The 144,179-nt window shown below is 34.5% G+C and overlaps 3 protein-coding genes, 1 long non-coding RNA gene and 1 pseudogene across 5 annotated transcripts; 3 read left to right on the plus strand and 2 right to left on the minus strand.

Moving 5' to 3' along the window:
• Positions 1–4,894: 4,894 nt before the first annotated feature.
• Positions 4,895–9,924, plus strand: LOC120114274 (potassium transporter 11-like). 2 transcript variants are annotated; one of them, XM_039135240.1, is made up of 9 exons: positions 4,895–4,964; positions 5,447–5,757; positions 6,055–6,280; positions 6,537–6,782; positions 7,599–7,649; positions 7,754–8,014; positions 8,113–8,280; positions 8,363–8,617; positions 8,880–9,924. In XM_039135240.1, exons 2-9 carry the CDS (start codon positions 5,626–5,628, stop codon positions 9,920–9,922), a joined length of 2,382 nt encoding a protein of 793 aa, XP_038991171.1. In that variant the 5' UTR covers positions 4,895–4,964; positions 5,447–5,625; the 3' UTR covers positions 9,923–9,924. The 2 variants fall into 2 exon arrangements, with proteins under 2 accessions (XP_038991171.1, XP_038991170.1); XM_039135239.1 differs by lacking the exon at positions 4,895–4,964 and adding an exon at positions 5,108–5,173.
• Positions 9,925–16,160: 6,236 nt separating this feature from the next.
• On the plus strand, positions 16,161–36,169 carry LOC120114204 (ubiquitin domain-containing protein DSK2b-like). Its single transcript, XM_039135182.1, has 4 exons — positions 16,161–16,351; positions 32,310–32,401; positions 35,408–35,552; positions 35,595–36,169. Exons 1-4 carry the CDS (start codon positions 16,161–16,163, stop codon positions 36,100–36,102), a joined length of 936 nt encoding a protein of 311 aa, XP_038991113.1. The 3' UTR covers positions 36,103–36,169.
• Positions 36,170–61,819: 25,650 nt separating this feature from the next.
• Positions 61,820–63,682, minus strand: LOC120114312. Its single transcript, XR_005515380.1, has 3 exons — positions 63,215–63,682; positions 62,509–63,038; positions 61,820–62,323 (listed from the first exon to the last, which is right to left on the minus strand). It is a non-coding gene; the product is annotated as an uncharacterized LOC120114312 (long non-coding RNA).
• A 6,395-nt stretch (positions 63,683–70,077) lies between these two features.
• Positions 70,078–70,620, plus strand: LOC120114206 (uncharacterized mitochondrial protein AtMg00860-like). The gene has a single exon (XM_039135183.1). It carries the CDS (start codon positions 70,078–70,080, stop codon positions 70,618–70,620), a length of 543 nt encoding a protein of 180 aa, XP_038991114.1.
• Positions 70,621–72,964: 2,344 nt separating this feature from the next.
• Positions 72,965–117,664, minus strand: LOC120114207 (annotated as a pseudogene).
• Between the last annotated feature and the right edge of the window lie 26,515 nt (positions 117,665–144,179).

Below are 144,179 nucleotides of genomic sequence, written 5' to 3' on the forward strand. Positions count from 1 at the left end.
TGTGCGCTATACAATTTTACTGTCACTAAATAAATTGCACTTTTAGTGCCAGACAAATGTATAGGTATTGTAGAACACAACATCACTATACCAGTAATCAAGAATACCACAATGTCAAACATTATGAACTCCATATTGCACGTATAGTGCCAGTAGAATATGCATGTATGTACCAATACAGAATTCCGTAATTACTCTACCTCAAGGCATGCCAATTATACCAATGACTCTCAATGCAAATACAATGGGCTTAATATCAAAATCACATAGCATTCATTTGTCAGAAATATCCAATATACATATATGTCAAAATATCATATAATAGTGTATTGGGCAATTTATACCCGAAATCATTCAAATATCATTTAGCAGAACATTATGAAAATATATCATAATATGATTTAAATCTTTTTCATTTCCAAAGCATTCGAAGTTGACTCATTGCAAGTCTTACTCATATCATACATATAATACTATAAGTATAGTAATGCACTCACTTGATATACTTAGCTTGCAAACCTTTCTTAGCAATTCAAATTTCACTTTTGAACTTTTTCCTTAGCTATAAGCTTGCTTTGATTTCGATTTTGATCACGATCTATACGAACACCATTTACAAATTATATACATTTCAAAGTACATGTTAGTATCTTATTAACATAGGCGTACATTGGCATAAAATGATTTAAAATTTCTTTCAATACTTATTCGATACTAATTTCATTTCATTTTGTCAATACCAATCTTAACACTTCAAAATACAACTTCAGTATTTAATTCAATGAATACTTCACATAACATTCCAATTTCGCAATTTTATCATCAAAATGAATTCTTTTAGAATTCATCCTAATATTTCCAAAATATGCAAAATGGTCCCTTACCATTTAACTTCAAGTTCAATCTTCTAACAACACATTGAAGCATTCCAACATTTCAGTTAAACATTACACATCAATTTCTATTTCAATCCCATATTTTCTACACTTTGCTATTTGGTCCCTTAACCTTTACAAACTTTCAAATTAGTCCAAACAACATTTTAAAACTTGTAGAACCATTCATTCATGATGTCTAACCATAAAATATTTCACAAAAATTTCGCTATTTATTTCCCTTAGGTCGAATAACAAGATTCACTTTAGACATGATTTTCAACTTGATTCAAGCATTAATTCAACTTCCAAAATCATTTCCAAGCAATTACAATTTATCACATATCAAATTCAATTAAAATTTCCATAAAAAAAACCCAATAGTCGAATTTATGTATATACCATTTCTAATGGTTTTTCATCACTTTCAAGCATTGAAATGATTCAACAACATCAACTAGATCATAATCTAACCTTAGAACATCAAATGATACCAAATGATAGAGAAATTCATGTAAAACAATTTTGTATTTCATACTTTCATCCAAATTCCTAATAAATTAGCTTGAAAATTGAAAACAAAACACTTCCTTATCTTAAGGGGAGTTCATGGCATGGACAGAAAAAGAATGAGAAAGTCTTGAATTTTTTTAAACAAAATATCTAAGCCGTTTGTCCCTTTAATAACTAAAATAGATTAAAAATTCATTTTAATGTCAAATGACATTTTGTCCTTATAATCTCATGTCCCATAACTAGCCACATGATAATTTTGTTCATCCAAAGGTCAAAGATGAACCAAAAAATTAATAACTTCCAACTTTGCCCTTATACTTTTCCAAAACTACAATCTTGTCATTTTTCATCCAATGGTCCATATTAAACCCTTCCATTTTAAGGGTTGGAAATGAAATTATTAACCTTGTTTTATCATCTATCTAAATATCTCAATTATTCGATTCGGTTAAACTGTACACGTTTTTCTCAAACTTTAACGATTTATAGCTTTTAATACAAACTCCGTACGAAAAATCCGAGTGATATGAAAATGATATTCTTGGGGCTAAACTATTCATTTACGGGATAAAATTGGAAAATTACATTTTGGTCCCTAAACTTTTTTTCTAAGTTTTACACCTTGACTACTAGGCTTTTAATTTATTCATTTTGGTCCCTAGCCAAAATTTTGGGTGTTACAATATTCATAAAGCGAGAGATAATAACAACATAAACAAACTGAAAATAATATATTCTTAGATTTTATAATAGTAAATAGTAATCATATTAATATAATTTAGATTAAATCGACTCATTTAAATAATAATTAATATAATCATAATAATAATTTTATCTTATTGTAATTTATAAAATTTTGAATGAATTATTTAAAATTATTTATCAAAGAATTAAAACAATATTTTATAAAATTTCATTATTTTAATTGTAATTATTATTTAATGAATTTTATAGAAAATTTCCGAAAATAAGTGACAATCAAATATTACATGAAAGAAACAAAAACCATTGCCACGTGGGGGAGTTGTCTGTTTATGATAACAGCAGTTTTGGAAAAGAAAATTGGGGAAGCATATTCGATGAAAAGATAATTACTAATTCTCAATCAAGTCCTATGATAATTAATGGCATAATGACTCAATGCCCCTCAATGTTTGCATAAATGATCACTTTACCCTTATTCTTTTGTTTCGATCATTTTACCTCCCGATGTTTCATTTTTTTTTGTCAAAACATACCTTGTTGGATGAAAACCATAGTTAATTAACGATCAACATATGTAATTGACATGAAATTTTTACATGTAATCAATTGATGTCGTGGCATATGCAATGTCACCCAAAATGATGATGTAACATGTGCCATGTCACCCAAAATAATGATGTAACATGTGCCATGTCATGAAAGTAATAGCATGGCTAGTTGGACACGTCACCTAAAATGATGATATGATAAATGTCATGTCAACAATTGATCATATGTGAAAATTTCACGTCAACAACATGTGTTAAAAGTTAGTCAATCAACGGTTTTCATCCAATATGATATGTTTTGAGAAAAAATGAAACGTTAGGGTAAAATGATAAAAAAAACAGAGGCAAAATGAATATTTATGCAAACATTCGGGAGTAACTGTGTCATTATGCCATAATTAATTAATTAAAATTAATTAGTAGCAGCCTGTATTAACTTTCCACATATTAAAGTGGGATACTATGCTTATCAATAATTAATCACAAACAATTCAATTTCGGTTTAGTCATTGAGTATTTGAGTTGACTGTTGACATTTTATAGTTTTTTTATATTCTCCAGTTTCTTTTAGTGTACACTGCAAAAAAAGAGGCCATAGCGGAAAAAAAGATTTAAGGTTGTATTTTACAATTTTATGGAAAAAGAATTAAGTCTTTAAATTATTTTATTTGTAATTTACCTTTTAAATAAAAAAATTAAATCAGATTAAAATTTTAAATTAATTAAGTTTTTTTTATTAATTTTAATGGTTAAATTTTAATAAATTGTTTATACATTGTTCGACATGACACGTTATACGTGAAATTTATAATTTTTTAAAAATATATAAATTATAAAATAAAATCTTATAATTTATATATTAAAAAATTAATAAACTTTTTAAAGTATCATTAGAGAATAATATGATATGATGTATATCGATTCAAAAAATATTAAATTTAAAAATTAATACTGACGAAAGAGGTAAATTGATTAAATTTTAAAATATATAAATTTAATTAAATAAAAAAATAATTTCATGTAATATTTAAAAAGTCCTTAATTCAAATAGTTATATAAACAGTTTTCTTTTTTCTACTTAATTTGTCACCACATTAATTTCGCATCAGTGTGCTTATCAATTAATAAATGTTAAAGGAGGATATTATTAATGTTATTTTAATTAAAGAGTAAATAAATGTGGGTTACGCTACCTCTCCCCCAATCATGAGAAAACAAATACGTAATCATCGTCACGTAAAATATTATAATAATAATAATTTTAGAAAATTGTAATTAAACCTAACAAACGTGTTCATCAGAATAGTATTGAAGAAAGAGACAAATAGAACAGAAACCAAACCCAACTAGAATACTGCTTACTACTTTCACCGCAGTATTCTCTCAATCTCAAAAAAGGCTGTTATTGTTGGCTGCACTGAAGTTCGTAATAAAGGTTGGGTAAATTACTCTGTTGCTCTCTTCTTTTTTCTTATTTATATTCTAACCACTCGATTTTAATTTATTATATGTTGACCGCTTATATTATCGACTAACTATAAATTGGCCATCGAGATGTTAGTTCATTATATCGATGATATGATATATTAACATAGTTTCCAATTTAATCTCGAACTTTAGATAAAATATTATTTTAATAATTTTAAATAATATTTTAACTATAATCATGTAAAAGCCCTCACTATCTTCCTTGGTTTCATTGTTCCGGTAACCATATCTTTTTCAGGATACATTTGTTTGTTTCTACTCTTCCAAGTAAGAAATTAAATAGCAATTGAATTGTGAAATAGCGGTTAGTATATAACGATAGTGGCATCGTTCGAAATTACTATTATTGAAAATAGTGGTGTGAAAAAAATCACACCAACGGTGTAAATTCTCATAATCCTCAACAGGAACTTAAGCATAATCGACAATATAATCAACAAATGCTTCAACTTTAAAAGTAGTAAATGCTACTACTTATCGAAGTAATCGATCGACAAAATGTAATGCAAATTCTTATTCTGATCACCTTGCTTCACCATCATCATCTTCTATCATTTAAGTTAATTCTTAAAGGATTAATTTATAATTATTTGATAATATAAGTGACGAAAACACAATAATTGAAAGTTTAGTTCTTGAATTCAAAAATAGTTAAAATCAATACCACCAATGTAATTTATTCAAAAAAAAATTGTTAACCTTCAAATGGGAAAAAACCACGACAGAATCTCGTGCGTATCTATGTTAGAAGTTAGGTTCAGGGTAAAAGCCACTTTGGGTTCTTGTTTTGTTTCTCTCAGACTCGGTTTTGCTTTGGTTCTGTTCGAAGGGGGTACGTATGTTAAAGATTTTCACTTTGGGTTTGTTTTGTTCTTGGTGATAGCAGATCCTGTGGTCGATATTTGGGTTGACCCCACCTTTGGGTCTCTTCTTCTCGCAGTTATGAATGATAAGAAAAAGAAAAATCTGTCTGTCCTTTGAATCATTCATTTATGTTTCTTTTATTTCTTTTTTTCCCTATGTGATCCATACCTGGTGCCGGTTTGTTCTTTCATTTTTTATTGCTGAATTTCACTTTTACCATTTGTTTCTTCATTTTTGGTTTCTATGGCAAGTTGGCATCAAATTCATGTTTCAAAGATTTCATTTTTGGTCCTTTTTCAGCTTGAAAGTTCAACCACTTTACTGAGATTTCACGTTATAATTTTTTTGTTTTGAGATCCGATTTAAAATTTTGTTTAGATATTGAATTTTGGGTTTGTCTCCTCCGTTTTAATATCATGGTTAATGCTTCTGGGTTCAATTCATTTGCAGGTTTTGCAGGCGGCTTCTACTTCTTCTCAGTCAAGTTTTGTATGAATTTCAAGTGAAGAGATCATTTCCTGCAAAATAGAACCTTGTACAGTTTGGGAATTTGAAATCGAGTTTTGTGAAATAGGGAGCAAGTGTTGAGTACTTAGTGATAGCTTGATTATAAATAATATCGAATCGGTATGGAAATGGCTTCAAGAGTTGAGATTGATGAAGATAATGACAACAAGGGTAGCATGTGGGATTTGGATCAGAAGCTTGATCAGCCAATGGATGAAGAAGCTGGGAGGCTTAGAAACATGTACAAGGAGAAGGTATGTTTCAACTTATTTCGGATTTCTCGGTACAAGGCTTCGTTTGCTGTTATTTGAAATAAAGTAGATCTTGGCTCATGTTAATCTACCTTATTCGGGGAACTGATTTAAAGCCTTTCCTTTACATGAAATTGGAATTTACTTTAGTCTTTTATGCATTTTAACTGATTGTCTGAGATGAGATAAATGCAAGATAGTGTGTATAAAACTAGATTTGTTTTCAGTTTCGATGATATTGTCGTTCTTTTGTTATTTGGATCGGTTGTAGTTTCTGATATGGTTTTCAATTCCCTATAGAAATCCTCTGCATTATTGCTTCTGCGGCTTGCATTCCAAAGTCTTGGAGTGGTTTATGGTGACTTGGGCACTTCTCCCCTCTATGTTTTCTACAATACATTTCCTGATAAAATTGAAGATCCGGAGGATGTTGTTGGAGCTCTTTCATTGATTATATATTCCCTTACTCTTATACCGCTCCTCAAGTATGTGTTTGTTGTGTGTAAAGCAAATGACAATGGTCAAGGTGAGCTGATATCAGTGAATGAGGATATGCATGTTATAATTTAATCTGAGACGTGATTTTGACAAATGAAATGCGTCTTAATGCATCATAGCATGCGGAACCATAGGCTTGAACAGTTAGTTCTTTCATTATCCTAGTCCACTTCATTAATACTAACACTAATTTCACCTACTTATATTTGAATTATAACAAATCCTTCTCTTTCCGATGCTCATGAGATACACCGTTAAAATCAAACGTCTTTTTTTCCATGCAGGTGGAACATTTGCTCTATATTCATTGCTCTGCAGACATGCAAACATTAAAACAATTCCTAACCAACACAGAACTGATGAGGAGCTAACAACTTATAGTCGTTCTACATTTCATGAACGATCATTTGCTGCGAAAACAAAGAGATGGCTAGAGAGACACGTGTCCAGGAAGAATGCGCTTCTTATTCTTGTCCTGGTTGGTACATGTATGGTCATTGGTGATGGAATACTCACTCCGGCAATATCAGGTATTTTGCTTATACTTTGCCATCCGTGAACTCCGGTGACTGGATAAAAGGATTAAGATACCTTACCATTCTTGTTCGCTTCTTTCTGTTTGTTTTATGCTTTTAAAACAAATAAATGAAAAATATATTTACATTCATTGACCCTTATTTTATGAGAAAGTCGATGGAATTTTAGTCCCTGTATCTGTTTTTTACTTGTCAAATTGTTCTTAATTGGTAGCATGGAAATCTTATTATAACTCTGAAACCTAAGTTATGCTTTTCCGATCATACTCATCAGTGGAAAATTTTCTTTATCCACTTGATTTTCTACTTATTTAGTGGAATCACTTGGAGAATAGATGGAAGAAATATATTTCGAAATTTCAGTCTGTCGAAGTCTCCCTTATGCTTTATATTAAAAAAATTGATGCATGAGATAGGTGTGCCTTTTGGGATTATACATATGACCATCTGGTTGAGTGAAAGTGACATGGATTATGTGATCCAGAAAAAGAAAAGAAAAGAAAATGACATGGATTGTCTTGCCTTCTATTCTCATTGAACAGTGTTTATCTAAATCCAAGGTAACTCGTATTCTAATAAAGTCTTTTTCCTAAATGGTAATAAGTATTTGAATATTATATACATTTGACATGAGTAAGTTGTTCATAAAGAAACTTGAAATTTGACAGACATTTGCTTCCATACTTAACGCGAAATGCTAATATATTACGATTGTTTCCATCAGTATAATATCTTAACCAATTTACTCCTTGGAAATTCTGTATGATATATTGTCGATATGCTAATGTCAGCGCCTGCTACATTTGGCAGTTCTTTCAGCTGCAGGGGGCATCAAAGTAAACCGTCCACACATGGGCAATGGTATCTCTTTCTCTTCTTTCTTTTCATCCTTTGTTTGAACTCATTTGAAAATATTTAGCCACCTTTCTATGAGGCCGGTACTTATTTTCTTTACCGTTTTGCAGGTGTTGTTGTGATTGTGGCCGTTGTAATATTAGTAGGTTTATTTAGCATGCAACACTATGGTACAGATAAAGTTAGCTGGCTCTTTGCCCCAATTGTTCTTATTTGGTTTCTTGTAATCGGAGGCATCGGCATATATAATATTTGGAAGTACGACAGCAGTGTTTTGAAAGCATTTTCGCCTATATACATCTACCGGTATTTTAAGAGAGGAGGGAAAGACGGATGGACCTCTCTTGGGGGTATTATGCTTAGTATCACGGGTAAACTTACTATCATATATATGTTTATATCCCAAATATTTTCTTTACGGGTACGGAAACTGGTGAAATTATTTTGATGACTGAATGATCCATTACAGGTACGGAGGCACTTTTTGCAGATCTATCGCATTTTCCAGTTTCGGCTGTGCAACTCGCTTTTACTGCAGTTGTATTTCCTTGCCTTCTCCTAGCATATTCTGGACAAGCTGCCTACCTTATCAGTAACAGAGACCATGTCGTTGATGCATTTTATCGCTCTATCCCAGGTTTGTTCTAATATCTATTTTATGTCATTATAATCTTGTGTTTTATCTATTTGTTGATTGTAATTACTTGTTTATAATGCAGATAGCATATATTGGCCTGTTTTTGTCATTGCTACTGCTGCTGCTATAGTTGCAAGTCAAGCTACAATAACGGCGACCTTTTCAATTATCAAACAAGCCCTTGCACTTGGTTGTTTTCCACGAGTGAAGGTTGTACATACGTCGAAGAATTTCCTTGGTCAGATATATGTTCCGGATATTAATTGGATCCTTATGATTCTTTGCATTGCCGTTACGGCTGGATTCAAAAACCAAAGTCAAATTGGAAATGCTTATGGTAAGTTATCATCCCTTCCTACTTTTATCGAAGTTTTTTAATGCATCTTCCGTTCTGTTGGAAATTCGTCTGGCTGGAAAACACACATCTCGAAATGTCAAAATTTATATGAGATTTAGTGTAGAAAATTTTAATCTGCTTGCTGAGAGGCCAAGTGTTCACCATCATCAGGAGGATTCTGTTGTGAACTCATGGTATCATTTCGATCGATACATGTACCTAATAATTACACTTAATTGTATCGTAATCTATGTGAATGCAGGGACGGCTGTGGTGATCGTCATGTTGGTAACGACGTTGCTTATGACTTTAATCATGCTTTTGGTTTGGCGATGTCATTGGATTCTTGTCCTCCTCTTCACCGGCTTGTCCTTGGTTGTGGAGTGCACATACTTTTCTGCTGTACTCTTCAAGATAGATCAAGGTGGGTGGGTTCCTCTTGTTATTGCAGCAGCCTTTTTGCTCATCATGTATGTTTGGCATTATGGTACGCTGAAGCGATACGAGTTTGAGATGCACAGTAAGGTTTCGATGGCATGGATTCTGGGGCTTGGTCCTAGTTTAGGCTTAGTTCAAGTTCCCGGAATTGGGTTAGTCTACACCGAGTTAGCAAGTGGTGTTCCTCACATATTTTCCCACTTCATCACTAACCTACCTGCCATCCATTCGGTGGTTGTTTTTGTCTGTGTGAAATACCTTCCCGTCTACACCGTTCCGGAAGAAGAAAGGTTCCTTGTGAAACGCATTGGGCCGAAGAATTTCCACATGTTTCGTTGCGTTGCTAGGTATGGCTACAAAGACCTTCATAAGAAAGATGATGATTTCGAGAGAAAGCTATTCGATAGCCTCTTCTTATTCGTGCGGCTCGAGTCAATGATGGAAGGGTGTTCAGATTCGGACGAATATAGCTTGTATGGCCAGCAAACCGAGCCGTCCAGGGACGGTCTGTTGAACAACAATGGCCACACAACTTGCTCGTTTGTCGATACCACAGTTTCATCAGTGGATTCAATTGTGCAGGTGAGATCTCCGATGCATGCAGGTGTGACGGTAAGATCGTCGGGGCAAGTAAGCAGCCAGACGGAGATGGATGAGTTAGAATTTTTGAATAGCTGTAGGGATGCCGGGGTGGTACACATCATGGGGAACACTGTGGTGAGGGCAAGAAGAGATTCAAGATTTTACAAGAAAATAGCAATCGACTATATTTATGCATTTCTTAGGAAGATATGTAGGGAACACAGTGTGATTTTTAATGTTCCTCATGAGAGTCTGTTGAACGTAGGACAGGTTTTTTATGTGTAAAATGCAAGGGATTTTTGCTAATTTCATCAATAAAAAACCAGTAAATTACATTTTAATTTCCAAGTAGATTCCATTACTTGTCAACTTCGGAAAAGAAACTCGAACTCGGCTCGGCTCAGCTCTCAAGCAAGTTTTGAGCATTTTAATGGCAACTTGAGTTGCAGCAACGTGATTCTAATCGTGATAAATGTGAGAATTATAGTTGCAAATGTTACATGTTTTTAAAAAAGATTTTCATGTAACATATTTGTTTGTGCACAAGTAGACAATTTCACGAAAATTTATTTATATTTTAGTTCAATATGACATCAATACCTCTAATCAATATTCTCATTGAAAATAGAGAAATCAATAGCGGTTATAAAGACTGAAAAAGATACTTGCATATTGTTTTAAGTTGTGAGAAAACAAGTTTGTGCTAGGTGAACCTTGTCCAAGTGAAAGGGATGTTCAATCCAATAATTGATAGAAATAAGGGTGATTATCCGGCGAGTTTGGTGTGCTCGTTAAAAAATTTGTTGCTCGACTCGAATCAACTCGTTGCTCGTTAGGCTCGTTAAAATTTTGCTCTACTCGTGCTAATTAAGAAAACTCGTTACTCGACTCGTTGCTCGTTAAGCTCATTGCTCATTAAGTTCATTATTCGTTAAGCTCGATGCTCATTGCTCGCCTCCTTATTTGTTAAGATCATTGAAATTTTTACCTTATTTTCTTAACTATAGTAAAATCTATCAATACTATATAGAGCTTAATATAAACATAAATTAATAAATTTAACTAAAAAGTTATCAAAATAGTGTATGAAGTAATTTTAAAGTATAAACTGCAAAGTAACAATCATCAAATATATTAAAATAATAAATTAAGTTTGTTTTTTTAGTGTATGAAATAATTTTTTAAGATAAATACTAAAAGTATATATAAAAAAATTTAACGAGCTGCTCGCAAACTTATTGAGTCGAGTTTGATTTTGCTCGACTCAACTCGTTAAGGTCTCAAGATGAGGTCGAGTTCAAATCGAGTCAATCCAAGTCGAGATTTTATCGAGTTTCGACCGAGTCGAGTTTTTACCGAATTTCGACCAAATCGAGTTCTAACTGCTCGCGAACTATTCAACTCATTAAGCACCCTTAGACAGAACGAGACCAATAAGATAGCTCGTTGGTCGTCATTATGTTATGACAAGTATAAATAGTAGTACTACTAGAGTAGATTGAGGGGTAGATGAAGTCATTCGCTTCCTAAAATATTAAAATTATCATACATTTTAGATTTTTTTTTTGTGTATTTTGTTTGAAAATCTCTTTTCCTCTCTCTAAAATTCTATAAATTCATTCATTTCTAAAATTTTAAAAATTTGTCCTAATATAAATTTATACATCTATCCATGTACGAGAGGTATTACAAAGTTTACGAGATCATAAAAAATCTAAAAGAGCCGTTTGAGGTCAGATTACCTAGACTCAACAATACATGATTTATAGTCTAATGAATTGTAAACAAAAACTTTAGATTCTCTGAATCTATCAATGATTCAGTAGTAAAAGAAATATTGTCCTATAAAATATTAAAAATATTATAATTAAGAAAACCTTATTTTTTTAAAAAATATAAAAAAAACTTAAATCCCTAAAAAAATTAAAATCATCCCTAAATTTCATAACCCTACCTTACCATCTCTTTTCTCTGCTACGATCACTGATGTCTTCGTTGAACTTGTCATCTCCTTTGTCGATTATCGGCTCCCTTGTCGTCGTGTTTTCCGTCAAGTCGCATGAATGTCGCGATTTGAAGTTTTGTTTGTAGGGTTCATCAGGCCTTGTCGTCAGGAGGAGGTTTGATCAAAGATACTGACAATCGGCGTGAGTACAAGGATTGTAATTAGGGTTTTTTAAAGTTTTTAATTTGTTAAGATTTGAGAAAATTTTGGATTTTAAAATATAATTTTAAATTTTTATTTTAAATAATTTTTTAAAATTATATAAGTATGACATGTGTTACTTAATAGACTTTTTTAACCATCGGCGTGAGTATAGGGATCATAATTAGATACTTGAGTTGATAAAAGCAATTAAACACCTAAATAATAAAAAATATAATTTAAACTTTTTTTATTAAGCCTGTAAAAAGTATTAAGACAATAAAACCAACACATTTAAGAGAATAAGATGAGGTATGGAATGTAATAAAAAAATGACTCATTTTGCATGAACTAAGTGGTTAAAGAAATCGTTGTTGTTTCTAGAAGCTATCGGTGATCAAGCGTTCATTGTAAAATAGTTGAGAGTATATAAAACATATAATACTTTGAAATTATCTTAACTTAATAAAAAAACGACTCATTTTAACATTTTTTAAGACATAAACAGATCCCATATAGTGATAGATGTATTAAGGGCCGAGGGTAGGCACGTGCCCAGCCTGAAATTTAAATTTTCTTCGATTAGTTACTTATTTTACTAATGGTGCCTACTATGAAAATTTATTGTGCCTACCTCGAAATGTGAATTTTCTTCGATTATGACATATTTCATTAATGATGTCTATCCTAAAATTTTATTTATACCTACCTTGTTAAAGAAAAATTATATTGTTAGAATATATGTTTACGCTTAAAAATATTTCTTGATCCGCCATTGATATTGTATCTTGTACATTTACTGCCCCATTAGCTTAGCTACCAAAATAAACATCTGGACTAAAGTACTCTCTTAAAAAGAATACAAATTAAAATAATTATTTAATTAAATATTATTAACAAATATTTTATCGTAACATTATTGACCGATGACATAATTAATCCATTAAAAAGAGAGCCGACCTGAGCTTAGATTGACAATAAATATTAAATAATACGGCTGGGAAACTAAGGAGGACCGAAGACAAAGCCCTACCATTTTGTGGGTACGTGGCAGAACACTATTGATTTTACGACAATTTCTTTTGGTTTCAAAAAAAAATTACATGGTTGATAATTTTTATTTATATTTTATATACCTTTCATCAATGATTTTAAAAAATATAATATATGTTTACTTTTGTTTTTATTTAATTAAGATATAATAATTTTCGTTAACTTTTGTTGGATTTTAACATATTATTAACATGACATAGTGGATATATTAAATTAAAAAGGGTAATTTACATAAATAGTCATTAATATTTGAATAAATTTTATTTTTCTATTGAAGTTTTTAAAATAACAAATTGATCAAAACCATTTTGTGATATACGTCTCTCTAAGAGGTTTCTTCATCTCCTTACTCCACATCGCCCATTAAGAGTAGAAAAACACCCAGAAAAATAAAAGCCATTAAAAAGAGAGAAAGAAAATTCACCTTTGGATTGAAAATTTCCCATACTTTCTCACCCTTAAATTCTCGTCTTCATCTGTATGAAATACTTCATTAAATTTCTGTAGCCCACTCTTCTGGGTTAATATATGACAGAGAGAGATAATAGAAGAATCATAAGGAACTATTTGATGAATTAGTGACTAATTTGTTAATTTTGAAATTTTAGTGGAAACTCAAAAATTTACTCAAATATTAGTAACCATTTCTGTAGTTTACACTTTTTAATTTTATATATTCATTATGACACATCATTAATCCGTTAAAAATCTAACGACAGTTAACCTTCAATGACTACATCTTAATTAAATGAAAACGAAAGTAACCAATTTTTTTATAATTTAATTAAAAAGGTGGACAAACATTGAACGAATGTAATCAATCACGTAGTTGAAAAAGGGTAAATTACATGTTTACTCACTAAACTTTACTCTCTTATTTTACATATTGTACTTTTAATTTTTTTAATTTAATTACTTTTATTTTTTTAAATTTAATCACTAAACTTTATACATTGAATTTTTTAATCACTTAACCGTTAAATTTTTAATGTGATTATGATGTGGCTCAGTTAAAATAATTTTTAATTTAATACAATGTTTTTGGGCGAAAATTTTAGAATAATCCATTTGGATTTTTTATTTCGTAAAATAATGTAGTTTGCAGTTTATTTCTTTTGAACGGGGAGAATAGTATAGTACATTAGAGAGTTGCACGGTGATCTATTATGCGACCAAGGAGAAGCACCATGCGTACAATATGTTTCCCACCGCGTTTTAACATTTTTCTTGTTTGGCTCTGCTCCCCTGCACCTAGATTGTCGACTGAAGCTTCACGTGAATTGATGCATGCATGGCAGCAATAACTCATTCAATTAGCAACAATAAATGGCAGCAAAAATTAGGAACGATCCTTAAACTTTTAAGCATCACGTAAAGGCCATTTTTAAAGTTGCATGGTAGCAATAAATTCTAAAAAAAATGGTACACTATTATTGTATCAATAATGGCAACAATTATTATGTATAGCGATGGTGTGTGTGTATATATATATTAAATGATACCCCGGGTGAAATGGAGCAATCAGTGAAAAGAAGAAAGAAAGGAAGGAAGAAGGAAAGGTAATTTTTTATTTATTTGTTTTGGTTGATTATTTTATTCATACATTAGTATAAATGATTTTTTGTTATTTTTATTTAAATTAATTTGTTAGTTTAGATTATTTTTAGATTAAATTATTTTTGTTTAAATCAATGTTTAGATTAATTTATTATTTTTAAAAAGGTATTTTTTTCTTACAGATTCTTTCAATGGCATAACGAAATCAACTACTTTATCTTGACAATTAACATATTTCTAGCAATTTGAGAGCGATGATGTTATTATTTTTTAATAATATATTATATTTTATTTTTGAGAACGAATTACTATTATTAAATGGTCGAAGTTTATTTTATGATTAATTAATTAATTTCATTAATGAATTAATTGTAGGAGGACGAGCAGTGAGTCCTTCGTCTTCGGGTCAATATTCTCAAGAAGCCACACTGTTTGATTGAAAAAAAATTACAACAGGCTGGATTTTATTAGGTAACATTTGTTCGAGAATACAAATTGGTCTCGGGTTTGATCAGCGCGCTGATTGAACGGTGGAGACCAGAAACACATATATTTCATTTAGCGTACGGAGAATGCACGATAACTCTATAGGATGTGGCCATGCAACTCTGGGTCCCAACAAACGGGATGCCAGTGGTGCTGAAATTTTTTTACGAAAATGTGGAAGTTCTTTGCAATGGTAAGCCCAAATTAAAAAGGGCGACGTTTGAGGCTATCGTGGTTGAAGAATCAATTTAAGCTCGAACGAAATAGTACCAAACATGAAAATTTATATGCAACTCGAGCATATATATTACAGTTGATTGGGGAAGTTTTGATGCCGAATAAATCTAGTAATCTGGTTCACACACAATATCTCCCGTTTTTGAGTAATTTTTAGAATACTCGTCAATACAGTTGGGGATCAGTGATATTGGTGTTCTTGTACTGTGAGATATGCAAGGCATCATTAACCGTAAATGATTCTAATACAACAAAAATCGATGAATGTTTGATGTTGCTACAATTATGGGCTTTTCATAGACTTCCATTTATAACACCGATTAGTCGAACCGCTATTGACTTTCCTCTTGCCTGGAGATAATATTTTTATATTTTAATTTTTAATTTTAATTAGAATTTATATATTGTGATTAAAAATAATTAATGAATAATTTTTTATTTTTATATTCAAATGAAGGCATAAGATAAAAAGAACATGGTTGGTGCATAATAATAGTAAAGAGTTTAGGTTTAAGATCGACAATTATAGCAAAAAAGAGGTATAATAATATTAATATAATAATATATTTTTATAATTATTTTATTTATGTTTATTTTTTTAAATTTTTTATTTATAATTTTATAATGCATAATTAATTTTTATAAATTTTAATTGTATTGTTTAATTGGAGGTCGTACGTAGAGGAAGAAATTATTGTGTGTGTGTCACAAGACGTTTGGGATGGTTGTGAATATTGGTGTATTGTTACATCATTGATTCATTTTACTTTTGTTAAGATCTAGTTTTCTGATAGAGTGATGAGGTAGTTCGGCTTCCACCAGCCTATTCTGCAGATTCTACGTGATCATTACCACCTTCACATTTTAGATGGACGAGGTAAAAACAAAGTGGATTGGGTTGCAAAGCATGCAAAATACATTAATAATTGGAACAACAGAGCTTCACACTTGCCAACTCTTTATCCCATTCAAGATGATGACTTTGATTTTAAAACTTTGGCTTACCTTCATTATTATTGGGATAATAGAAAGTCATACATAACAATGTTGGGACAAAGGCGACAATTTACCAAATTTAAGAAAACATTTGGTAAAGACAAAAAATTTATTCCGAGTGGAAGTGGGAGTTCATCTCAACAACATGAAGCGAAAACAACACCTGATAATAGCTCAACACCACAGTTTGCTGATTCTGCTGTTCCAGCATACATACATGGGTTTGGAAATCCTCAGCTGTATGAGTTTATGAATCCTCATACGCTTATATACTTTTCCATGTTTGAATCAACGCATGATTTTGAGAAATGACATTTATGATGTCAAATACGATTATTTTTCAATCTACGTTACTAGTAGAGATGGGAGAGAAGAGTGGTGGGATGGGATATCATAGTGGTGGGCATATATTTTCAGGGAATGATGAGGATGACTACTACACTCCTGAGTAAGCGCAACGACCACAATGCACTTAACGTCTGCCTATACATTATTATTCCATAGTATCTAGGCATGGACAAGAATTATAAACTCCATTTTTTTATTTTTTCTACTTGTATAAAAGTTAATAATAAATAAAATGTGAAAATTCATCACACTGACTCAAAAATAAATAGGAAAAACTAAATGTTCATCCATTCAAATAAAATATGGAAATCCATCACACTCGTTCAAATTGAACTAAAAGAAATTCAAATATTCATTCCAATACAAATACATATATGATTACTAATGAGGCATTTATCCTTGTAGATTTGGAATTTTTTTCGAATGACCATTACCCATAAATAATTCGTATCTCATTGGTTAAACTTTCTCTCAACTATGAAAATCCATATTGGTATGAATACGAGTGGACTCAGGTCAACTCTTTGGACCTCTACGAAGCATTGGTTTTTGCATCCATTCGTCATGATCATTTTTCGGCCAATATGATTCATTTGGAATTGAAGCGAACTCATAGCTATAGACATTTAATATCCTTTGTAGGTGAAAACACTCATCAACATAATTGTACAGGCTTACACCAACATGCATACATGCAGCGACTACATGAGCACATGTATATCTCTATGCCTGAAAGCGTCCACAACCACACCATCTGTGTCGCAAATCAACTCTAAATATTTGAGCTTCTCCTTCTTCGTTGCATCGTATAAATAACTTTTGAACTATATTATAATATAACAATTAAGAAAAAATGTTTTTGGACTTGAATTGAATTTATTCAAAGTTTTCAAAAATAATTCAAAGTCCATTTAACTAGGAATTGGGAACAAAATGTTTTTCTGGACAAAAAGTATTGATAATGTTCTTACAGTATTGATACATCACGAACATTATCGATACTGTTCATATGGTACTGATACCAAATGTAAGGGAAGTATCGATACTCACTAGGTAGTATCGATACTACCTGTAATGCTAAAATTCCAGAATGCAAAAATGGTACTGATACCCAAAGGGGTACCAATACTACTTTACATAGTAGTATCGATACCATAGGCTTAGTATCAATACCGTCAGGCCCAAGGACTACTAACAGCTAGTTTTATTTAAAATTAACAAAGGTAGTAACGATATTCCCTTTAGGAGTACCGATACCCTCTGTATTGGGCAATTTTATTTTGCAGAGAAAACATCCCCAAATCACTCCCAACAACTATAAATGACCACAACTTCATTCCAACATATAAATACAAGTTCAAGACACTTGAAGAAGGGTTAGAACAACTATTCAAGCAATCAAACACAAGAGAAGAACTTTTAACCCTTTATTCCAATTCTCTTATAAATATTTTGTTCTTGTGAGCTTTAATTCTTTGTAAACACCTACTTTAGAGAGGTTTTATTTGTTTACTTCTTTTTATACTTATATAAAGGGATTTGGTTCTAGTTTAGCCAAGTGAAAAACTAGGGAGTTATAAAGGTTACTCTTGATCATTGAAAGAGAAAAAACAAATTATTGAATTTGTTAGAAAATCCTTAGTGAGGAACTAAGGTAATGTTAGAGTATGCCCAAAGACCAATCATATGATGATTGTAATAATACTTTTATTTACCGATTTTATTGAATAAAGACATTGCCATTATTATTTTCAATTATATATATGTTTTAACATAAACTGGAAGATAATAAAGTCCATATAATGACATAATTGTTATTATTAAAAGATCCCTAGTCAAGTATTATTATGGGCATGGACAATAATAATACGCTTAAGACTAACATATTATTGATTGATGACAATGAGTTGTCATTGACTTATAAGTGTCAGAATTGATACATGATTATATCGTTAGAGAACAATGTATTGGATTGACCCACCATGAGCATGTGTCTTGGATTATTATGTGACAGTCATAACATTGCTCATGGTGATGACTATATGTATGATCCTCAGACTTGAGATCAATATTATCCCAACATATATTGTTATATATAAAGGACATAAGGATGTAATACATAAAAGAGTTAATCACCAAGATGACATGTCGAATCATATTTTCTTGTAACTTAGGTGACAATGATACATTGTTAAATGTCACTCATTGTATGTAATATTAGAATTGTTCTAATAATTACTACTAACGTTACAAGAACCTACAGGGTCACACCCTAGGATTGAAACGAGCAAAGATGTACAATTTGTTGTATGATACTAAAATATATCTAGAGTTAATTAAGTATATGTTTTAATAATCCTGAATATTTAATTTCAATTAATTAAATATAGATTTAATTAATTTGAAATAATAAAATCCCTAATATGATTAGAGTAACTTGGATATAAAAGGATTATTAAATTCTAATTAATTAAATATAGATTTAATTAATTTGAAATAATAAAAACCCTAATATAATTAGGGTAACTTGGCTATAAAAGGGTGTGTTAGGTCTTGCAGCCGTTTTAGAGAACACACACAAAAACCTTCAGCCATTTTTCTCTCAAAACGGTTTTGGGGAAAAACAAAATTGTTCTCAATCGGGTGAACTGAGTAGAGGCCGAGACGTGATTTCGTGGAGGCTTACGATTCGAACCGATATACACCACCAATATTCACTACTGTCCTTACTGTTTTTCAAGGAACCCGCTGTAACTATTTGCATCTCTTCCTCCTGATTTCGGTTTTTTGTACTTGGATCACTGGTGAGACCGTCGAGTTTTGTTTCCACTATACCATGGGGTGTGCCGACGGTCCCAACAGTGGCATCAGAGCCACTTGTACGATCTGAATTTGGGTTAAATTTTTGGTTGATGCGATATGTATGAGATGCATATTCTAGTTTTATCGATTTCGGTAAATATGTTAATATCATTGTTCGAATTGATAACCGCAACAATTAATATGTTAATCTGTTAATATGTTTTTCAATTAATTTGTTGCTGGATGATCTGTGGGAGTTCGATAACATATCGCGTTTGGAAGTGGAACAATGGTTGTTTTGATGCAGAAAACATTCGGGATTGAAAATCCCAAAAGCACGATTCTGTTGATAATTGTTATCAAATCATGAAGTTTTTCCATGGAAACATAAGTACAAATTGAAGGCCAGTATAATTTGTTTTAACAAAGTCGTAAGAACGTGTATATATATATGATATGTTTTTTTGCACGGTATTTGACATGCATGGTTTTAGCCCTTGTTCACTTTATAATGGTTTAATTTGAAATACGGTCTGCGAGCCGTGCCTTTCTATATCTCTTTTGTATTTCTCTTCTCATCTTACTCCCTCGTATGTAAAATGAGTTTCTTTTAAAATTGTAAACCTATGAATATTTACAAGGAGCAGAAGAATGGCCAGAAGATGCCTAGAGAGTAGTCTTAGGCTTTAGGGTTCTTAGTTCTCCCATTAACTTGGGATGGGCCACCTTAGTCATTGGTTTGGGCTATAACCATTGCATCTTATTTATTGTTATATTTGTTATATATGCAATACATCAAATGATAAAATAAGAATAAATATTGATGAGATCAATAAGGGCCTAATATTAAAACGAACAACGATGAGATAATTACGTAAATCCCTCTTTATAATCTAAGTTAACTTAACCGTCCAATATTTACCCTCGTTAAGGCTTTGATCGATATTGTGTGGGCTTTGCCAAAGCATTGGCATATAAATCTATCTTGGTTAAATGCGAAGAATAAGCAAGTGATATTCACCAGTTGAAATATTGGTAATAACTTAGCTAGGTTATTCTAATAGGATTAGAAACCTAGAGGTTAAATATTTGGATAAGTCATGATATGACTTGAACAAAAGTTGTTCACCAAAATGAGGAGTTACATGAGATGTAACTAGTCAAGTGTTACTTACCTAAATAATCACTATCCTAAAATAAAAGCCAAAGCTGATTTAGGAAATTGATGTATTACCCACTAGAAAAAATTTCGTTAATTTTTTCTGAAATTAAAACAAAGAGGGTTTTTAATTTTGAATAAAATAGTGGGAGTAATTTTTAAATAAAGTCCTATTTATAAATTTTAATTCAGTAAATTTACTTACTTTAATATTTCCATTATTCTAGATTTAATGGCAAACAACACTTTAATACTGCGATTACTCCTTGAGAAGGATAAACTTAATGGTATAAATTTCTTTGACTGGTTTCGTAATTTGAGAATTATTCTCAAACAGGAAAGAAAGAATATGTCATTGAGGAACCTGTTCCTGATGAACCGACAACTAATGCTTCAAAAGCTGACAAAGACAAATTCAAGAAACATATGGATGATATGTTAGATATTGGATGTCTAATGCTTGCCACCATGACTCCTGAGCTTCAGAAGCAACATGAGGACATGGTTGCAAATGAGATGATTCAAAATCTCAAAGAAATATATGAAGAGAAAGCACGTCAAGAGAGATATGAGACCTCTAAAACTCTATTTCAATGCAAAATAGCAGAGGGAACTCCTGTAGGAGCTCATGTCATCAAGATGATGGGCTACATCCAAACGTTGGAAAAGCTGAGATTTCCTCTCAAAGATGAATTGGCTACCGATGTTATCCTGCAATCGTTGCCAGATAACTTTAGCCAATTTGTCCTTAATTTCTACATGAATGAAATTAACAAGACTTTGCCACAGTTACTTGGCATGTTACGAACTGCTAAAAGTAACATGAAAAATGTTGGACCTAAGCCCATTCTGATGGTCCACAAGGACAAAGGAAATGGAAAGCAAAAGGTAGTGGCAAAGTCTAAGGGCAATGGTAAGACAAACAAAAATGGAAAAATGCATTGAAACCCAAAGAGGGAGTTAGCAAAGAAGGAAAATGTTTCAATTGTGATAAGACCAGACATTGAAAGAGAAACTACCCTGTTTACCTTGAAGAGGTCAAGAAGGCGAAAGCAAACAGAACGTTTGTTTCAGGTATTTATGTTATTGATGTTAATTTGCCAACATCTACTTCTTGGGTATTAGATACCGGTTGTGGTTCTCATATTTGTACTTATGTACAGGGACTACAAAAGAGAAGGAATTTGGCTAAAGGAGACATTGACCTACAAGTGGGAAATGGAGCAAGAGTTACTGCATTAGCTATAGGGACATATGTTTTATCTTTGCCTAGTGGACTTGATTTAAATTTAGAGGATTGTTATTATGTGCCTAGTTTGACTAAGAAAATTATTTCTATTTCTTGTTTGGACAAGATTGGTTTTGAGATTATTATTAAGAATAATTGTTGTTCTTTTTATCTCGATAGTGTTTTTTATGGTTCAACACAATTGGTTAATGGTCTCTATATTTTGGAACACCATTTATAATATAAATACTAAGAGATAAAAAAACAAATGAATCGAATCAAACTTATCATTGACATTGTAGTTTAGGCCATATAAGTGAGAAACGCATATCAAAACTCCATAAAGATGGATTCTTAGATTCATTTATTTTTGAACAATATGATGAATGCGAATCTTGCTTGTTGGGAAAATGACTAAAGCTCCTTTTAGTAGTAAAGGTAAGTGAGTAAGTGATTTATTGAGGTTAATACATAGTGATATATGTAGACCAATGAATACACAATCCAGAGGTGGATTCCGTTACTTCATTACTTTTATCGATGACTTTAGTCAGTATGGGTATATTTATCTTATGCGCCATAAATCTGAAGCCCTTGAAAAGTTTAAGGAATTTAAAAATGAAGTACAAAATCAACTAGGCAAGAGTATTAAGGCACTTCGATCAGATCGAGGTGGAGAATACTTAAGCATAGAGTTTGATGAACTCTTAAAAGAATGTGAGATTGTCTCATAGCTTACACCACCTGGTACACCACAGTGGAATGGAGTTTCTGAAAAAAGGAATCGAACACAGTTAGACATGGTTCGATTGATGATGAGTCATAGTGATCTTTCGACTTCTTTTTGGGGACATGCACTTGAAACAGACACTTTCACACTAAATCGTGTTCCATCTAAATCGGTTCAAAAGACACCATATGAGATATGGACTGGGAAACGTCCTAGTATGTCTTTTATGGAGATTTGGTGTTGTGAAGCTTATATAAAACATCAGATGTCTATAAAGCTCAAACTAAATCTCATAAGTGTATATTTGTTGGATATCCTAAAGAAACTAAGGGATACTATTTCTTTCACCCTAACGAGAACAAAGTGTTTTTTGCTCGAACATGAGTTTTTCTCGAAAGAGAATTTCTCTAAAAGAAAGGGAAGGGTAGAAATATTGAACTTGGAGAAGTTTAAGAGCAACAGATAAATGAACCTAAAGTTGAGCATGTTTAACAAGTTGTTGAGGAGCATTCAACATATTTAGAAACACAATCACTGCGTAGATCCACAAGAGAACATTGTGCACCTGAGAGATTTGGATTTCTCGTTACGACACATAGAGATGTTCTTCTTATGTATCAAGATGAGCCCAGGATTTATCAAGAGGCATTTTCTAGCCCAGACTCTAAGAAATAGCTTGAAGCCATGAGATCTGAGATGGATTCCATTTCAGTAAACCAAGTATGGACTTTGGATGAACCACCTGAAGGGGTCAAATCTATAGGGTGTAAATGGGTTTTCAAGAAGAAAATCGATATAGATGGTAATGTACAAACATACAAGGGGAGATTAGTCGCTAAAGGTTTTCAACAAGTTCATGGTGTAAACTATGACGAAACATTCTCCCCTGTAGCTATGTTTAAGTCCATCCGGATCCTGCTCGCAATAGCTGCATTCCATGATTATGAAATCTGGCAAATAGACGTCAAAACTACCTTCCTTAATGGAAAACTTGAAGAGGATGTGTATATGACACAACCAGAAGGTTTTATCTTTCCAGAAAATACTGGAAAGGTTTGTAAGCTACAGAGGTCTATTTATGGACAAAAACAAGCTTCTCAAAGCTGGAATCTTCATTTCAATGATGCAATCAAAGAGTTTGGTTTTATCATAAATGAAGATGAGCCTTGTGTTTATAAGAAGGCTAGTGGGATCATTGTTTCTTTCCTAATCTTGTATGTAGATGACATACTCATCATAGGAAATGATATACCTACTTTACAGTATGTTAAGACTTGGTTAAGTATTTGTTTTTCTACGAAAGATTTGGGTGAGGCAGCGTATATCTTAGGAGTTAAGATCTATAGAGATAGATCAAGACGACTTCTAGGTCTAAGTCAAAGTACATATATAGACAAAGTGCTGAAAAGGTTCAGTATGGAAGAATCCAAGAAAGGATTTTTGCCTGTGAGACATGGCATTTCTCTATCAAAGGAAATGTGTCCTTCAACTCCACAAGAAATAGAACAGATGAATAAGATTCCATATGCTTCGGCTATTGGTTCTATCATGCATGCCATGATATGTACTTGACCAGATGTATCATATGCTTTAAGCATGACGAGTCGGTATCAAGCGAACCTTGGTGAAAATCATTGGGTTGTGGTTAAAAATATCCTAAAGTACTTAAGAAGAACTAAGGATAAATTTATTGTCTATGTAGGGGATGAAGAGCTTTGTATAAAAGGTTATACTGATGCCAGGTTTCAAACTGACAAGGATGACTCACGATCGTAATCGGGTTGTGTTTTATCTTAATGGAGGAGCTGTGAGCTGGAAAAGTTTGAAGCAAGACATAGTAGCTGATTCTACAACAGAGGTTGAATACATTGTAGCAGTGAAGCAGCAAAAGAGGCTGTTTGGATCAAGAAGTTTATAATGGAATTAGGGATTGTTCTCAGCATATCAGATAATGTAGAACTCCGTTGTGACAATAATGGAGCCATTGCATAAGCAAAGGAACCCAGATCTCATCAACTATCCAAACATATTCTTAGGCTCTTTCATCTCATTCGAGAGATCATTGATCGAGGAGATGTGGAAATACGTAGAGTACATACGGATGACAACATTGCTGATCCCTTGACGAAGCCTCTTACACAGCAGAGGCATGATCGTCACACTGAGTCACTTGGTATTATATATGTGAGTGATTGGTCTTAGTGCTAGTGTGTGATTGTTAGAGTATGCCCAATGACCAATCATATGATGATTGTAATAATACTTTTATTTATCAATTTTATTGAATAAAGACATTGCCGTTATTATTTTCAGTTATATATATGTGTTTAACATAAACTGGAAGATAATAAAGTCCATATAATGACATAATTGTTATTATTAAAAGATCCCTAGTCAAGTATTATTATGGGCATGGACAATAATAATACGCTTAAGACTAACATGTTATTGATTGATGACAACGAGTTTTCATTGACATAGAGATGTCAGAAATGATACATGGTTATATTGTTATAGAACAATGTATTGGATTAACCCACCATGAGCATATGTCTTGGATTATTATGTGACAGTCATAACATTGCTCATGGTGATGACTATATGTATGATCCTCAGACTAGAGATCAATATTATCCCAACATATATTGTTGTATGTTTTGATGCAGCTAAACAAGCTCCGTAAATGGTTGCTCTATAAAGACTGTTATTGAATATATCTCAATATATGTAGTGGGTGTGTATGATTAAGATAGGATTTGTCCTTCATACATAATAGGAAATATATTACAGGCCACTTGATTGAATAAGACTAGAAACGCATGATCACGCTCGAATAAGTTGATATGAGATATCATAAACTATTTGTTCATTAAAGTCTACTCTAGATATCAAGAAACAATAGATGGGCTATACAAGTGTGACTATTTAAAGACTTGTGCCTATTCTAGATATAAAGGACATAAGGATGTAATACATAAAAGAGTTAATCACCAAGATGACATGTCGAATCATATTTTCTTATAACTTAGGTGACAATAATATATTGCTAGATGTCACAAGAACCTACAGGGTCACACCCTAGGATTGAAACGAGCAAAGATGTACAATTTATTATACAATACTAAAATATATCTAGAGTTAATTAAGTATATGTTTTAATAATCCTGAATATTTAATTTCAATTAATTAAATATAGATTTAATTAATTTGAAATAATAAAATTCCTAATATGATTAGGGTAACTTGGATATAAAAGGATTATTAAATTACAATTAATTAATTTGAAATAATAAAAACCCTAATATGATTAGGATAACTTGGCTATAAAAGGGAGTGTTAGGTCTAGCAGCCGTTTTAGAGAACACACACAAAAAACCTTCAACCATTTTTCTCTCAAAACAGTTTTGGGGGGGGAATTGCTCTCAATCGGGTGAACTGAGTAGTGGTCGAGACGTGATTTCGTGGAGGCTTACAATTCGAACCGATCTACACCACTAGTATTTACTATTGTCCTTGCTATTTTCAAGGAACTCGCTGTAAGTATTTGCATATCTTCATCCCAATTTCAGTTTTTCGTACTTGGATCGCTTGTGAGACCGTCGAGTTTTGTTTCCAATGCGCCATGGGGTGCACCGACGGTCCCAACATAGTGGAGGTAGACTTAGTTGAGAATTATATTTTTCTTTCTCCTTACTCCTTAAACCATTTTTTCCAATTCACTCCCTTGCAACCTTTTCGGTTGTTCAATTGAACTTTTTCGATCCTAACAATTGGTATCAGAGTTTGACTCGTTAGAAGGTTTCACATCTTTTAGATGATCCTCGAAGAAGCTCTACCAATTCCAGACGTAACCGACAAAGAGATGGTTTCAATCTCCGTGACTATTACATTGAAGATTCACAATCGGTCAACAAGCCACCCCACTTCAATGGAGCTAACTACGTCTATTGGAAGATTAAGATGTTTCTCTTCATTCAAGCAAATTATCTAGGAGCTTGGAACTTAATCATGAAGGGTTACTCCACTCCACCCAATGAGATAGATGCTTAGAGTGATAGAGAGAAAAAGAAGTTCCAACTCAATGCTAAGGCTATGCACATCCTCTTTTGTGCATTAGGCCCAGATGAATATGGAAGAGTCTCCTCTTGTTTCAATGCCAAGAAGATATGGGATAAGCTCCAAGTCACTCATGAAGGAACCGATAAAGTAAGTGAAGCCAAGATAAGCCTTCTTAACAATAGCTACGAGAATTTCAAGATAAAAACTGATGAAGACATCAAAACTATGATGGATATATTTTTCGTGATTGTAAACAGTCTCAAGGGATTTGGAGAAGTAATCCCTAATGAGAAGCTTATGAGAAAGATGATCTACTCTATTCCAAAGTCTTGGTAATTGAAAAAGACGTCAATCGTTGAGGCTAAGAATCTAAAATCTCTCACTCTCGATGAGCTGATTGGTTCTCTTCTCACTCATGAGTTGATGGTGAAGGATTAGGAAGACGAGGAATAGAAGCAAAATAAGAAGAAGAATGAGGTAATCATTTCCTTCAAATCCACCAATGAGAGTAATCATGATTCAAAAAAAGAGGTGAATGAAGACAATGATAAAGAAGAAGAGATGGCCAAGCTCTTCAAAAGGTTCAAAAGATTCATGACTTCCAAGGAAGTGAAACATGGATCGAGCAAGAAAAAGAGTCCCCTGGTGTGCTTCAGTAGTCAAAGAACGGGGCATTTCAAGTATGAATATCCCCTCCTAAAGAAGAAGAGATCAAGCAAGAAAAAGGCATTTGTGGTAGCTTGGAGTGATGAAAATGAATATAATGATAAAGATGAAGTAGCCAACCTATGCCTTATGGCCATCGAAGAAGATTCAATGGTAACTTCTAACTCAAATGAATTAGATTCCTATTCTTTTGATGAGTTACAAGTTGCTTCCAATGAGTTGTATTTGGAATTTGAGACCATGAATTCCAAATATAAAAAATTAATTTCAAAACTTAAAGTTGAAAATGATTTGGTTTTGAAAGAAAAAGTTGATTTTGAAAAACAAAATGATTTAGAGCTTTCAAAAGTCAAAATCAATGATTTAGAAAAAGAAAATTTTGATTTGAAAGTTAAGGCTGAAATCTTAGCAGAAGAAAAATAATTAATTTCTTAAAATAACTCATTATGTTTAAAAATGACAAAATGCTCACATTGTCATTTTAATGGTCATATGGAACATAATTGTCCTATAAAGAAAAGAAAATCTTTTAAAATTAGACAAGTATGTGTTCTTAAGGGAACAAGGGGCATTGAAACTAATGTTCAAGGATACAAAGCAATTTGGATACCAAAATCTACTTAATGTCTCTTGTAGGTGCGTGAGAGCAATGGTGATGAAAATAAAGATGTTCAAATGCTCTATCCACACTTGAAAAGGAACGGGTAACCTCTAAGCGTGAAAGCTTTTTGATTTTACATAATTGGTTGTTCATTTAGTTTTTTAGGCATGCATGAGTTTTGATCTTAAATGGTTATGTTTTGTTTTTTATCTCATGTATGTTGAAAAAGTTTTATTATGAACATTTTACAGTTTTAATGTTTTTCATAATTTTTAGTTCATTATAGTTAATTTTGGTCAAAATTGATTTTAAATGCAAATGATATCTCTTTAACAATTGATATCAATTTTTTCAAATGCTTTGATTTTGCAAATTTTAATTTTTGACCTAAATTTAAATGTTTATGCATGTGGTTAAAATGAAAATGATATCTCTCTAACAATTGATATAAACTTTTCAAATGCATAACATTTTTTGGAAACCTTTATGCACATGTACTTGATTTCAACAATTGGTATTGCATAAAGTATTTTAGACTTGGATATATTGAATTTCATGTGCTACTAACATGTTTGTTATTCTTTGCTGAAATTCAATTTTGTTTAAGTGTCAAGCTTTTAAAGTTAAATTTTTATTTGGAATGCACTTTTTAGGGGGTGCTTTGAGTTTTCAAATGTTTTAAATGTCATGTTTCAATTTCTTAATGAAAAAGGGGGAGCTGAACATTTTCATACTTTTTCCAAAAATTGATATCATTTTCATTAAATATTTTATTAAGGGGGAGTTTTGCCAAAAACAATTTTTCAAATGTTTTTTATATAAAAAATGGGGAGATTGTTGAACTATATTTTGATATAACAGTTAAGGCAAAATGATTTTGGACTTGAATTGAAATTATTCAAAGTTTTCAAAAATAATTCAAAGTCCATTTAACTTGAAATTGAGCACAAAAAGTTTTTCTAGACAAAAAGTACCGATATTGTTCTTACAGTATCGATATTGTTCATATGGTACCGATACCAAAGGTAAGGGAAGTATCGATACTCACCAAGTAGTATCGATACTACCAGTATTGCTCAAATTCTAGAATAAAAAAATGGTACTGATACCCAAAAGGGTACCGATACTACTTTACATAGTAGTATCGATATCATAGGCTTAGTATTGATGCCATCAGGCACTACAACTAGTTTTATTTAAAATTAAAAAAGGTAGTACCGATACTCCCTTTAGGAGTACCAATACCCTCTGTACTGAGCAATTTTATTTTACAGAGAAAACATCCCTAAACGGCTCCAAATCACTCCCAACGACTATAAACGGCCACAACTTCAAGACACTTAAAGAAGGGTTAGAACACCTATTCAAGCAATAAAACACAAGAGAAGAGCTTTCACTCTTTATTTAAATTCTCTTGTAAATATTTTTATTCTTGTGAGCTTTAATTCTTTGTAAACACCTACCTTAGAGAGGTTTTATTTGTTTACTTATTTTTATCATTTTATAAAGGGGTTTGGTTCTAGTTTAGCCAAGTGAAAAACTAGGGAGTTGTAAAGGTTACTCTTAATCCTTGAAAAAGAAAGAACAAATTAGTGAATTTATTAGAAAATCCTTAGTGGGGAGCTAAGGTAGTGGAGATAGACTTAGTTGAGAAGTCGAACCACTATAAATCGCTGTGAAAAAGTTTCTATATTTTCTTTCTCCTTACTCCCTAAACCATTTTTTTCAATTCACCCCTCTTGCCACCTTTTCGGTTGTTCATTTGAGCCTCTTCGATCCTAACAATGACACAAAAAAAGTATGACCAATTTGGTCAAAGTCATGAACTACCATTGAGGTTGTCAATCGTTTGTTTGCTTCCATTGCTTCCATCATTGTAGGAGCCCAAGTTTTACCTTTATTTATGAGAGCGCAATCTTTCTCCCTTTATCGGATCAAACCTTAACCAACCTAAAATACGTGTCTTTCACTACACTCGATATTGGGAGATAACATGTACCTTTAAGTACTGAATTAATGGCCTCAGCAAGGTTTGTTGTCATGTGTTAGTATCGTCGACCACCATCGAATTCTTGTAACCACTTTTCCCGTGATATTTTCGAAGCCCACTTTCAAACACGCTGATCATCATAAAACATCTTTAAATTCTCCAACCTCTTATCAAAATTTGATTGGCGTAGTTCGTATAATGTTTCATAATATATATATTGTTAAACATCAACTAAAAAACAAATAAATTGATACACACATGTTTAAAATAAAACTTACCCATGCTTACTATCTGACTACAAATGCAGACATTATGAAACTGATCGATATTATTCTTACCAATATGGAAGATACAGAATGTGGGATATGCATACGAAGGTATCCAATGACTTATTGGTTGTTCAATTGTTTCCAAAATACTCATTCCTCAATCGGATATCAAGCAAATTCCATATTCTTGAACGACGCATGAACGTAGATTGGTCAAAAGAAATACCAAGCCTTAGCTGTCTCTCATTCAAAAATGGCGAATGCAACTGGGAAGATATTTTGTTCACCATCTTATGTGACTGCTATCAATAATGCATGCTTATATTAACCATATAACCATGTATTATCTACTTGGACCATATGTTTGCAGAATGAAAATCCTTATATGCTCGACTTGAACAGCCAAAAGAGCCTACGAAATATTTTCTTCCCTGGAACAAGTTTACCTTCTTTGTAGTATGCAAGCATGGTTTGAGACTTCACTATAGTTTTCAGGATGAATCATTTCATTGCTTGTAACAAATCTGGTAGCTCATTGTATGATGCATCCAATCTTCAAACGTCAGCCTCGTTGCCTTCAACTTTGCATACCAAACCTTACAATATTTTACTTGGTATCCCAGTTGGCTTCGAATAGATGCAACTAATATTAAACAAGGGATTCTTGGATTTTTTAAACCAACACTTTCACATATTGACATATTACATCGGAGTCCAATAGTTGGTGGTCGTGTTCGATGGAGTTTTGCAAACATGTGTAAAGACCATTGTACCTTGTGATGACCCAAGCATCATGCCTACGAATTTTTTAGACTCTAATCTTCCACTTGAACTCTCGGCCATATTTAACACACTTTGTATATATGGTTTTCTGGTTGGATTCTACAATATGGAAATCAACATGGCATTTGATGGAATACTCTTTAATTGCCTACGTAGCTTCAGTTATCTCTAAATTGCATCATAACTAAAAATTAACTCAAATTTTCAAATGATTTAACCACATGGTATGGAGTTAAATGTGACATATCTGAGCATTCAGGTGCCCTCATCATATCATAATCTATCTCGTACATGTGAGGAATATGATAATATGATGTTGGAACTTCATCTCTGGACAAATCAGTACACCACCACCATAGAAATTGTCATTGTTGTCCAAAATGGGTCATCAGTTTCTTTATCTTCGCTGGAATCATTATATATTTCTCCCCATCAATTTTCAGAATCAACATCAACATTCAATTTCGAATGATGTATGCTTCTCGTCCCATACTTTGTTACCGTCGATGTCCTACCTACTTCATTTCCACTTTCCAATAGCTCCATAATATTGTTTATCAATCTGTATATTAAGTCCTCAAGCTCATTTCTAAAATCCATTTGAGATAAATTTCCAGTCATATTTCTTGATGACCTAGGAACATCATATTTGTTACGCACGTCAACAAATAACTCAATAACTGCAATATTTGTTTACTCATGTAATCTAATCATGGTTTCAATATCATTATCTTTTTCAACTGGTACTGCATCATATCTGACTGGATTATGACATACCATAAATCTACACCTCAAACCATCAACTGTAGCTTCAATTTTTCTTTCTATCCTATGTTTCATTTCTACAAATATGATGTCCCTTTTGAACATCATACTTATAGGTCTTTCAGATTGAAAAACAACTCTAACCTCATTTTCCATAATATGTCCATTATAATGGACAATCGTGAAAAAATTGTTGCTCGTGTTCGCTACAGATTAAAAAAAAATTAATTTAGAATAAAATATACAGGTACATATACTATGATAAAAATTATTAATCGTAAAATACTTCAAATAAAAATTCGTCAAACTTACTTGATCATTTCTTCTAATTACTTGATTTGGAAAAAATTCTTTCGATCACTCTTCCTCTATGAATTACTTCCTCTGCCAATTGCTTTCCTTTTCAAGCTCCTACGCTTTTTTCTATAACTTATTCCCAAACAATTGCTCCATTCATATAGATATATAGCTAAGAATTTTTTTTCTATGTTAAAGTTGTATTTTATCTAATCTACAAGAATAAAATCTTATCAAACCAACCCTAATCTTGTTTCCTTAGTCTACTCACATGCCCTGCTCATCTACTATGCTACCATGCCCTAGTCACACAGGAAAAAGCCTTTCTTTTTTTTACCCTTATATATATATATATAAATATACATATATAAGTTTTACCCTAATATATATATATATAAACTTGTTTTTATTATACTAAATTTTACCCTGATTGTTCCCAGTTTTTGCTTCTATTTATTGGTAAGGCCATGAATGAGTTGTAATGTATGCATTGGATGTAGCAATTCAAGTGAAGCTTCAGTCAAGCAGTCTAGGTTTAAGGGAGCACAGTCAAACTGGAAAAAAGATAAAGGAGGTGAGAGACGCATTGTAGGTATGACGTTTCACCTTGGTCGCATAGACCATCATACAACTTTTCAGTGTACCGTAACATTCACCCCATTCAAAGAAATAATCCGTAAACTGCATCATTTTAAGAAATAAAAATCCAAATGGATTATTATAAAAAATTCATCCTGTTTTCGTTTTGGAATACCATGTTGTATTTTATGCTCATCTGCTAGTTAATTTTACGACGCAACAACCTAATACAAGGCTAAGGAAGGGCGTGGCCTAAAATGTTATAAACAACATAACATTTTAGGTTCAGTTGAAAATATTATAAAAAATGTAATATTTTTAGTTGCAACCTAAAATGTTATGAAGAATGTTTGCTCCTGAAAAGAAAAGTAAGGAAAACATAGCGCAACTTAAAATGTTATGTTTGTTCATAACATTTTAGGTCGCGCCTTTCCTTAGCCTTATAGTAGGTTGATAACCTTGTGGTCGTGGGATTGAGTCCCACGGTGGGCAATTCATAATTCTGATTGCAAGAGGTCTTTTACGGAAGCTGCTCTCAACCTGGCGTTGGGGGCAGCTACTATCCTACTTCCCCCTCAACCCATTACATATGGGAATAGGGTCAGCTAATTTATAGTAGGTTGATGCACCATAGAACTCCACTCGTCTGCTTCAAATTTCACACCTACTCCTGATATCACATTCATATTTGCTCAATAAATCCCCCACCTATAGGGATATCATCTTCAAGATGGAAAACTACAACCTCAGACATAACGACATAATTGGAATCCTTCCTCGTTTTGAACTATTTCTTGAAAGCTTTATTGAACTTAGATTTTCTTACATCGGGTTTTTTCTTATGAAATTTCTTCAAGATCCCCCTATTTTCCTTCAAATAAAATAGGAGAATCTGAAAGAACGATCTTCGATTACGAGAAGAAAAAGTAAGGGATGGGCTTGAAAAGTTTGCACTTTGGGAACAAACCTAAAGCAAGGAGTAGACGAAGAGCTTGAGTAATGATTTAGGTGAGTAGATGCAAACATACATAGTGAGGTGGTTGAGGAGACAGTGAGATTGTGAAGAAAGGGGAGTTTTGTGGAACATTGATGTTGATAGATGCACCAACAATGTTGGTGGAGGTGAGAAAATGGGAATCAATGAGGATTGTTTCATGATTACAATTTTTTTGTTAGTTAGCTATATCCATGTATTTAGGGGGCATTTGGTTTGCGGAAAAGAACATTACCAAAGGGAATAATCTTTTTTGAAATTGCATTCCCACGTTTAGTTCACGAAAAAGATTATTACCAGGGAATAATCTTTTGCCAATGGTAGCATTTTTTTGTTAAAATGGTGGGAATTATGTCATTACCTCCAAAATCATAGATATTAGACAATTCCCGCCACTTTAAACAAGAATATCCCTAGACTAATGAATTCTTTTTATAATGATCCTTTTCAATTCTTATTTTTTGGGTACTTTACTCAACATTATAAATACAATAATAATATACAAAGAATTTAACTTAGTAAAATATTAATAAATTTGAGTATTTAAAATTATTTTATATTTTTAACATTTAATATATTAATTATTTATAATTTTATGAGGTAAAAACTAATATGATTGTAAAGATATAATTATTTAAAATAATCTCTAACTTTAAGTTATTGAAAAATAGATCTTATACATTAAAAAATAATATCTTTGTCCACCCGTGATCATAATATTATTTTTTCATATTATATTATATTTTATATAAAAAATATGATGTTTATGAAAATTATTTAAAAATATATGTTTAATACACTAATTATATATTAAATATATTTTTCTCAAAAGTTAGACAGTAGAAGGATTAAAAATATTTCTATAAAGTTTCATTAAAATATTTATAATTTAATATTAAACTTTAACTTTTTAAAAAAAAAACATGTATCACAAGGATAAATTGGTAAAATATACAGTCAAATAATCTTATATTCCTCAAACCAAACAGTGTAATAAAACATTCCTTCTAAACAAACCAAACAATATAATAAAACATTCCCATAATAATATTACATTCCAGTAACGTTATTCTCATCATAAGTAATCTTATGTTCGGTGAACCAAACACCCCTTAGAAGTAAGTAAAATGGGAAGCATCAGCATTGCCTCTAATTCTGGAGTCATGATGAACTGATGATGTAGTTTTATTTTTTTAATGAATTATGGAGAATTTACTTCCTTGCTGCTGTAGCTTGAAAAGCTATTAATAATTTGAGATGAGGATTTACTTTAATGGCCGATGAAGACTGTTCCTTGCTTGTGCCTGCTAAACCTTTGTTTTTTTAGCTAAGAATTTATCTCACATAGTCACATGTACTGAGTACTTACTTCCCAATTCTTTTTGTCTGTCCATCATTGTCTTAATGGTGGTTCAGTACAGACACTCGCATGTTTTCTTCTCTCTCTATATAGAATTTTTTTATGAGTGGCAATCTGAACTTTTAACAAGGTATCTGGTTGCTTTCATCGGTATAAAAACTTCTTTTGAAAACCTAAAGATATGATGTCATGTATTCAGTATCCCAGTACTCAATGTCATGATACCTTAGGACCTACCGTTATAGATGTTGTGTATGTAATATTTACTTTGTAGATAAATCCATTGCAGGGGAGGGTTAAAGTAACTGTCTAATATGTCCTTTTAAATTTATGCTCAAATACTTAATGATCACTTGGCCGTTTCACTTTCTTCATCCTTCTTGGAGGTTTGCAATCTGATCAAACTGTTCAAAACATATGTTTTGTGGTTTTGCTCCATCTTTAAACAATTTGGTTTGAAAAATTGATAATGTGATTTTTTCAGTAGCCTAGTAAACAATGTCATGATACCTTAAGACCTACAGTTATAAATGTTGCGTATGAAACGTTTACTGTTGAAGATAAATCCATGTCAGGGGAGGGATAAAGAAACTATCTAATATGCGCGTTAAAAACGAATACTTAATGATCACTTGACCATTTCACTTTCTTCACCCTTACTGAAGGTCTGCAAGCTGATCATACTGTTCATGTGGTTCGTGGTTTTGTCCCATCTTCATCAATACCTCCTCCTGCAGCTACCACAAATGTTGGACCTGCTAATACTACATCAGGGGTCACACGTGGTGTTGGTTCCAATGGGGGACCCTGGTTTGGGACCACCATTACTCCCTGGACTTAATCCGCTTGGTGTGGTAATGGAGGTAGTTTGGGTTTGTTTGGATCCGATCTTCCTGAATTTGAACAAGTGCAGGAACAACTAACTCAAAATCCTAATATGATGAGGGAAATAATGAATACACCCGCTATTCAAAGCTTGGTGAATAATCCAGAGTTAATGCGCACTTTGATTATGAACAATCCTCAAATGCTTGAGATTATTGACCGGAATCCAGAGCTTGGGCATATACTTAATGATTCTACCATTCTGCGGCAGACTTTGGAAACTGCTAGGAATCCTGAACTCATGTGTGAAATGATGCGAAACACTGACAGGGCTATGAGCAATACTGAATCCTCTCCTGAGGGATTTAACATGCTTAGGCGTATGTATGAAAATGTTCAAGAGCCATTTTTGAATGCCACAACCCTGGCTGGAAATACACCAGGTCCAAACCAATTTGCAGCTCTTTTCGGCAATCAAGGTGGTTCTCAAGCTAGGGACTCACTCACCTATCAACGCTTCTGTAAGTGGTTCTGAAAGCAGTCGGGGGAAAACCTCCCCTAACACAAATCCTCTTCCTAACCCTTGGAACAACACTGTTGTTGGTGGTATGTTTCAGCCTTCTGTAATTCATTAACGCATTTTTTTTCCTGTCTAGCTATTCCTTTTGGTAAAATGTTCATATACTTTAACACACGTGTATGCATATTAATTTTAAGGTAGGCTTGAATCCTGAACCTTCTGATTGATAAGAAAAGAACCTTTGCTTGCTGAAAAAATGCATGATGCTGAAAGATGATGGTCAAAGTAAATTTGTAATGTCTATTTGATCAATGGGCTATTAAAGCATTTACTAAGTTTAAATTGTTGTGGGATAACTGATTTGATTTAGATTAGTCTTAAGTATAGATTTTTGCCATGTTTAATCTTGCATGATTGATTACAAATTATATGATCTTTTCTTTTGAAATTTAGCAGCATGAACGAGGGATTCTTCCTTCAATAGAAAAAAAATGCACAGGAAGCTAAAAGCGATATGACCTAAACTAATGTACCATAGTTGCTCCATGGAACTAGTATCTACTTAACTAGAAAATCCTAAATGTTCAAAATGGGATGTTATACTAGGTTTGTTCACTTGTGGGATGAATGATTGTTTGAGACTTATCTAGTCACAACTTGTTGTCCAGGTTTACTGTTGTATGATTATGAATCTCTTTTATCCTATGTTATGGTGTTTTCCAGTATATGGGATTCCTTTATATTTAGGATAAGAAAAATAATGTTTTATCATACTACTGTTGTGAATGGTTTTAAATTATTGGCTTCCACCTTGTTGCAAACCATGTAATTCATTCGGTCATAGTGTTAAAGGTTGTAAGGCTAACCCTTTAACCTCTCACACTTCTACCCAAGTTTAGAGGAAAAAGGATCCCTTAGCTACTTCTTCTCATTTACAAAAAGCAGAAGACAATGAAGACATGGTGGCCTCAAAGTCAGCAGATTCTAACTGTTTAGTGGATATTAACTTTAAGGAATGTCAAGCAAGTGATCAACCAGTTTCTGTATTTCATTCCTCTGATAATTCCTCTGCTTCTCTAGATGTTCTCCATACCCTTGGAACTTCTTCTCCCTCCACTCCCTATCCAGAAGTTGATCTTGTCCTTCAAGCTGCTAATGATCCCATTATTCCAGCTCATCAAAGCCCTGCTGACATATTAAAAGCCTCTTCTTCTTCATCTACTAAAATAGGTAGAGGTAGGCCTCGAAAGAATAAACCCAACAAAGCTCTAGCAGGCTCTAGTAATAGGTTTGAGATTCTTAACTCGATTGAAGAGGCTCAACCTATTTCTGATTATCATGGTAAAAAACCAAGAGCAGCAGCCTCTGGTGTTGCAGTACTAATCAAAGAACGTAAAACAAAAAAGAAGTCCAATCTTGAAAAGTCTAAAAGTTTTATTGTTGGTAGTAAAGGAGGGGAACCAATTCCCTCATCCCAAGCTTAATGATTATATCCTTTTGGAATGTTAGAGGATTAAACAATCCTCTAAAACAAGGCAAGGTCCTTAGAAGGGCAGTCCTAAATAAAGTTGATATCCTTTGCTTGCTGGAAACCCGTGTAAAGTTAGGCAAAGTTGCTGACATATTAGCTTCTACCTTTGAGAATTGGAATATTTATTCCAATTATGACTTTGCAGTGAATGGCAGAATATGGTTATTGTGAAGGAAAGACTTAAACATTTCTTTATGTCATGTCTCAGATCAGAGTATCACTGTCAAAAGCCATTTCAAAAATATTCCCTTCTTAATTACTGCAATTTATGGTTGCAATGATGGAATTACAAGAAGGAATCTTTGGCAGGATCTCCGAAGTATTGAATCAAATTTTACTAATCTTCCTTGGGTCTTGGGAGGGGACTTTAATGTCATCCTTCATCCAAATGAAACTTCTGCTCGTGAGCAATTAAGAATGGTCACCTCTCCTGATATGATTGAATTCCAAGAAGTCACCTAGGACCTTCATCTCCAAGACCATCCAATTTTTGGTCCTACTTACTCTTGAAGTAACAAGCAAAATGATAATTATCTTGCTCGTAAATTTGATAGAGTTCTCATCAACCCTCTATGGTCCGAATCTTTTCTTCACTCCTTTGTGGAATTCCTGGCTCTTGGCCCCTCTGATCATTGTATGACTTTGGTGTCTCTTCACAAAGAGGTTCAAACAAATAGACCCAAGCCTTTTAAATTCTTTAATTGGACTCTTCATCAAAACTTCCTTAATATTTTTAGCCAATCTTGGTCTATGTCAATCCAAGGTAATCCTATGAAGAAACTTTTTCTCAAGCTTAAACGCCTTAAAGTTAGTCTCAAAAACCTCAACAATGACTACTATAGTGACATCTCAGCTCGGGTCAGACATAAGAGAGAAGAAATTGAGAAACAACAAATCCTTACCTTAAGAGGCATTGAGCCCATTGATAAGGAGCTGGAACTGCAAAGTGATCTCAACTTCTGAGAGAATGCCGAGGCAATGCTTCTAAAACAAAAAGCAATAATTCACTGGCTAAAAGAGGGAGACAAATGTACCAGATTTTTTTCACTCTGTCATTGCAAATAAGAGGAAGAAAGACACCATAAGAGTGATTGTTGATGACCAGGGAAGAAGGCTAGAGTCTTTTGATGATATGTCCTCAGAAGTTGTTAATTTCTTTAAAAAACTACTAGGCTCTTATGATCCTAATGTTAAAGAATGCTCCACCAGTCTTCTTAAAGACCCCTTGTTACTTATTCCCTCCCCTAAAGACTATGATGGCCTCACTAAGGAAGTTACTTCTGAAGAGATCAAGGAGGCAATTTTTAGTCAAGGAAACGATAAGGCTCTAGGCCCTTACGGTTTCACCTCTCTTTTCTTCAAAAAAGTTTGGCCTGTGGTAGGAAATGAAGTGATAGAAGAAATAAAAATTTTCTTCCAGGAGTCTTACATTTACCCAACATTTAATGCTACTACTATTTCCTTGGTTCCAAAGATTCTGAATCCCAACAAAGTTTCAGATTTTCGCCCTATTTCATGTTGCTCAGTAATCTATAAGGCCATCACAAAGGTCAATGTTAAAAGGATGACTCACCTGTTGCCAAGAATTATTTCCTCTAATCAATCTGATTTTGTCAAAGGAATGGGTATTATTGACAATACTCTTTTTGCCAAAGAAATTGTGAAAGGATATGGGAGGAAAACAATCTCACCTAAGTGTGCCCTGAAAATTGACCTTCAAAAACCTTTTGACTCAATTAACTGGGGCTTCATTTCATCCATTCTAAAGGCTCTTGAAATTCCAAATATTTTTATATAGTGGATTGTGGCTTGTTACTCTGCTGTAAATTACTCTGCTGCAAATTACTCTATAGCCTTTAATGGAAGCTTGATTGGGTATTTTAAGGGTGCTAAGGGTCTTAGACAAGGGGACCCCCTTTCTCCAATCTTGTTTGTTATGGTGATGAATATCTTATCCAAATTACTCAATAATGCTGCTGCAAAAGGGATCTTCAGCTTCCATTCTAAATGCAAGAAAATATGTCTTACTCATTTAACTTTTTCTAATGATTTACTAATTTTCTGCAAAGGCAATCTGGATTCTGTCATGGGAGTCACCATTGTTCTTGATTACTTCTATGAAATTTCTGGTCTCAAAATTAATGTTGCTAAATGTGAGATCTTTACTGCTGGTATTTCTGTTCAATCTCTTGATAATATTATTAATTATAATGGTTTTAAGCATGGAACATTACATGTTAGATACTTGGGGATACCTCTGGTCACAAGGAAACTTACTGTTAAAGATTGTCAGCCTCTCATTGACAAGGTCAAGATCAGACTTCACTAATGGTACAAGATAAAGCTGAGTTATACTGGCATATTAGAGCTGATTAAAACAGTCCTTTTTAGTGTTGCCAACTACTGGTGTAGGTAACTTATCTTGCCTCAATCCATTATCAACAAGATTGAACAAATTTGTTCGAGATACTTCTGGAAAGGTTCTGAAATTCCAGCTGTGGGAGCAAGAGTAAGCTAGGACAAAATTTGCAATCCAAAGTCTGAAGGCCAAGTCTTGGAACAAAGCATGCATGCTACTCCTCATTAGGAGATTACTTGCAGGGGAGGGTTCACTATGGGTTGTTTGGATTCACAGCTATTTAATCAAGGATCATGATTTCTGGCTCATGGAAGAACCTCTGAATTCTAGCTGGCTCCTACGAAAATCATGAAACTTCGAATAATTGCTCGACCTCTTCTTGCTTCTGGAGCAACGACAACCAAGCAAGTTTGGGAAGAGGTTCGAAAAAAAAATAGTAAAGTCCCCTGGCAGAATCTGATTTGGTATTCATTTCACATTCCCAAGCACAATTTGATTTCTTGGATGGTAATCTTGGATCGTCTTCCTACCAAGGATAGGCTGCAACGATTTGGCATTGAAACTAATGATCAGTTCATTCTCTGTTCTAAAGCATGAGAATCCAGAGATCACCTTTTTGCTGAATGTAAGACAATTGCTTCAATCTGGAACTCAATTCTTCAGCTCATAGGTATACACAAACCTCCTTTCACTTGGACTAATTTGCTAGTTTGGGCAAACAACACATGAAAAGGAAAATCTCTTCTTACTAGTATCCTGAAGCTTTCTTGGTGCACTCTCAACTATACCATATGGAAAGAAAGGAACCGAAGGCTTTTTAGAGGAACCTATAGATCCGAGGACGAGATTCTGGACTCAATCAAGCAGATTGTAGGAAAGTAATAGGAATGTTAATAGATTAGATAATACTAACCTATCTCTTTGTAATCACTAGGGTATAGTATGATTTTTGTTGTATTTGGTTCCCGTTCTTTTGTTCTTTTGATTGTATTGGTTTTGTAGCAGTTTTCTGCTATTTTTGGGTAATAAAAATCTTAATTATCCAAAAAAAAAATAGGATTTGTCTCGTTCATCTGGTAAACTCATTGAACATATCACAACAAGTGAATTCCATTTCCTAAGGAAATATGGTCCACATCTTCCTAGAAAAAGAGAAATAATAATATATAGAACTCAGTTCGATATAAGATAAAAGTCATTCATTTACTTATAAGGAACAAGAACAACACAACGCACAGATAAAAGTTCTGCAAGGTTCCACTTCCTGTACAATCACGAAAATGAAACCTTAAAATGAAATTGAATCATCACACCCATAGTCTTAAGTTTCAATATATCAATCAAATTTTAAAAGTAAATTAGAATTATTTATTTAGTAATGTCGTAACCGGTTTTTGTTTGGGAACAAAATTTTATTTGGCGGGAAAAATGATGTTACTAAATTGTTTTTTAAAATGTTTTGGGAGTCGTCATCGACCTTTTGGGTCAGGTAGGTCGAATACCTAAAAATCATCTTTTAAAAGAGTTTTTAAGAAAACATCAATTAAAAGATAAACTGATCTGCGTCTTAACCAAAAATTCGTTCTTTTTAATAATAAAGAGGGATTCATGGTCAATTACGTTTGGGAAAGATTAGCACCCCACAACGCCCAAAATTGGTACTCATTAATTATATATTGTCTCTATTATTGGAAATTTAAAAATTCAAAAATATATTTAATTCATAATCCTGTTATTTCAAATTTATTAATATAATTTTAATAAAATATATTAATATATACATTTTTTATTTTTATAAATAAGATATTTATTTACTTAGAAATATCAGAAAAGGACTTCCAGGTGCTTTAAGACAGCCCATTTCTTAATATTAAAAAATAAATAAATATTAATAAAATATTTTTATAAAAATAATTAAAATAAATTAGTATATATAATTTATAAAAATAAGATATTTATTTATTTAAAAATATCAGAAAATAACTTCTAGGTGCTTTAAGACAGCCTTTTCTTAATATTAAAAAATAAATAAATATTAAAATATGATTTATTTTAAAAATAATTTAAATTTATAAATAGGATTTTTATAAAAAAATATATATATATTATTTATTATATATATTTATATGACTACGTAATAAAAATAAAATAAAAATAATAATTAAATATATAAACATAAAAAATTAAACTATAAATAAGCAATGATTAAAATAAATAAAATTAAAACTATAGTATTGAAATATAAAAAGTAATAAAATTTATGAAATAAATGAAAATATTTAAAATTAGTGACTAAAATATAACGTATGAAAATTAAATACCCTAATTCATAATTTTCTATTTAAAATTTCAGTGGCTAAACATGTTATTTTAACTAATATATATGTAATTATGTAAAGGACTAAATTATAATAAATTAAGATTCGAATACCAAATTATAATAAATAAAAACTGCTTAAATGATCAAATTGCCAGTTTTTAAAATTACAGTGGCTGCGAGAAAAATTAAACATTCACGAAATTACATAGGGGTCTCTCACCAAAACTACATCATTTTTGTGAGGATATTTATACCCCTCTAAACCTGCCTTAAGGCCAAAATCTCCATTTTTTTCTCTTCTCAATATCTCTCTAAAACGAGAGAAACAATTCTCTGTCGCTCTCTCTAGGTTCCTCCAACCGGAGGGAAACCGCCCACCGTTGGCTACCTTGTTCTGGCGCCGATCGCCAGCCACCGTCTATGGTGGCCGAAATTCATGAAAATATCCCCGAATCACCCTTTTCTTATCCTAAGGTCGAATATGACCTCTATTTCCCCTAAAAATCCCTCGATAACTCTAGATCTATAATAAACCGAGAGTTTTACCTTCAGTTTCCTACGGTTTTCGTCATCATTTGAGATCTCCGATGGTAAGCTCCTCTTCTTTTCTCTTTTATTTGCGACTGTGGGTTGTTGTTGGTCTATTGTTGCCCGTATCTCTTCTCTTTATTCTCGGGTTCTTGGTTGCTGTCCTCCTTTTCCGTTCTTTGCAAGTTCAGTTTTATAAGCCTCGATGAGGCTCTCGTCGGACCAATTATACGAGTGAAGTTAGGTGAGTCACCGAATTATATGGTGACTCACCCCATAGTTGTGACGTGGGGGCAGCTGGCAGTTCTATAGGTTTCTTCGAGGCGACGTTGGAGTTTCGGCAACGGCTGGAGGTGGCATCTGGTAGAGGCGCCGCGTGGTCCCTAGGGTTATGATACCTTAGGGTTTCAAGCTGGAAGCATCTGGGCCGTTAGATCAAGATTAGATCTAACGTCAGTAGAAATGGCGGCTGCGATATGAGGGAAACCCTAATTTGATTTTAGGGTTTGGCTGGGCTGGTTCTAGTTGGGCCTGGCAGGGTTGGGTCGGGTCTGTGTTGTAAACGGGCTCTGATTTTGGGCCTGTAATATGTAATAATAATATTTATTAATAGTAATAATAAAAATATAATGATTAAAATAATTATAATAATTATAATAATTATAATAATTATAATAATTATAAAAACAAAACGAGCAAAAAATTTAGTGTCTACAGCTGCCCCTCTTTTTACATTCTTGTGTTAACAAGAATATGGCAAAGACGAAAAGACAATAAATTTTTGTTCAGTTAACTTCTCTTGATTAAGATGGAAATGTTGAACAAGTTCTTCTTTTGGGATTAGTTCTTCTCATTATGAACTTTTCCACTAGGGATGACAATTTATCTCTTTTTGTGATGTAATCTAGCAAAAAGTTGAACAAATTCTTCTCATTATGGATTTCTTCTCCTTCTTCAGATGAGTTCTTCACATTATGAACTACTTCTGGAAATGATGATCTTCAAAAGAGGGGTTGTTGATTCAGCTTCATATGTGATGAATTAAGGCAAGGTTGAACAAGTTCTTCTCATTATGAACTTCTTCTTCCTATTCAGACGAGTTCTTCTTATTATGAACTTCCTCTGAAAATGTTGATCATCAAGAGATAATCTACTTTCATTCAACTCCATAGGTGATGAATCAAGCTAAGATCGAACAAGTTCTTCTCATTATGAACTTCTTCTTCCTTTTCAGATAAGTTCTTCTCATTATGAACTTTTTCTGGAAATGTTAGTGCTAATCTATTTCCTTCTGTGATAGAGTCAAGCAAAAGGTTGAACAAGTTCTTCTCATTATGAACTTCTTCTTCTTCTTCAGATAAGTTCTTCTCATTATGAAATTTCTCTGGAAATATTGATGCTGATCTATCTCCTTCTGTGATAGAGTCATGCAAAGGTTGAACAAGTTCTTCTCATTATGAACTTCTTCTTCCTCTTCAGATAGTTCTTCTCATTATGAACTTTCTTTGGAAAAGTTGATGCACCGAGTGATGAATTAGAGCAAAAGGTTGAACAAGTTCTTCTCATTATGAACTTCTTCTTCCTTCTTCAGATGAGTTCTTCTCATTATGAACTTTACCTGGAAATGTTGATCCATTGAGTGATGGATTCAAATCTTTGCTAAAATCTTTGAAATTCCTGTTAAATATTCAACATGGATAAAATGAATGAAAATGCCCCTATTTCGCAAATGTCTAAATATGATGCATGAATGTTAAGTTCATCTTTATTTGATTTCAAAGTGGTGAACTCAGTCTTCCTTCACTTGGTCAAAATGTTATTTCAAGCTGTCATTTCTGATTTGGAAGAGCAATCTTTGTGTCTTCTTTGCTTCATTTGCATTAAAGTTGCAGAAGAAATGTTTCATCTGTAGAACTCTTGTTGTAATCATAATTATGACCTTGATGCCCTATTTTGCCTTGGATAAAACCAACTTTCTTTGCTTGAACTTATGTAGAAATCCAATAAAGATTTCATCTTTGAAAAGAGAATATATCATCTTTGGAAAGAGAATCTATCATTTTTGAAGAGAGAATCTATCATCTTTGAGGAATGTAGATGTAGATATGCTAAACTCAGCAGAGATTAATTAGGAGATCAGCGTCGGTTCTGATTTGACTCTTGAAACACATCACAAGGAATATTTATCCTGATTCCTTTTATGTCTCCACATATAATCAAATATCGAACAAGGCAACTGGAACCATATCCTGTCAAGATGCTTAACAACAACCTGTCGTTCAACATTAGTCAGCTCCACTAGTTTCTTGTTATTAAAATTTATGCTTCCCTTCTGTAGAAAGAAATCTTCATCATATCTCACTTCAAAGCTTGGTGTTGAAGACATACTTCATCTTGGATCTATAAATAGAAATGCCATATGATTGTAACATTGGTTCAGTACCATAATTACTGGTTCGTAAAACACTTGACAACACATTCATCATTTCCTGTGGCTTCTGCTCAGATGCTCGTAAAACATTTGACAACACATTCATCCAGCTGTGACTTCTGCACAGATTTCTGGTCAGGAAGCTCTTTCATAGTATTCGAAACTTTTGTATGATGTCATAAGACCGTTTGAGAACAAAACTCTATGGGAATATAAGTAAAATGTTGGTGTGTTTCATGACCAAAAAGTTGGTCAAATTCATAAAATAAGCTAGTGCTTAATTGAATAAGAGACACTAATTGATCTTGATATCATCTCGGGCAAGGCAAGTGTGATACCGATCACATTTTCTTCCGTAATGAGCATTGTAGGAAATAGAAATACATCAGCTATAGGATCCATGTACTGAAAGAGGTTCATGGAATTATTGTTGTTGTAGATGAAACGCACATGATAAACTAAATAGATGAAAACTCAGTTCACCCTGTCTGGCAATGATAACCTAATAACAACGGGAAAGGGTAATATACGTAAGTTGAGCCTCTTTATTCAATGTCATCAAGTAAACAAAAACTGATGTGAAAAATAGCTTCGTAACCTCAACAATATGGTTAAAACTAACTGCCAGGAATCTAAAAGAAATATTTCCAATCATCATCGACACACAAAATACCAAGCTCGAAGCCGAGATCTTGAGAGACTGAACCCTGGATCGAATGGTCTGTATGGGGACAATTTTTTCCATGCAACCGTGATGTAGCTTACCAAAGAACACATTGTAATGTGACATATGTTAAGAAGATTGAGTATTTGAAACCATTCTTGCTGAGTAGATATTTGTTCAACAACATGATCCCAATGTAACTGCCTGATGAACGAAGCAATTATGTATAGTCAGCTCTACTGTTACTGCTTCATCATTTTCATTCTTCATACCTTTCTGTCTCATTAGAAATTTTTTCTCAAAGCAATGATCTTTAGCACATAATGATGTGGGCCTTTAGCATGCCCCAACATTTACTAATATGAACATTCAAAATGTTATTCTAATTTCTGATTGAAATGGGCTTTCAGCATACCCCAACATTTGCTAATACAGACGTTAAAAATGCGCCAATATTCCAATTTCTGATTGAAATGGGCTTTCAGCATGCCCAAGCATTTGTTGACGTGAACATTCAAAATGCGTCAATATTCCTGATTATGATTGAAATGGGTTTTCAGCATACCCTAGTATTTGCTTCTTGTTGATGTGAGCTTTCAAAATGCCCAAATATTCATACTGGCGTGGGCCCTCAGAATGCCCCACATGAATCATTTATGTCTGAAATGGGCTTTCAAGATGTATCGCATGGATCTGGAGGGATCTAGTCGGACATAGTGGTATAAATCGCTTGGTAATTCATTCCAAGCTGACATAGTGAACCTTGTTTTCAGTGAAGGCTATTTCTGTAATATACTTTTCTGTGGGAGAGAAACCAATTTATGTGAACATTAATCTGATGCAATAGCAAGACTACATATATAGTGGTACATGCTATTGAAAAATCTACACCCATGCAACATGTTGATTATGATAACTACTCATCTGATTAAGAAGCAATCTTTCAGGATGATTTCACAGATATTGATAGTTTTTCTGGTACCGAGAAATTCCTGAATTCTGATTCTGATGAGGAGAATAAACTGTTATACTTGACAAAAATGGGGTACTCAGAAGCTGATGCTTCAATAGCCATGGAGAGATGTGGTCCGGATTCATCAATTGCAGAGTTGACAGATTTTATATGTGCTGCTCAAATGACTAAGGCTGCTGACGCACTTCTTCCGGTAGAAGATAGGAAGCCATTATGCAATGACCCCAATTACAAGAAAAGGCAAAAATTAGGCCATGATTTTTGGAAAAGGAAGAAGTAGAGAAAGCTTGAAAAGAAGCTTCTTAATGAAGACAATCATGTAGTTCATTTACCAAATCTAATGATTGGTTTTGGGGTTTCTACCGAACCAGATCAGATAACTCAAAGAACACTTCCAGAAGATGCTATTGGGCATCCTTATTTCTGTTACACGAATGTGGCACTTGTTCCAATTGGTGTTTGGACCGAAATATCACAGTACTTATACGATGTAAATCCAGAATTTATAGATTCGAAGTATTTTTATGTTGTTGTACGAAAAAGGGGCTACATTCATAATCTACCAATTGAGAATGGATTTCTCTTATTTCGCTTCCTCATGCACCATACCTGATGCTTTTCCATTGACAACAAAATGGTGGCCTTCTTGGGATCCAAAACCAAAGTTGAATTGTTTATAAACATGTACAGTAAGTGTCATATTGACAGAAAAGATCCGTAAGGATCTTGAAGCTTATGACGATGAGCCACCTTCGAGTGTCCAGAAGTATGTTCTTGATGAGTGCCGAAAATGGAATCTGCTAAGGGTTGGAAGGAATAAAGTTATTCCACTTGAACCTGATGAGGTGGAAATACTTCTAGGTTTCCCTAAAAACCATACACGAGGATGAGGATCTGCTAGAGACATGTTCCCTGGTGGTATCAATGTCCTGTCTCTTTTTCTGGGATCAGTGATGCAGAGGTTGCCTTTTACTGTCTTGGCATACCTTTGAAAGTAAATGTGCAAGAACTGAATGATGATCAGTTGGAGCAATTAATGAGTAGATTTGGTGAATTCAACCTTGTTGTCGGTAGCATCCTGTGTAACAACCTTACCGGAAGAAATAAACCTCATCGGGATGAACTAGAAGATTTTTGTTGGTGCATTTTCTTGCAATGACTGCTACAACGACTATCTCTTATGTTGTTCTAAGATATATCACACTCTCTTCCCGAACCATGGAAAGGTTTAATTGATGGTAAAATTGGTTGTCTTTACTTTTGGAATCCTGTAACCAATGTTACCCAATATGAAAGGCATACAAGTTTAGAATCTGTTCCGATGTCAAATTTAAGTTCAGCAATCTTATGAAGGACATAATGGATATAATCCTGACAAGGAAAATGATCATCATGGAAAAGGCATCAATGGTGTATCAAGACTTGAGCCAGCATCATGATATAACCAAAATGCAAGTAGTGGACTTGTTCATTCCCATAATACACCTTAATGGGACTTATAGCTCTGTGATGTAATCTTCTAGAGAACATGGATTGATGGCTGGGGAAAATGATTTGTATGGTGATGCTTATCACCCTCAGCATGAGATAAATGATAATTTTTCTTGATGAATAGCTAATGATGTCACAGGAGAGCGTCATAAGTACAATTCTCCAAACTTTCTGGCTTCTTGGACCACTTACTTTCAAGAAAGTGAAATGCTTCATCATTCTGGCTTCACCTATTCTTTTTCTCCAATAGAGGTAGAATAGGTAACAATTTGCTTCGAGGACCTTCATCATTTGAGACTTTCCTGTTTGAAAATGTTTTTCCTCCTCTCTTTATCGAAGAATGAAAAATTTTGTAAAGTATTGCCTATTATAGGTTCATAATAGAATCAAATCATAAGCATGAATTCAAAGAATATCAAATAAATCAACTACACTTTTAAATCAAAAAATCATAGTCCTATGGCAAGTGTCAAAATTATTGACTGATTTAGGGATTAGGTTGATTCTGGTAAAGTAAGGTCTATCAAATTAATCCATCATATATGTCTCTTTGAGCTTCCATTATCTTGAAGGAATGGTTGTTATGCTTATCTTATAGAGATACTTCTTGGTTCCAGAATCTCAGGAACATCTTTGGGATGTGTGGTGCTTCATCAAGAGCTTAAGATTGTCTCTTATGTCGTTGTTTCACCATTCGATATCCGAGCCGTCTTTTTAGGTTTTCAACTCGAATCCTCCTTTGGTTTCAAGATGTTATTTAAAAATTTACATCTTGAACCCCTCTTTTATCATTTTTCATATCATGCATTAAAGATTTAAAAAACAATTTTTGCAAATAAAAATCAATCCTGAGAAGCGGAATGAAATCTGAAGATAGTCTCTTTCACATAAAAATCCATGTATTATTAGAATGGACTTTTTAGTTACGTAACGTAGGCCAAGGCTCAGGGTTATGAAAGAAAGGGATAAAAAGGCCCAAACAAGTGTTTAAGGGTAATTGAACCAATGATCAATTCATTTTGATGCCTTCAATCTTGTCTTGCTTGACTTGGATCTGCTTTGTTGGGGATCTTTCCATAAGATTCATTCATCTCTAGCATTTCTTGTGCTTCTTGTTGAATATGAATTTTTGAACTTATTGCACTTGATCAACCTTGTAGCTTGAGGCTCAATAAGTAACCCATCTTGATTCAATTTTTCCTTTTTTTTCTTTTTCTTTTTTTTTTTTTTTTTTTTTTTCTTTTTTCTTTTTTCTTTCCTTTTTTTTGATGAATGAATATAGGACATCAATTGCTTTGAGAACCTCTTTTTCCTCTTGCATTTCAAAAATTCTTTCATTATTCTTGACTGGATTGATCTTCAAGCACTTTGTATTTGACCTACCTTGTAGTTCAAAACTCTCTTCATTTCATGAAGATTTGCCTTCGTAATTGACAATCTTTATTCCTGTGAGCAGATATCATTCACCTTGCCCCCAATGTGGAGGGTGATCCTTGGTTAAGGTTGAATCAGAAAAAAATATTATAGGCTCCAAAGGGGACAACAAGGGATGTATATATATATATATTTGAAAGGATAAATGAAACAATGTCCTTCGTCATCTCATACACAGAAGCCTTTGTAAAAAGAGATATCCCCAGGGGGATGAATATTCAAGATTAATCTTTATGAAAACAATGTAATTAATGCATGATATATTTATCTAAATCAATCTTTTTTCTTCTTCTTTGGGTATGCCCCAATCACTCGAAAATATCTTTGAAAGTTGATCCGTGATGCCTCATCTCGTCTCTTCTTGCAGGAAGATTTACGGATAATTTGAAAGTTTGGTTTTTTCGATGTCTTTTGGTTTCACTGGTAAAATGATGATTTTGTATTTGGAAGGACAAAGGTATGACTTTTGAAGTCATGTGTATGGTATAAGGTTATAAACCAATCAATTTTACCCAAGAATGTAAACATCTGGATTTGGTGTCTCAAAAACAGGTAGAGACATGACTTCAGTGTCTTAAATAAATGTATGGTCAAGATTTGGTTTTAGTAAGGATCAAGTTGGTTATTTTTGTATTTCTGGCTTTGGACGGGATATGAAAGATATAATTTTACCACTTGCCAAAGATCTATAATTCTTTAAAAAGAATATTTAATTTACTTGATACTCAAAAAATTCAAGATTAAAATTCAATTCCTTGCTCATAACCACAAAAGCAACACAAGTTTATTTATTGCACAAAAGGGGGAGAAAGGAACAAAAAACATGTTCAAACAAGATGCTGAAAATAGAAAGTACTACAGTGGTAGATAACAACTTCCACTTGTTTATTTAGCTTGCATCTATCATTCCTCGAATGTTGGGTGTGTACTTGACCCAGAATTTTCATCTTTATTTGCCCCCCATTTCTTGATCATTTCTTGTGTCAAGACTCCCTTGTCAACGAGTGTATCTATTTCTTTTAATAGTGACCAATAATTCCCTGTTGAATGCCCAGATACTCCCAAGTGAAAATTACAGAAACTATTTTGATCATAGTAATGGGCATGAGGCTTTGTTGACACTTTCACCAATCTTGGTGTAATGTATTGGCCTTTAACCAAATGAGGGTACAGATCTGAGATAGATTCTTGAAACACCTTCAGAGTTTTTCTCGCTCGAGAGATTATCACTTTCTTTGATCGTTTTGAACGACTAAATGCTCTCCTGTGATCGAGGGGGTTCTGGTTATTCATTTCAGCTACAACTGGGGTAGTATTAACCGAACTCCTTAAGTTGGCCCTTGCTTTACTGGGTTTCAGAAAATCTTATATAGGTATCTGAGGTGTCTTTTGGGTTATATCTGCCACATTCTTTCTTAGACCTATGGGCCAATCTCGAATTACCTCCATGGGAGCCTTTTGATTTCTTTTTCCATTTTCTTGCGCCCGATATTCTTCGCAGGATTTGGTCATATTAGTCTTTGTTGAAGCAACGATTTCTGGGCATTGAACCTTTACCCCTTCTTTTATCTTGCATTTTTGAATTGCTTGCTCTAAAGAATATTGGAAATTTCCCTCAAGGTTACCAGGAACCTTAGCTGAACAATTTGGAATTCTATTTTGGTTTATCCAAGGAACATCCTTATAGGTCCAATTCTCATTTGGAGGCCACTGTGGTTGATCAAGTTGTGGAGTAGTTAATCTGGCTGAGAGCATTTTTGATGCAATCTTTCACTCGAACAGTGGAAGGGAGGAAATTGAAAACCTTGCATCTTCTTTTTCTTCTTGATCACTTCATAATGTTTGGTACCATGTTTAACTGAATAAGACCTCATTGTATTAACCTCAACTTCTTTCTCGATGTCTGTATTGTCAGAGCCTCTTATTTTTTTATTCTTGATAGCCATTTCGATAATTTCTCCACTCATGATGATGTTAGAGAAATTATTAGTGACAACCCCTATTATGTGATTAATATAGGGAAATTTTAATGTACTGATGAACAAAGTAGTGAACTCCCTTTCAGTCAATGGTTGATGCACTTGAGAAGCAACGTCCTTTCATCGTTGTGAATATTGTCAAAAACTTTCATTGCACTTCATATTCATTTTTTGCAACATTGTTCGATTAGGGGCCATATCAGTCATGTGCTTGTATTGACCCAAAAAGGCTTGAGCTAAGTCTTTCCAAGAATGTATTTGAGTACGTTTTAGTTGATTATACCATTTGGATGCAGACCTGATAAACTGTTTTGGAAATAGTGGATCAACAACTTTTCATTTTCCATATAGCCAGTCATACGACGACAATACATAGTGATATGATATGAAGGGCATGTGGTCCCATTATACTTCTCAAAATCTTGAACTTTGAAATTTGGTGGGAGAACTAAGTCGGGGACCAAACTCAGCTCTTTGGCGTCAAACCCAAAAAATGACTCAACTGTCTCTCTAGAAGAAGTACAAAATTCATTTGGCTTCAACCCATAAGCAATAGAGCAATCAGTGGGGAATGATGTTCCAGCCTGATATTGTGGGTTCTTGACAGTGAAATGAACCGGTGATTGAATTTCCTGATGTACAGAGGTGTGCCAAGGAATGTGAACAGGTGTAACACCCAGAGGATTTGTGGGTTTTCAACAAGACTCTTTCCAGCGGTCTAGTGCTTCCCAATCATTTCTTTCATATTGTTCAGTAGATCTGTATGAGAATTTGCGATATTAGCTTCAATTTACGCCAACTTGCTCCTCAATTCTTCCTGCCTCTCTTTTTGCTCTATCTCAAATTTGTCTAGCCTATCCTCAATTTCTTTAGACATTTTTCTTGTGTCGTGCTAAGCGTTCTTGCTACAAGGAAGAACCAATATCACTTCGGTTGAAATCTTTATTTTAATGAATGAATGTTTTAATGCATGATGTAAGTTTGAAACTATATATGTAACTATGCAAATATGAAAATGAAAAAAAACGTAAATACAAATACAAACATAAAGATGCAAATGCAAATGTAAATATATGAATGTAACAATAAGAATGCAAATTTGTGCAATAAAAAAGAAAACATAAAAGTATAAATGAGAATGTAAAGATGCAAAATGCAAATGCATGTATGAAAAGGTGTTACTCAAGAGTGATCATCTTAGAACAGATTTCATTGAACACAAAAGTTTCCGTGCATCAAACAAAACTTTTACATGTAGGGGACATATTTTGGTCCTAACTTTAATAAAACTTTACATATAGGGATAACTTTCCCTCCTAACTTCTCTAAAGCCAAGTTAGTTTATCAGCTTATGGGGCATATTGCTTGTCTGGACTGCAACTTCTTCCAGGACATTCTATTTTTCCTTCATCTTCTGTGTCACTTCTCAAGTTGCTTGTTTTCCCTTGTAAGAGAACCTTTGTGTTCAAGAAGTTCTTGGACAAGATAGTCATATATGTTGCAGTTCTTTTTCAGTTTGGTGACCCCTGTTATCCACTCTTCTGGGGTATTTCCTATGCCAGCATTTCGAAAGGCTTGACTAATCTTTTGGAAATCTTCATGCATAGTTTCCACTTCTGTGCTCAATTTCTTGTTTTGGTCCTTCAAATAACATGCTTGAGCTTCATAAAAACCTCATTTATTCTGAATGCCCTGACTGATACTCTTGCCGTAGAATGCTTTTGGTATCAATCTAACAGGATCTTTGTGGAATACTTTTGGTATTAATATAACAGGATCTTTGTGTGCATAGCTCGCTTTATCCCCGGAGTTTCCTCAGGATGTCTTTCCTTGGTTGCGTCATATTTTGTTTGATCATAAAACTTTTTGTCCATTTATGAAGTCTTTCCAATATGATGAACAGTCTTTCAAGTCAACACCTTTTGGTTATGCCATGATCATGCAATGCAAACAAAAGAAATCAATAAAAACAAGTTAGAGCAAAATAACATGCATGGGAAAAAATAAGAAAAAAATAAAATGGTTAGTACCAACTAATGGAAAGAAAAAAATTTCTATCTATCAATGTATAAATCCTAACCTCATGCTTTCTAGTTCCATGCTTTGTTTGGAAAAATTAACCTTAACTGTATGATTTCTAGTTCGCATGCATTTATTCAGGAAAAAGAAAAGAAAAGAAAATAAATTAAAAGCTAGAGCTTATTTCTCCTTTGTGTAAACCTATGGACAGAGTTTCAGTATTGTCTTAGATCCGAAGAATTTCTATGGTTTATTATATGCAGGGTTTCAATTCTAAAAGTAAAGGTACTCGAACTGTCCTTGTTGGTGCTCCCTTGGGCTGCCAAACCCTCAATCCTAGTCCATCACATACTTAAGCGGATCGAGTTCAATTCGAGGGGACACATTTCCCTATGCCTGGCACGGAGAATAAATTCTCATGAAGACATAGAGCATATGAACCCCGAAAGCTACTTGCTAGGTCTGACACGAAGAATAAATTCTCACGAAGACGTCGCTTTCACTCCCATATAAAAGGGACAAGCTTGATTATAAAGCTTATGTTATGCAACGTATGTGTTGTGTGTGAGGAGAAAATATTCAAACCTCTGGCAAACAAATAAACAATGAAATTTAATACCTGAAATAAAATAAAAACAGTAATAAAGAAGAATATATAAAATAAAATAATAAGTATATATATAATTTTTTTGAAAGGAAAGAATTATAAATTAAATATATGAATATTTAATTTCTAATTAATATAGACAATTTATAATTGATTTTAAAGCTTGACCAGTCCCCAGCGGAGTCGGCAAGCTATCCTAACCGGTTTTCGTCCGGGCACGAAATTTTACTTGGAGGGAAAGTGATGTGAATAAATGGTTTTTTAAAATGTTTTGGGAGTCGCCATCGGCCTTTTGGGTTAGGTAGGTCGAATACCTAAAAATCATCTTTTAAAAGAGTTTTTAAGAAAACATCAGTTAAAAGATAAATCGGTTTGCGTCTTAACCAAAAATTCGTTCTTTTTAATAATAAAGAGGGATTCGTGGTCGATTACATTTGGGGAAGGATTAACACCCCCACAACGCCCAAAATTGGTACTCATTAATTATAAATTGTCTCTATTATTGGAAATTTAAAAATTCAAAAATATATTTAATTCATAATCATGTTATTTCAAATTTATTAATATAATTTTAAGAAAATATATTCATATATATATTTTTATTTTTATAAATAAGATATTTATTTACTTAGAAATATCAGAAAATGACTTCTAGGTGCTTTAAGACAGCTCATTTCTTAATATTAAAAAATAAATAAATATTAATAAAACATTTTTATAAAAATAATTAAAATAAATTAGCATATATAATTTATTAAAATAGGAAATTTATTTATTTAAGAATATCAGAAAATGACTTCTAGGTGCTTTAAGATAGCCCATTTCTTAATATTAAAAAATAAATAAATATTAAAATATGATTTATTTTAAAAATAATTTAAATTTATAAATAGGATTTTTATAAAAAAATATATTATTTATTATATATATTTATATGACTACATAATAATAATAATAACAATAATAATTAAATATATAAACATAACAAATTAAACTATAAATAAACAATGATTAAAATAAATATAATTAAAACTATAGTATTGAAATATAAAAAGTAATAAAATTTATGAAATAAATGAAAGTATTTAAAATTAGTGACTAAAATATAACATATTAAAATTAAATACCCTAATTCATAATTAGCTATTTAAAATTTCAGTGGCTAAACATGTTATTTTACCTAATATATATGTAATTATGTAAAGTACTAAATTATAATAAATTAAGATTCGAATACCAAATTATAATAAATAAAAACATGCTTTAATGATCAAATTGCCAGTTTTTAAAATTACAGTGGCTGCGGGAATAATTAAACATTCGCGAAATTACACAGGGGTCCCTCACTAAAACTACGTCGTTTTGGTGAGGATATTTATACCCCTTTAAACCGGCCTTAGGCCAAAATCTCCATTTTCTCTCTTCTCACTCTCTCTCTAAAACGAGAGAAACAATTCTCTCTCGCCTCTCTCTAAGTTCCTCCAACCGGAGGGAAACCGGCCACCGTTAGCCACCTTGTTCCAGCGTCGATCGCCGCCGCCGACCACCGTCCATGGTGGCCGGAATTCGTGAAAATATCCCCGAATCACCCTTTTCTTATCCTAAGGCCGAATATGGCCTCTATTTCCCCTAAAAATCTCTCGATAACTCTAGATCTACAATAAACCGAGAGTTTTACCTTCGGTTTCCTACGATTTCCGTCGTCGTTTGAGATCTCCGATGGTAAGCTCCTCCTCTTTTCTCTTTTATTTGCGACTGTGGGTTGTTGTTGGTCTATGGTTGCCCGTATCTCTTCTCTTTGTTCTCGGGTTCTTGGTTGTTGTCCTCCATTTCCATTCTTTGCAGGTTCAGTTTTATAAGCCTCGATGAAGCTTTCGTCGGACCGGTTATACGAGTGAAGTTCGGTGAGTCACCGAACTATGTGGTGACTCACCCCATAGTTGTGACGTGGGGGGCAGCTAGCGGTTCTAGAGGTTTCTTCGAGGCGGCGTCGGAGTGTCGGCAACGGCTGGAGGTGGCATCTGGCAGAGGCGTCGCGTGGTCCCTAGGGTTTCAAGCTGGAAGCATCTGGGCCGTTGGATCAAGATTAGATCCAACGGCAGCAAGTAATGGCGGCTGGGATCTGAGGGAAACCCTAATTTGATTTTAGGGTTTGGTTGGGCCGGTTCTAGTTGGGCCTGGCAGGGTTGGGTCGGGCCAGTGTTGTAAACGGGCTCTGATTTTGGGATTGTAATATATAATAATATTTAATAATAATAATAATAATAATCATCACCATATAATAATAATTATTATTATAAAAATTATAATAATTATAATAAAAATAAAAATAAAACGGGTCAAAAATTTAGTGTCTACGAGTAAATTAGTGACAGTAACTATCAACTTATCAAGCAAATTGATTTTACTTTATCCAAAAGAAATACCAAAGCAAAGAAATTTATCCCAATAAAATCACCCTCCAAGCATGGATCATCACCGAGTAGCCTTTCATCTGCCGAATAGCATTCTCTTCTGTGCTCTTTTGTAATAATCTTTTTCTGCTCTAAAAATTCTAATTCCGGCGAACCTGATAAAATTAACATTAACTCGCTTTAAAAATAGGTAACAATATGGAAATAAAAAGGAATCAATCGAATTAAACCAGTACTGTCATCAGTTCCATTACTAGAAAGAACAAGTGGCGATGAAAGTGGGACATGAATTACATCCCTTTTCGCCAAATGTGAACTCAGATTCTGCAAGATATTGAATAAAAAAAAAGTTATTGTTTCAGCTAATTTTGCAACCGGAAGAAAAAACACAACTATACTTCTCATTAATCGGTAATTATGAGAGGAAAGAGAAGGAGCACCTCATGCGCTGAATGAGTGATAAAAGCGACGTCGTAATAATTCAGGTCCGTAGCAAAAGCCGCAGCAATGGTCTGTGATCAACAGTAAATAAAGACGGAAATTTTTTAAAAAAATTCCTTAACGGAAACTTAATCAATTTTAAGAAGAAAGAATAAATAAAAGATGTTATTACAGCTATAGGGTAGACGTCGACTTTGATGCCGAAAGCCATGAAAATGGCGACGGGTCTCGCCCTCCCCGTCTCCTTCCCTCTCTCCATCGCGGTTGAAGTGGTTCCGGAGCTCAAAGAGTATCTAATAAGCCCCCAAAGAAATAAACAAGATGAAGAATAAACTTAAGATTAACAAGATGGCTTTTGGGAGAAGGATTTTACATTTTCTTTAAACATATTTTACATAAATAATTTCACAGATAAATAATATATATTTTTAAAAAATATTTTACTTAATTAGTAAATATGTGAAATTAGATTAAAAGTTATTAGGATAAATTATATGCCCGTTTATTTCACGTAAAACATTTTTCAGAAAACATTTTCTTCACTTTTCATTGTTTGGTTGGAGGAAAACAAATTGATTAATGTAAAACATTACAAAATTTCCTTTACATTTTTTGGAAAATGACTTATAGTTTAATTTTTCGTAAGTAATTTTTCAAACTTTTCCCTTCAAAACATAAATACTTAAAATAATGTTATTTTATAAATTTAATATTAATATGATATTTTAGAATATTTTAATAAAATATTAATTATTAACATATTTAAAATATATGTATTAATATTTTTAATAAAATAATATAATAATATATTATTACAATAATATACTCAATTATATTATAATAATATATGATACTATTATATTCTTATTTTAATAATATATAATAAATTATTAATAAAAGTTATATTATTTATTAATTTCTTAAAAATAATAATATTGAAATTATTAATAGTGAATACTTTTATTTATGTATTTAATATTAATATAATAGTCTAATAATATTATAAAAATTCCTTAAATATATTTATTAATAATTTTAAAATATAATATAATATTTTTATTTTTATAGGTATTCAATATAATTTATCATATTTTTTATTTAGAATATACTAGAGTTAATATTTTTATTTATAAAATTATAGAAATAATATTTTAATAATAATATTGGCATAAATAGTATTAAATAAATTATTCTAATAATTTTAAAATAATAATATTAAATTTTTATAATAAATAATATTATTTATTATATTTGCAATAAATAATTTCTAAAAAAATTATCAACTAGTGAAAAATTATTTACACATCTTCCAAACACCATAAAATATTTTCAGAAAATGTTTTCCAGAAGATGTAATTCATTTTACGGAAATTGTTTTCAGTGAAACAAACGAACCATGTATCATTAACCATCTAACTATTACTTCTTTTCATTTTGACCATTTTTTGAAATTTTATTAATCAAATCATCTAGCTATTTAAACGCATTCAATCAAACCATTTATTGTTAATATTTAACGGATGTGTTGACGTGATAATTAATAAAATTGATATAATAATACATTTAGTCCTCATTACTTACACATTCTATCATATTAGTCATAATTTTAAATTAATTTAATATATTTAATTTTCTAATCATATGACATATGTCAATGATGACATTGTCCCGACACATCACAACATGATTAGAATTTTTTTTTAAATTTAATTTATATTTAATTTAAATTTTCCTCTAAACACATAGTGCCACATGTCAAATAATAGTTATCGTTTATTTAAGCATTTGGTCCCATCTATCTCGTCGTCGTGTAAACACTCGTCGGAGCAATTTATGTCGGCATCGAACCATAATTATTGAAACTTGGAAAAGTTCTACTCATATGAAAAATACTTCAAGTATATTGACATAACACGAGTATATCACTTATATATACAAAACTACCTAACCTCAACTGATAAAATAACCATTTACAACAACTTAACTAAACTGTAACTACCCAACCAACTCACAACAATTCATCCCTCAACACTCCCCCTCAAGTTAGTGGATGAAAACACATCTTTCATCCCTAACTTGAAGACAAATACTCATATTGAGATACTCTCAGTGCTTTAGTGAAAATGTCAGCTTGTTGCTCATTGGTATTCACACGCTCTGTCTGAATCAATCCCTTCTGGATTTTTTCTCTAACAAAGTGGAAGTCTATGCTTATGTGTTTTGTTCCCTCATGAAACATTGGATTAGCTGCAATTTGCAGGGCTGCCTTGCTATCACAAAAGATTTTTGCTGGCCTGCTATAAATCACCCCAAGTTCCTTCAACAAACCCTTCAACCAAACTATTTCTAAAGTTGTGGCTGCCATGTTTCTATATTCTACTTCTACAGAAGATCTAGCTATTGTATATATCTTTTTAGACTTCCAAGAGATCAATAATTCTGCTAGCTTAATATAGTATCATGTTACCGATTTCCTTTTCATAGGGCATGTTCCCTAGTCTGAGTCACAACTAGCCATTATCTGGCAGTCACTTGAATCCCTAAACCTAGTTTTTTCTTGATGTATCTGACCACTCTAAGAGCTTCTTCCAAATGTTCCTTCTTATGTTGTACATAAACTGGCTCAAGTGCTAGACAGAGTTTGCTATGTAAGGCCTAGTGTTAATCAAGTACAATAATCTCTCTATCAACCTCTGATACTATCATTTATCAGCAAAGACACTTTCTTCACTTTTATTTTCTGAATGAGCACACTTGTCATAATCAATTATTGTTAGTCTTACATTCTGCTCAAGGGGTGTTGAGGTTGGTTTTGCTCCCCCAATCCCTGAATCTTGCATGAGCTCAAGAACATATTTCCTTTTACTGAATACAATTCTTTCTTTATTTTTCAAGACTTTCAAGCCAAGAAAATACTTTAGTTGTCCCAAGTCTTTCATCTTGAAATTCTAATGCAAAACTGTTTTGATTTCATTAATCATATTCTCATCATTTCCTGTGATTAACAAATCATCAACATAAACCAAAAGTACCACTATCTTACCATCTTGACTCTTAGTTAACATAGAATAGTCATGTTTACTTTGAACATACCCAACTGCAATTAATGCTCCAGTCAACTTTGCATTCCACTACCTTGAGGCATGTTTCAATCCATACAAAGACTTTTGCAGCCTACATACAACATTCTCCCCTGTCTACAAAAGCCTGAGGCAACTCCATGTAGACTTCTTCAAACAACTCACCTTGCAAGAAGGCATTGTGGACATCTATTTGCCATAAAAAACCAACCAAAGATTGCAGCAAAAGCCAAGACAAATCTGATTGTAGTAAGCTTAACAACAGGGGAAAAGGTGTCAACAAAATCAATACCTTCCTTCTGAATGTACCCATTTTTCACAAGCCTAGCTTTAAACCTCTCAACTTCCCCAGAGGCCTTATATTTAATTCGAAAAATCCATTTACAGCCAATGCAAGCCTTCCCAGGTGGCAAAGGTACCAAAGACCAAGTCCTATTCAGCTTAAGAGCTCGAATTTCATTATGCATGGCTTTGATCTAGTGGGGATTAGATTTGGCTTTATTATAGGTTTGTGTTTCAGACAAAGTGGAAACAGAAGAGACAAAGTTCTGAGTATAAGAAGGAAGATGGGAATAAGAAATTTGAATTGAAATAGGATACCTTTGAAGAGTAGTACAAGAATAAATGTAATCATTAAGCCAAGTAGGAGACCTAGACACCCTAGAAGAAACTCTAGCAGGAACAATCCTCTGAGCTTGATCACCTGTTGAAGCATTCGGAACATATTCAGAAGAAATAAATTATAAAGGATCAAATTTTGATGGATCAACAAGGTGTGGTTCTGACACAGGTGTTAATGGATTGGTAGAAGGCAACACCGGTTCTGACAAATGAGGTTACTGTGGTCAGGCATTGGTGGGAAAGAAAGCTACAAAAACTCTGAGACAAACAAAAGGATGAGATGGAAACATAGGAGAAGTACTATTGGTTGCAAGCTGAAAATGATAGACATATTCATAAAAATTAACATCACATTTTACAAAGAAAGACTTTGTTTCAAGGTTGAAAAAAATATACCCTTTTTTGGTAAGGGAATGTCCTACAAAAACAAAAGGTACAAACCTAGGTGAAAATTTATCAGCAGGCATAGGAACAATATCATAACACAAACAGCCAAAAACTTTCAAATGAGAGAGAGAGATGGTGATGTTTTGTAAAACATTTCAAAAGGAGATTTTAAATTAAGCACAAGGAAGGTAACCTATTTATTAAGTAACAGGCAGCAATAACACACTCTCCCCAAAATTTAATATGTACTTTGGATTGAAACCTAAGTGCCCTAGTAACTTCTAAAATATGTATATGTTTCCTTTAAGCAACCCCATTCTTCTGAGGAGTTTTAACACAAGAACTCTGATGAATTATACCCATGGAAGTAAAGAAAGAAGAACAAACTTTATTAAAGAACTCAGACCCATTGTCTGACATAATTGTCTTAACAGTAACAGAATATTGATTTTGAACTAAAGCCAATAATTGCTTTAGATAAGTGACAATCTCATCCTTATGCTTTAGAAAATAGACCAAGGTCATCCTAGTGTGGTCATCAACTATAGTAAGAAAATAACGATGACCCCATGTGTGGATATCTTATATGGACCCCACAAGTCATATGAATGTGTTAAAATGGAGAATCAGAACGAGAAGTACTAAAAGGGAAAGGTAAACGTGTTTGTTTAGCTAATCTACAAACATAACATTAAGAATAGAATCATGTTGAACATGAAAAGACTCATCAATATTCATTTTATTAAGCTTTGAAATTGTAGCATCCCCCAAACGAGCATGGCACTTAAAAGATGAACTAGCATTGACAGGAAAACAAGAAGTATTCAAGGAAATATCAAATTAGTATTACCCGACAACAAAGATGGAGAAGACGGAGGGCCTACACCATGCGAGGGCTCAAAGTAGTACAAACATGCGCTTCCCTACCAACCCCCTTCATTTTACCAGTTGAGAGATCTTGAAGAAGACAAAAATCATGATAGAAAATGAAAGAACAATTAAGATCACGTGTAATTTGGAAATAGAAAGCAAGTTAAGACTAAAATTTGGCACAAACAGAGCATTGTGAATCATTTTGTCAGGAGTAAAAAAAAAGGACCAAGATGGGTAATAGGCACAACATTGCCATCAGTGAGATATACCAATCGAGAAAGAGAAGCATAGGAATTCGGATGATTCAGGCTCTTGAAATCAGATACAATATGGTCAGTGGAACCTGTGTCAATTATCCAAGAAGGCAAACCATTAGACTTAAATGAATTTGAATGAATAATACCTGCAAGATTAACAGTTGAATCAGTAGTATGAGATTTATTTAACAGGAGTAAAATTTGATTATATTGGTATGTGGTAAACGTTGGCGCTATAGGAGAAGCACAAAGAGATTTTGAGGTGTCCTCAGATTCCAAAGAAACACTTGAATTAGGAACAACTCCTTTCTTCTTTGTGAACTTGCACCAGGTGGGAACCCAAACAAACGGTAGCATTATTCCATCTTATGCCCCTTGATCTTACAAAAATCACAAGAAACAGTGAAACGAAGGAGATCATAGTTGCTAGCATAATTAGCGAACAAAACTGTTGAGCTAGGATCAGCAAGAACAGAGAGTTGAGGACATTGAGACTCATCTTGAAGAATCATCGAATAAGCTTGTGTAACCGAAGGCAATGGCTGCATCAATAAAATCTTCGTAACGCCGAATACGACTCATTTAAACACATTAAAAACTGAAAAAGTTTTTGTTGAACCAAATTATGTAGATTCAACTACAAGACTTCATAAGCACAAGATGAAAAAGGGATTAGTGTTTTGTATTCATCTAAAAGCATTAGTTTAGAGAAAAAAACCTGAAACAGTAGATTCTCCCTGAGAAAGAGTTGCAATCTCTGTGTGCAAAAATAGACCCAAGACCCATCAACCTTATCAAATCATTTCTGCAAATCCTTCCAGATGCTCGTAGAACCAGTCGCAAAAACTATACTCGCTGACAACTCCTTGCTAATGACATTAAGGAGCTAGGTTAACACCACCGCATTACAACGATCCCATTGCAATTGTAACACCTCAGGATAAACATCTCGTTGACAAGAATCGTCATAAACCCCAACTTGTTCTTAGCCATTAGCACAATCTTCATAGAGTGACTCCAAACGTTGTAATTGTCCAAACCAATCAACGACTGAGAAACAAGCATGGGACTAGGCATATCCGATGGATGAAGATACAAAACATGAGCGAAATCAACCATTTCATCAGCGGTAGGAATGGTCGAAAAAATGGTTGAAGGTGAGAAAAAAAAGTAGGGCAAGAACCAAAGAATTGGGGAAAACAAAGTAATCATAATTGTGAAACAGAAACACGAAACATAAACAAAACGGGCCAAAACAGAAAGAGCCCAAAAAGGAATGGACTGAAACTCAGTCTGATACCATGTTGAAATTTGGAAAATTTAACTACTCATGAAAAATACTTCAAGTATATTGATACAACACAAGAGTACATCATTTATATATATAAAACTACCTAACCTCAACTGATCAAATAACCGTTTACAACAACTTAACTGTAACTATCCAACTAACTCACAACAATTCATCCCTAAACAGTAATCAACGGTGATATTCGGATCAGCAGATGCAGTAACACCAAAGGCTGCACCAAAAAGGTAAGGCTGATCATCATCCCAAGACCGGAAAATATCGGTATCACCGGATGGCGGTATATCATTTCCACCAACATTCTCTAGAGCCGTGGTGTCATCAATGGTGAACGGAGTTTATTGACCGATGACATGTACACCGTCAAGATTACTGTAAATATCAGGCATTGACGATACCTCGATTCCATTCACAAAGCATACGCGTTACTGGAAGTGGGACTAAGCATTAAGTTCGAAAACTCACCATCGACATTAATGGAGTACTTCTTGACAGCTAAAGCATAATTCAAAGCTTCACTCGTTTGAGCGGTGCTGAAATTCTTGAGCAAAGGAACAACTAGTGACTGAAAACAAATCACTGGCGTTTTGGTCGTCATATGAATTAGCGTAGAAATATAATCTTACAAATTTTCAGCCGGTGACCAGCGGGAAACTGTAGGTGAAGTTAGAGCGAAAAACGTGGGTCGTCAAGTACGAACCTTCAGGTACCGTAGGATCTTGTGTGGCGGCTCAAGAAACAATTTAGTTGTCGGATTCAACAATGAACTTGGACCAGATATCCAGCATCTACTTTCGATTACCGTTGTCGGGTAGCTAAGATGAGTTGAAAGAGAACAAGGAGGCGAAAATGGTGAGTGGCATGGGAAAAGGTGGATTGACAGCTGAGTTCCTTTCTAAACTAAGTTCATAGATGAAAAAGATCTTATCTTTGAAAACAAACGAGGAAAAAAAACCTAGAATTCCTTAACTAAAAGAGATTAAAGATTTGAGATTCAAAGGGAAAAAAGTGTGGTTATTTGAGAAACGAGCGAGAGAAACGAGCGAGAGAAACGGAAGACGGTGACTATAGAAAGAAGAGAGGTAGGACCGTAAATGAATCGAACGTTCAACGAAATATTTGGCGGAAAATTCGTTTATTTATTAAATGAATAAATATAAATAAGATTTTGTGTTCGTTTAATTAAATGAACAAATACGAATAGAAGATTCATTCGTTCATTTATGTTCGTGAGCATTTGGTAATATGTTTATTCGTTTATGTGCGTTCATTTATGATATTATAATCTCTTTATACCCATTTAAAATATTAAAACCTAATAAATTTTAATCTGATACCTATAAATATTTTAAAATTCAATTAATTTTAAATAAAAAATAAAAAAGCCCAAAACAATTAAATAAATTATAATCCTAAAATTGTTAGGAAAGAAAAAAAAAATCTATTTTCATTTATATTCGTTTATGTTCATTTATTGTGTTCTTTTAAGTTCATTCGTTTGTGTTCGTTTACGCTCGTTTATTGTGTTCGTTTATGTTCTTTTACATTCGTTTGTTTATGTTTATTCATTTGTGTTCGTTTATCATTTAAATGAACGAACATGAATGAACACGAACAAGCTACATTCTTCAACGAACGAACACGAACAAGATATTTTTTATTTGTTTATGTTCGTGTTCGTTCATTTGTTCGGTAAAAATTAAACGAACAAACATAAATATTCCTCTAATCGTGTTCGCTCGGTTTGTTTACAGGCCTAAAGAGAGGGAAGAAAGAAGGCTTGAGGTTGGAGAAGAAGAAGCATAACCAACCACCCTTTCTAGTTTTTGTCCGAATTAGTTATAATACAAAATGTTGTAACACATGAATTAAGTATGAGTGTTGGTTGAGTAGTAGGAGCATGCACAAACCCCCTTAATAATTCGATCCTCTCCGAATGCATCATTTCCTTTCAATTTGTTTTTCTTAAATTAGATGTTGAAACGTGTAATAATCTTATTAGAAAAAATATTTAAATTAAATATAAATTAAGAAAAATCATTTAATCATGTCCTCACATATGTTATCATATGATTGGATAATTAAATATATTAAATTAGTTTAAAATTATGACAAATTTGATAGAATGTGTAAGTAATAAGAACCAAATGTGTAATTATATTAATTTTTAACCATCACGTAAGCACTTATGTTAAATGTTAACAACAAATGATTTGATTGAATGCATTTAAATAGTTGAATGACCTGATTTATAAAATTTCAAAAATAGGAGTTGAAGTGAAAAAAAGCAATAATTAGGTGGTAATGAGTATAGTTTACCCAAGTTATTATAAGTAATCGTATTATATTTAAGAGTTCATTTTAATTTTTATTATAAAAATATTTTAGTTTTATATATTTAAAAAGTAATATTAAAACTTAATCCCAGTGAATTCCTTCCCCCAAATTAATTAGGTAGAAACTAAATCCAAGTTCAACATGTGTAAAGCACGTTAAATTGATTCAAGTTCAAATGCGCGTAAACTTAAAAATCTGTAATTTTTTGCGGTAGAAATAAAGGATTTTATAAATTGAGAACGAGGGTTCAAAGGATTAGGGATTTGTATATTAGGGATTTTAGAGATTTAAGAGATTAGGGTGATGATAATGACAATGAAGACGACGACAATTGATCATTGGGTGCGCGGTGACGGGTGGATGACCGTTCGACAATAATGATGATTGTAGGAAATAACTGATGTCGGTTGGTAATGGGTTAGAGCGAGAGATTTTAGTTTTTCAAGTTTTTTTTGTAATTTAAAAAAATGTTAGGTTTTTTGAATTAATAATATTCTTAATTTTTTTTAAAAAAATAAAAAATTCAAACATATATAAACGTGACATGTGTCAATTAACCTTTTTTTAACGACCGTTACAACGTAAGCACCTAAAATGTAATGTTGAAAACGTTAGGCACTTAAAGTTAATTTTGGGTACAATTTAGACACCTATTTTTACATTAAGTCAGCTGTGTAATACTTGATTTTCGTTAAATCTCCCATTTTAAAAATGATTGGTAATGTTACCGTTTTACAATATCTTAAAACACATCATCATCTCCGTCGTTGACTCGAAAATTCGTTATGACATGTTGATATTTGTTCCAACCTACAACAATGTTTTTAGTGTTATAATTGTGTGTTATTGTGAAAATCCATTGCATGTCTTAACTCCATTTCAAAAGAAATTGGCATCACATATGAGAAAACAGTTTGTTTATGCCTTGTACATAAACTTGGATTAAAACAATCGACTGCACAACGCTTTATTGTAATTCATCTAAGAAGCATGTATATCTCCAAAAAACATCCCTTCCAATTTATTTGGAAAGCAAAAGAAATCTCACTTACTCAACTTGGAGTATAGCACTCCATTGGTATACAAAAGTTTTAACACCAAGTCAGACAAAGAAGCAGTTAAGAATTTGCCAGTTACTGTGCCGTCGCCATTTCGATTTCTTCAGCCAGTGTAATCAGCACTAGACAAAAATCATAGTAAGAGGTTCTTCGTATCGAATTCTTCCGCCGAGCAGTAAAATTGGACACCAATGGAAGCTATGCCAATTAACTATGCAGAGCTTGCAGTTACTTTCTTTCTGACAATCCTCTTTCTCCGGCCCTTTGGAGCTCCCGTTTCCCCACATTTTTATTAAGAGAGCTCAACATAAACCATTATGGGCTAAAGACTATGTTCCCAAGTGAAGATTATGCAGTACACACGAGAGCATGGTGTTTCATTCTATTTTCAGCATTTTCTTGTTAGTTGGAATCATGTTTTCCTATTCTTTAGCATATTGTTATTTTGAGTCAAGTCTTCCTAATTTTTAGCAAGACTATTAGCATTTTCTATTGTTAGTGGGATAGTGTAGAGGGAGTTGAGTCGTATTTCACCTAGTATTTATATGTGGGTTTTTTCCATGAATGAATATCAAAAAATTGCTTCAATTATTATCTTACTTTCTTCCTATATCATTTCTGGAGTTGAGTTCCCACTCGAAGTGGAACAATGTTCTTGATATCGCCTATCATTTTGGTACTTTCGTTGAGAGAATGCCTCCGAAACACGATCAATTCAAACCACAATTAGAGGAGTAATTCGCTACTCTAAACGATCAATTCCAAGCTTTTCGAACCCAAACAGAAGAGATGCAAAATCCAGTTGCTCTCATTTCAACCATACAAAACACTCTAACCCAACTAGCTACTATGGTTGAAGGTATTCAACTTCAACTCACCCAAGCCATGAAACATAGTGATCAGGAAACAAGAAAATATGAAAACTCCACAAAAAAGGTCCATACCAATACAACTCTCCCATATTTACCCTCAACCTTCAATCCACAAACCCAATGTCCTCTGTTAAACCCCCTAAACTGAGTCTTCCACCATTTGATGGATCCAACCCATTAGATTGGATTTTTCAAGCCGAACTATACTTCAACTATTACCAACTACCACCCGAAGATCGGTTCAGTACAATCTCATTCTACATGCAAAGTCAAGCCTTGAGTTGGTTTATGTGGATGTATAATAACCGACAGCTAACGACGTGGGAAGCTTTTGTTCGGGCCTTGGAAATGCGCTTTGGACCATCGTCTTATGATAACCATCGGGCAACCCTATTTAAGCTCTGTCAAACAGGTACGGTCATAGACTACCAAGCAAATTTTGAGAATCTTTGTAATCGTGTTACAGGACTACAAAATGAAGCTATTATAGATTGTTTCTTGTCGGGCTTAAAACCAGAAATTCAGGAAGAATTAGCCATCCTCAAATCTAGCACAATATCCCTGGCTATTGGTCAACCCAAACTAATAGAATCCAAACTTCGAGATCGCCGAGCCTGCTCTAATCCTATGAGCATATTTTCTATTAACCCAAACACTCCACCTATACAAAATCAACCAAACAAAACCCCTTTACCTTTATTGACATCCCCACCAAGTAACAATATGCCTCCAGTTTACCGTCTAACCCGGGCAGAGGTAGCTGAAAGAAGGCTCAAGGGCCTATATTATAACTGCGAGGAAAAATATGGACTAGACCATATATGCAAGGGACCTTAGTTTCTTCTCCTAGTCGTAGATGAGGAAGAACAATCAGATATTCAACATCCTGAGTTACCATAATCTGTGCCTCATAACCAAGCTCAATATCATACTACAACAGATTCATAGTTCTATCTCTCACTTGCCGCCTATTTCAGACTCTCAAGTCCAAAAACACTAAGAGTGAGCAGAGAGATCCAAGGTCAGGTATACTCAATGTTAATTGATTTCGGAAGTACTCACAATATCATGCAACCCCGTGTGGCATCTTTTTTGGGACTTCCAATTGTTGTTGTCCCAAGTTTTCAGGTATGGTGGGAAATGGTGAGTTGATCAAGTGTCAAGGAAAATATGCAAATGTGAAGGTGCAGATTCAAGGCTGTTGTTTCGAGATTTCTTTATTGGTGTTGCCTATAAAAGGGGCTAATTTGGTGCTGGGCGTAGAATGGCTAAGTTCATTAGGCCGGTTCATCTCGGATTATTCAATCCAAGCATGGAATTTACATACCAACAAAAAAAAGTCAAATTAATCAGAGGCCAAAACCTGTCTATAACCACTCCTTCTCAACTAAACCGCATGTTACACACAGGTTCCATCATGACGATGCACGCAATCATTTATGAAACCAACCGACCAAGTCTGATATTAGCCAACCAAAACAGTAACACAAATTACCCACCCCTGGACACATTGTTAACTAAGTTCAGCACTATTTTCCAACCACCAACTTAATTACCACCTTCCAAAAACCATGATCATCATATACACCTCACTTCTGACTCCAAACCTGTGAATGTCAAGCCATATCGCTACCCTCACTATCAAAAAACCATCATGACTGAACTTATACAGAATATGTTATCCGCCCCAGCCATAGTCCTTATTCTTCACCAGTGCTCTTAGCTCAAAAAAAAAGATGGGACATGGCGCTTTTGTGTTGACTACCGTGCTCTCAATGCCATCACTATTAAGGATCGATTTCCAATCCCGACGGTGGATGAATTACTGGATGAGCTCCATGGTGCTACGGTATTTTCAAAGATCGATCTGCGCTCCGGGTACCATCAAATACGTGTGGCAGCTAAGGACATTCAGAAAATAGCTTTCGGCACTGTAGATAGACACTATGAGTTTGTTGTCATGCCCTTCGGGCTCTCCAACGGGCCCTCAACCTTCTAGGCTGCCATGAACGATTTATTTCATGAAGTCCTGCGACATTTTGTACTGGTCTTCTTTGATGATATCCTAATATACTCTGCAACACTCAAGGAACATGTCGAACATCTCCGTCAGGTTTTCACCATCCTGAAATCACATCAGTACTACGCAAAATTATCAAAATGTGTTTTTGGCGTTGCTACTGTCCATTATTTGGGCCACATTATTTTGGGTCACGGTGTTCGAGTAGACTTAGAGAAAATTCAAGCCATTATAGAATGGCCCAAGCCCACCACCGTATCAGCGTTACGAGGGTTTTTTGGCCTTAAAAGCTATTATCGCCGCTTTGTTCGTCAATATGCAGGTATTGCCAACCCGTTGTCTGACCTTCTTAAGAGCCAACAATTCAGGTGGAATGAACGAGCAGATGGTGCATTCAAAGAGCTTAAGGATGCCATGACCCAAGTACCTGTACTAGCCCTTCCAGATTTCATGGCTACATTCAAACTTACAACTGATGCATCAGGAACCACTATTGGAGCTGTACTTTTGCAAGGTGATCATCTATAGCCTACTTCATCAAGAAACTGGTGCCACAAATGCAAGCTACATCGGCATACATTCGTGAGTTATTCGCCTTAATAAAGGCTGTAAAGAAATTCAGACAGTATTTACTCGGTCGCAATTGTTTTATCTTCACTGACCAACAAAGTCTGAATATCTCCTGTCACAATCAGTAAAACACCGGAGCAGCATAAATGGCTCACGAAACTGACGGGGTATGATTACGAGATAATATACAAACCTGGTAAAGAGAACAAGGTCGCTGATGCATTGTCACGAGTTCAGACATGTTCATATGTCGTTATCACAGCTCCTGAGTTTACATGGCTCTCTGCCCTATAGGAATATTTTGCAACTGAGCCTGAAGGAATGGATTTTATATAGAAGGTGAAATTAGACCTCATTTTAGGTTTTATAGTACATGACGAGTTGATATACTTTAACGAAAGATTATACATACCTGTAGAGGTCGAACTCCGACAACAACTACTTGCTGAATATCATACCTCCCCACTTGGTGGACATTCAGGCAATCGAGCCACACTAGCTCGTCTGGCCTCTTCGTTCTTTTGGCTTGCAATGTCCAAAGATGTGCATAAGTATATAATTTCATGTCATATATGTCAGACACACAAATACTCCACTCAAAAACCATATGGCCTTCTTCAACCACTACCTATTCCCTCACAAGTTTGGGAAGACCTGAGCATGTACTTCATCACCAATCTTCCTCTTTCAACAGGCAAAACCACCATTTGGGTCATTGTATACTGACTTACCAAGTTCACACATTTTATATCTCTTCCACAAAAATATACTGCCCCATATCTTGCCTCTGTTTTTCTTAGTGAAATTTTTAAGCTCCATGGCCTTCCTTAAACCATGTCTCGGACATAGACCCTCTTTTCCTATCTCAGTTTTAAAAGGAAATGTTTCGTATCCTTGGCACCAAACTCCACTACAGCAGCTCCTACCACCCTCATTCTGATGGCCAAACAGAGGTAGTGAATCGGTGCTTAGAATCGTATCTGCGTTGCTATACTAATGGTAAGCCAAAAAAAATAGAGCAGTTATTTGCATTTAGAAGAATTCTGGTACAATTCTAGCTTCCATTCTTCCATCCAAATGAGTCCTTTCCAAGCTCTATATGGCAGACCACCACTCACAGTACCTTCCTATATCATTAGTACCTCAAAAAATACATCCATTGATGCCACACTCACTCATCACGACCAACTCCTTAGTCAACTAAAACAAGCTCTCAGACACTCTCAACAAGCAATGATGCAACAAACAAACAAGAAGAGACAGGATGTGAAATTTGAAGAAGGTGAACTGGTATACATCAAAATGCAGCCGTACTGTCAGGTGTCTCTCATCAATAGACCATCTCAAAAATTATCTCCAAGGTTTTTTGGCCCCTATCGCATTCTTCCTCGAATCAGAAATGTGTCTTATGAAATCAACCTTTCTGCTACCTCTAGAATCCACAACGTATTTCACATATCTTGTTTGTTTCACTGCTTAGATAACCCACCAGAACCAAATTTTTCGATTCCGGCAACAGATGAGGATGACAGACCAATAGTAACTTCGGAGAAAATTATTGATTGTAGACAGCTATAGAGCAATGGAATTTCAAAAGAGCAATGTTTAATTCAATGGAGCAACACTGCACCGACCGATTGCACTTGGGAAGATGTTGAGGAGTTTCACTGCAATCACCCATCGCTCTTTTCTGATACTGTTCCTTCAGGTTCTGTAGGAATGGATGATAGCAACCTTGTGGAAAGGCTAAAGTCATGGGGGGGAATTGTTAAGAGAGCTCAACATAAACTATTATGGGCTCAAGAGTATGTGCCCAAGTGAATATTCTGCAGTACACACGAGAGCATGGTGTTTCATTCTATTTTCAGCACTTTCTTGTTAGTTGGAATCATGTTTTCCTATTCTTGAGCATATTGTTATTTTGAGTCAAGTCTTCCTAATTTTTAGCAAGACTATTAGCATTTTCTATTGTTAGTGGGATAGTGTAGAGGGAGTTGAGTTCCTATATCATTTCTGGAGTTCACTCGAAGTGGAACAATGTTCTTGATATCGCCTATCATTTTGGTGAAATACGACTCAACTCCCTCTACACTATCCCACTAAAAATAGAAAATAATAATAGTCTTGCTAAAAATTAGGAAGACTTGACTCAAAATAACAATATGCTAAAGAATAGGAAAACATGATTCCAACTAACAAGAAAATACTGAAAATAGAATGAAACACCATGCTCTCGTGTGTATTGTAGAATCTTCACTTGGGCACATAGTCTTTAGCCCAGAATGGTTTATATTGAGCTCTCTTAACAATTTCTTTGTCTGATGCCAAGAAGTCCAAGACCAGAAACAACGACGTTCTTGGATATAAACCATTTGGAAGATGACTTCGTCCCATCCTCAGAAGGTGATCTATTGTAGGCCTTCAAGGGGTCATCTGACAGAACTAGTGGATTGCCCTCAACACCTAGCCAAGCCAACATCGATCTCTCTCCTAATTAAACTTTCAAAACCCTGCCAAGAACCAACCGGCTGAGGCAATGAATACCACATTAATTACCATGAACTTCATAAAGTAACCAACAATGAGGAGTTCAACGTGCACGAAAAATAATTTAGACATCTTCCAGTAATACTTGTGCCACAAAAGGGATGTGGTGCTGGTGGTTGAAGAGAGAGAGAGAACGAAAAGGGGAGGCAAGGGAAAGAGAGACGGAGACCTACCTTAAAGCAACACTGAAGAAAAGTTCTACACCAATGACATAAAAATGGTTAACCATTACTTGATCGAACTTGCACAAAAGTTGATATCTAAGGTTTGTATAGAGTCCACCATAACCTAGTGCATTGGTACTCACCGATGGAATGATCACAGATAACCTGATATTTATGGAAAAAATCAGCCACTAATATACACGTGAAGAACCTTAAAATGAGCAAGGATATTTTCTTTCCAAATAGATAGAATAAAAAGGTAATTGAAATACTGTCAAATCTATTTACTTTTCCTTCTTTTCACAGGACAAAACATTTGAGAAAGAACCTTGCACGGCTCCTGTAGTTAATCCAATGATACACAACTCTGCAGCTTTGTAGCAAAGAGAATAGATTCTCTTCTGCAAGTCAAATTCTCTAACAGAAACTGTAGCTCCGTTCAAATATATTTTTAGGAAGCTTCTGCAATGTCGTTTGCAAGTAAAATCGGAAGGTGTTACCGTAAGCACGACAAGGAGAAAGAGACCAAACTACTAGAGCATTGCATGCTGCTACCTTGAGCACATTCATAAGCGCCAGATCTCATTCTTGCTTAATCATGTAGATGCAATAAAGGAAGTCTTTATTAGTCATTTCCTGAAAAGGATTAACGAGGCAAGTGTGTTTGCTATCATGTAACAAAAACTACCTATTCTTTCAATTATTCACCTCCCACCAAGTAGAAGATCCAATAGTAGCAAGCTCCTCTAAAAGAAGCATGTATAAAAAGCATGATCTTCAAACATCCAAAAAAATAACATCGCATATAAGTATCCAACGACAAGTTAAACCATATGTCACGATCAAATATTTATTTTATGAAAAATAACGTGGGATACATCCAAGAGAAGTGCGTAGAAGCTTATCTAGGTTAATGCCCAATCCATTCTTTGAGGAAGAGTCTGATAAATAAATCTACTAGTGCTTGGTCTGGCATTAGCTGCTAAGAATTTTACTATTTGGGCATAACTGATCAATCCCTGAAGCAAATAGTTTTAGCCAGTCTCCGACAAATGAGCGTATTATTATCCAGAAACAGAAACTGCTACAAATGACAATTAACGGGCAGCCAACAAAAACAAATGCAGCCTCTATACCATGATCCCCCACCTATCACAAAGACTTCTATTTACTTCATCCCCCATATCCATAGCCTTGTGCTAAGCTTAGTTCTAACAACCCCTTTAACAAAGTTCAAAATATCACCCTGGTTCCTACTAGTGCTAGTAAAGAGCCTAGTATTCCTTTCCTCCCATATACCATAAACAAAAGCACTTATAGCAATACTAAGTATAAAAGAGAGCAGGGATTTACCCCTAAGATAACAAGTCACCAGTTCCTCCTCCCAACTCTGAGCCATCCTGCTTAAATTGCACAATCCCAAAATGGCTTCTCAAACGTCCCTAGAAAATGCACATTCAAAAAATAGATGGTCCCTTGTGATCCCATAGCATCCATACATACAACACACTTCTCATCAATCGCACGCCCCATTTTCCCCAACCAATTCTTTGTTGGAAGTCTCGTAAGATTCGTCATCCAACTAATGACATCGTGTTTAGGCATATGAAGGACAAACCATAATGTTCTATGCCAAGGGACCTTAGTCCTAACTGGTCGAATTTCATCATAAAACCACCTGATATTAACAGTATCAAGATCAGCCACAAGAAGGTGGCGAAACTCCTCCCTAAAGATTAACATTTTCCTTAAGCACTAACTAGCATTAGCCCTACTCCCACTTCTCCCAACTTGCCAGAAACTAACACCTTTGAACACATAAGTTTTTATCTAAGCCTCTCACAATGATCGAATGATATTCTGAACTAGCATCAAGATACAAGCTTTATTCCAACCCTAAATATCCATTACCCCAAGATCACTATCTGATTTCGGTGAGCATATTTGTTTCCAGCTCACCCTCGCACCAGAAATAGTTGTATTCTTCCCCTTCAAAAAAAAAAAACTTCAATCACATTTGATCAATCTTCCTTATCCACTCCTTTTGGTAGGATCAACTGCGTGCACCAATAGTTGATAATACTAATCAGAACAACTTTAATTAGTTGAAGTCTTCCAGCATAGCTAAGATTCTTTTTCGCCCAGTGCCCAAGCTTAACCTTTATCTTGTCAATAAGAACAACAGTCCCTCACTAAAAGCTTCCTCGTGACTAAAGGGACCACAAGATATCAAACCGACAACTTCCCTAATCGAAATAGAGTAACTTGCTGAATCTCCTAGAGTTGAGATCGAGTGTAAATGTGTGTGTTGTGGCACGTAAATATGTACAAGTATACACAATCGATGCAAATAATATAGTAGTGAGTGAGTATCGTCTCCACAGGGATTGGAGGGCTTTTAACAGATTATTATAGCTAGGAATAGGTATCACTAACTAACCCTAAGTATCTAAGTCAATGATATAAACAAGGAAAATATGTAGTGGCAAATGGTATGAACAGATAGAAAAAGTTTGGCCAAGGCAAGAAAAATTGTAAAGTGAAGTGAGCAGAAAAGTTTTGTCGCGACAAGAAAAATATACAAAGGTAAACAAATAAAAGTTGTCAAGGCTAAAGTTGTCAAAACTCTGTAAATAGACTGCCAACCTCACACAATCAGACTTCTAACAGAGCACTTAGGTTGGATTTACTACGGTGAGTAATTATTCTATGGCTAGGATGATCTAGTATTCTATGCCTATGTTACCCGACAGGATTTACAAAAGTGTTCATAAGAGTATCTCTAACACGGAAGTTGATAAACTTTTGCTACAACAATACTACTCAACGTAAACTGCAGCACTTGGTTTGTCAAACTGTTTCTATGGCAATACTCCTCAACATAAACAATAGCACTAGTCTATTTACTCAAGCATTTATCCTTCTTATTCCCATGAAATCCCATACTTATCTCTAAGGCGGATTAGAACCTCACCATCCCGGTTTAGTTCTCTTGTTCAAATAGATCTACCTTAACTCTCTCAATATTAGGCACCTACTCCTAGAAAAAAAAAGTAATCTCTCAAAAGCTCTTACAAAGACTATGAATGTTTTGCCGTGGCACCAGGCAATCTCTCAAAAGCTCTTATAGTGTAAAGGCAAAATATTAAAATAATGAACAAAACAACACTTAGTGTAAAAAAACAACATCATTCATTAACAATTGAATAAAGTAAGCGTCATCTGACACCAGATAAAACAGTTATGGAGTGGTAAATATCATCCAAAAATCAATCTTTAAGTATAACCCTTAAAACAATATGGAAATGAAAAACAAAGGAACAAATACTCCCAAAATCAGAGCTCTGCCGTGGCATTCTGACCATCACTATGCCTGCTCTAGCTACCAGCCTCTCTCGAGAGCCTGGCTGCCGCTCCTATGAAGCCCGACTATGGAGGGCACCAAGGACGATCTAGTGGGGGACAGTGTGAAAGTGAAGTGTTGTAGCCGCCTACTCCAAGTCTCAGGTATATTCTCCTCTCTTCTCCTCGATCCTCCTTATGAAGAGTTATAATGGGGTATTTATAGTGGGAATTGCTAGGGTTTAATGCCCTTGGACATTCCCTAGATACCCTTGATGTCATAACCATTTTATGAATGATATAGTAGCTAGTAGTGGTCTCAATTAACTTAATGAGGGCATGATTCATATGAGGTTGAAGCTAAGCAAGTGACGTCAGTAGTTTTGTTGAGTTGCATCAGACTTGTAAGATATATCTCGCCTAGGCAAGAAAATGTGTTCCTCACTGTCATCTTCTTACGTTCCACTAGCCCTAGCAAATTGATTTGTCTCGGCAAATGAATTCTCCTTCAGTCATTTCTTGCATCAACACAACCAGTAAACAACTTTCCTCCTCAATAGCATCAATTAAGCCAAATAAAGTCTGCCTCGACAAAACTTATCCACCACATGCAAATATGTCCTAAATGCAACTATATGCCACTAAAATGCTATGACAAATGGCTTTTAGACAAACAATAACCTGAGTAAAAAGACTTAGAACACAATCATTTATGGAGTTATCAAACCCCAAACTTAAGCTATTTCTTATCCTCAAGCAATGGATAATGAACAATAGAAAAATGAAATGCTATGGAAAAGTATAAATCAAGACAATCAAATGGTTTAAATTTTCAACCCTCAACAACAAGTTTAGCCTCAACATGCTAGACTGAACGTGAAGTCAAGTACCTTTCCCTAGGTTAGGACTCTTTGTCAGTGTATGTGTGTGATTGTATCTAGTCTATGCTTAACGAATTTAGAAAACTCCTAAGAGAGTTCTTTTGGTTTGCCAAGGCATAAAATTATTCATTAAGCACATCTTCACTCCTTTTTATTCAACATGTAACTTCAGTTTTTTTACAATGCTTCAAGGGGAGTCAGCTCATCACACCTATCATCCCACATTCTAGGTGAAAGGGAGCATACCTTCCACCCCGAGCTAGTTAGGTAGAGTCATCCCATGACTGGTTTCATTCACTCATGTTCCAAGGCTACCATTTATTTAAGGGGTTTCCAGGTAATACCAATACACAGAGCACTATCCCTCTATAGTTATGTCGAGGCATTTATTTTCAATTCATAACACTAAGGAGTCCAACTTAGTATTTTCAATCATTTGATGACACGGAGTGCAAAAGTTCTATCCTAAAATTTTTCTAAGTAACTTAAGCATAGAAAACATACATTCGTGTTAAAAGAATCACAAAAAATTATGTCCTAAGGTTGATTCTATCCTCCTCAATAGTCATGTACAATAATTATGGCCAAGGAAAAAAAATTCACCATCGGGCATCATGAACTTATTCCAAATAACTAGCCTAATCCTAACTAATACCATAACAAAAAAAATCTACTAAGCATAATCAATGCAAATGACTAAGTATGAACAATACCTCCCCCAAACTTGACAGCTGTATTGTCCGCAATGCATGAAGACTAAACTTAAGATGAAATACAATGCAAGGTACCTCGACTAACATCTACTTTGATGGTGGTGGGGTTATTTTGTGCAAATTCCTCAGGTGGAGAAGTCCAAACGTGATTGGCTATCCTCTTCAGGCGATGCTTGATCAAAGGTATTGCAATTTGTTGTGGCTTTTGTGCAGATGGGTGGACATCATCAGTAATGTCATTATTTGTGCCAACACCAATTGAGTCTTCTTTCTAAGTGGGTGCAACATCCATAGGGGATTTACCCTTATCTACATGCTTGGGAGCATATTCTTCTAAAAACTATTATTAAAAGTAAATAAATGTAGAAATAAAGCAAAGAAAAAGAAACACACAAATACACAATAAAAAAATAATTTTGCCATGACAAAAAAATAAAAAGGGTGGAAGGGATGTAAACTCCAAACATCCTGAATTGATATGGTAGTTTTGTCGTGTCGATCAAGCACCAGTATAGACCAGAATACCCTACACATATAACAGTTCCACCTTCAAAATATTTTTCCTTGGCATTTTTTGTCTTTCACATCTTAATATTAGGACCTTTGTAGTAGTCCTCTATCCTTTAAAGTGCTATCTGCATGATGTTAAATCGTAGTGGAATAGTACCTCTTGTTATGCTTCTTCAACCTTTGAGGGAAAGGTGGTGGGGGTCTGACTTCATCTGCAGCAGATGGGGGGTGAAACTTTTATCGTGGTAAAACATTTTCCTCCATCAATAGAGAGAGTGGTTGTACCCTCGTCCTTGTCCTTCTCCATAGGCACTTCTTATTGTACAACAAGTTCAGCTTGACCTTCAAATTCTTCTAGTACAGTTCCACGACGTAAAATTTCTTGTTTCTTCCCCCAATATTATCTTCTTGATTGAGTTGGGTACCACTCCTCATTGTAAGCGCACTACATTTCTCATTTTCATGAGGCTTAGTAACCTCAGTATCACTAAAGAGGCTTCTTTGTGGGCGAACATGTAATCCTGTGACAATTTGGCCCACTTGGTTCTCTAATGCTCTCAAAGATGAGCTATGCTTTGTAATAAAGCTGACAAGTGGTCATGCATTAAGGCCTTTGTTGAAGCCATGGAATCTTTTGTCGAGTCCATAAAATCCTGCAGTAAAGCTTCGAGGGAATTAGAATTTGAGGAAGATGTTGAACCCTTGTTAATATTTTGTCAGGGCATCTGTTGATGCTGAAAATTTGTAGGTTCAGAAATATTTTGTTATGGCCTGTTAAGGTTGCCTGCATGGTTGTTGTTGGTCCCTTGATTACCCCCACAAAAAATTTGGATCTTGTCTCCATCCCAGATTATAGGTATTAGAGTAGGGGTTGTTGTTGCTTTTATTGAAATTGCCACGAGATTGATAAACTCCTGATTTTTTGGGCATTCACTCTCATGATGGTTGTCGTGGCAAAAAATATACATGCTGAGCTGGTTACCTTGACTTCTTTCACCTCGTTGGAACGCTGCAACATTTTTAACATATTTGTTATTGCAGAAAGTTAGGTAGACACTGAATCCTTGGCATCAAGTTCAAATGCCCCAGACACTTTCCTTTTAGTTCCAAGCCTTGTAGATGGGAATTGATCATCATTGTTGGCTATCCTATCAAGGATATCAAAGGATTCATCGGGTGATTCGTCAAGTAGAGTACCATTCATCGAGGCATCAAACATCATACGAGTGGGTGCGTTGACTCCATTATAGAACATCGCAACTTGAGTGCAGTCGTGGAATCCATGATTGGTGCACTTGCAAAATAAGCTTTTGTATTGGTCCCAACATTCATACATAGACTCTTTATCACCTTGGCAAAAAGATGCTATGGCATTCCTAAGATGGTTGTTCATATTGGATGGATTATGCCATATAAAAAATTGTTTGCACAATTCTACCCAGGACCTTATCGAGCCAGAAGGTAGTCCATTAAGCCATGCACTAGCATGATCTTTCAAAGAATCTGGAAATAACTTCAATTTCATCACACCTTGTTATCGAAAGGAGTCACAAACCTCAAAAAATGCTCGAACATGTTATCTTGCATGCTCATGAGGAACACCACCAAAATGTCCAATCAAGTCCAACATGTCAAATATAACCGGTTTGAGCTCAAAGTGGGTTGCTTGAATCTTGGGAGCTACAATAGCAGGTTTTAGGTCGTCCAAGGTGGGTGCTAAGTGATCTCTAATAGTTTGTGGTCTTGCATCATTCTTTGTACTTTTATTTTTCGCGACATTTAATTCTTTAAGTTCCTCCACTTCATTTTGAACTTCATATATAGTTCTTTGAGCTCCTTGAACACATCTTCTTTTACAGAAATTTTTTTCAATCTCAGGTTCAAAATGAGATAATGGTTCATTAGGACTTTTACAAGTCATGCAACCGCACAACACCTGAACAGGGTAAACAAAAATACCGAATAAATTCATAAAGAAAAAAAATAAAGAAACAAGATAATGCTATAATAAAACTTTTAAAAAAACCATTTTCAATCCCCGGTAACGGCGCCAAAAACTTGATCGCGTGTAAATGTGTGTTGTGGCACGCAAATATGTGCTAGTATACACAATCGATGCAAGTAATATAGTATTGAGTGAGTATCGTCTCCACAGGGATTGAAGGGCTTTTAAAAGATTTCTATAGATAGGAATATGTGTCACTAACTAATCCTAAGTATCTAAGTCTAATGATATAAACAAGAAAAATATGCAGTGGCAACTGATATGAGCAGATTGAAAAAGTTTGGTCGAGGCAAGAAAAATTGTAAAGTGAAGTGAACAGAAAAGTTTTGTCGTGGAAAGAAAAATATGCAAAAGTAAACAAATAAAAGTTGTCAAGGCTAAAGTTATCAGAACTTTGTAAATAGACTGACAACCTCACACAATCAGACTTCTAACAAAGCATTTGGGTTGGATTTGCTACGGCAAGAAATTATTCTATGGCTAGGATGATCTAGTATGCTATGTCTGTTGCCCGACGGGATTTACTAAAGTGTTCCTAAGAGTATCTCTAACACAGAAGCTGATAAACGTTTGCTACGACAATACTACTTAGCTTAAATTGTATCCCTTGGTTTGACAAATTGTTGCTACAGCAATACTCCTTAGCGTAAATAGTAGCACTAGCCTATCTACTCAAGCATTTATCCTTCTTAGTCGCATGGAATCCCCTCCTAATCTCTAAGGCGGATTAGAACCTCATCATCCCATATTATTTCCATTATTCACGTAGATCTACCCTAACTCTCTCGATATTAGTCATCTACTCCTAGAAAAAAGGCGATCTCACAAAAGCTCTTACAAAGACTAGGAATTTTTCCGTGGCACCAGACAATCTTTCAAAATCTCTTACAGTGTAAAGGAAAAATATTGAAATAGTAAACAAAACAACACTTATCATAAAAAAACTGAATCATTCATTAACAATTGAATAAAGTGTCATTCAAGTGTCATCCAACACCAAATAAAACAATTATGGAGTGGTAAATATTATCCAAAAATCAATCGTTATAGCCCTTAAAAGGATATGAAAATGAAAAAAAGGAAGAAAAACTCCCAAAATTAGAGCTCTCCCATGACATTCTGACCACCATCATGATTGCTCCGATGACCAACCTCTCTCGAGGGCTTGGTCGCCGCTCCAATGAAACTCGGCTATAGAGGGCACCAAGGACAATCGAATAGTGGACGGTGTGAAAGTGAAGTGTTGTAGCCACCTACTCCAAGCCTCATGTATATTCTTCTCTCTTCTACTGGATCCTCCTTATGAAGAGTTATAATGGGGTATTTATAGTTGGAATTTCTAAGGTTTAGTGCCCTTGGAAATTCCCTAGATACCCTTGATGCATTACCCATTTTATGAATGATATAGCAGTTGGAAGTGGTCTCAATTAACTTAATGAAGGCATGATTGCACGTGAGGTTGAAGCGGGTAAGTGATGTCAGCAGTTTCGTTGAGTTGCATACTTGCAAGATATATCTGCCTAGGCAAGAAAATTTGTTCCTCATTGTTTTCTTCTTATGTTCCACTAGCCCTAGCAAATTGATTTGTCTTGGAAAATGAATTCTTAGTTATTTCCTGTATCAACACAACCAACAAACAACGTTCCTCCTCAGCAACATCAGTTAAGCCAAACAAAGTTTGCCTCGGCAAAACTTATCCACCACATGAAAATATGTCCTAAATGCAACTATATGCCACTAAAATGCTATGACAAATGAATTTTATACAAACAATAACCTAAGTAAAAAGACACAGAACACAATCTTTTATATAGTTATCAAGCTGATCTGACCCAACTTCAGACACAAAACACTCACTCTTGGACGCATTCAACTTGAGGCTAGATATCCTATAAAATTTATCAATAACACATTGCACTACCACTATAGCATCCAAAGTCTATTTACAAAAAATCAGAAGCTCATCCGTGAAATATAGATGAAAAAAACCTATCTTTTTATGCTTAGGATGATATCTGATAACCCCCTTAGTAGTAGCCAAGTACAATATCTTTGACAAGACATTCATGACTAGCGTAAATAAAAAAAAGAGAGGGGATCTCCCTACCTAATCCCCTCACACCTTTAAAGAACCCCACAAGACTCCCATTAAACGAGACCAAGAACCGAGACCCCATGAAGCAAGCGCCGATCCACTAACTGAATTCCTTAGGTAGGCCTGATACATGTATCACAATGGTCACATTAAAGGAAGATGGACTAACACTTTCAATGAACTCACATGACCAAGCCTTGGAAAAGAAGAATAATAGATTAGCATACTTACGAATTCTTTTTGAATGGGATCTTGATGTTATTTGGTCGATATACTTCTTGAGTTACGATCGACTATCTTTTAGCTTTCAAACAATTCTTGAATCATATCAATCAGATATCGGGAACTCACAGATATGGTCATTTTAGTGAAGACAATGCATGTAGAAATTCCTACGGTATTAATATGAGATTTTGTAATTATTACGAATTTTTAATATCTTTATTGATTATTTGTAATATAATTTAATTTAGAATGATTCATTATATTTTAGGTTTAGATTTATTATTTTATTAGAAATTAAGAAAGAGTTAAAACAATTTAGTTTATTGTTATTTTATTAGTTAGTCATGTTACTACGAGGACTCTCCTAATACTATATAAGGAGGCCTTCCCCCTCATTGTAAACATCAACTTTTCTTCTTTCATATACAATATAATGAAAGTTAATTTTTATAAGAGCCGATTGTCTTGTGCTTTCGAAGCATCTTCTTCTTTAGTTCTTTCGAGTTCTTGAGAGAGAGATCTTCACACTCCGATTTGTCTTTTCATTACGATTAAGAGGCTTGTTAGAACCGTATTATCGAGTTTTCCTTTTCATTACGACTAGGAAGGTTCGATATGACATATCCATCTATCTATTCCACACACAATCTTCATCATCAACAACATTCAACATTTACACCAACTTTATCCAAAATACTAGGTTTGTGTTAACTCACAAACCTACCGGGGTAAATTTTCAATTGTATTTTTCTCTTAATCTAGCCATTCAATTTCTATTCCGTCTTCGCCATCTTTTCTGTCTTTTCATACTCTTTCCAATGAGTATTTATTCATAAAGATCAAACCATTACACCTAGGGGTGTAAAAAGCTGACCTAACCTGTAAAACTGACTCAAGTCAAAATTGTTTTTGACTTGTGCTGTGACGACTCGAGTCGGAACTGGTGTTGACATGTATCCGAGTTGGACCTAAAAATTGTGGATCTACACCCGACCTGCACCTAACCTGAGAACGACATGAACCCGAATTAAACTAAAAATATGATCCCGAACCCGAACTGCATCTGACTAATATGAACCCTAAACTCAATATTGACCTGGTAAATAATTGGTATTACCTGACCTGTTTTCAACCTAACCTGTTTTCAACCTAACCTATTTTCAACCTAACCTGTAAATGATCCGACTTGTTATGGATCTGATTTGACATTTACCTGACTTATATTACCATTGATGAAATTATAAGATTTTAATAAAATTGTGAGATTTTAAGTTTATAATAAATCATACTAATTAATATGATTAATTTTTAAATGTTATAATAAAATACTAATTATAATAATTAATATTATTATTCTTATGTTATAAATCTTCAATATAATCATTAATTTTATTTTATTAAGTAATTTATGTATTGAAAATTATTAATTAAATTAATTTTAATGATTACAAGTTAGAATAATTTATTGGCATTAAACATGATCAATAAAATTATTTTAAATGTAAATTTTATATTTTAATTTATGTAAAGAAAATTTATCTAACAATTATAACATATATAAAACATAATGTAAAAGATTAATTCATATTGATAATTGTCATCGCCCATTTTATCTAGGTGGTGACACGTGGCAGTTTGTAATATATAGTATATGATATATAGTCAGTTCATATATATACTTTGGATATTAAATGCATTTCATCATATGGTGCCATTTTTTGCATAATGTAGGTTGCATATTAGTATAGTTGCATATATTAGATATTATATTATTAGTATTAGATAATAATATGTGCATATTAATTCATGCGGTATTCCATGTGACATTCCATATTAATTCATGTTTAATTGCATTTCATGTTGCATTGCATGTTAAATAGTTAAATAACTAGTGTGTGTTACATTGCATGTTATATAATTTGTATATATTATATAGTTTTTAAATAATAGTTGCATGATAGGTTAGTGGTATAGCCCATTTACTTTTTTAAATAAATAAATAAAAAAACCCAAAAAATAGGTACATTTGCATTAGTATAGGTCAATTACATTTGTTTTGCACTGACCCAACTAATATGTGCATTATAAATAAATAAATAAAAAGGAAAAAATAAAAAAAAAAGGAAAAAAAAAACTAAAAACTACTCCTAGCTACCGGTTTTGGAAAGATGTATGGGAGGGGTTTTTTGTTTTGAAGTTTTAAAGGGAATAAGGCAATTAATGTGACCCAACTTTTTAGATGCTTATGTCATCTATCTATGGTTAAAGGTATAGGCAAATCTCAACCCTTGAATGGAAGCTTAATCCAATGGTTCCTATGCTGTCACGTCATCAATCCAAGTGCCTGAAAATATATTTAAAGGGGATTGTAACCCTTTTCCCTAGTTTTAAAATTATTCAATTTAGTCCAAAAATGTATTAATTTAGGCTTTAAATTTTTATTTATTTCAATTTTATCCTACGATTTTATAATTTAATATATATAACTATATAATGTATTAATTTATGCTTTAAATTTTTATTTTATTTCATTTTGATCCTACGAATTTTATAATTTAATATATATAACTATATAATGTATTTATTTAGGCTTTAAATTTTTATTTTATTTCAATTTGATTCTACGAATTTTATAATTTAATATATATAACTCTATATTTATGTACTTTAATATTTTATATTTTATACTTATATTATATAGTTTAATTCTTTATATTATATACTTATATACTTTATATTTAATATTTATATTTATATACTTTAATACTTTATATTTAATACTTATATTATATATTTTAATATTTTATATTATATACTTTAATACTTATAACTTATATATATACACTTTATAATTTATATATAAACTTATACTTTATAGTTTATATACTTATATATATAATTATACTTTATAGTTTATATATATACTTATATTGATATGTATATATACATATAGTATATATATATATATATATATATATATATATATATATATATATACTTATATTTATATATATATTTTATATATATTATATATATATATATATATATAAAATATATATATATATATATACTTTTATATATATACACACTTTATATTTTATATATATACTTATACTTTATATGTATATATACTTTTATACTATATAGTTTATATATTTATATACTTTATATTATATGCTTATATACTTTAGTCTTTATAATTATTCTTTATATATAAAAATATATAATATACTTATACTTTATATTATTATATATGTATATATGCTTTATATGTACATGTATATAATTTATATTTTATATATATACTTGTATACTTTATATTTAAACTATATAATTTATATTATTATATATGCTTTATTTGTACATATATATAATTTATAATTATACATAATATATAAATATAAGTTGTATATATTTAAATATAATTCATATATAATTTATATATAAACTATATAATTTATATTAATAAACTATATATTTTATATATAGTTCAAATATAAACTCTATACGTTATACATGGTATATATAATTTATACATAATATATATAGTTTATATATAGTTTATAATAATATAAATATAAACTATATAGTTTCTCTATCTAACTTATATATATATAATATATACTTTATATATAAACTATATAGTTTATATATTATAATATTATATAGTTTATATATATTATAATTGTTTCAATTTTTTCTCAACTTTTAAAATGAATTCAATGTAGTCCATTTTACAGATTCTCTTCACATTTTACAATTATTTCGATTTGATTCCTTTGTGTTGTTGAATTTATTTAAATTTTTATTTGTAATTTCATATTTGTTCAATTTTGTCCTTAAAATTATATTTGCATCCAAAATTGATCCAGACTTATTACTTATTTATATTTTTTTAATTAGCCCATAACTTTTTAAATGCATATAATTTATTATTATTTTTTATTAATTTCAACCTCATATTTTAAAATTATTTCGACTTGGTTTCTCATAAGTGCTTGTTGTTTAATTTATTTAAATTTTTACTTTTAATTTCATATTTGTTCAATTTAGTTCTTAAATTTATATTTTTTGTAAAATTTATCCATGATTATTTATATTCTTTGTAATTTACTCTAAATTATATACAATTACAAATTGCAATTCAACATTCGCGAAGGACTAAAATAACTAATCAAAAAATAAAAAATAACCCGATTTGAACTCAATTCGTATCTGATTGAGATCTGACCTGAATTTTATCTGCCAATGATGTGACTCGATCTGAATGAGATCCGCCTGAAGTCCATTCGAACCTGAATTAACCTGGTCTTTAACTACTTCAGATCTGAACTGTTTTGACCTGAACTGATATTGATCCGAACTTAAAGTAACCCGACCTGAACCATAAATGTGCATGATGTCAAATCAACCTGAAAATGACCTGACTTGATTTGTCATGGACCCAACCTAATCCGAGTCAAAGCATCAAATTTACCTGACTTCACTTGTATATGATTTTTCCCGACCCGATAGGATTCGATTGAAACTTTAATGATTACCCAATTTTACATCCCTAATTACACCATTGGGCGCCTATTACAAGGGATAAAAAAATCTTTCTTTTATTACATACTTTATTCTTGTTTATTTCTTTATAGTTTTTATTACCCTTATTTTTATTATATTAATCTCACTTTTTGTTTATTTTTCAGCAACTAAAAGCCTCCCAAAACCCTAATATTTGATGGCATCTTCAAGTACCCATTCAAAACCATATGTTTCTTCATCGAGTATAGAACTTTCCTAGGTTTATTCCCTTGAGAGAGCAATGTTCACATCATCAGTTTCTTCTTCTCTATCAACTAGTATCATATTTTGGCCAATTCTTGGTAAGAATCAAAGAATTTTGACTTGTTCTCCAAGCATCAATCGCTGAAGTACCCCAACAGAGCTAGTTCACAAAAATCATCATTTTCAGGTTCTTTTTGCATTATTTTAATTTAGTTTCAATTCCTTTTTGTTAGTTTTTTGTTTTATTCATCAAAAGGAAAAAAACAAAAAAGAGAAAAGCCAAAAAATCCAGAAAAAAGAAAACGAAAGAATTTGGAGAAAGTTTTATAGGATCATACGTAATCCAAAAGAGATACTACATTTCAAAATTCAGCCAAATAAAAGTTCATTCAGCCCTTCAAATTGATCATTCAAGTATGTTCGACACATTTACGTTCCTAGCATTGTCAAATTTTTCCAGAAAGAATTTGGTTCTAAAAATTTTCAGATTGCAACTATATCTATTTTAAGACATCCAAAAAAATATTTCAGAATTTTTAGAGACCAGAAATACCTTCATAAACATTGTTCAAGTTGATCCTGTATTTGTTTGGCAGATTCGAGTTCTTCATTTTGTTGGAATTTTCCAAATTTTTTAGAAGTAATTTCATCCTAAAAATTTCTGTATCACAATTAGAATCACTGAGTAGCATAAAAATTCAAGATTTTTGGAGATCGAAAACCACCTAAAAAATTATTCTCAATTTGATCCAGCATTTTAGGTTCTATTTCGAGTTTGGGATTTTTCCAAAGTTTTTCTTTGATTCTTATTGCTTCAGGTTCCTTTGTCTAACTTCTTATTTGTTCCTCTACATCATCTAACACATTATCTTCCTTGTGTTAGCAGGATTAAAGAGTTTGCATATTTATTATTTCTTGCATTCTCGTTCACTTGGAGTCATGTCTTTCTTTGGCCTCTTAGAACTCTTAAGTTTTATTCTTCTTTTGTTAGTGATCAAACTCCGATACGAACATCAAAATACTTTTGGAGAAGAAAGTTTTAAAGTGTACAAGATTGGCTTTCTTGCCTATCTTTGTGTTGCTTCATTGGAGTGACTTGTGAGGTTTCTTGTTTTCTTTGCTTTTTGTCACATTACATGTTTCGTTGAGTTTTGTGAATTTTCAGGATCTTTGAACCATCATAATTTTTTAGACCTAGTTGTATGGTTATATGTCGACCTTTAAATACTTAAGATACGAAAGACACTGATATTCGAAGAACAAACTTATTCCACTCTCATTGTTTGATACAAGGTAAACCTTACTCCACAATCATTGATAATGGAAGTTTTGCAAACATGGTGAGTAGCTACTTGGTAGAGGCACTCAACCTACCTTTTCAACAATATCCAAAACCATATTGTCCAAAATGGATTAATGAATGTTCTGAGATGAAAGTTACCAAACAATGCCTAGTAAACCTAAAGATTGGCAAGTATTGTGGCAATATTTGGTGTGATGTGTTTCCACTGCAAGCTTCTCATATAATTCTGGGAAGACCATGGATTTCGACAATGATGCTATCTATTATGGCAAGGAAACAAATACATGACGAGTGTTCAGAATCGTTAATATTTTCTCGTTTATTCTTCGATCTTATGGAATTATTGCTGCTGATTTGGTTGTGTTATGCTTGTTTTCGTGCAGGGTCTTATTTTCTAGAATTAGTGATAAAACGGGTGCATTCTACATTTTTTTTATTATTTGGTCACGTCTGGAGACATGGGCACGACACTGTCTGACATGGTAGTTTCTAGAAGGTCCAGTCAGCAGCAGTTTCTAGAAGATCTACTTAGCGCACCTTCTGGAAGATAGATGAGCAGAGTTGCATTAGGAGACTTGTTTAAAGTTTGAATTTAGGAAAAAAATTATCTTTAGGATTATTTTATTTTATTTTCTTTGTTTATCCTTAGGCTTTGAGAGGCTATAAATACCCTCTTGGGGTAAGCCTAAACTCTCAACTCAGATTGCAATTTTCTTCTTCTTTCTAGTTTATAAGCATTCTCTCATTTATTTTATTTTTCAAGTTTTTCAGTTTTTACTTTTATTTTCAAACTTGTTTTTCAAATATGCTAAGTATGACTTTTGTCATGCTTAGCTAATTTTATCATAAGCCGAGAGTTGAAGCGATGACTCAATTCCAATGGGAGAATGGAAATAGGCCCTTAATAACTTCAGAATATATCTCTCAATCTTTGCGCTTATTTTTCAAAATCAAAACAGTTTTTAAATTAAACATTGACTTTGGTCAAGAGTTTGTTGCGATTAAATGTGTGGGAGGAAGAATCGGCTTGTTGAAAGCGCATTCAACTTCTTGGGAACACACTTGGTGAGATAGCTTTTCTAAGAGGGAATTGAGATCGGAATTAACGGCTATAGAAGCAACAATCCGAGTCGGTCACCGCGAACTTAAATGGTAAATGATCTACGACAATTGATGTTGATTAGATCATTTTTCGAAGCCAGAATCAAAGATTGCCTTGGGTATTCGGTATACAAAATAGAGTCACGGGGATTACCCTTGTAGACAAAGTAACCGACGTGAATCTCGAAGGGAAAATCTAATTCGATGATCTAAAGGAAATTGAGTCAAAGCGAGGATTGAGGCTATTTTTACCATATTCAACTTTCAACGTTACACTCTTTTATTTTCACTTAAAATTGCCTTTTATTTAATCCCTTTTATTACTTAATCACCTTTTTACCAAACCCCTCTTGTTTACTACATCACTCATGCCTTAAACAAATCAAACATAAATTTATAATTTTCTAAGTTCCTGTGGATTCGACCCTTACTTCCCTTTACTACGTATTTTATTCATTTATCAATTGAGAAGAAGAAATTTATTTTGATATCAAAATGACAGTTGTCAAATTGGCGCCGTTGCTGGGGACTTTGCCAAAGTTACTAATTTTTTTTGCTTTTGATTTATGACCAGGACTAATCTAGGCGCATTAGTGGAGTACTACCTAGAAATAGAAGCCAGTGTTAGGAGACTTCACACATAGAAACTTCGGGAAAGAAGGAGATAACAATCAAATCTAGATTTAGAATCAAATTCAGGTGAATCTGTTAATACATAACTAATGGTCGATCCTACTATCAGAGAGTTAGCCGCGGCACCCATTGAACAAAAGCCTTTGTGCATTGAATATGTTAATACATAACTAATGATTGATCCTACTATTGAATGCTGCAAGTGGTGGAGCTTTGGTGAACATGACTCCTACCGAGGCTAAGGATTTCATTTCCATAATGGTTGCAAATTCCCAACAATTCCGCACAAATAATGAACCTCCTCGAAGGTCTCATGAGATAAGTTCATCTTCTTTAGAAAATAGGATAGATAAATTAACTGAAGTCTTCAACTCTCTTGTTGTAGGAAAAACAGGACCAAACATATTATGTGGAATATGTGCATTACTTGATCATCCAACAGACGATTGTCCACTGATCCAAGATGACACATCGGCTCAAGTCAATGTAGTTGGGAACTTTCCAGGACTTCCCCAAAGAGCTTACAATCTATGCGGCAATACTTATAACCCAGGATGAGGTAATCCGAAAGGTTCCAAGATATGCCTGGTTTTTTAAGGATGTTTGTACAAAAAAAAAGCTTATTGAGGTAGAGAAAGTGAACTTGGGAGAACACATCTCAGCCGTCTTCCAACGGATGTTACTACCGAAACAAAAAAACCAAGGTATGTTTGTAATACCCTGTAAAATTGGTAAAGTTGGGATAAAATGAGTCATGTGTGATCTTGGTGCATCTATTAATGTAATGCCTCTATCTGTTTACAAAATGATTACTAACGACCTTTGAAGGATACAAAGGTCTCAATACAGCTTGCCGACAAATTAGTGATCTATCCGGAAGGACTCTTAGAGAATGTATTGGTGGAGGTAAATAACTTAATATTTCATGCTGATTTTTATATAATCGACATAGAGAATGATCGCACAAGCACATCCTCGGATTTCCTACTGGGGCGTCCTTTTCTAAGTACTGCGCACACAAAAATTGACGTAAGAAGCGGAATTTTAACTATGGAATTTGACGGTGAGATCGTTAAATTTGACATGTATAAGGCAATGAGATACCCTAACAAAGTGGAAAGTCTAAATTCTATTGATATAATTGATCCTTTGGCTGATGAATTGTTAAGGACTAATTTTTCCTTTGATATATGCAGGGAGCTAGAAGATCATGATGATAACATATATTCTGAGTATGTCGAGTTGAATTTGATTTCTTCTAAGCCTAAAGTTTTCCCTTTGTGTTGCAGGTGCCTGAAGTTGAAATGAAACCATTTCCGGACCACTTGAAATACGATTTCCTTAGAGCAAGCAACACTTTGCCAGTGATCATATTAAAAGGATTGTCCGAGGAGGAAGAAAAAGACTTAATAACAATTTTGCGCACACACAAGGAAGTTATAGGATGGACAATCGTCGACATAAAAGGGTTAAGTCCATCCACTTGTATGCACAAAATTAAAATAGAAGAAGGCAGAAAACCGAAACGTGAAGGTTAACGCTGGCTAAATCTGCCAATGATGGAAGTGGTAAAAAAGGAGATACAAAAACTCCTTGATGCAGATACCATATATCCAATTTCGGATAGTAAATGAGTAAGTCTGATACATGTAGTTCCTAAAAATAGGAATTATTGTGGTCGAAAATTCCAAGGGAGAATTTGTACCAACACGAGTTTAGAATGGATGGAGAGTCTGCATCGATTACATGAAGTTGAATTCTTTAACTCGAAAAGACCATTTTCCTCTTCCATTCATAGATCAAATGATAGATTGATTAACAGGTAAAACTCACTATTGTTGTCTTGATGGATTTTTAGGTTTCTTCTAAATTCCAATAGCACATGAAGATCAAGAAAAGACGACATTCACATGCCCATTCGGCACTTTCACTTACCGACGGATGCCTTTCAGACTTTGCAATGCACCTGTCGTGTTCCAAAGGTGTATGATTAGTATTTTTCTGAATATATTGAGAAAGGTATTGAAGTCTTCATGGATGACTTCACTGTTTACGGTAATTCATTCAATGAGTGTCTATTAAACTTGACAAATGTGTTGCGTCGGTGCCTAGAATTTAAACTTGTTTTGAATTATGAAAAGTGTCATTTTATGGTTGATAAAAGTTTAATTCTAGGCCATTTTGTTTCTTCTAAAGGAATTGCGGTATACAAAGCAAAAATCGATATAATACGTTCACTTCCTTACCCCACTACGGTTAGAGAAATTTGTTTTTTCCTTGGTCATGGAGGTTTTTACCGTAGGTTCATTAAAGATTTTTCCAAGGTGGTGCAACCATTACGCGAGATGTTACAGAAGGATAAAATCTTTAATTTTGACCTACAATACCGAGAATCATTTGATGTTTTAAAGGTTAAGTTGGTCTCGGCACCCATAGTCCAACCGCCAAATTAGGGTTTCCCTTTTGAAGTCATATGTGATGCTTCGTATGGAAGTGTTAGAGCCGTGCTCAGACAAAGGATTGGGAAAGAGCCTCATATTATCGCCTATGTGTCACGTACCTTAGATTCTGCAAAACGAAATTATTCAACAACCAAAAAAGAATTATTTGCTATCATTTTTGCTTTAGATAAGTTTAGATCATATCTTCTTGGCACTAAAGTTATAGTTTTTTCTGATCATGTAGCCTTGAAGTACTTACTTAGCAAAAAAGAGGCGAAGCCACGACTAGTCCTTTTGATCTTACTCCTCTAAGAATTTGATTTGGAAATCGATGATAAGAAAAGATGTGAGAACCTAGTGGCCGATCACTTAAGCCGGCTTCCAATCTCCACAGTTGATCCTCCCATTCGTGAGGAATTCCCTGAGGAAAGCTTGATGATGACACAGAAGTCAATGCCTTGGTTCGCAGATATAGTTAATTACTTAGCTACATGTAAATTACCATCTGATTGGATGAAAGCCGAAGTGAACCATATTAAAAGAGTCTCATTTCTTCATTTGGGATGATTCGTATCTTTGGAAACATTGTTCAGACCAGGTAATTCGACGATGTGTTACTGAAAGTGAGGTAAGCTCAATTTTAAATTTTTGTCATTCTTATTCATTTGGTGGACATTTCGGACCGAAGCAGACTGCTCATAAAGTTTTGGAATGTGGTTTCTTTTGGCCTCATATTTTCCGTGATGCTTACTTATTTTGTAAATCATGTTACAATTGCCAACATACATGTAATTTGAGTTGAAGAAATGAAATACCTCTTAATCCTATTCATATATGCGAAATATTTAATGTTTGGGGACTCCACTATATGGGTCCTTTTGTTTCTCCTTTTGGCAATTGTTATATAATTCTTGCGGCTGACTATGTTTCGAAGTGGGTAGAAGCTAAAGCCACTAGAAACAACGATGCCAAAACTACTGCTCAATTTCTAAAGAATTTTATTTTTTCCAGGTTTGGTACACCAAGAACGATAATAAGTGACCACGGTACATACTTCATTAATAGGGTAATTGATGCACTTATTAAAAAACATGGAGTAAATCACAGGATTACAACGACTTATCATCCACAAATGAACGGACAAGCAAAAATTTCAAACCATGAAGTAAAGACAATTCTATAGAAAATAGTCAAGCCAAATTGCAAGGATTGGAGCTTGAAATTGATTGACGCTTTGTGGGCATATCAAACTGCATATAAAGGACCAATCATTATGTCGCCATATCTCCTTGTATTCGGTAAGCCATGTCATTTCCTGTAGAGCTGGAACACAAGGCATATTGGTCTGTAAAGAAATGCAATGTGGTGTTAGAAGCGGTTGCCAAAACACGAAAGTTACATATACAAGAACTTGAGGAAATTTAGAGAGATGCTTACAACAACGCCATAATATATAAGGACAAAACAAAAGAATTTCATGATTGAAAAATTATTTTTAAATCTTTTTTTTCCGGACAAAAAGTACTTTTTTAATTCAAAGTTAAAACTTTTTATAGTTAAACTTCGATCGAAGTGGAGCGGGCCCTATACGATAATTGAATTTTTTTCTTATGGCGCAGTCAAACTTGAAGATGGTTCGGGTACTCGATTTAGAGTAAATGGACACTGGATTAAACTGTATTATGTTAATAACCAAGCTTTATTAATTGAAGATCTCGACTTAGAAGAACATGTAGTCTGAATGAGGTCGTCGAGCTAACGACGTTAAACAAAAACGCTTCATGGGAGGCAACCCATTATTTTTAATTCTGTTACATTTTCAATTTTTATTTTTATTTTTATTTTGATTAAGCATTTTTCATTTAATTTTTATTATTATTTTGCAGGAACCAAATTCTTTTCAAACTTAAACAACGAAGATTTGCAAAGTTACCATGCGAACAATGTCAAATTCGGACACTGGGACCAGTGTAAGTCGTGCAAGGCATTGTAGTACCGACACTGATTGGCCAATATAGATACCATGGAAACATAATCGAAAAATGATACCGATACTTCGCAGGCAATGTCGATACCACAAAAATAGAATCAAAAAATTGTACTGATACCATTAAATGGTATAAATACTACTCTATATAGTAGTATCGATACTCCTATGACAGTATCGGTATCGTTGATTTCCTACGGCGCACGTTAGCAAAAACCAAATTGTTTTCCCCTTTTTTTGTTATCTTTATGTCGCCCCCACTTCCCAATCCTCTTTTCTCTTCCTTTTCAATTTTACCATGGACCCCACACTATCCCTATCTCTATAAACTTTTAATTTTAAACTCCTTTTTATCCCCATCAAAAACAAATTTCACTCAAACTTAAACACCCCCCACGCACGACAGAACTCAATTAAACCCAACCTCCTATACTCCCCCTCACTTTACAATACTTCCTCCAAAATGCTTACACTCCTCATCCTCAAACCGATTAGTCTCCTTACCGTCACTAGCCTTACCGAACCACTACGTCCTCGCTATAGTGTTTTTTCAAGCCGTCTGCTCCTCTCTATTCCACGATGGTGCGCAAGCGAAACCAACAGGACAACACCAATGATCCTCCACCCACTGTCCTTGGAGGACGTCACCGCTCCAATGCAACGTCGTTAATTGAGTTGCCTATTGATTTTGACTCCGTTCCACCACTACCCTCTGTTCGCCTAATGTGAAACCATGGCTAAGCTTCAACATCGCTGTACCATTCAGCATTTGCGCCGACCACCTTGCTATGCCCTGGGCCGAGCACTACTCACGGCCGTCACCACCACGATTTCCATCTCTATCATTCCACTCAATTCCTACAGTAGCAACGTTCTCATCTCATCCACAACCGATGGGCTTTCCGTCGTATTCGATGCATTCGACGATATCGGACGACACTCCAGAGGTAAAATCTAATTCTATTTCGGTTCAACCTTTACTAATGTATCATCCAATTTATGGTTTTATAGAGGATTTCAACGTTGGTTTTCCACCCATGGACCCATCTCCTACGACGTCGAGCTCTCGACAGCAGCTCAGACAACATGCTTCACCGACCCGTTCCTTTAGCTCGGGTGATGCCCCTGCTCCTGATAGTCTATCGCCTGCCCATGAAAATCCCTAGCACAACCAAAGAGGTCGGTCGTACGATGTCCCTGCCGAAGAAATTCTGCATGGGTACTTATAATTTTCGGAGGACGAATTGGTATGTTTTGAGTCGGTAAGACATAGTCCTTTCCGTGTAAGTAAATATATTATGACTTGAACTTTAGAAACCTTACATTTATGTGAGTCTATCCATACATATTTTACTGTCATTGGTTGGACTTTATATCCGATGATTAATTGTGGCACGTTTTATGAACTTGTCTTTGAATTTTATGTCACTTTCAATTTTTCGCCGAATCATTTTCTTAATGTTAATTCACCCAATTTTGTTACATTTCGGCTATTCGTGACAGATGTCATGAATCATGTGTATTTGACTATTTTGCTTGAGATTCTGTAGGACTTCGATTCTGATATGGCCTATGAGACACTTACCGGCTTGGCTGGCCATACATTCAATGCTCGCTCGACTATAGCTCATCTTATCTACGACCTGACTTTGCGCTACATACATTGTTTCCTCGCTTACAATTATTCCAGCTGGAATGACTCGTCTTCATCCTTGAGTCGAGTTGAACTTTTCTTTTTATGGTGCATGTCAGCCGGTCATCGGGTGATCTTGGGATTTTGGTTTGCTCGGGCTTTGAGATCGTTATTCGATCCAATCGCCCACTTATCCTTGGCTTTTACATTACTCATTTAGCCTCTTGCATCGCTAATTTTGACGTTATACGATTTACTTTTGCTTTTTCTATAGATGCTTTGGATGAGTGATGCTTAGATTCGATTGGTGTACTTGCTGGAACCTCGAGTGCACCATACTTCGTTCCACCAGGTGTCCTCACTCCTCGCCGTGAGCAAGTCTTCGTTCACCGTAATGCACCACAACTACCACCTACAGTACCTTACCCGGATATGCAGTCTCAAATGGATGAAGTCCACAGCCACCTCCATTCTATTGAGACGAACATTATTGAGATTCTTTACTATCTCCGTCCCAACGTCTCCCACCGAGGCTGAGGCCGTGGCCGTGGTCGACGTTAAATCCGAGGAGTACTCTATTTCTTCTCTTGCACTTTAATTTTACGTTTTGAGGAAAAACACTTTAAGTGTGAGAGAGTAGAGTGTAGGTTGAATTTCCCTTTTGTTTATCTTTATTTTTTGATGTTAGTATGCGTTGTTGAATTTACGAAACTTTTATTGAATTTCTTTGTCTTATTGAATATTTTTTGAATGCTATGCTTGTTTGGGAACACATGATTGTTTAGGCTAGGATGTTCTTGATAGCGAATAGCATGAATTATGATCAAGTTGGTATTTTTATGATATTCCATGATTTTTTTGGTTGAAATGTGCTTAGCTCAATGCATGAAACAATTTGGTGAGATTTGAGCCTTTACGAGCATATCATTTCTCTCTCATATTTTTTGATTGAGTGTGTCGAATTTGACATTGGTATTCTAGAACCTGTATTTTAAATACTGTCGAGATTACACATGAACATGATGCTTAAAATGATTTGGGCACCTTAGGATTAACCATTCTATTTTCCCTACTAAAATTGCCTACTCATGCATTTACCCCTAGTTAACCACTTTTGAGTATATTCCCATTTCTTTGTTTTCACTACATTTATAAACTCAAGTTTTTATTTTATCCCTTTTTTCTACCCTTTTCAGGGTAACTAAACAGTTTAGTCTATGCATGCTCCATAGAAAAAAATAGCAGTTCGAAAAAAAAGATGTTGTTCGAAAAAAAGAGAGAAAAAAGACATGAAAAAAATGGAAAACAAAACAACAAAAATATGAAAAAGAAAAAAATCAAATGCATTCCGAAAAGAATTTTGTCATTTGATAGTTTGTTTTTTTATCTTGTTGTGCTAATGTTTTGATGGAGTTGAACTTGTTATTTGTTAGTTCCTTGCCTTGAATTCTAGCCATATTAATTAACCTTTTCCCTACCTTTACCTAAGCTCTGTTACAACCAATAAAAGACCCTTTGATTTATGCATCTTATTCTTATTAGTAGTGGAGATTTGATTTACTTGAATGCCTATGATAATATTGAGTCGGTTCTGACATTGAGCGTTTCTATACCCCAAACACATTGAGTGATTTGAGTAAATCTCAGTAAGGTGTTGAGTTATGGGCATTGAGATTAATGAATGAATGGATGCTACAATTGCATTTAAATTGTTCCAATTGGTGATTGTTGAAAACATTTTGATATTTCGATATAACAAATTAAGTTAAATGAATTTTAAGATTTTCCAAAATGATTTTCTAAGTATATTCGATATAATTATTCGAATATCAAAACATTACTCAAAATATTTCAAAAATCATTTTTAATCCTTACTTAAGTGTAAAAATAAGTTTTAATCTTAAAACAATTTCAAAATAATCTTTCAAAGTATTTCGAACCATTTCAAAGCCAAAAATTCCAGATTTCTCAGAGGGAACCGATTCCCCCCCCCAAGGGGGTACCGATTCCCCCCTGAAGGGTTTGGCTCCGAGATTTCCAGAATGCTCGGAGGGAACCGATTCCCCCATAGGGGGTACCGATTCCCCCCACGCTCTAAACTGTTTTATTAATTGTTTTCACACTAAAACGGCTATATGATCTTCACTAATCATCCCCAACGTTCAGAAGAGATTCAAGGTGTATTTAAACAAGTTCTGAAGCCCTTGATCAACAAGAAATTATAGAGAAACAAGAGAGAAAGCATCAAACACCAAGTTTGTGCAAATCAAGCCAATTTTCCTTTCAATATTCATTCTGCTTTCAAGAACACCATTTGTGCTCATTTGTAATTATCTTTGAGTGTTCTTTTCTTGTTCTAGAATTGTGCAAACATCTTACCTTGTGAGGTTTTCTTGTAAGTTTGCAAATTTGTAATCTTCTCTTTGGGAAAAAGAGTGTTCTCAAGAGTTGGGGTATACTCTTGAGGGATTTTATAAGGTTATCTCTTTGGCCTCAAAAGAAAGAACAAATTAGTGAATTTGTTAGAAAATCATTAGTGTGGATAGCTAAGGTAGTGGACGTAGACTTTGTTTGAGAAAGTCGAACCACTGTAAATCGCTGTGCAATTACTTTCAATTTTTCTGCAAAAGCTTCCACAAAATTTTTAATTGCCAATTCACCCCCCCTCTTGGCCGATTTCTTCGATCGATTAACTCAATAATTGGTATCAGAGCCTAACTCATTTGAAGGTTTAATCGCCTCTTGAGTCGATTCGGGAAGAGTTATATCGATTATTAAAGTTATCAATGGCCTCCGCTTCAAACTTCGACTCCGGTCTCGATTCGATGCCCGTCAACAAGCCTCCTTTCTTCAATGGAGCTAACTATGCCTATTGGAAGAATAGAATGATGTACTTCATTCAAGCAAGTGACATGGGAGCATGGAATGTTGTAGAAGAATGATACATCAAACCTCTCACTCATCCAAGGTTGTGGAGTGAATGAGAGACAAGAATGTTCCAGCTCAACTCCAAAGCCATCCATATTATTTTTTGTGCTCTTGGACCAGATAAATACGGAAGAGTTTCATCGTGTACAACCACCAAAGAAATATGGGACAAACTTCAAGTCACACATGAAGGTACAGATGAGGTAAAGAAATCAAAAATTAGTATTCTAACGCATAGTTATGAAAATTTCAGGATGAAACCAAATGAAGACATCAAAGCTATGACAGATAGATTTTCAACGATTGTCAATGGTCTCAAATCATATGGAGAGATCATCTCAAATGAAAAGCTTGTGAGGAAGTTAGTCTACTCCCTCCCAAAAGCATGGCAATCAAAGAAGACGGCAATCATCGAGTCTAAGGACCTATCGTCCTTAACTCTTGAAGAACTTATCGGTTCACTCCTCACTCATGAGATGATGCTTGAAGATGAGGTGGACCTTGATAAAGTTGAAGAGACACCAAAGGAAAAAGAGAAGAAGAAAAATATTGGAGTTACTCTCAAATCCACAAAAGATGAGAGTGATTCTAATAATGATGATGATGACGAGGAAATGGCATTGTTTGCCAAACGGTTCAGAAAAATGATGAGACCTTACCAAGGAAGAAAATTCAAACGAAACGAAGGCCTAAAAAATGAACCAAAAGAGAAGGACCCAATCATTTGCTATGAATGCAAAAAGTCGGGGCATGTCAAATATGATTACCCACAATTGAAGAAAAAGGGTCAATCAAAGAATAAGCACAAGGCTCATGTGGCTACATGGAGCGACGAAGAAAGTTCCGATGAAGAGGAACAAGAAGTAGCAAACTTGTGCTTGATGGCATTCGGGGATGATTCTAAGGTAACCTCTAACTCATCCAATTTTGATGATTTATCTTATGATGAGTTATTTGAGGAGTACAATGGGTTGGCTTCGGATTATGAGAAATTGTTTTTAAAATATAAAAATGATGTTTCAAAATTGAAAAATGAAAACAAACTCATATCCAAAACCAACAACGATCTTGAAAGTAAAATCAACGATTTGCAAATCAAACTATAAGAGTTTGAAAAGAAAAATTTAGATTTGCAAAATTTACTTTCAAAGATCAATGATGATCATCAAAAGAAAAATGATGATCTTAAAACTTCTTTTGATAAAGTTGGAACAAAACATCTTGAAAAATGTGGAAATTCAAAATCCAACTTTGTTAGAAAAAGTTTTAGAAACTACAATCATAGAGGTCCCCAAAGAACCTCTAATAGAAAAATCATTAGAAGTATGTGGGTTCCTAAAGAACTCATTACTACTAAAGATAAAAATATCCTACACAAATGGATACCTAAGGGGACTAGGATTTTGGAAACTAATGAATATGGACCCAAAAGAATTTGGGTACCAAAAATCAAAAATTAATCTATGTTTGTAGGGAAAGGAGCATTGCTACAAGGCACGGGAAACAAATTCAAATTCATGGTACCTTGATAGTGGATGCTCAAGACATATGACCGGAGACAAAAGCCGGTTCATTGAGCTTAACGCCAAAAATGGAGGAGAAGTGACTTTTGGAGACAATTCAAAAGGTCACATTGAAGGTATTGGTACAATAGGTAATACCTCTTCCATACAAATTAAGAATGTTTTATATGTGAATGGATTAAAGCATAATCTATTGAGTATTAGTCAATTATGCGATAAAGGATTCAATGTCTTATTTGAAATTAATGGTTGTAAAGTCATTGACATTGCATCTAATCGGATTATGCTTGTTGGTCATAGAATAGGAAACATTTACATCGTGCATTTAGATTCTATTGATATGACTAATTTATGCCTAGTTGCTAAGGATGAGCATGATAGTTGGTTATGGCATAGGAGACTAGGTCATGCTAGTATGAGTGTTTTGCAACGGTTAATTCAAGGAGACTTAGTAAGAGGGTTGCCTAAGCTTAAATTTGATAATGATAAAATCTGTGATGCATGTGCTAAAGTAAAACAAAAGCGAGTTTCTTTTAAATCTATTAATGATGTATCAACTAGTAGAGTATTACAATTGATCCATTTAGATCTTTTTGGGCCAACTAGAACTACTAGCTTGGGAGGAAAACAATATGCATTTGTCTTGGTAGATGACTATTCTAGATACACTTGGGTTCTATTCTTAAGTACTAAAGATGAAGCATTAGAAAATTTCATCACATTTTCGAAAATAATCCAAAATGAAAAAGGTTACTCTATCACTAGTGTTAGAAGTGATCATGGAATTGAATTTGAAAATCTTGGATTTATTGAGTTTTGTAATTCTAATGGTATTAGCCATAATTTTTCAGCACCTAGAACCCCTCAACAAAATGGAGTTGTTGAAACGAAAAATCGAACTTTAGAAGAAATGGCTAGAACCATGCTTTGTGAAAATAATTTGCCAAAATATTTTTTGGCGGAAGCCACAAATACCGCTTGTTATGTTGTAAATCGAGTAATGATTAGGCCAATTTTAAAGAAAACACCATATGAAATTCTCAAAAATAAAAAGCCTAACATTAGATATTTTCATCCTTTTGGATGTAAATGTTTTGTTTTAAACAACGGTAAAGAAAACCTTGGCAAATTTGATGCTAAAAGTGATGAAGGAATTTTTCTGGGTTATTCCTTAAATTCTAAAGCTTATCGTGTATTTAATAAAAGAACTTTAGTTGTAGAAGAGTCTATACATGTTGTTTTCAATGATAATCCCCTTCCGAGGAAGGATTCTTCTGTTAATGATGATGTAGGTATTGTACAAGCAAATGACGTTAGACATGACGTTGGAGAATCATCATCAAAGGAAGAAACAAAAGATGAGGAAACTCATGATCCCCTCGAGAATCCAACCAGTGAAGAAAGGGAAGTATCTTTTCCAAGAGAGTACAACTATGTCAAGGATGGTGAAATTATAGGTGATCCATCAAAAGGGGTAACTACTCAATCTTCTCTTAGAAATATCTGTAATTATGTTGCATTTATTTCATGCATAGAGCCTAAGAACATCAAAGAAGCATTAAAAGATGAACATTGGATTATGGCTATGCAAGAAGAATTAAATCAATTTGAGAGAAGTATGGACATTAGTTGAAAGGCCTAGTAATAAATCTACTGTAGGTACTAGATGGGTTTTTAGAAATAAACTTGATGAAAGTGGTAATATAGTGAGGAACAAGGCTAGACTTGTTGCTCAAGGCTATACTCAAGAAGAGGGCATAGACTATGATGAAACATACGCTCCCGTAGCTAGGATGGAAGCAATTAGAATGTTATTAGCATTTGCATGTTTCAATGAATTTAAATTATATCAAATGGATGTTAAAAGTGCATTTTTAAATGGTTTTATAAAATAAGAAGTGTACGTGGAACAACCTCCAGGTTTTGAAGATTTAAATTTTCCGGATCATGTTTTAAAATTGACAAAAGCTCTTTATGGTTTAAAACAAGCTCCTAGAGCTTGGTATGAAAGATTGTCAAATTTTTTAATTGAAAAAGGTTTTTTAAAAGGAAAGGTTGACACTACATTGTTTTTAAAGAGAAAAGGTAAAGATTTATTAGTAGTTCAAATTTACGTTGATGATATAATATTTGGTTCTATAATGATGTTTTTGCCAAGAATTTTCTAAGCTAATGCAAAGTGAGTTTGAGATGAGCATGATGGGGGAGCTCTCATTTTCTTGGGACTCCAAATCAAGCAAAGAAAAGATGGCATCTTCATTAATCAAGCTAAGTACGTCAAAGATATGCTCAAGAAGTTTGGACTGGAAAATGGGAAACCTCATAACACTCCAATGAGCTCTTCAACAAAGCTTGACTTAGATGAAGGAGGTAAATGTGTAGATGTTAAATTATATAGGTCAATGATTGGCTCTTTTCTTTATCTAATCGCAAGTAGACCGGATATTATGTTTAGTGTTTGCTTGTGTGCTAGGTTTCAATCATGTCCTAAAGAATCACATTTACTAGATGTTAAGAGAATCTTTAGATACCTTAAGGACACTCCTAGTTTAGGACTTTGGTATCCTAGAGACTCTAGCTTTAGCTTGCATGCCTTTTCTGATGCGGATTATGGAGGATGCAAATTAGATAGGAAAAGCACCTCCGGTACTTGCCAATTCCTTGGAAATATGCTGATTTCTTGGTTTTCAAAGAAACAAAATTGTGTGGCATTATCTACCACTGAAGCGGAATACATTTCAGCCGGTAGTTGTTGTGCACAAGTTTTATGGATGAAACAACAACTTTTTGATTATGGAATTGAAGTAGGTACAATTCCTAGTGTGACAATTGCTAAATATCCACACTCTAGAAAAGCACATAAGACATCACTTCATTAGAGACCATGTCACTAAGGAAGATGTAGTTCTAGAATATGTTGATACTTTGCATCAATTAACGGATATCTTTACAAAACCCTTAGACAAGGAAAGGTTTTGGACACTTAGAAGAGAATTAGGTTTAACTAACCTATCTTCACTTAGGTTTTCAAATAATGTTTAAAGATTAATTTAATTGTTTGAACATAATTATTTTTCAATATATGAGTTGCCTATACCACTAGAAAAGATTAATTTAGCATTTTATGTGCTTAAAAGTCGGATTTTAGCATTTTAGTGAAGAGGGAATCGATCCCCCCATGAGGGAACCGATTCCCCCTTTGAAGGGGAACCGATTCCCCCCACAGGGGAATCGATACCCCCCTGGGGTTCTGTTAAATCGGGCAGAACACCCCCAAAAACCCCAAAACCCTCATTTTCTTCTTCTTCCGCCGTTCTTCACCTCTAAATCTCTCAAATCTCCATTTTTGCCTCAAATCAACGATATTAATCGGAATTTGCTTCAAATATCATCTTCTAAACCTGTTGGAATCATTAAAATCGTGCAAACAACATCAAAATTCCCTCAATCTTCATCTTTCAAGGTAAATTTTTCTAAACTCTCTATTACATTGATTTTGAACATAGGATTAGTTTTAATTAGTTCTAGGTTAAAATAGTGATCGGGCATTGATTTTTTAGTGATTAAAAACTAGATGTTACAACTAATTTCATCAAAAACACAAGAATTTTCCAATTTTTTTTTTAATTTTCGAAATAAAAAAATGTTAATTTTCAAATTATTGTGTTTTGATTAAATTATGTTGTTGTTATAAAAACTATACATATATTGTTTCTCAAAACCATATTTTTCAAAAGTTTTTCAAAAACTTTGCCCATTAGGATTGATTTAGAGAACCTTGAAATATTGAGGACTCAATTGAGTTTTGGGATTAATTGAATTGCATACATTTGTTTTTAAAATTGCAGGTTATCAATTCTATTCTGATTTCCTAAACCATGTCCAATCCTAAACGTGCTAGGTCTTCATCTAGTCGTTCTAGTCGTCAACCAAATCCTCCTCCTATTCCTCAAAATCCTATTCCAAATCTTGATCCTAACTTGACTATCCAAAATTCTTGTTTCAATCAACCGGGTCCTAAAGATTATCGTTATTGGTTTTACCAATATTTTGACTCGTATAAGATTAGGGAAGAACGTATCCCATCTCTTCAAACTATGGTTGATATTAACTTTAAATATCTCCCTATCTTGCACGAATGGAAATTTGATAAACTTTTCGAACTTGAACCCGTTGTCTATCATCAACTTGTTCGTATCTTCTACTGTAATGCCGTTTGTATCAAAAATCGTGACAAAACCAAAACCATAGGAGTACGTTCCTACCTCCTAGGTCAATATTTCCATCTTGATCCGGATTACATATCCAATGCCTTAGGCTTGGATAATGAAGGTTTATCAAACGAAAAACAAGTTTTAGGCTCACGATATAAACGAAATGATAGTGCAAGTGTTCTAGATCTTCATAAGCGTTTTCTTCATCTCATGATCACTTGGTGGTTTCGACCATCCGGGGGTCGTTATTCTACTCTTAGAGCTTTAGACCTTTGGTGGTTGCATTGTTTTGAACACAACATAAAAATAAACCTTTCCGAGATTATCTTTGCTGAGATCGTTGAAACCGTTAACCTAGTGCCAAATAAGAAACTCTGTTCTTCACTAGTTTACGGTTGTATCCTTAGTAATCTCTTTTCTAAAGCCGAGCTTCGAGTTGGTCTAGATGCCGCTTTTCCTCTTAAGAAACAAATCAATCTTCTTTCTTTAATAAGAACAGGATGGTCAAAAATAAAGAAACCGGTGAATGGGTTCGATCTTCTGCAACTACTCCGGGAGCTAGTTCTTCACAAGCTCCACCCGAAGCTGACGAAGATCCACAGTTTGACCAATTAATGAGGGATATCGATGAAGCTGAAGATGAGCCTGCGCAACCCGAGGAGCACGCACAACAATCGACTCAAATGCCTCCATATTTTCAATCTTTTATGGAGACATTTGATTACCAATATGCGACCATGGATTCGCGCTTTACTTCTATAGAGTCTCATCTATCCACAATGGGAGCTCAACAATTAGAAATTCTTCAGGAAATGCGTGCAAATAATGAAGCAACCAATGCACGTATTAATGACCTCACTAACGAAATGGCCGCTATGCGAGCTCTATTTCCTCCTCCTGATCCGGATATGTGATTAAATGTTTTACTTTGAACTCCAAACTTATTGTTTTAACATTTTGAATATTTTGGAATGTTTGATTTTGTGGATTGTTGGATTTTGGATTTATGGATGGTGTGAACTTATATGTTTGGTGTGTTTTATTCGTTATTGCATCATTTACATCATTATTAGCAATATGACCAATTTTGCCATATCACATTATTTATGAATATTGATTACGAAACTAATGGCTAACGTTTCTCTTAATTGTGATCTTAGCAGCTTATGCATACATATACCTAATCAATTGGCTTAATATTTTTCACGTTCATTTGAATCTTTTTGATTTAACAAAAAGGGGGAGAAGTGTGTTTTAAGTGTGTTTTAAGTGTGTTTTTAAAAATGATAAATGGGAGAAGTGTTAAAGTAAGGGGGAGTAATTTCAAAACTTGATTTCAAAATCTTAAAAATTACTAAAATGTTTTGTTATATCAAAAAGGGGGAGATTGTTGAAAACATGTTGATATTTCGATATAACAAATTAAGTTAAATGAATTTTAAGATTTTCCAAAATGATTTTCTAAGTATATTCGATATAATTATTTGAATATCAAAACATTACTCAAAATATTTCAAAAATCATTTTTAATCCTTACTTAAGTGTAAAAATAAGTTTTAATCTTAAAACAATTTCAAAATAATCTTTCAAAGTATTTCGAACCATTTCAAAGCCAAAAATTCCAGATTGCTCAGAGGGAACCGATTCCCCCCTAAGGGGTACCGATTCCCCCTGAAGGGTTTGGCTCCGAGATTTCCAGAATGCTCGGAGGGAACCGTTTCCCCCATAGGTGGTACCGATTCCCCCCTGTTCAACGGTTGAAATATTTGAATTTTACACTTAGGGAACCGATTCCCCATAGGGGGTACCGATTCCCCCCACGCTCCAAACTGTTTTATTAATTGTTTTCACACTAAAACGGCTATATGATCTTCACTAATCATCCCCAACGTTCAGAAGAGATTCAAGGTGTATTTAAACAAGTTCTGAAGCCCTTGATCAACAAGAAATTATAGAGAAACAAGAGAGAAAGCATCAAACACCAAGTTTGTGCAAACCAAGCCAATTTTCCTTTCAATATTCATTTTGCTTTCAAGAACACCATTTGTGCTCATTTGTAATTATCTTTGAGTGTTCTTTTCTTGTTCTAGAATTGTGCAAACATCTTACCTTGTGAGGTTTTCTTGTAAGTTTGCAAATTTGTAATCTTCTCTTTGGGAAAAAGAGTGTTATCAAGAGTTGGGGTATACTCTTGAGGGATTTTGTAAGGTTATCTCTTTGGCCTCAGAAGAAAGAACAAATTAGTGAATTTGTTGGAAAATCCTTAGTGTGGATAGCTAAGGTAGTGGACGTAGACTTTGTTTGAGAAAGTCGAACCACTGTAAATCGCTGTGCAATTACTTTCAATTTTTCTACAAAAGCTTCCACGAAATTTTTAATTGCCAATTCACCCCCTCTTGGCCGATTCCGTCGATCGATTAACTCAACAGTGATATTCAATTGATTGATGTCTTGAATTGAATAATTATTGTGGTCTCTACCTTGCTTCCTTGAATGTGAAACTTGACAAAGAACGGTAAATGAAATTTTTGACAAATTTGATTATATCATACTTGAGGACAAGCATGAGATAAGTGAGGGAGAATTTGATAAGTGTTCATAATCGTTAATATTTGCTCGTTAATTCTTTGATCTTATGGAATTATTGCTGCTAATTTGGTTGTGTTATGCTTGTTTTCATGCAGGGTTTTACTTTCCAGAATTAGTGATAAAACGGGTGCATTCTGCATTTTTTTTATTATTTCGTCATGGCTGGAGACATGGGCATAACTTTGGGTACGACACAGTCTGATGTGGCAGTTTCTAGAAGGTCTAGTTAGCGACAGTTTCTAGAAGATCTACTCAGCGCGCCTTCTGGAAGATGAACGAGCAGAGTTGCATTAGGAGACTTGTTTAATGTTTTAATTTAGGGAAAAAACAATTATATTTAGGATTATTTTATTTTATTTTATTTGTTTATCCTTAGGCTTTGAGAGGCTATAAATACCCTCTTAGGGTAAGCCTAAACTCACAACTTAGATTACAATCTTCTTCTTCTTTCTAGTGTATAAAAATTCTCTCCTTTATTTTTTTTTTCAAATTTTTCATTTTTACATTTATTTTCAAACTTGTTTTTCAAATATGCTAAGTATGACTTTTGTCATGCTTAGCTAATTTTCTCATAAGCTGAGAGCTGAAGCGATGACTCAATTCCAATGGGAGAATTGAAACTAAACCTTAATAACTTCGAAATATCTCTCTCAATCTCTGCGCTTATTTTTCAAAATCAAAACAGTTTTCAAAATCAAAGATTGACTTTGGTCAAGTTGTTGTTGCGATTAAATGTGTGGGAGGAAGGATTGGCTTTTTGAAAGCACATTCGACTTCCTGTGAACACACTTGGTGAGATAGCTTCGCCAAGAGAGAATTGAGATCGAAATTAACGGCTATAAAAGAAACAATCTGAGTCAGTCGCCACGAACATAAATGGTAATTGATCTACGACAATTGATGTTGATTAGATTAGTTTCTGAAGCCATAATCAAAGATTGCCTTGGGTATTTAGTATAAAAAATAGAGTCATGGGGATTGCCCTTGTAGAAAAAGTAACGATTTGAATCTCGAAGGGAAAATCTAATTCGATGATCTAAAGGAAATTGAGTCAAAGCGAAGCTTGAGGCTATTTTTAGCATATTCAACTTTCAATGTTACGCTCTTTTATTTTCACTTAAAATTGCCTTTTATTTAATCCCTTTTATTACTTAATCGGCTTTTTACCAAACCCTCTGTTTACTACATCACGCCTGGCTTAAACAAATCAAACAAAAATTTATAATTTTCCAAGTCCTTATGGATTCGACCCTTACTTATCTTTACTACGCATTTTCTTCATTTATCAATTAAGAAGAATGAATTTATTTTTACATCAAAACGACAGTTGTTCATACACTTTGAACATCTATGGTATACGTTACAGTTTCAGATTGATGCACTTGAAAGATATTTTGCAAGATAAAAAAGAGAATTTGTGAGGAGGTTGGAAACTTTAAGAAAAAAGACCAAATTAAGAGAGGTCACAACCCATAAAATCCATGAACATTACGTATGGAAGGTGAGTGATCCTATTTGTAAAGAAAAGATTGACTCAAACATACATGTGAGCAAAAACGAATTGAGAGAAAACCTCAAAATAGAATTTATGAGGATGTTGGGAACTTAAAGAAAAAGACAAAATTAAAAGAGATCATAACCCATAAAAGCCAATAACATGACCCATGAGAGGTGAGTGACCTATTTGTGAAGAAAAAAGTGACTCAAAACATAGATGTTAGCAAAAAAGAATTGTGAGAAAACCTTTTTCACAGAAAACCTTGCATCTTTGTTTGCTTTCGAGAATTATTTTTTTAGATTTCTAACATTAATAAGGATTTGCCTAGTGTGTTTATTTCTCTCTTATATGATTTTCGAGAAGTGTTAAAATGATCCACCTAACAGATTACCACCAGAAAAAGGGAAACAACACCAAAGTGATCTAATTCAAGGTTTTATCATATGTAGTCGAACAGACAATTTTGGAGAACCCAAAGAATTAGATTTGCTAAAAAAGGTTATTCCCAGGAAAGCCTTAGTCATTGTACCATCTCAGTGACGACACACGAATTAAACCACTCCACAGGTAAGTACACTATTATCTATGTTGATGATATTCTTATACACTCATTTTCTTTTGACTAGGTTCAAATACTTGAAGCTTGGCTACTAGACATACTTTCGACAAAGGTTATCATCTATAGTAACCATAAATTCTTTAAGTGGTTAAAAGATCGAGGTAAGAAAAACATAATAGAATATGCACTATCCCAAAGGTACACTCTTATCTATCACACACATACTACTATTCCGAGAATTGAACATATCAAAGATGTACATCATGATGACTAAAAAAAATCTGATATATATATATATATATAGACACACTATTATTTTAAAAGTGCTTTTAATGAGTTTTATTTTATATATGGGTTTTCTTTTCGACTAAACATGTTATGTAGTCCACAAAGCTCCTTACGAGATTCATTATTTCCTAAACCACACTTAGGAGACTTCATGGACTACTTTCATGAACCACTTGATGTGGTTTTTAAGAACTCTTTCTCACCACACACGAGTGAAACCATGGAGGAAACTTATGTTGATTTTCTCTCAAACAAAGACAACAGTGCTTGATGCCATGTTGATTTTCAACACTTATGTCCAAAAGAGGATTTCAAGACAACAATAATTAGATTCCAACAAGGAACAAACCTCTACTTAGCACATAATGGCACATCACATCGATCCAGGTAAATGTTTCTCAAGTTTTCCTTTCTTCACATCTAATTCTCTTTCTCTTGAATTTTTAGATTCGTGGACGAATACTTTTGAGGAGTGGAGAAATGATACATGTACTAGAGTCTATAACAATGACAACATATGATTCTTTGGACTAATGTTTATACTCAAACCTATTAGAAGAACAAAGTCTCGAAGATTCAAAACATATCTACTCGGTAAGTATAATGTGAGTGAATGCTTAAAAGGCTTTATTCTACCTTTGACATTACAGATTTGATGTAGAATATTTTTGAAGAGAGGGAAGATGATACATGCATCACAAGGCTCACATCAATGGAAGATGGACTAACACTTCCAATGGACTCACACGACCAAGCTTTGGAAAAGAATAATAGCAAATTAGCAGACTTGCAACTACTTTTTGAGTGTGATCTTGAAGTTATTTGGTCGACATTATTTTGGATTTACGATTGGATATCTCTTATCTTTCCAACTATTCTTGAGTCGCATTAATCCGATATCGAGAACTCAAGATATGGCCATTTTAGTGAAGACAATGCATGCAAAAATTCTTATACGAGATTAATACGGGATTTTGTAAATATTACGAATTTTTAATATTTTTATTGATTATTTGTAATATAATTTAATATATGATGATGCATTATCTTTTAGGATTAGATTTATTATTTTATTAGGAATTAAGAGAGAGTTAAAATAATTTAGTTTATTGTTATTTTTTTAGTTAGTCTTGTTACTACGAGGACTCTCCAAACATTATATAAGGAGGCCCTCCCCCTCATTGTAAACATCAACTTTTCTTATTTTATATACAATACAATGAGTTCATTTTTGCAAGAGTTGATTTTCTTGTGCCTTTCTTCTTTTGTTCTTCCGAGTTCTTGAGAGAATCTTCATACTTCGGTTTGCCTTTTCATTGCAAGTAGAAGTGCTGGTTAGAGCTGTATTATCAAGTTTGCATTTTCATTGTGACTAGGAGGGTTTGATAGGGCATATGCATTTGTCTATTCCATATTCCATCTTCATCATCAATAACATTCATAATTCACGCCAACTTCATCCAAAATACTAGGTTTGTGTTAACTCACAAACCTACCAAGGTAAATTTTCAATTATTTTTTCTATCTAAATCTAGTCATTCGATTTCTATTCCGTATTCACCATATTTTCTGTCTTTTTATCCTCATTACAACTAGTATTTACTCATAAAGATCAAACCATTACACCATTGGGAATCTATTACAAAGGGATAAGAACATCTTTCTTTTATTACACACTTTATTCTTGTTTTTAATTCTTTATAGTTTTTATCACCCTTATTTTTATTGTAATAATCTCTCTCTTTGTTTATTTTCCAGAAACTAAAACTATCTTAAAACCCTAATCTTTATCACCGCCTTCAAATGCCTATTCAAAACCATATGTTTCTTCATCGAGTCTAGAACTTTACTAGGTTTGTTCCCTCGACGAGAGCAACGTTCACATCATCCACTGCCGCTTCTCTATCAAGGCCCATAGCATAAAAGACACTCATGACAAACCTTCAGCTCACAGAGTCAAAAGCTTTCTGAAGATCAATCTTCAAGGTAGAATGGGGTGAAAGAGACTTCCTAGCATAACCTTTAACAAGCTCTTGGGCTAAGTGGGTGTTGTCCATAATACTTCATCCATGAACAAATGTAGATTGATTCCAAGCAATCATACTTGGAAAAACCTTCGATAATCTCCCAACAAGGATTTTAGTGATCGTTTTATAAACAACTGAACAACACGATATAGGGAAAAATCATGCATCATAATCGGGCTAGGCAACTTAGGAACAAGAGTACTCGTAGTAGCGTTGAAGACTAGAAAAGGAGTAGAGTAAGTAAGAAATACCTCACAACTTCAACAAAATCCTCACCTACAATCGATCAAGCAGCTTTAAAAAACAAGGACAAGAAACCGTCTGGGCCTAGAACTTTATCATCATCGTGACTGAAAATAGCCTTATTAATTTCCTCAGTTGAAACCTCCCAAGTCATCAAATCGCCTTCCTCACTAGGAAGAGAAAAACAAAACCTCTAACAATTCCACTTCATAATCCTCCATATTATGGTCTGAAGAACTAATCAAGTGAGTGAAGAACTCCACTGCTTGAGCAACCATGTCATCAAACGTGTCAAATTTATTGCTAAGCTCATCCTGAAGAACATGAATTGTGTTCCTTTTAGTCCTCTCAGCAACCAAAGAATGAAAGAACTTTGTCCTCATATCCCCCTTCTGCAGCCATATCTCCTTAACTTTTTGCTTGTTATAAAGTTGCTCAACCTATTCCAAACCCCTCAGCTCAACTTGTAAGGCATGCTCCTTACTAACCTCCTTTGCAACCGTACCCAGAGAAAGGTTTTGAATTTGCACCTTCTCCAAATCCTCTCTTTTCATCTTAACCTTCATTGAAATGTCATCCAAAATTTTTTTATTTAATTCTCTAAGACACCCTTTCAGCCTTTTCAATTTTTGGAACAAAACCTGCATCGGGCACCCATCCACAACCTCGCTCCAAGTCTCACTCACCGTAGAAAGAAAATCCATATAATGTATCTAGAAGTTAATAAATTTGAAAGGCTTTGTCCTGCTAGCAGGATTTTCCTTAAAATCTCAGACCAAAGCAAGACAGTGATCTGAATCCTCCAGAGCCTGAAATTCAACGAATGAAGTAACGATTTTAACAAACTAATGAGGGTTAACAAGGAATCTATCCAACTTTTGAGCCAAAAATATGTCATGTTGCTTATTCAACCAGGTAAATTGAGGCCCACAATAGGATGATCAACCAAGCCTAAGTCTTCCGTGCAATCATGAAAATAACAAATTTCATCCCAAAAACAGGAACAGAACCATCATAATCAAAACTTTCATGCAGACTCGTAATGATATTGTAATATCCCCACAAAATCCAGGGAGCATCACAAACTCTACCACTCATTTCATGCATTTCATGCCATAACTATTTCCTATCAGACCCCGAATTACTCCCATACATAACATAAATGAACATGTCAGTTCTATAACACACCCCTTAAGTGAAATAATATGATCCTCAATCTGAACAGCATCAAAACTTAATCCCTTCTTCCAATATAACCAGATTCACCCATTAAAATATCAGCCATAATTATTTATCACATTCCACTCAGCAAAAAATCTCCCTAGTTTCAAGGAGACAAACTACATCAACCTAAAGTTTGTTCAACCTATTCAAAACTTTAATTGCTTGTGAGGATTATTGCATCCTCTAATATTCCAAAAAGAAATAATCATGGTAAAGGATTGGAAGAAGAAACTACATTACCTCTGATGACTTCAACCCCCCACCAACAACCTTCTTTGCCTTAACCAAATGATCCTTATTTTTTGCTTTTAACTCTTGTAACATATTAGCAACACCCTGAGAAGTAGCTCTAGACTTTCGAGGTTGTCCCTCCACTCCTGACAAAGAATTATCCCCATCCATAGATGCTAAAATCTTAAATTTGTTCTTTTAGCTTATCAAAGACTTATTAACATCAACTTTCAATTTACCCCCACTCTTTTTAGACTGAGAAGATTGGGCAGTCATCCAACCAGACCCCAACCACAATAGAATCCTCTTCAACAACCTCTGCCACCCCTGGATTCATAGTTACACTTGCAACTTCAACTACACTAGGATCCAAACTCACTTGTTCCTTCTCCTTTAACTCCACCACTTTCGGAGATTTAACCTTCCCAACTTCAGTAGCCATCTTCCCCTGCTGTGGAAAAAATTTGTCTAAATGTCCAAATATGCCACACTTCGAATAGCAAGGTGGAAACCAAGGAACTCCCGACCCATTGTTCAAAACAACCTCCACTAAATCAGGAATAGTATCCCCAACTATCACTTCGATACAAACCTTTGCATACTCTAACCGTTACTTAGAAGCCATGATTGTATCCATATGCAAGGGAATCCTACATGCACTAGCAATATAGCTCAATCCACGTTTAGTGAAGAGCTCTAAAGGCATTCTAAACAAGTGAATCCAAATTGGCATCTTAACAAGATCAAATTCAAGATGCCCTAGATTAGGTTCTCACTCCCTCAAAAATAAAGGCTTGTTCTGAATATGCCAATGACCTCCCTCAAGAACCTAATCCCGAGCATTGGAATTCACAAATGAAAAAATATACAATCCAACAAGCTACACTAACTTTCACCTGTGAATCCTTACCCCAAAGCATCGCAGCAATCCATTCCATGGAACTGAAGTTCAGAGCTGGCCCAATAAACTGCCCAACCAAAGAATACCTTCATTACTAAATTCTCTCGTTGAAGACATTCGGAAGAGGCTTCACTGCAATCGAGCCCTCAAGATTTTGAAGAGGGAAATACTCCAAAGTTTGCTCCTGCACAGCCGCTAAAAGCTTACACTAGTCTAAAATATTCTCAGCCACAGGTAAAGGCATAGCAAAACCACAGATCTGTACTCAAGCAATCAGGCGCAGCAAGAATCGTACCCAAATTGGAGAAAAAATATGCAAAATCTCATACTCCATTATACCGACTAATGAGCGCTGAGAGAGAAAAAACGAGAGCCATTCTTTTACCTAGATCTTAAATGCTTGAACATGTTAAAGTGATAACAAACGATGATAAACCATTTCATAAGCTTGTCGGAATCCAGCAGGTAAGTCCATCGTCATCTTGTTCCACTCATTTAATACAGTATCTAAAAATTTTCGATCAAAAACCTGGGAGAGAAAATGATGGAAAATCAATAATTTGGGAGAACATTTTATTTTTTAAGAACCTAACAAATATGTCATTAAAAATGCATAATGTATCATCTGGACTTACTCTCACCTCTTCAAGAAACATACACCTTCTAGATAGTCCCCCTCTTCTCCATCCTCATCATCATGAAAGTCATCGAAATAATCGTCATCATCTCCACCATCATCACCTCCATCCCCAACTCCATGATTAATTTTGTTTCCAATATCTCCACCACATCCTCAAGTTGCAAGCCTGTAATTTCAATGATTTTAAAGTAATCTTTACAAAACTTTGGAAAATGTTTTCAAGGAAAATAGTATACAAGACCTAAAAAGAAATAAACATCTAACTTATTAGCAACAAATTACTGAAGTTAACAGTTCAAGGGGCAGGCAAACCCAAACCCTCAAACCAAACACTTAAAACAGAATGAATACGCACGCAGATATATAAACAATAAATCAGCATAGACATGATACATATATAGAACTCCTAGACCTAATCATAAGTAACATTTAAAAAACCAACTGTAATGCGAAATTAGGGATGTAGATCATGCATGTCAAATCAAAAAGAAGCTATGATGTCTTAAAAACTAAAATCTGAAAAAAAAATGATTTCCTGATTAACACTGCAAACAAATGACGCTTAAGAATTATACAGAAAGAATACTGGAACATATATAAAGTAGTAATATTTGCAAAAATCTTCCAACAAAAGAGAATATGATCTTTGCAGGGATGGAATAAAAACAGTGATCTATTAAACTAACTGGAAATTCAAATGAGCTTGGGTATGGAATATGTTATGCTTCTCTGAAGGATAGAACATCCGATTATGGCTATTATTTAATGGTATCGATGCCTTCTGAAACAGTTATTACATGATGGTGATAACTGTAATAGAACTTGTTAAATCCAAGTTAGTGACAGATTCAGAAATATTCTTTTAGGGTGAGCATATACATATTAATCATTGAAAGTTTTCTAATGGGTGAGCACAAATAAAAAAGTAGACACTATAGTAAAATGAACAACTAATATAAAGAAATTCAGATTTTAGGGAGGGCATGTGCCCACCTTGAGTGTACTTTGCATCAGCCACTGCACGCAGTCGTGAGAAACACGACCCTACCACGATTTAAATCGCCTGTCTCAATACCTAAATGCTAAACCATTTCTTGCTCTAATTTCGGAAAACTAATTAATTCTCAATTCTCATATGTAAGTGAAAAATTAAAAAAAAAAATTGAAAACCAACCTCAGGGCTAGAAGTAGACTGTTTGACAAATCAAGCTTTCCTTTCTCCAGTCTAACCGCACCAAACGCACCGTATTTTCCTCCTTTCATAATAGGTCCCACCTCACCTGAACAGGACACCAGAGAGGCCAGTGGTGCCAAGAAACAGCGTTCCAAAGCAGCGACAGAGAGAATAAGACGAAAACCACCAAGGTTTTGGGAGGTGGAGAAGCTTGGAATATTATATGAGACATTTCCCGTGTTTGGAGAGAGAGCTTGTGATTTTATTCTGGATTAATACAAAAATAATTGTACGAATTAAACGCCGTTAAATATCTTCGTTAAGTGACATGTGTCATGTTTTGATAATTTTATGAATTTATTTAAAAAAATAAAAAATTAAAATACTTTTTTTGTAAAAAAAAACCCCAAAACCCAAAATAGCAGCCCAGTGTGCTCCCTCCGCTCTCCCCCTTCCTTTTTCCATAATAGTCGGTCGACCAGAGGTAATCGTCACCGCCACCATCATCACCACAGGGGTCAACCCCCGATCAAACTCTCGTTGACCTTTCGTCGTAATATGCCACCGCTTGTCGTGGAGAAGCATTCAAAGGTTCGTCAGATATCGTCATTGTTCTTTATCAATTTCGATCGATTCTAAAGTCCATAAGCCACACCACCACTACCATTCGAACCACCGTGAAATTCCTATCAAAACCCAATTCGACGATGACGATGATGGCCTAATATGGCCGGTGACCTTTGGGTTGGGAAATTGAAATTGGAAATTAGGAATTTGGATTTTGTGGTTTGATTTAGGGATTTTGGGTGACGGTAAGGACGCTGACTAATCGATAGGTAGGTGACTATTCGACGATGACGATGGTGGCCAAAGACGGCCGACGACGGTTGGTAATGGGGTTAAAATAAGATATTTTAGCTTTTTAGGTTTTTTATAATTTCAGTAAAAAAAATTGGGTTTTTATAAATAAGTTTTTTATTTTTTAGTTAAAAATAATAATTTTATTATTAACAAATAAACAGTAAACACCTAAAAGTATAGCTGAGAAAACATTAGACACATATTTTTAGCAAAAAATTCTTTAGGCACTAAAATATTTTTCAATGAATAGTTTGGCCACTTATTTTTGTATTAAGCCTTTTATTCTTTCTTTTCCAAGAAAATATTTTGTAAATAATGAAGTTGTAATTCAAAAGGTTGTCTCTCAAGAGAAGGAAAAACTCGAGGGGTTTTGATAGATTAGCAACTACAAAACAACTCAATACGGTTGACGAAAAAGAGTCAACTCGGATGAGTTAGATTACTCGGTCCGGTGAGCCCCAGTTTGAGTTTATTTTCCTGAGCTATAAGCTTAATACAGAAATAAGCATCCAAACTATACCTAAAATCTCGATAGGTACCTAAACTAGTTTTTGGCTCATCTAGGTGCCTAACGTTACAAACGTTATCCATTTAGGTTCTCGGACTGTCAACGGTGTTAATTTTCCCCATTAAGTGACACGTGTCACATCTGGTGCTTTTGAAATTTATTTTTTTAATTATGAAAAAGCCCCCAAATACCTAAAATCCCCAAATCCTATACTTAACCCAAACATCGCCACCATTTTTTGCCACGGCCACTGCCGTCGACGTAGACCCTACCATCCTCCTAGTCATACACTGTCATAGTTGTCGTCGATTGGCTATAGAGATCGTATGGGATCGTGATTTTCATCCTAGGGTTCACGCGGTATAAAACAATTCACCGTCGATCGATCACGATTTCATGGGGGTTTTGGTTGTTGGGGGAGGTAAGGTCAACTGGATCTTCGTTAAGGAAAAAGGGCGATTGTCTGCTTGGGTTTAGGGGTTGAAATGAATGTTTTCAAAGTTTTTGGGTTATTTCAAAATGTTTATATTTTTCTTTAAATATATATATATATATAATTTTATTTTTAATTTTAAATACAATTTTTAAAAATATTATATTATGACACGTGTCACTTAACAAGAAAATTAACGTCGTCGACGGCCCGAGCACCTAAATGGGTAATGTTTGTAACGTTAGACACCTAGATGGGTCAAAAAATAGTTTAGGCACCTATTCAAGATTTTAGGTCTAGTTGGGGACTATTTTTTGGTATTAAACATGGGCTATACTATAGGATCAAAAATGTGCAACTTCCTATTCTATTTTAATTTTGTAATATTAAATTAATGGGTAAAGTACACAAATGTCCCTGATTATAAGGTGTGGCTTTATTAATCTCTCCAACTTTTAAAAGTTACAAAATAGTCTCACAACTATAGGACATTATTTTGTTGAGTCTTTCGACTATTAAAAGTAACAAATTAGTCATTCGACTATTCATATGTTCCAAACTCATATTATTTTCCTTTAAAAAATTGATGATCGTCTAAATTGGACGTTAAGATAAACTCATATTTTAATGATATCTACGAGCATCGTCGTTGCTTTCAAGGACTGACTCGATGATATAAAATTTTAAGAATTAGTTTGACTTCATAATGTAAACGGAGATTTGATCCACAAAACAAAACTCAAATGGTTCTGGGATCATATTTCTTCATATCTTAGTCAACAGGTTGACGTCCAACGCAGAAGGCCGCTAAATATTTTAACAAAAAATAAATAGTTTGGAACATATGAATAGTTTGATAACTAATTTTTACTAACTTTTAGTAGTTAGAAGACTCAATAATGCTCTATAGTCTAGAATCATTTTATAACTTTTAATAATCATGCGACTTAACAAAGCAATGTCCTATAGTTGGGGACTATTTATATACTTTACCCTAAATTTATATATTGTATTTATTTAAAAATATTTTAATTATCGATTCATTATTAATAAAAGAATGTAATAAATTTTTATTTCCAAAACAATACAAATACCATGTCAAGGCCATTGTGGGATCAAACGATGAGCAAATTATTTTTCTGGTCCTCAAATTTGTAGTGATATATATATAGTAGTGAATATTTGGTTGATTTTATATGATTAATAAATCAGATTTAGGGTTGCGCAAATATTTTCTTTGCATTTTATTAATGTGGTGCACCAAACACAGTAACACCGGTTTTTTTCCATTACAGCAACCAGGCTTTTTATTTATTCCACTGGGGCACCCGGTTTTCTATTTTAGACGAGTTCCTTCGAATTCAAAAAAAGTAAATGTTTTTAGCCATTGGTTAACGGGCAATAGCAACGGTCAATCCGGATTAAATTTAAAAAATAATTAAAAAGTAAATTAATAATTTTATTAAAAAAAATTATTTACAAACTAATGCATAATAGAATTTATTTATATTTTCTAAGTTCTTGACGATGTAGAGGAGTGGTCGAATGATAATAGTTCGGGGACTGTCTAGTACGTCGGGGTCGTCGGCCTTGATCGTTGTCTTCATCTTCATTTGGTTGTTCAAAAGGAGGTGAACTTAACACACTCTGAGTTCCACCTTCCAAATACGGTGATGGGATTATGGTATTTGACGCCATAATTGTCGTCACTGATTCGACTTGGCTATGTTGTTGACCATATATGATATGATCCCATTTACTCTCACCATCATTTTCTGTAGAAAATACTTGAGTGTGTTGCAATGCATCCCATTAACCTCCAACCCAAGTCAGCTGAGTCTCTGTTGAAGTATGATATGCAGGAAAGAAATCGAAACTAGCCTGAGATGCATAATTGTAATCTTATGATGTAGATGCAAAAGCAGAAGAAGATGACGATGATTTCTTCAACTTGGTGAGTCTGGCCTTCTGTTGTTTCCATTCTATCCCCTCTATTACGGTGTCCTGAGATATGGTTTTCCATTTGCTTCGTAATTTTGGAGATAGGGAAAATGGTTGAAATCTAGGTCGATTGGTGTAATCTCGTAACGCGGGGGACCAATAGGTGACGTTGATTCCATCGCTCAATGTAGTAAGTGTGCTTCCTCGACCAATTCTCGGTATGTTTCCCATGCGTATCAATTTTATGAAGCGCGTTCATATCCCATATTAGCGTAGGAACCGATTGATGAGACATAAACTGCCTCAACACTCTATCAGCGGCATGTATCTCAGCAATCACAAAATGTAATATAGGCGTCAGGACACATCATAAATCAGACCCATCAAAAAGTCTCTGTGGTAATAACCGATAGATCTCTTCGTCACAATATAGAAGCCAAGAAAACTGTAAATATTAATTATAAAAGTTAGTATATATAAAGTTAAACAATTTCAAGAAAATAATAAACGAACTAATATTTACCGTATGTCGACCAGTGATGTCGATCCTCATCCGTATATCTTTTTAGTAGCACCTGACAACTTCGTCTCAGTTATTTTATGGCACCATCTAAAAAATATAAAAATAAAAAATGATTAAAAATAGATAAAAATAAATTAAAATTATATTAAAATGAAGTAAAAAAATATTACCTTGTAGCTAGAGAAAACTCAACAAGGGCTATTGTAATTGGCGTAAAAAATGGGAATCGATAACAAGCCCTCAATTGTAGCAATATTAGACAACCTATTACATCGACTTTTTGACCCCTCTCGATAATTGCAGCCTTCCAAAGCTCATGGTACAAAAAGGCTAAAATCTCTGAGCCCCAATTGGTATTATGACGCTCAGTAAAATTATTTAATATAGAAAGATACTGAGTGTAAACCAAATTACCATATTTATTGGGTAATAATGCCCCTCTGTTCAGTGGGAGAACATATGATCGGGATGCAAAAATAACCTCATCCTCGGTAGAGTCATTCATCACTTGAAATTCGGACTCCAACCAAGTCATCCATATCCGATACCCGTCTAAGACCTCGGATGGTGGTAACATTCCCAAAACTTCGTAGACAATACTCGTGGGGTTGTAAGTGACGCCTAACAATGATTTCACCATTCACAAGAACACTGAGTTGGTAAGTGACGTCTTCCAAAGTAATCATTGCTTCACCACTCAAAAAATGAAAAGTGTGTGTCTTGAGCCTCAAACATTTAATTAGAGACGAAATGAACACCATGTACACCTTAAAGCCACATACAAATATGACTATAAACGACTACTTTCTTTTTTGAAATCGAATTATTTTTACTTTCAAATTTTAATTTACTTTTATAAATTTTTTATAAAAATATTTTTAATTACATTCAATTAATGGCCCAGGTGGGACCCACTCATCCGAGTCTATTAAAAAATATATTTTTGGGAACTCGTCACATACACTGTAAAAATTGTCGCATTCTCCAAAATAAAAAATCGAGTGCCCTAATGGGCTAAATAAAAAGCTCGATTGTTGTAATGGGCTAGAAAAACCCACCAACACCAATTGTGTTATCATGGTCCAAGTTGCCTACTTCCTAACAAATTTGGAGTATTAGTGTTATTTGATAGCATGTTTTGTAAAATTAATATTATATAATTTATCTATTTTAATATTAGATTTTAAAATTTTAAAATTTTAATATCAATAACAAAATCTAAAGTTCGTATGAAAATATTTTTTGTGTTAGTTCTTGGTGACATTAGTATGCATATACATTTTACTTATTTTGTTTATCTTTTGTTAACCGAGATGTAAAAACTTGACATAGGTCACCCGAGCTCCAACGGATTTGTTGTTAAAGATAAGACTACCTTTAATTGTTTTGATCTAGGAAGGCAACAAAGATCCTGCACAAGCAAGAAAGCTCAAATAGAATGTTAGATGAAAGTGAATGTAATGGAAGATAGAGTTGGTTGTGAAATTTTAGATTAAGATGATGATATGATTGGGTAAAGAATGATGAAGTATGGTACTGGAAATAAAATGATGGTGATGGTGATGGTGATGGATTTTGGAGAAAGATTTCAAAGTATCAAGGAAGATACAGAGTTATAAGAAAGCTAAGCATTATACCTTATAGGATGACTTCGAAGGGTGGTAAAATAAGACTTAGAACCACTATCTATAAAGAGATAGGAACCACAAGTATCATGGTGGAAATAGACGAGGTGACGCCACAAGCATAAACTTGATAAGTCGATAACTAAAGAAACTCTCACAAATGTTTAATTAAACAAAGTCAATTGGTTCATTAAAAAATGAAAGGCTTTATTTATTTATAAGCCTTAAGGTGCCTAGGATACAATGTACACATGGTGTGAATACAAGGCCTTTAATGAATGACCATTCATCGCCTAATGTGAACATGAATAATGCAATGGATGAATGCATATTCATCCTTTAAATGAATTAATCCTCAAGGTCAAATTCTTCCCTCTTGTGTGAACATATTGTTCTATCTCCTTGCATGAACTTGATGAATGAATACATGATGGTTCAGCCCCCTTGTAATTGCAATTATTCAGCTCCCTTAGTGGCTTAAATTCACACGCATTAAATTGGTGAATTGGGTGAATGAACACATTGATGAATGCACTTGAATTATGTTCACCCTTCTTTTTTCAAGTGTGAACGTGACCCTTGGCTACCTTGGATGAATATTCATGCTCCTTTATCATTGAATGTGCTTACCATTGATGATATCCATTTCCCTTAGGGTATGAACAAGACCCTTGAGTTTCCTTGATGAATGTACATCCCTTATGGCCGAATGTGATGTTTCTTTCTTGCATGGCTACATTGAATGACCAAAAGGTGTACTCCTTTTGGTTGCTGCCACTTTAAGGGTTCACATATGCTCCTTGAATATGTACAGCTTCTCATGTCCAAAGCTGATATAAATTCAGTTTTTCAAGTAAGATAAGCTCATCGTTTATGCACGTCACCAAGGTAAGCACTTAATTAAGCTAGCTAGGTAAGTGTAGATAGCTAGTGTCTCCTTAGCTCCTTTAGTCTTTCTGGCTACTCTCCAGCTAAGTTAAGCTCCCATTAAGCTCCTCCAACTAACCTTTGAGCTCCCTAAAGCTCCCTTAAGATAAGTGAGCTAGCATGACACCATTATGAGCTAAAATGAGCTATCAAAACTTATATTTTCGATCCATGAGCTGCCATAAGTTGCCTTAGCTTCCAAAGTACATATATAAATCATGGAAATAAATGATTAAATAGATATTGAGATAGAAATGCAAGTACAACATGTTATACGCCTAACTTATGTATGCTAATGAGCTAAGATGAGCTAAGAATAAATGTTATCATATCATAACCATGACATATGCTAATTATAAAGATGTGATTTCATAGAATATTCATGAACAACATATAGAATGTAAGCAATGGATAATATGAATATTCAACATATTATATTGTATTTAAAGCATACTTATATTACATATAATGCATAAATGAGTAAGTATGCAATGAAGTAAGAAAGAACCCCTTAGAATCAACTTGGAAGAACTCTAAAGTTGTGAGCTTGTTCAGTTTGAATTTGACGCTCGGTAAGATCACATAATCCATTTTCTTTAAGAAGATTTGTCCCTAAATCGATGCTTGGTACATAAGTAAATAATCTTGATCATTTGGATTGGAAATTCTTCCATTCTCATCTTGCACCATTTTCTATGCTCGAAATGCTTCTCATGTTCAATCATTTGCCTTTGAATCATCAATCTGAAAAATAAAGTAAAGTTAGAAGTAGATAACTCAAAATCAAAGAAATTAAAAGGATCAAATTCATGAATAATCGAAGTTGAAATCTTGATGTTCTCCATGGTTAGGTTCATTGAAACTTCCCTTTCATAAGGTTCATTGAATCTGAAATATGAGGTAAATGTATTTTGAAGGTTAATGAACATGTCCTTCGGAATCCCAAATGTCACACCCTTTGAAACTTAAAGTGACACATCCTTTGGAACTTCAAATGATACATTTATCGAATCATCAATTTGTAAAGGCATGGCTTTTAGAATAACCTACAAATAACAAAAGAAAAGAAAGAAATGATTGGTTACTGTGAAACAAGACCTCTTTCTCCTCACATTCTATTTAATTTCTTCTTCACACTCTTGTTCTTTTCGAATTTCTTCTCCACTCTCACTCTCGTATTTTTCAACACACTCATTTTTAACTTCAATATTATTCCCAACCTCTATTTTAAATCTCTCAATTCTTTTAAGACTCTCATTTTCAACTACTCCAATGGTTTTCTCACACAAAGTTTCATTTTCAACTTCAAATGCCTTTGTTTTCTCATAATGTTCTTCTTTCATAGCATCAAAGTTTTCTTTTAGGTGTAATTGATCTTGAAGCACTTAATGTGATGGTAATGGTGCTAACGTGATTCTTCTTCTCCCATGGATGAATGAATAATGATTCAAAAATTCATCATGAGTGTCCTTTTTATCAAATTGCCACTGTCTTCCAAATAGCAAATGAGTTGTGCTCATCGGGACTACATCACAAAGAACCTCGTTCTCATACTTGCCAATGGAAAACGAGACTAACAATTGTTGAGTAATGGCAATCTCATCATCATTAAACCATTGTACTTCACATGGATTCGAAAGTTGCATTATCTTTAAACCCAATTTGTCTACCATGAGTGTATTTGCAAGGTTGGTGCAACTCCCACTATAATGATAACATGGCAAACTTTACCATCTACATGGCATCTAGTGTGAAATGCACTTTCCCTTTGTTGCTCGTACTCCATTGATTGAGAATATAAAACATCAAGTGACATGATTAGTGATTAAAAGGAATAAAAAAGTGAAAATAAGATCATACCAAATTTACACAATCAAAACCTCGCGATCACTACAAAAAAATTGATGACACTCAAACACTCGTGTTTGCGCTCATTGCCATTTGAAATCATGTGTGATGCGTCATATTTGATTGTCGGGGATGTTCGTAGTCAAAAAAATGGAAAGAAACCTCATGTCATCGCCTATGCATCGAGAACTCTTGACTCGGCTCAACGCAACTATTCAACCATAGGAAAAAAATTATTTGTTGTTGTTTTTATGTTAGAAACTTTTTGATCTTGAGCGATGAAGTATTTGATGAACAAGAAAGAAGTGAAACCAAGATTAATTCGTTGGATTCTTTACACCAGGAATTTGATCTTGAAATTAAAGATAAAAAGGAAGAGAAAAGTTGGTGGCAGATCATTTTAGCCGATTGTCGTCATCCACAATCGAAGTGCCTATCCGAGAGTAATTCCAAGATGAAAGCTTAATGGAGGTACGCACTTCATTTCCTTGGTTCGCCAATATGGAGAATTACTTGGCCACGGGTAAGTTACTAGTCAATTTACCAAGATCCGAAATTAAAAGAATTAAATGAGAATCTCGCTTTTACATTTTGGATGGCCCGTATCTTTGGAAACATTGTTCGGACCAATTAATTAGACGTTACGGAGTCATTGAATCATTAATGAAAAATACGGCGTCACTCAACGGATTGACACGGCCCACCATCTGCAAACAAACAGACAAGAGGAGGTGTTAAATCAAGAGATAAAGACAACCCTTAAAAACATTATCAAACCAAATCGAAAGGATGGGAGCTTAAAGTTAGTCGACACTTTATGGATTGTCAAACCCTCCTATCCATTTTTCAATTTCCCTGGGCCCCACTTCTATCTCTTTTTCCATTTTTAAAAAGAGAAAATAACCTCAGTGACCAAAAATCCCATATAATATACGATTTTAACCAACTTTTTCCGGATTTGCCAAAATGACCAACAAAATCGCAATGCGATCGCTAATTCGCAACGCGATCTCCATTATCGCAAATTCGCGTTGCATTTCGCGTTGCGATAGTTGGAAATCGCGTTGCGATGGTATACAGTGTCGTTGCGATTTTCCCAATTCGCAATGCAAATAAGTAAATCGTAACGCGAATTGGGAAAATCGCAATGCGATACTGACTATCGCAATGCGATACTTACTATCGCAATGCGATAATACAAAATTGCAACGAGATACTGACTTTCGCAACGCGATTCTGACTTTCGCAACGTGATTCTGACTTTCGCAACGCGATTTACATAGCGCCATTCATATTAACGCGTATTTTTTTTCAAATTCCAAACACGAATTTTTTCTTAATAAATCGGAAACTGAACCGTCCACAGTAATCGCAACTCATAACCTCAAACCCAAAATCACAACACTCAGTCCCATCTCCATCTCTCACTCTCTACGGCGAAATCCGTCCCCATCTCCGAAGATTTCCGTCCCCATCGCCGGCGAAATCCCTCACAACCATTCACAGTCAAAAATCCCTCACAATCATTCAGAAATGGAAAATCAACCTCCGAGGGTTATTTTTTTATTTTTATTTTGAAATTTTTGCATTATTTTAGGTTTTTCATATTGAGATTGATGATAAGTTTACTGGTAATTTCAATAATAGATTAACCATTTCACTTAGATTTCTTATTAAATTCATTCGATTGCTACCAATACTGCTAAACTGTTTAGCCTGTGAAGTTAGTATTTGTCTTTGTTTTGTCTTTTGGTTGAAGTAATGCAGAAGAAGAATAGTTTCGAGAATGAAAATCGCAACGCGGAAATAACTATCGCAACGAGAGAATCGCAACGCGAAATAAAAAACGCAACGCGAAACAAAAAATCGCATTGCGATTTTCATTTCGCGTTGCGATTTTCATTTCGCGTTGCGATTTTTATTTCGCGGTTGCGATTTTCATTTCGCGTTGCGATTTTCATTTCGCGTTGCGATTGTCTGGTCGCGATAGTCATTTCGCGTTGCGATTCTCTCATTTCAATAGTCATTTCCGCGTTGCGATTCTCATTATCTCGTTGCGATTTTCATTTCAACCAAAAGACAAAAACAGTGTTGCAAATTTTAGTTTCAAGAATAAACTACTATTTATGTTTATTGTTTTGTTTTTGGTATATCTTGACAGTGTAGTTTTTGGTATATCTAACTTGGTATGTTTATTGTTTTTTTGTAGAAATTTTTTTTGGCTTCATTGACATTAAGGAATAAAGTTAGCCTAGCCACTACAATTGCTTCGAAGCTTTCACCTGCACAAAGAAAATTGTTTGAAGAAACCTGCTTCGGGCCATGGCTGAGAGTACAGCATCCGGGTGGAGATGCTAGTTTGACCCATTTGTGGCTTCAGACCATGACTAGCGATCTACCCGACAGTATACAACGTGGTGAGGAAGAGATATGGTTTCATTTTCCACCGGCGTATACTTGTTTTGGGCGGAAGGAGTTCTGCTTAATCACTGGTCTACAATTCGGACACGATGATGTAGGCCGGTACACTCGTCATATCACCCGCCTATCATGGTTATCCAGGGTTTTTCCTGATGAGTCAATAGAGAAGCCGAACTTACACGTCGACGACATGAAGAAATTGTTTAATAAGAAAGATGGTTTTACTCGGATGAATGACGTCGATGTTGTCCGAGTATGCCTTCTACTACTTTTGTATACCGGCTTTTTAGGCAGAGAGGCCAGACAACCTATTCCTCAGGAGCTAATATTATTGGTAGAGGACCTAAATGCATGGAATCTGTTTCCGTGGGGTTCGTATATATGGAAAACTACCTGGACTAAGTTGTCGTCTGCCTTTGATGACCGCAAAAGTTTGCGGGGCGATGGGTCGAAATATACTTTGTCAGGCTTTGTTTGGGCCTTTAAGGTAAGAATTTCTATATAATGTTTTCAAAATTATAATTAATTATTTAACAATTACTAATGTTTGTTATTATATTGTTTGTAGATTTGGATATTCGAGGCCTTTCCCGCCATGAAGACATATGCAATAAAAACTTCAAATGATATTCCCAGGGCTATTTCCTGGAAGAGGAAACGTCTGTTGGATTGGGAAGACTTAATACCATATGCGACAATAAATAATGTAAGTTAACACAAATACTATCATATATAAACAAGTTATTAATAGTAGACGTTTAACTTTGTTTGAGTTTTTATATTTTTAGGAGGCCAACATTCCATTAATGAGACTGACACCCACGGAGGCTGAGCTTGCCACTGATTGGTGGCAAGCTAGTCAGCGTTTTCTTGATGGCACGAATGATGAGCAGCCTCCACTTCCTCCACTTCGAGAGCCATCACCTCACCCAGAGCCATCACCTGATCGACCCGACTATACACCTCTACAACGAGAGCCATCACCTATCCCGTCACATCATCGAGCCTCTTCTCCACCATCACCTCATGATAGGCGACCGGCAAAGATGCCACGACTTCTATCTCCCTATTCTCCACCTCCACGGGATGAGTCAAGGGAGTTACGTGATGAGGTCAATGCCTTGCGTGAGGAGATCGGTACTCTACTTGATAACGATGGTGCATGGCGTGTGGAGGTGTCTACTTTACATGGTGAGGTTGCCGCTCTACATGAGATGGTAGTATCGTTGCAGAATGAGGTTCATACTCTACGCAACGAGGTAAGTTTAAGATTTTCCATATTTAACTTGATGATAAATTTACTCGTAATTTCACTTAAATTAACCATTTCACTTAGATTGCTTAGTAAATTTATTCGGTTGCTGCCAAAACTGCTAAACTTTTTACTTTAACACTGTGAAGTTAGTATTTGTCTTTGTTTTGTCTTTTGGTTGAAAGTTTGAAATATATTTATCTTTGTTTTCACTGTTTAAATATCATGTCTGTTTATTTACTGATATTTGTATTTAATTATTTAGCGGACCGATAAGGTGGATGCTTTACGTCGGGTTTTTCTTGCACGACAGAGTTCACGCATCAGACGGCGTGCACGTGCTATTAAGTCTCCGGATACCCCAATAGTGCGAAGATACCGCAAGAAGAAGCCCGACTCGCCTGTCATCCCTCAAGAGTCCACTCCTATCGTTGAAGAGGCCCCTATCATTCCTCGAGAGTCCCCTCCCACCGTTCAAGAGGCCACTGTCATCGTAGAAGAGGTCCCTCCCACCATTCAAGAGCCCGATTCACATGGCGTCATATGTAGGATTCTTGAGAAACCCTCTGACGTGCCGGACATGATGGATTCAAGTTGGCTCTCGTATGAGTTACCGGCCAGTACCATACCGGTATCTGAAGAGGAGAGAAACAACTACCGGACACAATTCTGGATAACACCCTTTGGGCTAAGACCGCAGTTGATTTTTATCTACATGAGCGAAGCCAGGAGTGTTTCACTGACATATGCAAGCTCACTGATGATATCTATTTGTTGCTTGATCGGTCTTGGTGGGGCGTATTATTAGGGGTCGAAGACAATGGCTATTTCGATGGAGGGGTAAGTCTTATATTTTTCTTATATTTTCATTTGATTATTTTTTTGTAAATTTATGTAAGTTACTAATATATGTCTTTTTTTGTAAAACAGCATATCCATGTGTGGGTGTCACGTCTTCTAATAATTAGGAAACTTAAGGAAAATAAAAGAAATACACGATATACAATTATGCCGACGTCTTTTAACGCCGTTCACTTGAAGAATCAACGAGATGAATCATTTGCGTTGGGCAATGGACAAGCTAAACTTTATCCTGCATGGTGGGAGGTCGATAAGGTTAGTGTTTATTTTAGATTGAGTTTAAAGGTATTCATAAATAAGTGCGCAAATGAATGAATTATTACTTATGATTGCAAGTGTTTATCCCTGTTTTGGAACGTAACCATTGGCTTCTAATCGAGCTTCAGATCCCATCCCTTAAGGCAATAGTATATGACAGCATGATAAATTACATATCATTGGCTGATTTAAGAGATATTATTAAGGGATGGAGCTCTTATTTGGCTAAATTCTTGGATGCGATAAATTATTGGACTCGTTCTGGAAACAAGAAGCCAAAGAAGCTCAATATTACAGTTAGCAGAGACGAGACCGCACCACAACAAACGAAAGGACCCAGAGGGGATTGTGGTCCACTCGTATGCTTGGCGTTGGATCGTTTGATCACAGGAAGTATAAAGTATCTACCTCCCACCGATATAGATAGAGCTGCAGTAGGCTTGTGGTTTCGACATTATATGGCTAGATCGATATATACGAGATGCTGCCTACCTGCATCCGCGTTATAAAAATGTCCATAAACAATTGGTATGTTTATAGGCTTGTGGTTTGAAAATGTTTGGTTAAGTACCTAGAATTCAATAATTTGTTGTTTGTAGGTTTTAGATGTGTTTAAAGTGTTGTTTGAGCAAATGTTTGGTTTATGCAGGTTAATCTCAGAAGTGAGCTGCGTGAAAATGATGTATGGCTGCAAAAGTTGATTCAATAGTAGAAGTGTTATTTTCTCTAATAATTATTGCTTATTTTTTGATTGTTAATTGATTTGTAAAAGGTGATTTGTAAAAGTTGATTTGTTTAATTGATGTTAACATAATTCTTATTTGTGCTTGTTTAATTGATTGAAATGTAATGGTTGATTTTGTTGATTTCAATCTGCATTATGTTGAAGGCAAAAAGTACTATCGCAATGCGAAATGAAAATCGCAACGCAAAAATGAAAATCGCAACGCGAAATTAAATTCGCGTTGCGATTTTCATTTCGCATTGCGATTCCCTCGTTGAGATTTTCATTTCGCATTGCGAAATTAGCGTTGCGATTTTCATTTCGCATTGCGATTCTCTCGTTGCGATTTTCATTTCGCATTGCGATAGTAATTTCCGCGTTGCGATAGACATTAAGATGATTGCCTATTAAGTGATAACAACTGAACAAATCATAGCAATTTTCAAACTCAAGTTACTAATACATGCCTAACTGAAAATGTTAAAAGTTCACACATAAAATCTACATAATACAACGTTTGCATTTAAAAATCACCTAAGTTAACAGTCCCAAAAGGTGAAGCCAGTTGTGATTGGGATTTTAAAGATGATTGCGATTTTGATTGCCTTTTTCTTGACACCATATGAGCTTTGGATTTTGATGATGATCCATATTTTGGTAGAGGAAAAGATGATTGTGATGGCACTGGTGATCCACATGTCAACCTTGTATGACCACTTTCCTTGCACCGACTACATGTCGATCTCTTCTTCTCTTCACCCTTAGACGGTATACGATCGTGACTTTTTGGTCGGCCAGGTAGCTTTCTGTCCATGGCTGGTGGCAAAACTGTTTGTATGTCATCTGGTATGTCCCACTCAGAAGGATGTGAAATAGGGTAGACAATCTCGGCATAAGTCTGTCGATATACTTCTGTAGTGTAGCAATCCATAGCGTATGTGCTTGAATCATCTTGGTTTAGATGAAGAGAAACTTTTATAACATGGCCACACGGATAACCAGATGTTTGCCATTTCATACAACTACACGTCATTGCATTTAGATCGACAAGCCCATTTAAGTTATTATCCAGTACTTCAAACAAAGTGTTTGAACATGGTTCAACTCTCCATGACGTTGACTTCACAACACGTTTCGTTATCTTTTTTTTAGTCCATGGTGTAACACGATGTTCCAATGTTCCTGTAAATTTAAATAAATAATACTTAGTAAAATATATGATAAGTTACGAATTCAAAGAAATAATACCTGCATGGTTTCTTTTCTTGTAGTACCACTGTTGAATAGAGGCTCGAAAAAACTCCATTAACATAATAATGGGTAATTTCCGGGAATGACGACTTAGAGCGTTAATTGATTCTGCACTATTAGACGTCATGAAACCATATCTTGCTCCAAGCTGATGTACTCTTGACCATCTTTCAAACCCGACATCTTCTAGTGTTTGAGCACACTGAGGCAAAACACGTCTTAAACAGTTTATATGCTTATTGAAATCCACTTCCCGATAAGCCTTTACAGCCTTCCAGTATGTCCATTTGTGCTTTTTTATACCAGCAGACATTGATTTTAGATTTCTATACAAATGAACACCACAAAGTCCATGAAAAGCATCTGGGAAACACCTTCTAACAGCGTTATCAATTGAGTTTGCCCTATCGGATATGATTGTCAGATTGCTAATAGGACCTATGCAATCCCTAAGATGCCCCATAAACCATGTCCATGAATCAGAGGTTTCAGATTTGCCAACCCCGTAAGCTATTGGCAATATCCCATTGTTAGCATCCATGGCTACTGCTAATAAGTTTACTCCAAGGTATCGACCTTTCAAATGTGCTCCGTCAACTATAATAACTGGGCGCATGCAAGTAATAAACGAACGAATCTACAAAATAATATACACAAGAAATATAATCATTTAAATGTGAAATGCATGTAACTAACAGAAATGAGTCAACAGAATTATATTGATTTACTAACCGCAGCACCAATGGCGATAAACAGCAACTCAAAGCGTCCATCTCTATCTGTTTTGATATGAGTTACCGACCCAGGATTTTTCAGCTTTAAATTGTGACAATAAGCCGGCAGTTGGGAAAACGATGCTTCTGGCGACCCCCTCAACAATTCCAAGGCATAACATTTGGCTCTCCAAGCTTGAGAATATGATATACTAATCTTGAACCGAGCATTCATGTCAGTCATAATTTCATGTCCCCGATATACCCTGCCATTCAAAAACATTAACTCAGCCAGAAAACCACCCAACACCTTTTTGTTTGCCTGTCTATGGTGAGGAAAAACTTGGGTTCTTGAACATGTATGTTTATCAATAAAAGTCCTAACTTGAAACATTGCGCAATCTTTTATCCTCTTTGCAATCATACGCCACGTACAGTTTTTGTCAATCGTACACCTTGTTTCGAAACGATCTTTGCTTGATTTGTTAACTTTTAGTTGATAGCCATCTTCCACACATTTCGTATACAAAGCTATCTTCAAGTCTTCCTTTGTATCAAAACAATCATCTTTCTTGATACGAATAACTTTTTTGTAACAATCAACTGCTTTCTTTGCCAACTCTTCTTCCGGTAGCTGAAGTAATTCTGGCATATTCCAGTTATACTCCCGTGGCATTTTCTTTTCTTCGGGGACTTTTTCTTCTTCTTTTTCTTCTTCAGGATTATATGAATTACAGAATGGATGTTCAACATGTTCATTCACAGTCGTAACTTCCTCCTCATTATCATCAACAACATCTTCCTCGGCAACGGGTGTTTCATCATCAAAATTCGGGTATTGACCAATATCAAAATCATTACACGCAGGGTTTGTTTCTTCTTCTGAAACATCATCAAAATTCGTGTATTGACCAATATCAAAGTCCAGGTATTGACCAAGATCAAATTTCGAATACTGACTAGTACTCACAATTTTTTCTCTTGGCTCATCATCATCTAATTGGTCAATACGAAAACCGGAATTTGGTGCTGAAAGTTGATTTGGATTTGGATTAGAGAAAGGCTGTGGGTTTTGAGACCCACTTAGTTGATTACTACCCGCTACTGACCCAACAATACTACTTCTAGGTTCAACAACATACAATGTAACATCATCACTTGAAACATTAATGTAAGCAATGAATCGTTCAACATCTTCATTGTCGGTTAACAAATAAACTTTACCATTTCTCTGATAAGATAGCCTAAATCCACTTAGGGGCTCTAAATTCAATTTCTTTGAAACACGTAACATTAGGGTTTCATAAGTTAACTTCTTTAATGACAGTTTTAGTTGAAGATTCATAGGTAAAGGCATATATTGTAAAACACCATGAACATTCTCCCATGACCCTCCAAAACACAAATCTATCCAAACATGATCAACATTAGATGATTTCATGGTTGTAACTAAACAAACGAGATGCGAAACTAAGACCTGTTGTCGGATGGGGAAGGATGTCGTTGGATATAGGAACAGATGTCGCCGGAGAGAGTGATAGATGGAGATGGAATGAGTTGCGATTTAGGGATTTAGGTTATGAGTTATTGCTGCTACGTAGATATATACACAAAAAATTTGGCTTGCGAAACTAAAACCTGTTGTGAACTTTGAAACTCGCATTGCGATTCTGTATTATCTCGTTGCGAAAGTCAGAATCGCGTTGCGAAAGGCAATCATTTGACCATCGCAATGCGAAATGCAAATCGCAACGATAGAATCGCAATGCGAAATGAAAAAGGCAACGAGGATTAACATGCATAAACTTTTAACAATTATTGAATTCTAGGTACTTAACCAAACATTTTCAAACCAAAAGGAGTATATATGTTAACAAAACTTGCATTATGTGTATTTTATGTGTGCACTTTTAACATTTTCAGTTAGGCATGTATTAGTAACTTGAGTTTGAACATTGCTATGATCTGTTCAGTTGTTATCACTTATTAGACATTCATTTGACTATCGCAACGCGAAAATGGCTATCGCAACGCGAAAATGGCTATCGCAACGCGAAAATCGCAATGCAAAATGAAAATCGCATTGCGATTTTCTCGTTGCGATTTTCATTTCGCATTGCGATTTTCATTTCGCATTGCGATTTTCTCGTTGCGATAGCCATTTCGCGTTGCGATAGTCTGTTTTGCCTTCAACATAAAGCAGATTGAAAATCAACAAATCAACTATTACATTTTAACACAAATTATGTACACATCAATTAAACAAATCAACATTTACAAATCATCTTTTACAAATCAATTAAACAATCAAAAAATAATAATAATTCTTATTTCTTCATCAATTATTGAATCAATGAAACCACAACTTTGTGACCCCGTACATCCATTTCACGCAGTTCACTTAAGGATTAACCTGCAGAAACCAAACATTTGCTCAAACAAGACTTCCTACACATCTAAAACCTACAAACAGCAAATTATTGAATTCTAGGTACTTAACCAAACATTTTCAAACCAAAAGAAGTATATATGTTAACAAAACTTGCATTTGACTTACCAATTAACAATGGACATACGAGAGGACCACAATCCCCTCTGGCTCCCAGCGATTGCTGTGGCGCGGTCTCGTCTCTGACAACTGTGACATTGAACTTCTTTGGCTTCTTGTGTCCAGAATGACTCCAATACTTAATCCCATCCAAGAATTTAGCCAAATGAGAGCTCCATCCCTTGAAAATATCTCTCAAATCAGACAGTGATATGTAATTGATCATGCTGTCATACACTATTATCTTCAGGGATGGGAGCTGAAGTTGGACGAGAAGCCAGTGACGACGTTCCAAAACAGGGATAAACACCTGCGATCATAAGTAATAATTCATTTATTTGCGCACTTATTTATGAACACCTTTAAAAAATTTAAAAAATAAACACTAACCTTATCGACCTCCCACCATGCAGGATAAAGTTTAGCTTGTCCATTGCCCAACAAAAATGATTCATCTCGTTGATTCTTCAAGTGAACTGCGTGAAAAGCCGTCGGCATTATTGTATATAGCGAATTTTTTTTATTTTTCCTAAGCTTCCTTATTATTAGTAGACGTGACACCCACGCATCGATATGCTGTTTTACAAAAAAATACATATATTAGTGAATTACATTAATTTTTAAACAAATTAATCAAAATCATATATAAGAAAAATATAAGACTTACCTCCCCATCCAAATAGCCACTGTCTTCAACCCCTAATAGCACACCCCACCAAGACCGATCAAGCAACAAAAACATTTCATCGTTGAGTTTGCTGATGTCAGTGTAACACCCTTGGCTCCGCTCATGTAGATAAAAATCAACTGCGGTCTTAGCCCAAAGGGTATTATCCACAATTGTTTCCGGTAGTTGTCTCCTCTCCACTTCAGATACCGGAAGGGTACTAGCCGGTAACTCATACGAGAGCCAACTCTCATCCATCATGTCCGCAACCGGTGGGGGTTTCTCAATACTTCGATATATTACCCCATGTGAATCGGGCTCTGGAATGGTGGGAGGGACCTCTTCAACGATGACAGTGGCCTCTTGAATGGTGGGGGGGGGAATCTTGAGGGAGAATAGGGGCCTCTTGAACGATTGGAGGGGACTCTTGAGGGATGACCGGTGAGTCGGGCTTCTTCTTGCGGAGTCTTCGCACCATTGGGGTGAACGGAGACGTAATAGCACGTCCACGCCGTCTGATGCGTGAACTCCGTCGTGCAAGGAAAACCCGACGTAAAGTATCCACCTTATCGGGCCGCTAAAAAAAATTAATACATAAATCAGTAAATAAACAGACATGATATTAAACAAAGACAAATATGTTTCAAACTAGCATTGTATTCACCCAAGTCATTATTCTATCATAGTTCACAAAATGCTCAGATAACATTCCAGAAGTAAGCACTTATATAAACATTTAAAAGGACAACATATATAAACATTCCAGAAGAAGAATAGTTTACTTTCGCAACACGAAACTTAAAATCGCAACGCGAAAATGACTATCGCAACGCGGAAATGGCTATCACAATGCGAAATGAAAATCGCAACGACAAAATCGCAATGCGAAAAACAAATCGCATTGCGATTTTCATTTCGCGTTGCGATTTTGTCGTTGCGATTTCATTTCGCATTGCGATTTTGTCGTTGCGATTTTCATTTCGCATTGCGATAGCCATTTCCGCGTTGCGATAGTCATTTTCGTGTTGCGAAAGTAAACTATTCTTCTTCTGCAAATTGAAACTTGAATGGATTGCATTACTTCAACCAAAAGACAAAAACAAAACCAAAAACAAATACTAACAAAAACAGTTTAGCAGTATTGGCAGCAACCGAATGAATTACGAGTATGAAAAATCTTAAACTTACCTCGTTGCGTAGAGTATGAACCTCATTCTACAACGATGCTACCATCTCACGTAGAGCGGCTACCTCACCGCGTAATGTAGACACCTCAACACGCCATGCACCATCGTCTTTGCGTAAAGTACCGACCTCCTCACGCAAGGCATTGACCTCATCACGTAACTCCCCTAACTCATCCCGTTAAGGTGGAGGTGGAGAACAGGAAGATAAACGTCGTGGCATCTTTGCCGGTCGCTTATCTTGCGGTGATGGTGGAGAAGAGGCTCGATGATGTGACAGAATAGGTGATGGCTGTCGTTGTGGAGGTGTATAGCCGGGTCGATCAGATGATGGCTCTGGGTGAGGTGATAGCTCTGGGCGAGGTGATGGCTCCCGAAGTGGAGGCTGCTCATCAACCGTTCCATCAAAAAAACGCTTACTAGCTTGCCACCAATCAGTGGCAAGCTCAGCTTCCGTGGGTGTCAGCCTCTGTAGAGGAGTGTTGGCCTCCTAACAATATAAAAGCTCAAACAAAGTTAAACGTGTACTAGTAATAACTTGTTTATAAACATATGGTAGTATTTATGTTAACTTACATTATTTATTGTCGTATACCGTAGTAAATCTTCCCATTGCAAGGTTCGTTTCCTCTTCCATGAAATAGCCCTGGGAATATTATTTGAAGTTTTTATTGCATATATCTTCATGGCGGGAAAGGCCTCAAATATCCAAATCTACAAACAATATAATAACAAACATTAGTAATTGTTAAATAATTACTTATAATTTTGGAAACATTATATAAAAATTCTTACCTTAAAGGCCCAAATAAAGCCTGTCAAAGTGTATTTGGAACCATCGCCATGCAAACTTTTTCGATCATACAAGGCAGACGATAACTTATTCCATGTAGCTTTCCATAAATACGAGCCCCACAGAAATAGGTTCCACGCATTTAGGTCTTCTACCAATTTGATTAGATCATTTGAAATGGGTTGTCTGGCCTCTCTGCCTAAAAAGCCGGCATGCAAAAGAATTAGAAGGCATACTCGGACAACGTTGACGTCATCCATCCGAGTAAAACCATCTTTCTTATTCAATAATATCGTCAGGTCTTCCACGTGTAGATTCAGCCTCTCCAGCTCAGGAAAAACCCGGGATAACCATGATGGGCGGGTAATGTGTCTAGTGTACCGACCTACATCATCGTGTCCGAAGCGTAGACCGGTGATTAAGCAAAACTCCTCCCGCCCAAAACACGTATACGCCGGTGGAAAATCAAACCATATCTCTTCATCACGACGTTATATAGTATCTGGTAGATCCCTAGTCATGGTTTGAAGAAATAGGTGTGTCAACATCGCATCTCCACCGGGATGTTTTACTTTCAGCCATGGCCCGAAGCAAGTATCCTCAAACATTTTTCTTTGTGCAGGTGAAAGCTTCGACGCAATTGTTTTGGCCAGGCTGACTTTATTTCTTAAGGTTAATTAAGCCGAATAAAAGTTCTAAAAAAACAATAAACATACTAAGTTAGATATACCAAAAACTACACTGTGAAGATATACCAAAAACAATAATAAACATAAAGAGTAGTAGTTTATTCTTCAAACTTAAATTTGCAACACTGTGAATTTCTTATTTGTCTTTGTTTTTTGGTTGAAGTAATGCAATTCATTCAAGTTTCAATTTGCAGAAGAATAATAGTTTCTGAAAATGAAAATCGCAACACGAAAATGACTATCGCAACGAGAGAATCGCAACGCGAAACTTAAATCGCGTTGCGATTTTCATTTCGCGTTGCGATTCTCGGTTGATTTAATAAGCAATCTAAGTGAAATGGTTAATCTATTATTGAAATTACCAGTAAACTTATCATCAATTTCAATATGAAAAACCTAATAATAATGCAAAAATTTCAAAAAGAAAATAATTAAAAAAAACTAACCCTCGTTGGTTGATTTGGTTGATTTTCCATTTCTGATTGTGAGGGTGGCTCTGAGAGATGGAGTTAGACGGATTTCGCCGGAGATGGGGACGGATTTCGTCGGAGATGGGTGAGAGAGTGAGAGATGGAGATGGGACTGAGTTGTGATTTTAGGTTTTAGGTTATGAGTTGCGATTACGGGATATACTGTGGACGGTTCAGTGTTCCAATATATTAATATTCGTGTTTGGAATTTAAAAATAAAATACTTGGCCAGGATACTAATGGCGCTTTGAAAATCGCATTGCGATTATGTATTATCGCGTTGCGAAAGTCAGAATCGCGTTGCGAAAGTCAGTATCGCGTTGCGAAAGTAAGTATCTCGTTGTGATTTTGTATTATCGCATTGCGATAGTCAGTATCGCATTGCGATTTTCCCAATTCGCGTTGCGATTTACTTATTCGCATTGCGATTTTCCCAATTCACGTTGCGATTTACTTATTCGCATTGCGAATTGGGAAAATCGCAACGAAACTGTAGACCATCGCAACGCGATTTTCAACTATCGCATTGCGAAAATGCAACGCGAATTTGCGATAATGGAGATCGCGTTGCGAATTAGCGATCGCATTGCGATTTTGTTGGTCATTTTGGCAAATCCGGAAAAAGTTAGTTAAAATCGTATATTATATGGGATTTTTGGTCACTGAGGTTATTTTCTCTTTTAAAAATCTTAACCCAATTCCCAATACATTCAATCCCTTTTTTTATTTCTTTCATACATGACCTAAGCCCCGCCTAAAATTTTCTATTCTCTCATATTCTTCTCCCCTTAGTAACCCCATAGCCGCCACCCTCCACTTTTTCAAATATGTGTCAACACAACTCCGTCGCTACCTGATTTTCAATATGGTCTGAACCCGCAATCAATGAAATGATGGCCCTTCCATTCCACCCACTGTGCTAGGTAAACGGTGTTGTTTCTCCAATCCGACGGCCTATGTGGAAGTGCCAAGTGATTCAGAGCTGACGCCACCACCTCTTCCACGTTGTGGTGGACGAAGACAAAAAGCTCAAACACCTCCAAATGTGGTAGCCGAACCGACCCATGCATCTTCTCTTTCGATCAACCGTCGGCCATAACACCCCGACATTACCGGACCAAGTCATGGCCACTGCTCATCACCATCACAGTCTAATTCTCTATCTTTTTATTCCATGTCGATATTGGTTTCTTCATCTTCTTCTCGACCAAGCCACTCCTCTTCTTGCCCAAGGCACTCGACCATCTCTTCATTATCGATACGCTCTGCTGAGGACGACAATAATCCCGAGGTAAATTGTAGTCATGTTTCCATTCGTCCCTTGCTAATGTACCATCCTTCGTTTGGTTTTACAGAGGAATTTTTGGTCGAGCATTTTTTGGGACAACCCAACACGGAACCATCACGTCAATATCATTTCGGGCAACATTCATCTCTGTTTTGTGCATCAAATTCAAATTCCTTTCTGTCACCCTCAGGCAACCCACCACCGAACTCCAAAAACCCTTAACGAAATAGGCACGATCGATCTTACACAGTTCCATCTGAGGAGAATTTGAAGGTTTTCTCCACTTTGAAAATGAGCAGCTGGTTCATTTTCAAAATATTCTTCACCGCCATTCTGAGTATGTAAGTATATTCCACAACGAACTCTAAAATATTTACATATCCAAGATATTGTTATTGAATATTTTGCTACCATTAGTTGGACACTATATTCACAAATCAAACACGACCCATTTTATTAAATAGTTTGAGTTCTATTAGACCTTTACATTTTTGCATGCTCGGTTTATGAAATAGTTTTCAATTTCACATGTCTATTTTCGAATTTAATCTTGCTATGAGATTCGTGAAGAATGTCACATGTATATTCCTAGGGAGTTTGATGCGAATATAGTATGTTCCATGTGATTAACTTTCACGATCCGACATTACGATACATTCATTGATTTTTGGCGTATAATTATTCAGGTCGAAATGTCTCTCCTCGCATTTTGAGTTAGACCAAATTATTTTTCATTTGGTGTATGTTCACGGTCAAAAGTAAACTTGGGCTTTTAGTTCGCTCGCCAATTCGAGATCGTTATTTGATCCAATAGCCCTTTAATCCTTGGCACTTACATTACTGATTTAGCCGCTCGTATAGCCGATTTTAATATTATGGATTGTACTTACACATTTTCTGTGGATGGCCTAGATGAGCATTGCTTGATTCCATGGGTTTACTTGTCGGTACCTCTATCGCGCCATACTTTGTTCCACTAGGAGTGATGACGCCAAGAATCGAGTGGGTCTTCACTTGTCGAAATGTACCACCTTGTACTCCTTCGCTGTCGAGTCCAAATGTGCAAGAACAAGTATCCGATTTTATCGATCGCATCTATTCCATCGAAGCGAATATCACCGAGATCTTCTCCTATCTCCTCTCATGGTCGCAGTCGCTAATAACCATGGGGAGTATTCTTTACCCTTTTCTTTTGCGCTTTAATTTTTCCCGTATTGGGGTAATATGATTAAGTGAGGGGTAAAGATTGAATCAAATTCCTTTTACTTGTCTTGTTATTTGTTTAGTGGCATGCTTGAATGAATTGGTTGAATTCTTGGTTAAATGTTTTCTTTTCGTTGATTATCTTTAGTATGTTGTGATTATTTGAGCTCACGTAAATATTTCGAATTTTAACATTCTTTATAGTTGAATTGCATGAGTAAGATACTAATTTGATGACCTTTGTGACATATCCTGATTTTGTTGGTTGAATTTTTTGCCTAACTTGGTTAATTAACACATTATTGGTGAGATTTTGAGCTTTGAGCATGTTTTCCCCCTTTATGATCTCTTTCTTGCTTGAGTGTGTCGAATTGAATTTTAGAAATCTAGAACTTATGGCATGATGCATTTTGAGACTACGTATAAAATTTGGTGTTTTGATGTAATTTAAGCATTAGGTTTCACCCCATTTTTACCCGAAAAAAAGCTTATCTTTTCTTCCTATTTAGTGAGCCAATTTGAGCCTATATCCACTTCTTTGATTTCACCTCTATCTTAACCCCAAACCTTTTATTTTTCACCCTTGACGAGACAAAGAATTGAAGTAGTGAGTGACCTTGTTCCACGAAAAAAACAAAAAAAACAGAAAAATAGTAGCATTCGAATGGAAGAAGAAAAAAACTCAAAAAAATTGAAAAAAATAGAGGAAAACAGAGGAAAAAAAATTTAAAAAAGAAAAAAAAAAACAGTTTGTTTAAGTTTGATTTCACTTTTTAATGTACATATTTTGATTATTTCATTTGCTCGTGAACTTGGTTGATTGTTGAAGAATTCTTTGTCTTCATTTCAAACCTTCATTTTAGCCTATTCCCTACCTTTGCCTAAGCCCCATTACACCATTTCTAATGACCTAATGATCTTGCATCTTGTTTTTTCTACGTAGTGGAAAGTTGATTATTATACAAGCTTATGGAAGTACTTATTTGATTCCGACTTTGAGCAAAATTTTGCACCCAATATACATTTGAGTGATTTGAGTGAATCCTTGTGAGGAATTAAGTTATACTGAATTTTTTTATCAATGAATGATAGGATGTTGCAAGGTTATTTGACTCATTCTTGTGCTTATTCACTTGATTAGTGTTTGGTTCGTATAGTTATTGCATGCTTGATTTTCATGATTTCCTTAAGTATGAAACAGATTGGAGGAAGGTAAATTAAGTTCTTAACTTTTCGATTCAAGCATACTTAAGGACAAGTATGAGACAAGTGAGGGGGAAATTGATGAGTTTTTGAAATTGACACTTTTTTCTTTCTAATTCTCTTCTTTTGTGAATTTTTTAGTGTTGATTTGGATGCATTTTGTTTATTTTCTATGTAGTGACTTGTTCACTGGAATTGGCAGTAAAAGGACGCGTTATGTACTTTTTTATTTTATTTTCTGGTCACGACTGGAGACATGTGCACGACTCGAAGTTGACATGGTATATTGTAGAAGAAGCTGGAAGATTCTGGAAGTAGTCCAATTAGCACAAAATCTGGAGATATATCTTAGGAATTTCAGTTTTTTAATTATAAATTAAAACATTTGAATTATCACTTAGATTATTTTGGATTTTATTTTGTTATTTTTACGTAATTAGAAGCCTATAAATACCCTTCATGAGTAAGGCTTAAGGGGACCGATCATCATCTTTTGTCTTGCATTTTTTCTTTGTTGAATTAAAGTTTCCTTTCCTTTTGCACTTTCTTTGTTTTCAGAGTTTTTATCATTTCGCAAAAATATGCTAAGTATGATCAATCATATCATGCTTAGCTAATTTCTTTTAAGCCGAGAGCTAGTAATGAATCAATTCCATGCATGAGAATTGAACAACACTTAAATCCCTTCACATTCTCGTTTTTCTGGTTATTTAGTTTAGCAATCGACCTTACTTACAAATTTCAAACACTTTCAAGTCAAAAAGAGCTTGTTGATCTTAATGTTGTTTAAATATATAGTTGGGAGGAAGGATCGGCTTGTGGCAATTCGACTTCCTGTGAACACACTTAGCGGCGTCCGCTAAGGAAAAACGAGATCGGATTCAATTCTCATCGAGACAACATAATCCGAGTTGGGCCTTTCCAGTTTTTAATA

Source organism: Hibiscus syriacus, unplaced genomic scaffold (assembly GCF_006381635.1).
Source record: "Hibiscus syriacus cultivar Baekdansim isolate YM2019G1 unplaced genomic scaffold, ASM638163v2 tig00110221_pilon, whole genome shotgun sequence".
In the NCBI taxonomy this organism is placed as follows: Eukaryota; Viridiplantae; Streptophyta; class Magnoliopsida; order Malvales; family Malvaceae; genus Hibiscus; species Hibiscus syriacus.

What these genes read in the sequence shown, in the direction of transcription:
- LOC120114204 (XM_039135182.1), top strand. Translation starts at nt 16,161, where the DNA reads ATGTTGGGACAAAGGCGACAATTTACCAAATTTAAGAAAACATTTGGT. An exon ending in GGGTTTGGAAATCCTCAGCT is followed by an intron (nt 16,352 to 32,309) that starts GTATGAGTTTAT and finishes CATTGGATGTAG; the next exon opens with CAATTCAAGTGAAGCTTCAG. An exon ending in GGTTCCAATGGGGGACCCTG is followed by an intron (nt 35,553 to 35,594) that starts GTTTGGGACCAC and finishes ATCCGCTTGGTG; the next exon opens with TGGTAATGGAGGTAGTTTGG.
- LOC120114206 (XM_039135183.1), top strand. Translation starts at nt 70,078, where the DNA reads ATGAACGATTTATTTCATGAAGTCCTGCGACATTTTGTACTGGTCTTC.
- LOC120114274 (XM_039135240.1), top strand. Translation starts at nt 5,626, where the DNA reads ATGGAAATGGCTTCAAGAGTTGAGATTGATGAAGATAATGACAACAAG. An exon ending in TATTATGCTTAGTATCACGG is followed by an intron (nt 8,015 to 8,112) that starts GTAAACTTACTA and finishes GATCCATTACAG; the next exon opens with GTACGGAGGCACTTTTTGCA. An exon ending in TCAAATTGGAAATGCTTATG is followed by an intron (nt 8,618 to 8,879) that starts GTAAGTTATCAT and finishes ATGTGAATGCAG; the next exon opens with GGACGGCTGTGGTGATCGTC.